Here is a 144179-nt window from a genome sequence, read left to right on the forward strand (position 1 = left end):
TACTTTGGCGAATAATAAAGACTTAAATAGCCGGGATAGTATGCTGTCTGTTGTCACGTTTATGAATTCCAGGCATAGACCATATATTTCAGAAGGGTCAAAACTAGAAGAGGAAACATCTAAAGGTGTATGGACTATGTTGATTAAATATTGTCATTGGACATTTACATAGATGGTGGGACCTGTAAGAAATAAGGAATTACTCTTTAGCAGTTATTATGGAACAAATTAGCTAAAGATTATAAGGTGCTTAGCAAAAGATTAAAATATACTAGTTATTTCACATAATTAAATTATCAGACAATTACTCTGGTTGTTTTTCTTTTTTCCACAAACTGTATTGAAATATAGGTATACAAAAACTGCACATAATTAATGCATACAATTTGATGATTTTTGGACATATGTATACCCTTGTGTAACCATACTCTGATTATTTTTCACAGTAGTCTAGTTAAAGTACAGCTTTGGATTTGTTAGTATATTCGAACACGAACGTTTACCCCTGGCTTTCCCATGAAGGTTGACACACATTTTTTGTTATTATCTTGTAGATAACTGAATTACGGCATAGTAATTCATTAAAAAAACACTTTGACTGTTAACACTTCTTGGTGTGAAGTATACTTAAGAACTGTTCTATCTCCAGGGCCCTGTGTTTACTTGTGAAGGTCAGCGCTTCCTCCTTTTTAATCCTCAAGATTGGTTTTTCATCGCTTGATGAGAGATGACGGGCTCCTCCTACTCCCCCTCCTTCCGGTACCTTTTTCCTCCACCAGTTTTTGTTTTGTTTTGTGTTTTTTTGTTTTTTTTTGTTTTTCCCTTTCCGATTCCTCCTGGCATCTGGACTTCTTTTTCTGCCAGATGAGTCAGTAAGAGTGGAAAAGTTGAACCCACAGTTTTTATCTTGGCTGGGAAAGGAGGTTGAAGGCAAAGTGTGCCTGATTATGTTTCCTGAGGGTCCTCACACAACCCTCCAGAGAACACCACTCTGGATTCAAGGTAGAAAGTGCCAAATGGTCCTCCGCTGCACTCTACCTTTCACAAACTCAATGCTTAGAAAGTTGTTCTTTGAAGAAAGAAATAGAAAAATATTATTTGTTTATTTGTGTGTGCTTTTTTCTTCATACATCATCTTCCTGCACAAAGGATTTAAGTGGGTTTTACAAAACAAATAATACAGTAGGATTAAGAGCGAAAGGAAAAATATGTAGATATTTAACAGTGGGGGAGGGGAAGAAACATGGGCAGATTTATAAAGTGAAAGTGAATTGTTTGTATTCTAGCATACAGTGGTAGCTCCTGAATTGAGTGTTTCTTAGATATTAGGTGAAACACTCATCAAAATCTCTAATCTAATTGACATAGACACTGTTTTGAATTTCTTTAGATTTCGTAGGTGTAGAAATTGAGGCTTAGAGGATTCACGCAACTCCACACTGCTAAATTCATGGTGGGTTGGGATTTGAACCCGCTGGTAGTCTCACTGAGTCACAGCTATAACCTCGGTAGCTTGCTTTTTGACACAAGTATTTATTATTCATGGTAATTCACAGAACTGTCTCAGAAAATGTACAAATGACTTAGCTTCATTAAATTAGTCAATTATTTTTTTCAACTGTCAATGATTAATAAGTGGAGTAGGTTTGGAGAGTGGTAATTGCAGGGTGCTGGTGGTAGCTGTGGTTTTGATGGAGGAAGCAGTAAAATACATAGGCTGTCCCTGCTCTTTTTCAAAACACAGGTCAAAAAGTAGTTCATCTAAAGTCGGAAGTTACTCTTGGAGGTTGTGTTCTTTACCACGATCTTGGTGTTCGGGGCACCTGGGTGGTTCAGTCTGTTAAGTGTCTGCCTTCAACTCAGGTCACGATCCCAGGGTCTTGGGATCAAGTCCTGCCTTGGACTCCTTTCTCAGCAGGGAGCCTGCTTCTCCCTCTGCCTGCTGCTTCCCCTGCTTGTGCTCTCTCTCTCTCTGACGAATAGATAAATAAAATCATTAAAAAAAAAGATCTTGGTGTTAGATAAGCCATATAGACTTAACAATATGTAATAAAAGTGAAGATACAGAGTATGAAGTTCTATCATGATGTAAATTCCTCAAAACTGTGGTTCAAGCTCTTTAAAATCTTCATAAATCACCATGACATTCATTTAACCATATTTTACATGTATCTACAATAATATAATACTGTATTGTAGCATGACAAATTGGACCTAAAACGAATGTATTGGCTATATTAAATATTGAATATTTAATGGGCTGAAATTTTGTTTGCCCTGGCCTCTGAACATAGAAAACAAATTTGGGACAACTTAAATAGCTCAGGTCTCTTGAGAAAGTTCTCAGCTTCTTTGAACAGCTTCTTTTCTTTCAGATAAATTTCCATGTAGCAAAAAGGAGCCATCAGAATGATCCCCTAGACCTTAGAGCAACCTCAAAGTATAGTTTATTGAGCTAGATCAGAGCAATAATTCGAGAAAAATGTACTGACTCTTATTATGTCTTAAGCACCATGATAGGAACTTTATGCACATCATCTTGTTTAATTTTATTTTTTTCATTCTGTTTAATTTTAATAGCAACTCCACGAGATATTATTATCCCCATTTTAGAGACTGAGGAACCACAGGAAGATCAGAGAAGTAAGATAATGTGCGCTTCCAAGGCCACATCAATGATGGACCTGGAATTTGAACGCAGATAGGATGTGAAAGCCCTTGTACTTAAACCCTTCAACTGCCTGCCCCCTCAAGGAACCACTAAGGTTCTCATGGAGACCTGACTCTGTATAGATAGTTGCTTCGAGAGGAGGAAAATGCAGGAGGATCGGGTGTGTAGGTTTCAACTAGACATCTGTGCTCCATCAAGACACAGAACTATTGTATTCTCTGTATCAGGTAGAGGTATATCACGTTCCGGGTACTTTTCCACCCCATACACTGTCCAAGGTGATAAAGGTGTCTAGGAAGGGGGATTAGGATACCCTGCTATCTTCTTTCTCCGACATCCAGTCTCTCTTTTGATGAGAAGAAGAACAAACCTCATTCTTGTTCAGTCACATTGACCAACGAAAAGACTTCGGTCTTCTGGGCACCTGGTACATGTGATTTACGCTTACAGAACTGAAAGCACACATCCAAGGAGGCTTGTCTTGGGACGAGAGGTTATGAGACACAATGAAAGAGAAGGTATTTTTTAAAATCCTAGAGACCTAGGATCGAATCCTGGGGTTGACGTGTTTTCATAGTGTGGCCAACTTCACTATTTTGAGCCAGTTTCTTTTTCTGAAAAATGAGGGTGACTCAGATTACCTCCAGAGTTCTCATAAAGGTGTAATGCAGGTCAATTTATGACACTAAGAGACAGAAAACAAACTGGGTGAGAAAAAGAGTCTTTTTATCCCCTGTCTTTCCCAAGCGCTGTCTCCTCCCCTTCCTCTTCTCCCCTCCCCTCTGCCCGCTCTTTTCTTCTCTTCTCGTCCCTTTTCTTCTCTTTTCCGTATTTTTTTCTGTCCCCAAGTTTTACACAGGCTCTACAGTTATGTCATTGCAGCAACGACGTATAAAGGAGAAGCTGAGGGTTTGCATGCATTTGTACGCTGATAGAAGTATTTCATCCTCACAAGTTTTAGAAGGAAAGTCTGGAGCTGGTGAAGTGGTGAGAAAGAAGCAGTTGTTTCTGAGATTTAATTTTGACTCAGGCATCAGAGAGACACTCTCCCCGCTGTTGCAACTCCATGCTTCTAAGAACTGCTGAGCTGAAGCCCTTCGCACTTGTGATCCATTAGCCAAGCAGCAAGTCTGAACCCAGCAGAGCAGCCGGTATTACAGGTGCATTACAGATGCTAAAATGTACCATAACCATTATTTATTCTGATTCTTATAGCTCAAGTTCAATTGTACAAAATTCCTTATATCATTTTATGATTCATACTGTCTTCATTAAAAAAATATATTGTAACACAGAGCTAATTAATAACAACAACAGCAACAACAAAGAAACAAGGACCTACTCTGTAACTTCCTCCTAAATCTTTTCCCTTTAAGGGGATTTTGAGATCCAGCTTTCCTATGGTTAGGTACTCGATGAACAGATATTAAGTTGGAAACCCAAGAGTGATGTGGACTGTTGGGTGTATTTTAGAGATGGATTTCATCAACAACTAGTTTGTCGTTACCATCCTGCAAATGCCTTTCTTTCTTTCTTTCTTTCTTTCTTTCTTTCTTTCTTTCTTTCTTTTTCTTTCTTTTTAAAGATTTTATTTATTCATTTGACAGAGAGAGACAGCCAGCGAGAGAGGGAACACAGGCAGGGAGAGTGGGAGAGGAAGAAGCAGGCTCCTAGCCAAGGAGCCTGATGTGGGGCTCGATCCCAGAACGCCGGGACCATGCCCTGAGCCAAAGCCAGATGCTCAATGACTGAGCCACCCAGGTGCCCCTGTGAATGTCTTTCTGTACTCACCTCGGTGCCCAGATCAAGGGCCTCTAAGGTTGAGTCTGGTAGGAAATCTCTCAGCAGAGGCAGGCTGTAGGAGTGAGGGAGCTGGCCAAAGGACACATACCAACCAAAGCTCCTCATAGTATTGGCCTACTTCTACTGATCTTGCATTTCTCAACAAAATCTCTTTTCTTCCTTCTCTTTTGTATAACTCCAGTGGAATAATTTCATTGAATTGCCCAGAAAAGACTATTTATGGGGCTAGTCTGGCAGTTAGGGTTCTCCATTGGATTATTAGGTTTCACAATCCCTTGCATAAATTGCGTGTACCCTTTTCTTGGAGTCAGAGTTCATTCTCAAGTCCTTTTAAGTTCAGTGTCTTTCATTGCTTCTCTTAAGGTTTTACTGTTTTGCCGGGGGCAGGGGATAATTTCATGGAGTATACTGAGTCAGCAATCCCTTTCAGCGAAGCAGTAGGACAAATGAATGGATTTTTGGACTGCCTTGGGTGAAGGAAGAAGATATTTGGGAGGACACTGGAGAAGTGGGAAGGCTGAAGGGGTGGATATGTGAAAATGTTCCATGATTCTAGCCTCAACTCTACCCTCCTTTGTCATTTTGGTGGCCATTTTGACAATGAGAAATACTGATGACAGTCTTCTCATTTGAAAATGAGAATCATAACAGTGCTTGCCTCAGAGGGATATTGCAAAATCCAAATGAAATCACTTGTGTTATGCTTTCCATTGTGTAAGGGCTCAACAAATGTCAGCCATTCAGATATTATTATTATTTCTGCTTTACAAATGCTATTGTTTAAATCTTCCCAGTTCGTGTTTCTGGATAATTTCTAATAACTAAGCTAATGTGTTATGATGTTCTTCTAGGGTTAAAGCGTTCTGGTGAAGCATATTAGACACCTTTCCTGAGGCAGTACAGCTTTTTGGACCAAATGTGAAGGCCTATTTGGAATGGAGCTAACTCCAGTGCACCCACTTGAGATAGCAGGTGGGGATAGGAAACAACAACTTTTTCGACATTAATCCCAATTGAATAAAATTCCCAAATAGCTCACTGTTTCTTCTGGAGAGTAGTTTTTCTCTAAATGGAATGACCAGAGAACATAAGAAAATTTCTTCCTGTTCTATGGCATTTACCATAGAAATGCTGCCCTTCAGAACTGGGTTCCATAGGTGCTTTACTCATGAACCTTCTTTTCCTGCTCCTGTTGGAGCTCTTCTGTCACACCTCACCCCCACGTCACCCTCCAGGAACCCTCCACTTACGTGAGTGGCCACAGAGGGGCTGACGCACAGACCAACTAGAGCACATGGTCCAACTTTTAATAACAAGGCAAAATGCCCAAGCCTCGAGGGGCGCCTGGGTGGCGCAGTCGTTAAACGTCTGCCTTCGGCTCAGGGCGTGATCCCAGCGTTCTGGGATTGAGCCCCACATCAGGCTCCTCCGCTAGGAGCCTGCTTCTTCCTCTCCCACTCCCCCTGCTTGTGTTCCCTCTCTCGCTGGCTCTCTCTGTCAAATAAATAAATACAATCTTAAAAAAAAAAAAAAAGCCCAAGCCTCGAGCAGGGACAAAAGAGAAGCCCAGTTTCCTTCACAGAGCTAGCATGGGTCTAGTTAAGATCAAGGGTCCCAAAGCCAGACAGATTTGAATTTCAGTATCAGTTCAGGCAATAAATTTGTTCAGAAACTTAGGCTGTATACCGTATAATGTTTTTAAATAAAATACAGGTCATGGGATTGTAATTGTAATGAAAAAGAAGTGAAATGATGTCTGTAAAGTGCTTCGTAGATTGGCCAGCATGTAGTCAACAAGCATCAGTTGCTCTTCCTGCTTTTCCCTCAAAATACTTTGTCTCTGGCCTCCCAGCCGACATGAATGTCAGTCTCCTGTAGATTCCATGACAGAGACTTGGAGAGAAAAATGGTCTCCACAATTTCGACAACTGTCTTTTCCCCTAAAACCAACGGTGGCGATTTTAGTCTAAAATATCTAGATCGTCTTCATCACTTAACTTACTCAGGTACCTGGTCAGTTGACACTTGTCTTTTATGCAATTGGAAAACAGTACAAGAGTTGTATGTGCAAAAAAAAAAAAAAAAAAAAAGTATGTGCATACACACACTTATGTAGATAGGAATATACCTTCGGTAACCTTTTGCTTATCTGTTCTCTCCTATGGCTTCAGAAACATGTGAGGTAGGTTTTATATTTCCGATTTTATAACTAAAGGAAAAGGGAACACACAGAAGCAATCCGGCTGAGCCAAAAGCCTGGCAGCCGATTAGGGATAGAGCTGGGGGCGGTCTGAGCCCCGGGCAGTTTTTCCTGCTCCCTACCGCTCTGATGACTGTGGACGTGAACTGCACTAGAACTTGGCTGCCAAGGAAGTCCCAGAGGAGAGGTAACCAAAGGAAACAGCGTGGCTGACATCCAATTAAAAGTTAAGATCCCGCCGGGCAATCTCTCCTTAATTGACGACAGACATTGCTGTCGCTACGCCATCTAGCCACTTTGCAGCGGCGGGGACGTTAGCACGCGCTCCCGGGGACCGGGAATGAATGAACGGCGCATGCTTTCCAAGGGAGCGCGGGTTGCTTTGGCCGGATTCTGCCCTGGCTGTTTTCTGGGGATGAATTGGCTGTAGTCAGACGATCAGGGGCGGTAACCTTTCCTAATAACCACCTCAGGCTTTTGGCACCTACCGCTCTGGCACTGTCTAGGGAAGCTCTTAATGCTCCTTCATGCTACTTGTCATGTCAAGCCGCTTGTCTCGCTTTGCTAGGACATCGGACGCTGTCCGGCAAACAGCTCATCCCTGTGGGATCCAGCGCGTGCCCTGCCGAGGGCTCAGACAGCGTTCTGATCGTCTCTGACACGTCTGAAAAAAACGACCCGGGTTTGTACGGCTTTCCTATCCGTGGTTCCATGGTGTTTGAAATCAGGATGTGGTCCGGAGTTAATGACATAAGGAAACACTTTGATGCTTGTATCGCCTGCTTGGTTTACTTGAACCTCGCATGGACTGGCCTTCCTCCTGCCCCGGACTCCCTGGCCCCGCATGCTCCTCTCCGCTTCCTGTGCAGGCCTTCCTCTGGTTTGTGGCCTGTGCCCTGCGTCTCGTTCCTTCAAGGCGCACGCCGAGCCGCTGCTCCGAGTTTTTGTGGCTGGCTTCTGCTGCCGGCTCATCATCCAGCCCCAGGCTCGGGTCTCTTTTCCCAGTTTTAAAACCTGAAACAGCTCTCTTCCAGTTTGTCTGTAGCTTTCCCTTTCAACTCTCCCTCCCGCCTTCATGGTAAGTAAGCAGGAACTAGGCTCCTTTTCCAAACCTTGATTTTATAATACCTGCATTTCTGCAGAATGATGATGCTTAGAAGACTAACCGAAGTATGCTAAACTTGGTATTGATTTGATGACTTCATAAAGATTCCTTGCCAGTTTTTTTTTTTGCTTGTTTATTTTTTGTTTTTTGGCTTTTTTTGTTTTTTTCTGAAAGAGCCTGCTTAAAATCTTTGCTAATCTACTTGAATTTCCTTCTAAATGCAGTTACACATAATACCTCTTAAAACTAGTTCTCTATATTTGCCGCTCCTGCTGGCACTCAGGAGGGCTAATGAGTCCTGAAGATTAGGTCTTCAGAAGGGAAGGATGAAAGTTCCCATGTAGGTAAATACCACTTAAGACTCGAAATTTCCAGGAAGGTTGGAGATTTTTGTGGAGACCCCTAAAATGCTGTTTGTCAGTTACCACCATGAAATTTCTCCCTCTAGTTTATGTTATGTTCACATTCAGTCATTCCATGAGTGTACCATATATGTTTGTTTCTTTTTTTTAAAGATTTATTTATTTGAAAGAGAGAGAGAGAGAGAGAGCACGAAAGAGTGGGGGAAGGGCAGAGGGAGAGGGAGAAGCAAACTCCCTGCTGAGCAGGGAGCCCCACATGGGGCTTGATCCCAGGACTCTGGGATCATGACCCGAACTGAAGGCAGATGCTTAACCAACTGAGGCGCCCCTATATGTTTCTGATCTGGGTAGATAAACCACATTTATAGATTTAAAGATTTTATCAGCTGCTGCCCGGAAGTTTTTCCTGACTCAGTTAAGAACCTGTGAAACTTAACCCTTGACAGTTTGTAATTAAATCAACTTTCGTCTAGACCATAGTTGTATGGTCCTAATAGCACAGTAGAAAGAAAGGGCAAGCCCTTATTCTTATTTCTGCCATCCCTACAAGTTTATATTGTGACCTTAATTGAAGGACTTCTTGCATTGCCCAATAAAAATAATTGCAAATTTTAACACTTGCCTCCAACCAAAAATAAAATTATAGGACTTCATTAGTATTCCGGTGCTCTTAAAGATTTCAGGGTTGGTCTGTGGGTTTCCCAAGGGCATGGCCTGTGTCTGAATCAGTCACCATTTCATCCGCAGACACTCACATGTTGCCTGGAGCACCATATGGAAAGTGCCCAATGAATGGAATAAATGAATGAATGAATGAATGAATGAATGGAAAGATAGAACCAGAGTCACGTTTTAGTTGCCTACCTGTATATTTTCAGGGTAATGTAGTATTTAAAAAGGGACAGAGATAACACATTTCTAAAAGGTTATGAATGGCATATTTAACACTTCCCAAGAAGACGGAATCCAGTTTCTATCACTTGATCGGGGTCTTCATTTACAGAGGCATTGAGAATTCCCCGTGGCTGAATATGGGTGAAACTTTAAGGCAAGCTGAAGGCCCAGGCTGCCCTGTGGACATCAATACTCCCATGGAGCACTTTCCAAGAAGAAAAGTGTGGGCTTGCTGGTCTTTTCATCAAAACTCCTAGAACTTGGCTGACTGCCTGGTTTATCCCAGGACATTAGTCAGCCCACAAATCCCACATTTGTTTATTCAGTCCAGAGCAAGTGAATACTGCCATTCTCCCATCTCCTTTGTTGGCAAATGCTTTGTTAACCTGAATTGAGCCCTGCAACACAAAATGAAGTGACTAATCTTTCAGGGGGTTTTCCCCTCCCAGATTCTTGTATGAGCAACTGAATCGATAGGCCACAAAGCCCCATACTGTCGTTTTCCCTCATGCTGCCCTTTTATTCTGATGGCTCCACATTGTACTTAAGGAAACCAATACCTTCCAGAGTGTGGTTGAAGTGGCGCCACCATTAAGAGAAGGAGGTTATGGGACTTTTTAGTCTTGTGAGAAAGTGATAGCAAGCAAAGAGAGTTTAGGTTGATTATTTATACTTGGGCCGTCTACTCCTGGGCACAGGCAATAGGTGTTACCTCGCTCATCTCCCACTCTGAAATTTTTCTGATTCTGAATATATGGGTCTGAGAGTGTAAGAAGTAGGAATCGTAACACAACACCCAGTTTGGATAATCACACAGTTAATATGTGGTGGGTCTGGAATATAACTTAAAAAGGGGTTATATCCTTAATCACTGGGCTATTTGTCTATCTGCAAAGATCTGTAAAGACCTGGGCTTTTCAGCAAAAGTATAAGGATCTGTGTTTCTGAATTGCCATTGACCATGAAAGAGTGATGAGCTTGGAAGACTCATGGAGGTGCAACATAGTACACGATAGAAGAGGGGATAAAGGAAATCATAAGACTTGACATTTTTGCCACAAACCAACCATTTTTATAGCATGTTGCACATAGCAGCTTGGCAGGTAATTCTCATCAGTCGTTAGGCTGGTGGCAATTCTACTTGGTTCATAAAGCTTTGGCTCTGTGTTTCCCATCCATAACCTGTTTTTCTCTCTCCTCTTCTTCCAACTCTTGGCCAGAGCTACTTTCCAGATGACTTCTTTCTATCACACTCTTCCTCCCCCGTGTAAGAGAATACAAGTAGATGCTGATGTTTGAAGCAAGAACACTCAAGAATTGTTGCTTGGCTTTTAACCCAAGGCTTGGATTGGTACAGTCTTTTTAGGTTTTTAGTGTGAGGTTTAGGGATCACAAAGGTTGTTTCGTCCATGAGACTTTTGCAAATTGTTATTTTCATACCTGAGATCTGGAGGAAACATCAGTCAAAATGGTTTTTAAAGGGGTGTCTGGGTGGCTCAGTTGGTTAAGCACCTGTCTTTGGCTCGGGTCGTGATCTCAGGGTCCTGGGATTGAGCCCCACATCAGGCTCCCTGCTCAGAGGAGAGTCTGCTTCTTCTTCTCCCTCTGCAACCCCCCCCCCCCGCTCAGTGCTCACGCTTTCTCTCTCAAATAAATAAATAAATAAATCTTTAAAAACAATAGTTTTTAAAATAGCCATTAGCTTGGGAGATGCCTAGACAAGGACTGTGGCAAGAGCTTTGCCTGGATTACCCTGTTTTTGTGTCACATGATCTTTAAAAAAAAGATATTTAAAGAAAATTTTTTCTGAGAATGATCACTCCCACTATTTTGCTATAGAGGGTCAGGAAATCTGTAAAAAATTCCTGGGCTTGGGTACAGATGACGCATGTACTGGCAAACAGAAATCTAGAGTGATAAAAGAGTTTTGTCTTTTGTAGAAACTTCTCCAGACTTGAGGCCTGTATTTTTGGATTTGACTCATTGAAAATCTTCATTGAACACCTAGTGCATGCCAAACACTCTGCTACATTATGAGGGGTTGGGGGCCTCTACTATAGTCCAGTTGGGATACAGGAAGGGTGAAGAGAGAATACATATACTTATAGCAGAAGGCAAAATAAAATACAGTGTGCAACGGACTATGGGAGATTATGGCAGAAGAGGGCCTATTTCATTAGCGGAGTCAGGAAATGCATTGCCAAGGTCATGGCATTCTTGCTGGGTCATAAGGCTAGGGTCTTGGCAGGTGAGGAGGCATCCACATGCAAGAGAATAAGAGCAAAACACACGGTTGTGAGAAAGGGGAAGGGAACTGTGAGTGTTGCCATGCAGGGTGGAGGCAGGGAAATGAAGGCTGACTGGCTTTATATTGTGAGTACGGAGCCTCGTGCACACAGTTGACCATGCGGCCTTCCTTGAACCCTTGTTTGCTCCAGAGTCATGGCACCTCCTGGCTCTTTACCAGTCTTAGCCGGCCGATGCTTCTCGGTCATGTTGCCTGAACTCTCTGTGTTGAAGGGCATCAGCATCTGATCATTCCTAAATTGCTATATTTAAATATTCAATATTTAACATCTACATGCCAGTGGTCTCTAAATTGGTTAGGTCTCCCCACACCCCATGTCCTGACCTCTAGGCTGTATATCACATTGTCTACTGAACTCCACTTTGATGTCTAAATTTCTAGGCCCAAATTAGAATTCCTAATTCTTTGCTTCCACCCACCTGCCTCCACTTTGCTGCTGGAAATCCTCCTCTTTCACCAGTGTTCCCCATCTCAGTTGATGGGCCCGCCACCCACCTTGTTGCTTAGGCCCCTGAACTTGGAGTTATTCTAGATGTGGCCTTTCTCTCACCCTTACCATTTAATAACACATGTTTTGAGTTCCCCTCTACCCCACCGCAAACAAGCAGCTGTTGTTTTTTGTTATAAGCCTTATGGTAGTAAGACTTGCCTCCAAATGCACATGAATCGCTCTGATAACAATAAATAGTAAGTTAAAAAGAGATTAATTTTACAGAGATTGTCTCTTGATTCCTTTCCAGAAATTAACTCCTCTGTTGTCCACAAGAGCCGTGGGTTCCTCAGTTTGCATCTATGTTGGGATTTATTTCTCCCATGTTTCAAAAGAATCTTCGCATTCTCTTGCCTTTCAGCCCCAGTGGCAATGGATTAGATACATAAATACATGTCCTGATAGACAAACAAATGTTACGTCCCCACATATCTGTTACATAGTGAAAATAACAATAACGATGCACATGATAGTAGTACTATTACTAGTAGTACTCACTAGCACCTGTTACACCCTGCCAGGCCCTGCAGTAAGCACCATACATTCACTGATGTTTTAAACCTCACAGTGGCCCTCGGGGATGGATATGTCATTGCCTTCATTTTAGACCTGCCGAAGGTCACATCGCTGGGAAGTGGCAGAGAATCAAGATATGAACTTATTCCTGCTGGACTCCAAAGCCCATGGTTTTTACCAAACGTAATTTAGAATTCCGAATCACTGAATAAATATAGATGCAGCTTCTAGTGCAAAGAACATTTTGGCTGACCACACTCGGGAAGACATAAAGATACAGCTCTAGAAAGATGGTGTAGTAAAAAGAATAGATCCTAGGTACATCACCTTCCATAGGCTTCAGGGTGTATTCTTTATGTAAATTTCAAAGTAATTTTATTTTTGGGGCTGCCAAAAAATTGTCATTCATTTAAATTTTTTGCCCTAACATTCATTTCTTCTCAGTCCCTCCATTGGACACCTTCACTGACCTCAGAAATATAAAAAGAGAAATCGGGGAGAAACTACCTAATAGGAAAATAAATGGAATTATGAGAAAAAATTTCTAGGAGAGAACAATACTTTGCAGCCCTTTCAGTTTCTTTCTTTTCTTTCTTTCTTTCTTTCTTTCTTTCTTTCTTTCTTTCTTTCTTTTCTTTCCTTCTTTTTTTAGATTTTATTTCTTTATTTGAGAGAGAGAGAGAGCAAAAGTGAGCATGAGCAAGGGGAGGGGGAGAGGCAGAGGGAGAAGCAGACTCCCTGCTGAGTAGGGAGCCCCACGTGGGGCTCCATCCCAGGACCCCGGGATCATGACCTGAGCCGAAGGCAGATGCTTAACCAACTGAGCCACCCACATGCCCTCAATATTTATTTCTTGTTGGATTTGATAGATCACCATATAAGCCTGAATGAAAACAGAAAGAAAGAGCTTGACTAAGTCAGGATAAGCCAGGTTATACTATGGTAACTAGTACCTCACCATCTCTGTGGCTTAAAAAGCAAAGGATTATTCTCATTCATGACATGCTCATCAATGGTCACATCAATGGCTTCTTTAATGCAGCATCAGTTTGTACCCCTATCTCTTCATTCTGGACATAGGTCCATTTTTTTGGTTTTTATGTAGAAACTACCTCAGGAGAACCTCTTGAACATAGAAGTTCTTTGAACTAGTATTGATTTTGTTTCAGGCTTTAAATGCTTCCCTGGACAGCCGATTACCCCCAGTTCCTTCTTTGCTTGGCTTTTGGAACGTCCTGCAGTTGAAATAGTCTAATATGTATTTCTTGGAGATATCTGGCTATGAGAGTTCCTCCAGGTGAGACAGTATTCTCTCATTTCAAGCATGGGCTTTGGAAGCAGATCTGAGGTGGCTTTGCCAGTTGTATGACATTGTGCAATGTCTTAAACTCTCTCTCAGCTCTAGTTTCCTTGTTTGAACTAGGTCGTTGTTCATTATTTGAACAGGGGAAAGTGGTTGGATTTGAGGAAAGGCAGGAGATAATATTAGTAGAAATTGTTGATGAATTGGGTGAGGCAGAGGGAGGAGGCAAGGATGACTACCAGGTTTCTATCTCAAGCAACTGGGTGGTGAATGCCTTTTACTGAGGAAGAGATAAGAGAATCGATTTGTGTGTGTGTGTGTGGGGGGGGTGTGGGTGAGAGAGAAAGAGAGAGAGCCTGCATGCATGAACGTACCATGGAGAGAGAGACTTACGGAGAAAGAGATGTCAGTTTTGGACATGAGGATTTGAGGGGCTTTGTTGATATGTATATAAGTGGAAATGTTGAGTTGAAGTTTTAATGGTGCATAGGAGAGAGGTCTGGACTGATAATAGAGACTAAAAAGTCCTTTGCCTAAAGAAGATAATTGAAATATAGGAGTAGATGAGATCTAGTTCTGAAAATGAGAAGACAAAAGAGCCTAGGATGAGGCTTGAGAACTTTTCTATTTAATAGTTTCACAGAGAGGGTAGAAGGTTCTTAAAAAAAAAAAAAAAGTTTGGGGGCGCCTGGGTGGCACAGCGGTTAAGCGTCTGCCTTCGGGTCAGGACGTGATCCCGGCGATCTGGGATCGAGCCCCACATCAGGCTCTTCTGCTATGAGCCTGCTTCTTCCTCTCCCACTCCCCCTGCTTGTGTTCCCTCTCTCGCTGGCTGTCTCTATCTCTGTCAAATAATAATAATAAAAAAAAAACTAAAAAAAAAAGTTTGGTTTTATGAAACTGCAATTTTCCTCTTACATTTCTCAACACCATTTTTTTTTTTCAGTGAAGAAGAAGATGATGTCGTCTGCTTAGAATAGGGGAGCGGGCTCTGGTAGGGTTCCTCTAAAGAGATTTTGAGGTTTAAAACAGTGACCAAGGAAAGCAGGAAGGAGATTTGATTAAGTGAAAGGATTGCGGAGATATACTGAAGTCCTAAAATCAGGGACCATATGTTGTTATGACAATAATCTGAATGGTTGTAACATTTTCCTAAGGAGTGTTCAACTTCTAGGTACCAAGATGACACTGACGCCATGTTGGGCTTTGCCTGGTGAATGCAGTGTAGGAAAAGACATGCACGGATTTGAGTGTGCTGGTGGTGAGTAGTTCAGATACTCCACTACTTGTAGTTTGTTCAGAGGAACGCTGATGGACTGGGGGCGGGTGGTGGGGAATGAAGATCCAGGAGCTGTAGGACTCAGTGAGTTTAAGGAGCAGGTGTGTGCAAGGGAAGAGCCTGAGAACACAGGAGGAAAAGAATCTGAGTCGGAGAATGCAATGTTTGCAGTTAAGATTTTGGGTGTGGAACCGTTCTTGGTGATGACAAAGTTCAGGATGTTTTCCCTGGCAGTGAGGGGGGGTCTAAGTTGAGTGAAGGTGAGATTTGTGTATTTGAGGTCAAGGAACAGTAGATTGAAGGTGCTGGGTGGATTGCCCACAAAGATACTGAAATTTTCTAGAGGTGGGCAGAAGTGGGGTTGAGGAGGAAAGAGGAGTGTCGTGTCCTGAAGAATGTGACCAGGAAGTCAGTAGATGATAGAAATATAGAACTGTACATGGTAGGTATGACCTGATGGCATGGGTACCAGGGTGGAAGTGTGGTGGTTCTGAAGTGTCATTAAGGAGCTCATGGATTGTCACCCCTACCTTTAGTTCTATGGTAAGTGAAATACACAGCATAATGTGGGGAGATGCTTGTTTTTCTTCCTTTTACATAAAGGAAGGAGATTCCAGAAAGCCTGGTGTTTTGAAGAGAGAAGCCAGAGAGGAAGTATAGGACATTAAGGGGTTAAAGACAGTGGAGATAAATTGGCTTTCTTTTGGCATTTGAGGATTATAGGAATGGAAACCTTAATTGAAATTAATTGACCACAGATATTCCAAAGACGGAGTGAGTCATTTGGTGACAAAACTGTCTGAAGGTCTGAGGTGGGATCTGGCCCAGTCATGTGTGGGTGGGCTCACTCTGTGGGAACTGGGGTCATGAAGGATCTGAGCATGGGCTGTCTCCTGCGTGAAGGGTAGAGGCATCAGGCCTCTTATCCCTGGGGTGGTCTCGTGATGTGATGAGTGGCCACATGCAAGATAGTTTTCATTAACATCTCATTTCTAGCCTCATGATAAAGCTGAAAGGGGGTCACAGCAATCACGATAATAAAATATCTGCCTTTCTTCCATCCCTGGAGTTGTGAAGATTCAATGAAGTCACATGTGGAAAAGCACTTTAAAATCTGTCATCACTATATGTGTGCGAAGTTTTATTGTTACCCACACCTTTGATGTATTTCTCTGTGCTCCTCCGTGTATGGGCAACATATTCCCTAGGATAATAAGGCCTTCCCGTTGACAAAGCCAAGATTCTTCATTTATGGCGTGAGGCTGGCACCTGGGCTGATTCTCTTTGCTGATTATGTAGTCTTGATGCGGACTGGCATCTTTCCCTGGAGTTTGAGAGTCTCCCTCAGCAGCTTCTCGTGGCCAGAAGCTCCATCTCTGTATCTTTCTGTTACAAAGCCCAGATTCCCTTCTAGACCACCCACCAAGTTCCTCGCTCCAGGCTTAAGGACGCCTCCAGCTCCTGGCTCACTTGCAGAGCTGAGCCGATTGGCACGCCTTAAGCCAAGATTGCCAGGTTCCCCTGGATGATTTGACCGAAGATAGCCACAGGAAAGTGGTGCTAGACTCTGAGAATTGCAGTCTTAAACTGTCTAAAATCCCCAGCTTTTTGTGGGGAGAGGCAGAAATGATTCTAACCCAAAAAAAAAAAAAAAAAAGACATTCCTTTATTAGTGCTTCCTACCTCCCTTAGGAATTTAACTGAGAATGTACTTGAGTTTTGAGATGTTAGATTTTCTTGGAAGGGAAACGTATGATGGAATAAATTTTTTAAGAGGGTAATTCCCAAGCAGGTTCATTAGCTTTGTTCTATCATCACCTTTCTACGGTGATGGTGATTTGCTTCCTTTCATTGCTTGGGACATGGAGATTGTTTTTCTGCAAAAACTGTGTGCCTCGGAGTAACAGGGTGCACCTATCTCAATTGCTTAGTGCAATACAACACATTTGGTAAACAATTAAGCACACAGATTATTGGTAGCAAGATGTGATTTCATCTTGGGAGAAAAAAACGAGGCTATATGTTCTCTTTCCTCTGTCAGCTTACAGCATCATTTGATGTACTCTGGTCAGTGTCGGTTTGTAGCCCTGCCTCTTCATTCTGAGCGTAAGGGCCATTTTGAGTCTTCTCGTGGAAACTGCCTTGGAGAATCGCCTAGAGACAGAAGTTCTTTGAACTGTCATTGATTTTGTTTGAGGCTTTGAATGCTCGCCTGGAAGGCTGATTACCTCCCAGTGCCTTCTTTCTTAGATCACTCATGTTGAATTCTCTCCAGCTCTCTGATTTTGTCCATTTGCATCTCCCCCCACCGATTTCCTTTACATCTCTAGAATTAGCACCATCTGGGTCACAAAGAGTTGACATTTACTAGGTAAACATTAATTTGAGTAAGAAAATTCTTGCTCAACTTACATTTTCTACCTTGGTAATGTTGCTTTCCTGGCTTCTTTGAGAATTTCCAAAACTCTGCTTATCCTTTATCATGTCACTCGAGACTCCGCGGGGCGTCCCTCTCAAAGCATAGGGATTTGGGAGGTGAAGATTTTTGTTACAGTCTCCCTCTCCCGAATCAGCTTCTGGAAGAAAGGCCCCAGTTGCCAAGGACAAACACATTTTTTGATGACCCTCCTTTTCTTTTTTGTAGGCCAGTGAAAATTTAACATGATGTTCTTTGTAGAACTGCACGGCTCTAATGTGCAGACAGAGACCAATATCATTTTCTTACTACAAGCAAACAGATCTATAACGCATCTTTTATTTAGGAGACTGGACTTAATCATTGCCATCTTCAGGCCTCAGCGGTGCTGCCAAGGCCGTGTGGTCAGAATGAGGGTGGGATGTCAAATAAATGAAGCTCTGGAGAAAACATGAGCTGGGTTGAGTCATGTAAGCAACGGTCTCAGCTTTCTCACCTAACACAGCACCGAAGTGTGTTACCACAATCACAGAGTGCTGATTTAAAAGGAAATTGAAAAGGATGAATACACACACGAGCATCTGTGTGTCTAGGACGGATGTGCAGACGTGAGATATGAAGACAGGACAAAGCATCTGTCTCTTGTAATGTGCACAGCCTACAGTGCTTAGCACAGTGCTGGCCACATAGCAAAAGTTCCATAATGTTTGTTGACTGAATTGTATTTTGAAAAACTACAATGATATGCAGAGCAAGGAGCCTAAAATCTTAAGAAGGGGGCTTTTAGGGGCTCCTGGGTGGCCAGTCGGTTAAGCCTCTGGACTCTTGATTTTAGTTCAGGTCATGATCTCAGGGTCGTGAGATCGATTCCCACATCGGGCTCCATGCTTGAGATTCTCTCTCTCCTTCTGCCTCAGTCCCTTCCCCTGCTCTCTTTCTGTCAAATAAATAAATAAATAAATAAATAAATAAATAAATAAAATCTTTAAAAAAAAATGGAAGCAGGCTTTTATATTTTATATTCAGCTACAAAACACAAGTCCAAAAGCAGGCTGTATGTTGGGGTACAGGTGAAGAAGGTAAAAGGAGTCCATGAGGTTGGCAAGTTCAAACTCTGTGTTTCTGGGGCACCTGGGTGGCTCGGTGGGTTAAGTGTCCGATTCTTGGTTTCGGCTCAGGTTATGATCTCAGGGTCGTGAGATGAAGTGGCCAGACAGACTCTGTGCTCAATGGGGAGTGTACTTAAGAGTCTCTCTCCCTCTGCCCCCCTCCCCAATAAATAAATAAATCTTAAAAAAAAAGAAAACAGAATCTATGTTTCCATTCTCCTTTTCTTCATTCTCCCCAAATTCAGTCAGACTACTCTACAGTCGTCCTTTCCCATTCACAGTTGTGAACACAGCAGGGTCCTGGCTCTCACGGGCCTCACGATCAGTCAGGGAAGGCAAGCATTGAACAAATAATTATAGGTGTAATAAGGCTTAGGGAAGGAAAAGTTCAGGACACAAGGCGGTGTAACTGAATTTGGGAGATCACAGGAGGTATTCCTGAGGAACTCTGAGCTGCAGGAAAATAAAATTTGATTAGATGGAACTGGGGGGTCAGACAGGCAGTGGGAGGAGGGTATTCTAGGCCCATGGGATAGTATGCACCAGCGTGGATTTGAGAGGGAGTGTGGCTCATTCAAAGAACCTGAAAGGTGGGATTTCCATAGCATAATTGTATGTTTTAGGGACAAAATAGTCAGTAATGTTCTAGTTTGGAGGAACTGAGGTTCATTGATTCACTGATTGAGTCATTAAAATTTATTGAGTGATTGAATGATTGCTGTGTTTCAGGCATTGTACTTGGCCCTGGGGATGCAATGCTGAGTAAGGCATGGTTCCTGCCTTCCCAGTGCCAGCAATTCTCAGGAAAAGAAGATATGCAAACATATGAACACTATCCAATATGACATGTAAGCCGGTAGAAGTAGGTAAGAAGGTTTAAGTACAATCGAGTGGTTAATTTCACCTGAGGGGAGGGTTATAATCAGGGAAGATTTCCTAAGGACAGTGATGTGCGTTCAGTGAGTAGGCATTTTTCAGAGAGAAAGGAAGAACAAAGGCATCCAAGACAGAGGGAAGAGTGTAGACAAAGGCAGAGTGGCATGCGACAATAAAGGAAACCGCCATGAGGCAGGGCCGACGCATAGAGCACATGATGAAGTGCCAGTTATGTGTCGTGGCAATGGCAGAGGAAGTCTAACAAACGCCCACCTCTGGGGCACGGAGAGCAACTGGGTGTCCTCAAAACAGTTTGCTTATTCTTATAACCTGAGATAGACATTAATAGAAGCTCACAGAACCAGAAATCGGTGCATACGTAAGTGACCTAAACATATTTTGGCTAGTGTCATTGTTGATTTTGTCTGGCCTAAAAGACCTGACTTTGGGAGCATACAGGCCTAGAGTAGCTGGCAGCCATCTTGTGACACAGGGGGCCTGAAAGCAGAGCTGATGTATAGGAATGTAACAGAGAGGTAGGAGAACATTAGGTCCCGCTGACATTATTCAAGCCCCTGGACTAAGCCACATCTAAGGGGCGCCTGGGTGGCTCAGTCGGTTAAGTGTCTGCCTTCGGCTCGGGCCATGATCCCAGGGTCCCGGGATTGAGTCTCGCATCCGGCTCCTTGCTCAACAGGGAGCCTGCTTCTCCTTCTCCCTCTGCCTGCTGCTCTGCTCTGTCTCTTTCTCAGATAAAGTGGTAAAAAAAAAAAAAAGCCACACCTGATACGTGTATATTTCTGGACTCTTTTAGGAGATAAGTCAGTTGCATTTTTTACTAAGTCAGTTTGAAATAAATATTATAAAATATATAAAAATTATAAATATATATAAATTATATAATTTATATATAAACACACACACACACACACACACACACATATATATATATATATATTTTTTTTTTTGTTAACTGTAACCTAACAGACACACCTGGCCTCTTCATTTACAGTTCAGGAGACTAATATCCAGTATGCCAAATCGACTCACCATCAAGTGGTTAGTTAAAAACTGAGACTAGAACTCAGGTCTCTTGACTCAGAGACCAGGTTTAGGAATATCTAAAAGCATCTGTATGTGAGGGCCTCAATATACATGTATCTAGAAATCTGCTTTGGAGGAACCACCTATTTGAGAGTGTGACTGAGTTTAGTTTAAAAATGACATTTCTAAGGGGCAATATTGTAGAAAGAGCATTCAGCCAACAATCTGGCATTATTGGGTCTGGGCCCACTTGCCACTAATTATCTTTGTGACCTTGGGTGTAGCTCTCTGGGCCTGAGTTACTCATGGGTTGTGATTATCTCTAATTCCTCCTCCATTTCTATGATTTGCAGGAAGAGTACACTCAATTTTCAGTTATCCATTGTGGATCTTACATATTCCTACATACCCTTTCGAATTGTTTTTGATGTTATTGGCTTCAATGCCACAAATGTTTCCTGCACACCGATTATGGGATAGGTGCTGCAAAATCAAATAGTTATTTCTAGTCAGTATTACTTACTCACTTTCGTATTCACAGATGCAGTTTGATATGGTCTGTAGCCCTAAAATATTAGACAATGCCTTCTAATCCAGGGAACGTGTGATCCCAAATACGAGCAGGTTAGAGAGAGGGCTAGGCTGTGACTACGCATCACTGGGAGAAGGGAGCCTATAGTGAGCAGCAGTCAGAGGGAGGCAGAGAGCGGAGTCCTAAGAAATGCAGGCAGATTGGGAACCAAATACGTGTACGAAAACAAATTTCCTCCCACGCAGAATTGGTTTTGACTCATAAGTCTTCAGAAGATCGGCACCACTGTTGTTGTTGTGGATACCTACGGGTCCTTTCGGAGTGGTTGCTTTCAAGTTGGGGAGAAACTTGCAAACGTGTTTCTTTGTATGATATTATAAGCACTTAATTGCTTGATGAACTCTTTTGGATAATGTTTTTGTAAAACAGCAATTCACGTGATTCACTAAAGTAATTTTCTAGCTTGGATGAAGACCAGCGTGGGTCTGTTTCTTAGCCGGTCCACAAACAGTTCCGTTGGCTGGAAAGTGGCCCTGGAGCTCTACCACCTCCCTTGAGTCTTGGGAAGGGGCGAAGACGCTAGCTCTGCAGTTCGCTAGCACCAGACTCTGTCTCCTCCCTAACCGTTTTGGCCCATGGGACCCTGCACACATGACATAAGTTCTTTAAGCCTTAGTTTTGTCATCCGTAGAATGGGAATCATGATATCTCTCTCAAGGGATTGCCCAACACAGTGATTATTTACGGCATCGACCAAATAAATGTTATTAGACCACATAGTATTAGTGAGGTTTTATTTGAGCTGTGTTCAAGAGACGTATTAGGTTCCAAAGAAGAAAAAGGACAGGAGCACAAGACAGTCTAACTTGTAAGGTCGATGCAGAGTGAAGATACACCACGGTTTGATCATTTCCTTTGACCAGAGGATAAAAGTCCCTGGTCGTTCCAGGTTAACTCACTACCTTGCTTTGTCAACTTTGGGAGTGTTCTTTAACCTCTCTAGACTTCTGTATCTTCGTAGCTAAGTTGAGCATAATACTGCGATCTTATTTTATAGAAACTGAAAGGAGATAATGAACCTGAAAGTCTTTGTGATGGAGAGCACAAAGGTGAAAGTTCATGTTACTGTAGTACAATTAACCTTAAAAATTAATATGATTATAGATCATTCCTTTTTTGGGCACAGTCCACATAATTTTAGATCCATGTGGCCTCTGCCACTTGTTAAAATATTATTTTCTCTGTTAATTTCTGTGGGGCTAACTAATACTGTCTTAGGACTTTATAAAGGGTCCTAGAAAAGCAATATTTGTCAGATGTTTCAGGCAAAGAGTTAGAAGAGAACTGCTCTACCATCGAAAATAGGTAACTATTGCCAATATTTTTTTTTTCTACCAAGAAAATAATCACTTCCTTCTAAAGAACTACTATTTTTTAGGGCAATATTTTCACTATTCAAAAAGATTATCTGGAACATGTCTCAAACCTTTACTTTCTTCTGTTAAATATTTCTAATAGCGTTTGTGCATCTAGGCTAGGAAAGTATGCAAAAATCCCCTAGCATTTTCAGATCAAGCCACGAGAATTTAATATACACCACCTCAAAGAGAAACATCACCACCCTAGCACTATGTAGTGAGGCGAGAACTCAGAGATTTCCAAGAATATATGGGTGTAATTTTCTGTTAACTGAGAGTGATTGACAGTTCGTGGAACTCTGCCTCTAAAATAACCTGTTTGTACCACCCTTAGTGTTATTTGGTTTAAAGGAAACTGCTTGTTGCTTACTCACCCAGCTCTCAGAAACTCTCTTTCTTTACCATCCTAACTGCCTAAATCCCTGTGGATATAATATACAAAAATCTATGTTTATTTACTTTAGGTTGTTTTTTTTTAAACTTGTTCTGTCCGTTTCAACTTGAGAGTTGAAATAAGATGATGTATGTAAACCTAAGATATAGTCTACATCTAAAGTCATTATACGCACCTAGGGGATTTTAATAAAATTTGAAGTTTTAGAATTTTAAGATCCTATTTCCAAAGGGAGAAGTTTTGCTTTATTTCACTTGCACGGCCAAAGAGCAACTATACTGTATTGGTAAAAATAGTAGCCCCAAGTAAGAAAGAGGACTTAGAAGGAAAAGTCAAGCCGAATTTGTTTTATCTGCAGAACTTGGCTTAAGGGGGATTTTGAAACAATCGCTAAATACAGTCTTTGATAAAGGAGTGGGGGAGGGGGAGAAGCACTTGAGAGACCCATGTGGTCACTTTGGGTACAGAGCACACTCTAAGTCAACATCAGACTTCAAATACTTGTTTCTTTTTGCCTCCCCTTGACAGTCTTTATCCATCCCAAGACTCTCAGTATGTTGCTCATTCAGATGTCGTTGCTAGAACCTGGAAGCTGAGAAGGAAGTGGGGGTGGGGAATGAGTTTTGGGGATTGTTTTGCTTTTCTTGGACTTTACCGAATTTCTGTGCTTCCCAACTCCCCACCCCATCCTCAGCTCTGAGTCCAGAGAGAGGATCTGTGTATCTGTGGACCATGGTTCAGAGAAAGTCTTCGTCCTGAAGAAATTCTACCTGGTCTCCTAAACCATATGGATCTGCTTGCCATGAAATTTCCATAGGGTCGTGTCCACGTTTTAGACTTTCATCTGATCTGCCGCTGACGTTCTAGACCATCATTCCTCCATTTCACAGACACGCTATTGGTGGTAAAAGAGAGGATGTTAGGTGCTACGTGGATAAATATTTTATTTGATTGTTATGTATTTTTAATGCATGTAAAAAACATTAGTTCTCCATTTATAGCAGGGATATGAAGTTTCTTTAATTTCTTCAACTCTTCTTTTTTTTTTTTTTAAAGATTTTATTTATTTATTCGACAGAGATAGAGACAGCCAGCGAGAGAGGGAACACAAGCAGGGGGAGTGGGAGAGGAAGAAGCAGGATCATAGCAGAGGAGCCTGATGTGGGGCTCGATCCCATAATGCCGGGATCACGCCCTGAGCCGAAGGCAGACGCTTAACCGCTGTGCCACCCAGGCGCCCCTTCTTCAACTCTTCTTTATATGCATTTATTTAAATTAAAAGTGTGAGTTGATTTAAGGGCCAATATTAAAAGAGTTCTGGAGGATCTCGGGGATGGAAGCAAACGTGAAGGTGATGTGTGAATAGCGGAGGTTAGGGAAGCACTGTGATAAACTCAAGGCCCACCTCCTTGCTTATTCCCAGGCCCACAGACTAGTTAGACTCAAGAGTCAGGATGCCCTTTGCATGCTGGCCTTTGCTTGCATGTTGGCAAGGATGGGGGAAACGCACCTCAGGAGGTGCTAGGAGACCTTTAACCTAGAGAGTGGTGATGAATAGGAAAGAAGGAGGCGCAGGGAGTGACAAAAATAGGGACAAGGGCATTGTGAATTAACTGTTGGGATTAGTGAAGGTTTCCTGAAAGAAGAAAAGCTTTAATTGGCAGGAGCAGGAGCTAGCCGGGTGGAGAAGAAGAGGAAAGAAATGATGCATTCTACTCTCATTTCTTAAACCACAACCCCAAGTTTTGAGCTTTCGGTTAATTTGGGGAATGGGGTGGGGGGGAGGGGGACCAGGCTCTACTTTCATTCCTGACACAGGCTTTCAAGTGTACACAGCTTGGTATTCACTGCTTTTCCCGTGAAGGACAGAAGGAACAGGCTAGTGGTCTTCTCCGTGACCAGTCCCACCCAAGGGCAAATCGGGCAACAGTAAAATAGGGCAACCACCTGAGGAACCAGGCCTGCGATAAGAGCAGAAAGGAGAGGGAATTTCTTCCCGTATTTAATACCTTCCAGAAATGTCCCGTTTCATGGTTTGGGAGTGTCTTTGAGCAGGGACACTGTGTTTCTAAGAAAGAGGCTCTGCTTAAACCTCTGTAATCCGTGGAGGGGTCTGGGGAGGGAGCAGTGCTGGAAATCTTGCTCTTCTTGGTGGTTTTTGTCTTTCCTTTTTAAATCAAGCATGCTTGATAGAAAAGTCAACTACCGGCAGCCTCAGCTGGAGGGGCTTGAGTTCTTTTTTGAACATGAACAAAGAAAAATAATATGCTCTTTCAGAGTAACATAGAACAGGGATGTCTAATAGCAATATAAAGTGAGGCACATTTACCATTTTTAATAGACATACTACAGAAATAAAAATTAATGGGAAATTAATTTTAATTATATATATATATTTTAAAGATTTTTATTTATTTATTTGACAGAGATAGACAGCCAGCGAGAGAGGGAACACAAGCAGGGGGAGTGGGAGAGGAAGAAGCAGGCTCCCAGCAGAGGAGCCCGATGTGGGACTCGATCCCAGAACACCAGGATCACGCCCTGAGCTGAAGGCAGACGCTTAACGACTGCGCCACCCAGGCGCCCCCCATTTTTTTTTAAAGATTTTTATTAATGATATATTTTAACTCATGTCTAAAATATTTTAATGTGCAATTAATATACAAAACACCGAAATATTTTTCATTTTTTTCATGTAAATATTTGCTATCTGGGCATATTTTCCACTTACAGCATGTGTTAATTAAGATGTTTAATTGTCACTGGAAATAATGTTTAGATTTTTATAATATATGCAGTTGAAAAAGTAGATTCATATATCCCAAATGTTTCAAACATGCTTACAGTTTCCAGTAACCAAATTGAATATCAGTGTATATAATTATATTTATTATTTCAATTAACTTAAGTTAGATGAAAATGAAATTTTATTTCTTCAGTTCCACTAGCCATGTTTCAGGTGCACAATATCCTATGAGGCTAAGTGGCAAATACATTGAATTGTAGGATAGAAGAAAAGCAATAAAAATAATTTGGGGAGTCACTTTTAGCCCCTTTTCTTCTGTAATGTAGGAATTTCATAGGAAACTGGGTGATGAAAGCTCAGAAAACCTCATTCCAGATCAGGATCCACCATTGATCAGGTTTTCCCCCGTCGTAATTCGAGAATGGTATCTGCTCCACTACCTTGTTGTTTTTTGCAGAAGATACTTTGAAGATTCAATGTGGCCCATAAGTAATGGATTTATGGGGTTCGAATGGTCCTCAAACACCTTAACCAATGGTTCTCAAATGCTTGTCCGCCGACCAAGCATGGGCTTCCCACATGACATTCCTTTATATTTTTAAGCTTTTTTCACCAAATCTTTGTGTAACTGGGTTTAACATCTCTAATTCCTCCAAGAAAAATCGACAGTGACTTCAATTTCACTCTTTCCTGAACGTGTGCTTGTTTGCCTGTATCCTTAATTATGGTGGCTTGAACCGAATGTACTTAAGATAAGGCTCGGTCAGTGTAAGGGAGCGTAGCGCGGTCATCTTCCTGATCCAGACACCATGCTTCTATGAACGTCGTCTCTAGCTCTTGTATTTGCTCGCTTTTCAGGTTTTTTTTGTAGCCACAGTCACTTGACTCATGTCAAGCTTATCAGTAACCGAAACCCCCATTTTCCCTCTTCCTGTACTTGTTTAATTTGGTTGTAGTTGAAATGCCTCGCCTTTTTTTTTTTTTTAACAAAAAAAGAAAGTTGATCTAGCCTTTATACTATTTGAGGCAGTTAGACCTCTCTTTACCCCATCCTACATTTTAAACCATATTGTATGCAATTTGAACAGGGGGTGTAAGGGGGTTAAGGAGCCTTAGGTAAGTACCTCTCAAACTTCAGTGAGCACGTAGGCACTGTAATCTTGTGAAAATGAAAAATCTGATTCAGTAGACCTGGGGTTGTGTCCAAGATTTTACATTTTTAGCAAGCTCCCAGGGATTACGTTTTGAGTAACAAATTCTTAGGGCATCTGAAGGTTTTTTTTTTTTTAAACAACCAATCCTCCTTCCACATTTTCTTCATTCTCAGATGAATATACATTTTCTCACTGTAAAACAGCTCTCTGGGATCCTTTTAGAATTTTGAAATTCTTGGGGCGCCTGGGTAGTGCAGTGGTTAAGCGTCTGCCTTCGGCTCAGGGCGTGATCCCAGTGTTCTGGGTTCGAGCCCCACATCAGGCTCCTCCACTAAGAGCCTGCTTCTTCCTCTCCCACTCCCCCTGCTTGTGTTCCCTCTCTCGCTGGCTGTCTCTCTCTCTGTCAAATAAATAAATAAAATCTTTAAAAAAAAAAAAAGAATTTTGAAATTCTCAGCTCCTTAGGGGAAGAGGAGCCATGTATACTCTTCTTTTGGGGTTTCTCATAGTCTGATAAAATGAAGACTATTGATAAATAGTGTTAATTTTTACTGAGTTTTTTTGGCTTCCCCGTGAGAGCTAGGGAAGGCCATTACCAATCATGGAGGCTTTACCAGGAAGATAGCGCCAACTAACACCAAAGAAGTTGTCAATCTCTGGGAAAAATTTTTTTTAAGATTTAATTTATTTATTTGAGAGAGAGTGAGATAGAACACAAGCCAGGAGGGGAAAAGGGAGAGGGAGACGTAGACTTCCCACTGAGAAGGGAGCCCGACGTGGGGCTTGGTTCCAGGACCCTGAGGTGATGACCTGAGCTGAAGGCAGACACTTAACTGACTGAGCCACCCAGGGTCCCCTGGAAAATATTTTTCCAATTGGTTTTGTATCATATTTTAACTTTATTTTCCTCAGTTCTGATTCATTTCGTTAAAATTAAAAAGAAATCAATGCAAAACAGGAATACTGGAGATGGTTTAATTTCACTGAAGTTTGGAAGAGAGAGGAAGGCTAAGAGAGGGTGTGGTGGTTCGTGTTCTAGGTGAGTAAAACAATTTGTGGAAAAGTGAATTTAGTCCTGTTGGAAAATTTGGGGCCCCTCAATGCCATCTTACACCCCAGATGCAGACCCAAAGTGAGGTAAAATTGAAGTTTTGTTTGTTTGTTTTCAGGATAGAAATTTCCTTCAGGTTTTTTTTTTTTCTCTTCTCTTGATTTCTTTATCATTCTTAGACCCATATTCCCCTTAGATGCCCCTGTCCCTCCTCCACTGTTACACCTTTTTGGTTCATCTTTCTTCATCCTGCAGTTGGCACACTTTTTTGAAAACCTTGTTTGTCAAAGTATCTTTCTAGTAATCCAGATAGCCCCCAGTTGATACTTTTAATGTGGTTTTGGTACAGTCATATAGAGCAGCATTGCTTTACAGAAATGAATCTGACTGAATCTGTCTGTTCACCAAAGCAGGGCTGACAGAAGGTGGAAAAAACCAGGTGTGTCTCACACTTACAGGTCTGAAAGGGGCACCGCTGGAGCGTTCTGTGCTCTCCACTAAAGCACCAAGGCGGTACTGAGTGACTAGCCACAGAAGGCATGTTAAGATGTTAAGGAGTCCCAGTTTGGCTGGTTTTGTGCAATCAAATGCAGCCAGCCCTGTTTGTGTATGAAGGGACTGGGCTTTCCCCAAGCCGTTGGTCATGATGCAAGAACAGACTTTCCCCTCTCTGGATCCCTGGAGTAAAATGGCTGCCAAGATATTTTAGAACAGAACTGGAAAAGTATGTACCAACCACGGGAACATGGTAACAAGAGTCCTTTGATATTTTTGTGTTCGCTGTGATGGACATGGCATCTGTTTCCTCTTAGGTGAGGATTCTGAGGTGTCAGTGGTTGATGCAAGCTTGTGACCCGGCTACTTCTGCTCAGAATACACGGTAGTGGCGGGGCAGGTGGGGGGTGGTGGCTCTGTGGATTGGGAATCCTTCAGGAACAGCACTTTACAGATGAGTTCTAGTGGAGCCCATCAGGGAGAAGAAAGCAACCAAACACAACGGGGAATGTTTAACAATTGAAACCAGTCCTTGCTTGTGTGGTCCCGTGTTTTACCACATCACTGTGAAAACGGACTGCTGGGAGGAAGACTGAAGGGCTGGCCATTTATGAAGCCAAAAACCTGTTGACAGCTCTTTATAAGGTACAGGAGAAAATGGCAAAGCTCTCAAAACTTCAGGGAAGTTACTTCATCGCTCTGATTATTGCAGGCCACCAGGCTGTTGGGTCACAGGATCATGGCTGCATGAGGATGAAAATAGGAGGGTGGCCTGAGCCAGACTCAGAAATAGTTCCAAAATGCTCTAGGACTTTCCAGGAGTTCTGAAAAGTCTTTTTGTATTTATTTTTAAATAAAATGGGGTTTTTTTTTTTTTTGGTTTTTTTTTTGCATTGAGAGCTAACCTATGCTCATTAAAAATATAAAATGCCAACAAGCAGAAAACTAAACAGTATAACCTCTGCTCTCACTGCCTAGGGTCAACCCTCCCCTTCTGACTGTGGTGCATTCTTTTTGTTGTTGTTTTGTTTCCTACGCTTTGGACAAAGACGTAATTATATCCATATGGTAGATACAATTTTGACTTCTTTTTAAAACTTCAGCTTATACCATAAGGCTCTTTCAAAGTTGTCATACACATTTTGTCATGTAAGTCTTAATGGCTGTTTTGTAGATTTATGCCAAAAATTACTTATTCATCCCTGTGCTGTTGGGCTGGCTGGCTTGCTTGCTTTCTTTTTTCTTTTCTTTTCTTTTCTTTTCTTTTCTTTTCTTTTCTTTTCTTTTCTTTTCTTTTCTTTTCTTTTCTTTTCTTTTCTTTTCTTCTTCTTCTTCTTCTTCTTCTTCTTCTTCTTCTTCTTCTTCTTCTTCTTTGGATTATAACTAATGAGGCTGTGTATAAATATTTTGGATTGATTTTCCAGAATTGATTCTCAGGGAGATCATTTACTTTTTATGTGATGGGCAGAATCTAGTGGATTTATGAGTGAACTCTTGCATGCTTTCAAAGGACGGTGTTGTCTAAGCCAGTGTCTGAAGCTGTTTGGCCAACTTAGAGGTGGGACCAGAGACACCCAAGTCATTCTCTGCTCCAGTCTCACCTGCAACCAGCAGGCTCAACCCTGTCTGGCTTGAACCAAACTCATATGTGGAATTTAAGAAACAGGACAGATGAACATAGGGGAAAAAGAGAGAGAGAGAAGCAAACCATAAGAGACTCTTAACTATATGAGAAAAAAACTGAGAGTTGATGGAGGGGGGGTGGGTGGGGGATGGGCTAAACGAGTGATGGGGATTAAGAAGGCTACTTGTGATGAACACCAGGTGTTACATGTAAGTGATGAATCACTGAACTGTGCACCTGAAACCAATTTTACCATATCTGTTCACTAACTAGAATTTAAATAAAAACTTGAGATAAAAAAGGGGGGGATCCTAGGGATTAAAGAAACAGGCCCTAATTGCTCTTCCGGAGCACAGTGTGTGAACTGATTCACAAGTGCCCTTGGGACACGCCTGTGCTCAGTGAGCTCAAGTGTCTCATTCAAGCGTTTTTATGACCGGGCTCCTGTGGGAGGTGGGGTGGGGTTGGGGGCGGGCTGTTTTACTAGCTGCGTAATCTTGGACAAGTCTCTTAACTCCTCCTCTGAGACTCAGTTTTTCCATCTGGCACTCAACCTCTTGTACCGTTGTTGTGACAGAGAAAATGTTTGTGAAAGAATTAACATAGCACCCAGTTGGTAGTGGATACTCAGTAAAAGTCAGCTATCATCATCCTTACCATCACGTGTGTTCTACTAATCTCTCTTCCCCAGGGCTTCACTCTGCCGCCCCCCTGTCCTTCAGATACCCCCAGCCACAGGCGGGGGGTACTGCTTCAACCACCACGTACCTTTCTGAAATCAAGATGTTTCACCCTTGATCTTGCTGATCTGACCCCCAGACTCACCCCCCCCTCCAGAAAAGGGCATCGCTCCGGACTGGCCCCCTTCACCTGAACTTACCTGAGCTTCTACCTTCTTTACTTCACCCTGAACTTAAATTTAGGCGTTGGCTAAGGCAAGAACCGCTCAGAACCATATGTCTGGAGAGGAGTGTAGAATTACGTATACCGCGTATCTGTGGTAAATCGGGAGCTGTACAGAACATGTAGGGGATTGTGCTCGTTTCCTTTAGACACTTCACTCTGGCTGGTTGGTAGTTGGCTAAGTCAGACCTGATCAGGGGAAGACCCATATCGCACAGCCTAGATATTCCCATTTGGCCAAATCACATAATCTGGGCAGGCCTCAGGTGTGAGCTGTGGGGAGAAATCTGGAAGGACGTGCGATATCTATGGGATGCTTTGTGACTGGTTATAATTAGAGGTCCAGGCTGGAGAAAGGCAATTGGAATCAAGAAGTTTTTTTTTTGTTTTTTTTTTTTAAGATTTTATTTATTTGACAGAGAGAGACAGCGAGAGAGGGAACACAAGCAAAGGGGAGTGGGAGAGGGAGAAGCAGGCTTCCTGCCGAGCAGGGAGCCCGATGCAGGGCTCAACTCCAGGACCATGGGATCATGACCTGAGCCGAAGGCAGACGCTTAACGGCTGAGCCACCCAGGCGCCCCTGGAATTAAGAAGTTCTAACTGTGGAATTTGCTCACTGAAAAAGAGACTGGAAGCAGGAAGAGGACATGAAATAGGAATTAGATGATTAGATGTCTGTCTTGATAACAAAGACAATAATGATGATAATTCTCACAGCCCTCTGTATGCCAGTCCCTGAACTAAGAGCTTTATATATGTCGTCCCATCCAAATCTCATTTAAGAGGTATTAGTATCATCCTCATTTTCCTGATGAGAAAATTGAGGCTTAGAGAGATGAATTACTTGTTCGAGAATATAGGCCTGTTAATTAGTAATGCAAGGCAAACCCTTGAATAGAATTTAGATCTGTTCTTCTCTAAAGCTTAGGTTCAGATAAATAAATCTAGCAGCACTGAGAAGGATAGATTACATGTGGCAGGGGCGGGGGTTACTGGATGCAGGGTGACCACCAAAAGAGTGATTTCAGTACTCAAGAGAGACATGAGGGTTTGAAGTAAGAGAGTTGCAGTGGGGCTGTGAGGAAGGTACAGATATGAGATCTGGCAAGCAGGTGCACTATAATAGTGTCTCCTAAATCTCAATGAACATCAGATTCTCTGTTCATTCATTCATTCATTCATTCAAGTAAACTCTACTCCGGATGTCGGGCTTGAACTCACAACCCCGAGATCAAGAGTCGTATGCTCTACTGACCGAGCCAGCCAGGCGCCCCTGTTTATTTATTTTTGAATGAAGATTCCCACAGCCTACCTCAGGCCTTCTGAATCGGAATCTCTGGGGGTAGGCTTGGTATTTTTACAAAACACCCTAGTTCTGAAGCTCTGCCAGGTTCAAGAACCGCAGCTCTGTTGACCTTGATTGAGATGTTTAGGATGGAACATGAGAGAGGGAGGATTTTAGGATGATAGCCAGTTTCTGAACTTTGTGACTGGGTGGATGATGGGTACCCTCCGCTAAGTTAAGAAATAGCAATAGTTTTGAAGTTCCTGTGGGGAGCTGGATATCAGAATCGACAGCTTGGAGTAGAGGTCAAAGCTGTAGATTAAGATGTGGAGATTGTTTGGTATTTGGACAGTGGTTGCTCTATATTTTTCATGGAATTTTTAAAACACTCAAACCTTCCATTTTTCTCTCAATAGTCAAATAATCACTCTGTACCTTAAATGGATTTCCTTTCTGCCCCTTGACTGAGTCTATTGCTCTTCAAATTTGTTACCATTTCTTTATAGCTCCTTAAGAGTCATGCACTATTATAACTACCTATTTGTACCCTCTCATCGGAGTCAAACCAATAACTTGTTAAAATAAAATTTATTATCTTTATATTTTAGATTAAAAGATTTAGGGAGGGGCGCCTGGGTGGTGCAGCGGTTAAGCATCTGCCTTAGGCTCAGGGCATGATCCCGGTGTTATGGGATCGAGCCCCGCATCAGGCTCCTCCGTTGTGAGCCTGCTTCTTCCTCTCCCACTCCCCCTGCTTGTGTTCCCTCTCTCGCTGGCTGTCTCTACCTCTGTTGAATAAATAAATAGAATCTTTAAAAAAAAAAAGAAAGAAAAGATTTAGGGAGTTTTTGCAACTTGCCCAAGGTCATGTGAAATCAAATGGTTAAGCCAGGACTTGAAACCAAGATTCTTTCTGACTCCAGGTTCAGAGCTTTTGGTCTGATCTTCATATCATCTTTGTAAAAGAAGCAGTACACTCTACCACCAGTAACTTTTGCATGCTAATTCCCAAGTATGTTTCAATACTGAAAAATTCACTTAGAAAAATGAGTTCAGTGCTTTTTGAGAAATGGGATCGTTAAAAAATTATATTTAGTAAAATGAATTTATGTCCACTCTCCAGACATCAGTAGGATTAGACTGATCAAAGTGCCTTTTGACCTTTGACCAACAGCATGTGGAGTGGGCTACCTTTTTTGTACTCTCCGTGAAAGGTGGGGGGAAGGGGTGTGGTGCTGGTTTTCTGTCTCTGGAAATTCTGTTGCATGGCCTCCTGGGATTTTCTCATCTTGCTTTTCAGGGTATATCCGGCTTGGGGTGGAGACTAAATGGACTCTTGGTAAGCCCACATTGAAAATATGGCCTAGCACCAACATTTTTTTCCCCTAGATTTGGATAAATACAGACATCTGCCAAGTCTTCTTGGTAGCCCTGATACGTACAAAAAGGGCTAATGAAAAATATGCAGGCCATTATGAAGATTGGCAGGTTAAAATTGATACACTAAAAGAAATTGCATTCTTTTCTACAGATGAGTCATACAGCTAAAACTGTGCAGTAGTATTTGGACCGACAACCATAATAATGATATTTAGTCTTTTTAAGTGGCAGATATCTAGATAACACTGACACTCAGATGACATCTCAGGCAACAATAGCCCTACTTTTTGTTATGTGAACAGAAGAAATGCTAAAATCATATTTCCAGAGGGATCTCAAATATGGTAACACTATCATAGCTTTAATAATTCCTGATAAATCGTGGTTACTAAAATTTATGATAGGGGCGCCTGGGTGGCACAGCAGTTAAGCATCTGCCTTCGGCTCAGGGCGTGATCCCGGCATGATGGGATCGAGCCCCACATCAGGCTCTTCTGCTAGGAGCCTGCTTCTTCCTCTCCTACTCTCCCTGCTTGTGTTCTCTCTCTCGCTGGCTGTCTCTATCTCTGTCGAATAAATAAATAAAATCTTTAAAAAAAATTTATGATAAAAATGACTTCAACCAGTGTATAAAACATGCAAATATTTGGGCTGTGATCAAGGAGAGAAAGCATCAGTTAATTTAAGAGTTAGGTAGCTAGACTTTGCGCCCGGATCCATAGAAGTGTAAAGTAAAGGAAATCTTACCTAGTGGTGAAAAGGCAACCTTACCATAAAGTACGTTTCCCCCAACCCCACCCTGCAAAGTACATTCCTTGTTCTCCAGGTGTGCCTGTTTATCCCCACGTCCCAGCCACACCCACTCCCTGTTTCTGGCTCCACACCAAGGAACATAGAAAAAGCCCCTCCCTTTAGGTCTCAGAGTATCTTGGAGTCACTATTGATTCTTGACGTCCTTCACTTTCCCACCACGTCTAGACAGATTTTCCAGTCTCTTTTCTATTCCATGCTTGGGACACAGTAGGTGTTAAATATCCAGTTGTTGCCTAGATTTGTTTTTGACTTTTGGTTTTTTATTTCTCCACATCTCTTAACCTGTTCTTTTTTTTTTTTTTTTTTTTTTTAAAGATTTTATTTATTTATTTGACAGAGATAGAGACAGCCAGCGAGAGAGGGAACACAAGCAGGGGCAGTGGGAGAGGAAGAAGCAGGCTCATAGCGGAGGAGCCTGATGTGGGGCTCGATCCCACAACACCGGGATCACGCCCTGAGCCGAAGGCAGACGCTTAACCGCTGTGCCACCCAGGCGCCCCCTTTTTTTTTTTTTTTTAAAGATTTTATTTATTTATCCGACAGAGAGAGAGACAGCCAGCGAGAGAGGGAACACAAGCAGGGGGAGTGGGAGAGGAAGAAGCAGGCTCCTAGCGGAGGAGCCTGATGTGGGGCTCGATCCCGTAACGCCAGGATCACGCCCTGAGCCGAAGGCAGACGCTTAACTGCTGTGCCACCAGGCGCCCCTTAACCTGTTCTTTTGATCCCATTTTATAACCTCTTGATTTTGTCCTTCGGTATTTGGCTGCACAAGCCCTCAGGAGGCAAGATAGTTCGATGGAAAGAATGTGGGATTGAGCTCAAATCTTTGCTCCACCATTTACTAGCTTTGTAAACTCCAGCAAATCACTCCCTTTCTTGGGTCGTCAATTTTACATCTTTAAAACTGGAGAAAAATGTCTGTCAACCAGTATCTCAATATTTGTCAAATGGTCTTTCCTGTCTCCTCATGGCTCAGTCCAGATCCTAATTCAACCATTTATTTGATTCCATTCTTTCTGGAGTGGAAAATAAAGCCAAGAATTATGCTTAGGAAGCATTTATAACACAAAGAACCTGAAAGAGGTGAGTTGGAAGTTTATATTGTATTTCATTTACTGTCATTAAAGTTACCGGTCAGGGCAGATTAAAACATTGACAGGTTCTATGCACAGGTAAGGTAAGGATGCTTACTGACATATTCCACATGTAAGTGAATTTTTTTAAAAAATGAAAGTGTCTCACGAACTCCAATAATGTTCTTATTTTTTTCCCATAGTAACTTCTGTGCAGCTTTAAAAAAATAGATAAAATTCTTTTTTTTTAAAAGATTTTATTTATTTATTTGAAAGAGAGACAGCCAGCAAGAGAGGGAACACAAGCAGGGGGAGTAGAAGAGGAAGAAGCAGGCTCCCAGTGGAGGAGCCCGATGTGGGGCTCGATCCCAGAACGACGGGATCACGCCCTGAGCTGAAGGCAGACGTTCAACCGCTGTGCCACCCAGGGGCCCCTCAAGTTCTTAAGAATAACAACAGTAACCACTATCTTTTTGTTTTTTTCTGCTGTGGGATTGCCCTTGCATATCTTTTACCTGTTCATAAAATCTGAGGGACTGGGTGGGATTGGGGAGAAGGATTATCAGCCAATTAATGTTTTTTAAATCCCTGAGATTAATAGTTTCTTGAGAGTTTACTGTATCTGGACCCTGAAAAAAACTATCATCTTCTACTTTCCAAACTACCATCTTCTGTGTGTATTTTGATGGCCAAGGTTTCTATTACTTCTTTGTGACGCTGAAATGAGATTTTTCTCCAATGTTAAGTTTTAGCCTTTTTGCACCCCTCCGACTTGTTAAAATCTTGTGTTAATGCAAGCTCATGGCAAACAATGTGGGTTGCCTGCCCAACAGCCATTCCCTTCATATGTGCTGCTAAGAGAACCCCAATATTGTTCTGTTATTAGGCCTGGTACCTTCATTAGTCCCTCCGGTGTACAAATGGGGATTAGGCTAAGGCAGTCTTAGTAATTTCTTTTTTCTTGGCAATGTTCTATTTAGAGACAGGCACAGTGTGGAACCTTGCTTATGAAATGTGAAAGCAAATAGGGGAAATTTTGGGGTAAGTTTCCTTTGTGCTTGAAAGGGCCAAAAGACAGTGGTTCCCACTTTTCTGAATCTGGCCATTGTTGGACGAGGGGGTTGGTGTCATGGAAGCTACCTTGAGATCATGGGGGAGTAAATCTGAGGACAACACTGACACGCTAAGAATCGCAGAGAAAAGTATGACAAGAGTCTGGGTCTCTGATGATGTCACCGAGTCATGGACTGAATCTGCTCTAGAACTACCAGGAGACAGTCCTTATTGTTGAAAGTAACTTTTAGTTGTGTTTTCTATTACAAGCATCTGAAAACATCCTAACTTACTAACTAACTAATGTTAAAGGCATCCCTCACATTTTTTCAGAAATGCTTAATAGAAATTTCTGTTGTTGGTTAAAAAATTTGTCCTAACTAGACTGAATTTTCCAGAAGTCAGTTGAGCTAATTAAAAACATGACTTCATTAGCAGTTGTTTGGTCTAGTGTTTTCCAAATTTCTATTGTTTACTTTTATGATTTTAAGTTGTCTTCCCTTTTCCAAATTAAATACATTCACTTAAAAAATAAATTTTCTCACTAGCTATACATTGAAAACCAATATTATTTGCCTTAAGGAGAAGGTAATTATAAAAAAAGCATCCTGAACAAAGAAATGTTATTAAACTCTTGCCAGATAGAGTTGCCTGTGAAGACTGAGCTTGAGGCTTGCTCTCTCTGTTGAAAAGAGAAACTAGGGAGAGTTATAGAAGTGGTAAAATAATCCTAATACCAACTGGGCCTATTTATTTGCCATAAGCAGAAGAACTAATAGAGAAAGTGAAGGAACACATCTGTTAACTACCTGAATTTGTCTAAGTATCATGGCTATGCCAGCTAAAATCATCTGGTATCTCACCAGTGCCCTGGTGGTCCCTGGAACTGACTCTCCAAAGAACCCTCCAGAGGCCCTGGCACCCTGAGCAATACCTACTGGAGTGAGGCTAAAGGTAATCCTAAGGAGTAGGGAAGGGCCCGAGAATCAGCCTTTGATTGACGTGATCATGATGGGTCACAAGAAGCCAATTTGCGATGTTTTATTATACTTGATACTAAAGCAAAGACAAGTAATCATGTATTCTTCCCTCCATGTCAGTGTTTTTTTTTTAACTTTTTGCAGTCATGTGCCTTATTGAGAATTCTGGAAAACTATGGTTCTTCTACCCAGGAAAATGCACAATTACACACACACACACACACACACACACACACACACACACAGAATTTTCACACAGGATCATAGGGCTCAGGGAACATAGGCTAAGAACCAGTGTTCTTTATATTTTATGTGCGTCTTCCTGTAGCTTACCATGGGATTCAGTTGAGTGCAAGCTGTGGTTGAGTGCAAAACACGTTTTTTGAATATGTCTATAAATGAGTAAGAGTAGTAGGTTAATTTAAATGCACTAAACTGGAGAATTACTTTCCCCTCAACATCTACTTTGAATAGACATAGGTTACACTGATACTGCCTTCCAGGAGGCTTCAAGAGATGAGGTCAACCTCTATAAAAAGAAAATCAGCCAACCCTGTAAATTCATCCTTGTAAACTTTGAAACACCACTGAATGTACCCAGTAAAATTGTCCCTGAGCAAGCAGACTCCCAGGACTGGATGGAGTTCGCAAGCGTTCCTTAGCTAGAATAAACAAAAATGACTAGGAACTTTGCATTGCCTTTGTCTGAACTTGAGTGTCTGGCTGGATCAGCCACAGCAGCATACCACACACCTGTTTGTCAAACCAAAGAGAAACCCGATAGGCACCTGTTTTTTACATTGTCAACTGAGCAAAGATATGACGTGATTCTAATTTATGATGTCCCATTAGTCATTAGAAACACCCTCCAGCTTTTTTACAAATAACTCTTCCCTTAAAAGGGATAGTATAAATAGCAAGTTGAAATAGACCATTTTAATCTCTAATTTTAAAGGATAATATTAAAAGCATTCAACTGCAGGGCTAAGACAGTAAATATACAGTAAGACCCAAAATAGTTTTTGGAACAAAAGTTCATGGGCTATGAAATTTCAAAAATCATAAACTAAGTGTTCAAATTTTTTTTTCTTTAAATTTGGCGTGAAACTGAGCCAATGGTTAATTTCAAACATTTGTAAATGGATAAATTAAGACATTTTACTCTCAAATGTTATAAGAAATGTTTGGATTAAAAGTACTTGATCAAAGAAATATTGAAGAGGAGATCTGGAATTGGTGATATTCACATGATATAATTCTTTGCATAACAAGTGTTTGAAAAATACTAAAAAAATGTATAAAAGGTGAAATGTTCATTATCTCTGAGTGAAGTTACTTAGGTTATATTAGGAACCACGTCTCAATTTTCTTTAGTTTTTAGTTTACTCAAGGTTTGTCCAGGAACAACTAAAAATTATTAAATGTCTCAAAAAATTTTTTAACATCAGTAAAGATGAATTTATCTGCTTCATTGGGTTGTGAGCTTCCATTTGTCTCTGGAAGGACTTCAGATTTAACTTCTTAATAATACCATGGAAGCCATAATAATGGCCAAAAGTGAAATATGAACATTTCATTTTTTATCTTTAAGAGTTCTTTTTCTTTAAAGCAAACAAAGATGGGCTAAATTTAGTTGATGGCAGACAAAGTCTAGTGATTTGGGCACAGAACCAGTTTGATGACAGTTCATCATGTTGACTTTCTTTGTGGCCTGTGGATATGTAAACTCTTCTCCTCAACTTAATCTAGAAAGTGGCACTAACCATGGGTAAATTGTCTTTACTAACACCGGAACTGTTCACTGGGTGAACTTTGTGAAGTGCATTGAAACATTCTTGATGAGTGTATGAGGAATAAAGTTTGAATAAAACAAAGTTTGACTAAGGCAATAAAACCCTTTCAGAGTTATAGAGAACACAAATTCATTATCCTTCTTGTAACAGTAGGTAAATATTGGACAAAACGATTTATAGGCTAGCAGGGACTGAAATTTAAGACTAGGTTGTATGAGATAATGAAAATAGACTGGAAGTTCTTTTATCCTTAAGGTTTATTTATTTATTTCAGAGAGAGAGAGAGAGAGAAAATATGCATGATTGGGGGAGGGGCAGGGCAGAGAAAGAAGGAGAGAGAATCCCAAGCAGACTCCCCGCTGAGTGGGGAGCTCCACATGGGCTTGATCTCACAACCCCAAGATCATGACCTAGTCCATAACCAGGAGTTGGATGCTTAACCAACTGAGCCCCCCAGGTGCCCCTACACTGGAAGTTCTTTTAAGGATACTTCAAACTGCTAAGATCAATACTCACATGTATTTGGGTACACATATATATGTCAAAGGGGTGTCTATTTTGTTATATATTTTATTCTCAAAAATTAAACCATGCCATCATTGAACAAATGCTTTGAGTTGGTAAGCAGTGATAAATATTTCCCAATAAATAATCCCCTTAAAGCAAGAGTCACTCTTATATCTCACTAAAAGTCCTATTTAGATTCTTAGAAATTATCTGGGCTCAAGGCAATAAATATACCGATTTAATCCCAGGGCAGTGTTTTTTAGTGTGATCCCAGGCCACCAACATGATCACCTGAGACCTGGGCCACATCAGTTTCCTATTGACCAGAACTTGTGGGTAGTTCCCTGTTACCTGCAGGGTTTTTTTTTTTTTTTTAAGATTTTATTTATTTATTTGACAGAGAGAGAGAGAGAGATAGCCAGTGAGAGAGGGAACACAAGCAGGGGGAGTGGGAGAGAAAGAAGCAGGCTCCCATCAGAGAAGCCTGATGTGGGGCTCGATCCCGGTACTCTGGGATCACACCCTGAGCCGAAGGCAGATGCTCAACGACTGAGCCACCCAGGCGCCCCTGTTACCTGCAGTTTTAATAAATGTCCCAGATGATTTAATGCACTAGAAGGTTGAGACTGTTGTGTTTGAGTGTAGTCACTGGGGATTCAAGTAATTTCTCTCCTTCCAGGAAGTAACAGTGACAAAATTTTCTATTTCTTACAGCCCTGGAGGGCAGATGGCAGGTTTTTTTTTAGGTGGGAAGGCAGAATCAAGCTGAAAACATCATTGCCTTAATTCCTCATAATCCCCTCCTCTTCCTTATTCTTGCCATCACTATAGCTGCTGTCATTTACTGAACATTCACCATATGCCAGGCATTGTGCTAGTAGCCTTCCAAACATGATCCCATTTAATCTTACAATGGGTTTTATGATTGCTAGGTTACCGTAGAGGAAATGGGGGCTTCAGTTTCTACAGCTGGTATAGGACAGGGCTGGGAGGTAAACTGTGTGGTTCCTGATGGTGGCCCTCAAAGGGTTGTGACAGTCTAAAAATAGAGAACTACTTGGGTGAAGGAGAGAGAGAAATGACATTTGTTAAATACTTTCAGTCAAATCAGATATTTTACATGCATGTTTATATTTACTGCTCTCAACAAACTGTGAAGTATTTATTTCTATCTTCACGTTACAGATATCAGCGCTGAGGCTCAGTAAGTTTACATATTTACTGAAAGTCGCTGCTAATAGTGGAAAGGCTCGGATAAAATTGTCTGCTCCCCACCCCCACCCTGCCCTTTCTCTCCAGCAAACCCCAGCTGTAGGCAGAAGAGTCAGACTGAGTAGGTTAAAATCTCCACTCTGCCACATAGTAGTTTTGGAATATGTGTGATTGACAAATGACTCAATTCCCTGTTCCCCCGTTTCTTCATCTGTAAAATAGAGCTAATATTGGTATGAATTTCATCTGGATTTCATGGGGATTAAATGACTATATCTATGTAATATAAATCACTTAGAACAGTGCCTGACATAAATCTAGCATTCTGCAAGTATTAGCTACAATACTAATAATTATTAAACCTTGAGAATGGCAATTAGATGGCAAGATGGAAAATGATTAATGTTAGAGAAAACTGCCAGAATCAGTTGTTTCTAGTTTTTTTTCTTCTCTTCTAGTTGGCAGGAGTAAGTCATACACCCTATCTTGTTGCACATAACGCCGGTAACCAGGGTTGGAAGAAATCCTTGTATGTAGTCATTGGTGGCCGTGATCGTAATCAGGGAAAAGACATGGAGGGGGGGGAATGGCACTGGGCTTTGAGCTCTTGCTTATGAAAAGGAGACAGAGGTTATTGCAATGATTCTGATTTTGATTCTGATACAATTTTATTGTTATAGGATCACAAGGTCTTGGGGAACGTTGGGAGAGAAGTCTGGAAAAGGAGGCAGAAGTTCTTATTTATTCATTTATTTATCAGAGCTTTATCTACTACCTCCATTGTGCTAAGGGCTACATAAGCATCAGAGACAAAAAGATGAATGACACTGGATCCCACTGTATCAATCCATTCATTCATTCATGACTGTGTGCCAGGCATTTACCAGGAGCTGGAGACACAACAATGAGAAAGCAGATATACTCTCCACTCTCATTGAGGTTACAGTTTAGCGGGACAGACTAATGCCTATTACAATATAATATAGTAGGTTCCGTGGAGGCAGCACTCGAATCCATGATCTACACGCTATGCGTGACCTTCCCATGACTTAAATCTGATCTCGTTATTCTCTGTTTAAAACCCTATAGTGGCTCCCAGTGGTGCCTTCATGTCAAAATCCGAGATCCATACCATGACCTCACAAGAGCCTTCAGCGCTGGCCATTTCTCTAGCCCCTTCTCTCTCACCGTGATGCTGGCCTTGGCTGCCCGGTGTTCTGTCTGGAGGTATTAAAATGCCCTGTTATTTCCAGACTTAGAGCCTCCAGGCTTTTGCGTGTCTTGTTCCCTCTGCCCTCCTCCACCCGGCCATCGCCAGCTCATTCCTCAGACTTTCCTCCTATTCTGGTTCAAGCACCAATAGTAAATACATTGTGCTAAAATTTTCTGCTTTGTGGAGAAATCAGCTGCTACTGGGCTTCACCTGAATGTCCGAATCACCCTCCCTCCTTCCATTTCACTGTGTTGGATTCGGGGCCTTTGCTGCTGGCTCCCAGAGCTCCACGCACTTATTTTTCTTTGCCTGATGGATTTGCAGTGTTTGTGGTCTGTCCGGTGTGGAGAGACGACCCAGGCTCCCACTTGCTGGGCTTGTGGGTCAGAAGCAATCCCCTCTGAGACATCAGGAAGTTTCTGTCCTCTTCCCAGCTCATTTTTTTTTTTTAAGATTTTCTTTATTTATTCGACAGAGAGAGACAGCCAGTGAGAGAGGGAACACAAGCAGGGGGAGTGGGAGAGGAAGAAGCAGGCTCCTAGCGGAGGAGCCTGATGTGGGGCTCGATCCCATAACGCCGGGATCACGCCCTGAGCCGAAGGCAGACGCTTAACCGCTTTGCCACCCAGGCGCCCCTTCCCAGCTCATTCTTAATCATCCTGCTAAATTCCCTGCAGTGTGTTTACACGACAAATGGGGTCAGAGTGGCATGGTTTGCCGGGTGTGAGATGGAGAATAATCTGTTTCCCTGCCCAGGTGGAGAACGTCTAGAAGGGCAGTGGGCAGTCAGGAACGTGGAGTGGGGAGCAGAGTGAAAAACTGGGGCCATTCGGATGAGAGTGTGGGACTTAGGTCACCAACTCAGGTGATGGACGCCCAAGAAAGAAGTCAGAAGGCAGAGAGGACGCGGGCAACCTGAGCCGTAATTAAGCTTGCCAGGGAAAGGAAGGGCTATTATTCTAACATCCTCATTTTGCCGAACGTTTAATATTCTTGTACTTGTAATTTCATCATTTATGTGATCAACAAAACTGAAAGAAATAAGAACTGTTTATGGAGCCCAAACCAGCCCCTTGTACTACCAGCTCTCGATTTCTAAACAGACAGAGCCTTTAAGAAAAATGTGGCTCTTGTTCCGAACCTGAGGCACAGCCCCCAAAGGGACGCTATTTACAGTTCTGAAAATAATCTTTTCTTTCCAAGGTGAAGGCTCACTGGGGGGCATATCATTTCCGTGATGAAGAACAGGTGGAAAAGAGTAGGCGTTGGTGCTGTTTGCAGCGTTCTTTGGATCGCAAGGAAGTAATACTGAGATCTTTGTATCCCTTTCAGCCCCATTGCAATTTTTTTGCCTGTGGCCTGATACAGCGGGCGGCTGGTTGGCTGTGTTAGTCACACAGTTACTTTGTGGTTGAGGCTGTGAGTCAAGGCTTCTACCTTTTGCTTATAGTTCAGAGCTGTGACGCAAAAGCATCCCTCTTTCCACGACTTGTCTACTTGATGGGAATTCTTCAGGGCAAACTTAGAAGGTCACAGACTCTCTTTAGATATTAAGTGGAAAAAGCAACGTTCAGAACATTGTATGTAGAACATGGCACATTTTGCATAAAAAGGAGGGGATATAATATGTATTTGGCTCTGCTCGTATTTGTCTTGCAAATAAAACACAGGAAGGATGAAAAAAGCTGTTACGGGTGATTACCTATAGAGGTTGGGGTAAGGCTCCGAGCGAGAATTGGGTTCATGTGTTTTTTTGTCACCTGGATTTCTGAAATAGGGTATCTATCACCTTTTCAGGTCTGTCAAGAGGCATGACTTGTTATTTTACATAATATAAAATAAGAGCAGGAAAACAAAGTCCATTCGGTATTACAGCATGTGTTTACTGCTGTGTTTGCTTTCAGGGTATACAAAACCTTCCAGCAGCGTCGGATCTTCCAGTCACTCATTGAAGCTGTCGTGTTTAGAGCGCCAGTTACTTCCCTACCGCAATCCCTTCAGCTGCCCTTCTAGGCAGGTAAGACTGTTCATCGTTTTGAGATGAGGAGACCAAGCCTTAGAAACGTGAGCTGACCAAACTAAGCCCAGAGAGTTGGAAGTGTCAGAGCCGGCCACCAGCAAGCTCTGACTTCAGATCCAGAGTACTTTTCCCTACAATAAGCTGACCACACCTTCGTGATTGCAGATGTGTTCATTCCATCCAGGAGCCAAAGTACACATCCAGTCAATAAATATTTATTGAATACCTGCCATGGACGAGGCACTGTGACAATCCTTGTTGATGTGAGAAAAGTAAGAGTCGTGAAGACAGGCAAGAGAGCAATGAAGCCCAATACTGGGCAGGGGGTGCTTTGGATGGAATGAAGCACAGGGAGGGTGGCAGGGCATAAAGGACGTTTCATCGAACTGGGGAAGTTCATGGCAGTTTTCCCGGAGATGAGTCTTGGAGGACAAATGGTATTTAGTTAGGTCCTCCCAGTGAGGGTCAAGTGCATTCCGGGCAAGAGGGGACAAGATGTACCAAAGCACAGAGTTCTGAAAGGACACTACATTTGAGAAAGGGTCAATAGTTGGGCATGCCTACAGCGTGTGGAAAGAAACAAGGCCAGGAAAGGGAAGGGTCTTGTAACACTGACACTTGTCACACTGAGTTATTCGGACTTCATCCTGTAGCAACGGGAAGCCATAAATGATTCTTAGTAGAGGCATGAAAAGACTAAACTTCGAGCTTAGAAAAATCATTCTGGCAGGAGATGATGAACTGAAAAGGGGCCAGGGTTGATGTTGGAGGACTGGTTGGAGCAATGTTACCATATTTTATTGTTTACTTGTTTGTGTGTATATATGTACTTTTTTAACATTATGGTTTTTTCCCCCTGAAGTTGAGATGTAACTTATAGTGAATTTTATGTCATAATTTAATTTGCAGCATTTTTTTCTCTCTTAAGGGTTCCCAAATACCTGTATGTCTTATAACCTATGGCATCTCAAATTAAATGAAATACAGTGGTCCAAGCAAGAGGTGCTCAGGGTCCTATCCAGGTCTCTGGCAGTGGGGTGATAAAAAGGGAAAAGATTTAAGCGGTATTTAGATCCTGATATGTTATTGATTATTAAGAAAAAAAAAGAAATGTGTGAACACTGTATAATATGCTGCAAGTTGTGGGGAAAAAGGGTGTGTGTGTGTGTGTGTGTGTGTGTTGGGGGTAGAATACACACACATACGTATTTCTAGAGATGCATAAAATGTTTCTAGAAAGACACACAAGAAACTGGTAACAATGATTGCTTCCAAGGAGGGGAATTTGGTGGCTGGGAAAATAGTGGAAGAACAATTTTTCATTGTGTTCTATTTTGTACATGTTATATTTTGAACTATGTATTATGCACTTGAAATACATAAAATGATAAAAAATAAGAGGTATTTGGTAGGAATGATTGACAAATTTGTTGACAGATTGGTTATAGGATAAAAGAGAGAGTGCTTTGTGTGTCAGGTTTTCTTCTTTTAAGGATTCTCTAACTTTTTAAAACAACTTTATTGAAATTTAACTTACCATAAATTCACCCATTTTAAGCGCACCATCTGATGACTTCTAACAAACTTACTGAGTTGTGTAACCATAACCACAATAGTTTTAGAGCCTTTTCATCATCCCAGGAAGACCCTCATTCCCATTAGGTATCCCCCTCCCCCCACCCCAGCCACAGGCAACCACTAATCAACTTTCTGTTTTTATGACTTTATCTTTTTGGGCCAATGCATATAAATGAAATCATATAATATGTGGTGTTTTGTGTCTGGCTTTTTTCATTGAGTATGTTTTTCGGGTTTATAAATGTTGTTGTATATATCAGTGTTTCATTCTTTTTTATGGTTGAATAATATGCTATCGAATGGCTGTACATAATTTTGTATATCCATTCACCAGTTAATGGACGTTTCAGTTGTTGCTAATTTTGGCTATCATGTAGCTATTATTATTGGCTATTATAATGCTGTTATGAACATGTTCAGGTCTTCGTGTGGAAGTATTTTTTCATTTCTCTTCAGTGGACACCTAGGAGTAGGATGGCTATGTTGTACGGAAATTAATATTTAATTCTACAAGAAACTGTCAAACTGTTTCCCAACGTGGCTGTATCGCCATGCATCCTTACCAACAACATATGAAGGAGGGCTCCTGCTTCTGCGTATCCTTACCAACACTTGTCCGTGTCTATCTTTTTGACGGACTTGATCCTAGGGGGTATGAAGTGGTCCCTCATAATAGGTTTATGTGCATTTCTCTAATGACTCATGATGTTCAACACACTGTCGTGTGCTTATAAACCATTTATACATCTTCTTTGGTGAAATGTCTATGTAAATCTTTTTCCCATTTTGAAATTGGGTTGTCTTCTTCTTATCGAGTTGTAAGAGTTCTTTGTGTCCTTAACTTTAATTTGACTAAGGAAAAGTCTCCACCAGTAAGGAAACTCACTTCTCTTTCTACTTCTGAAAATCTTTTAAATTCTTATACCTTTTAGAGGGACCCTTCCAAAGTCTGTCCTGTTTATTTTTATAGTTATTCCATGAGAACACAGAGATTAATAATGAAAATTGATTATAACTTTCTTTATTCTTTTTTTTTCCTGATTTTTTAAAAAGATTTATTATTATTTATTTATTTATTTGATAGAGAGACAGCCAGTGAGAGAGGGAACACAGGCAGGGGGAGTGGGAGAGGAAGAAGCAGGCTCACAGTGGAGGAGCCTGATGTGGGGCTCGATCCCAGGACTCCGGGATCACACCCTGAGCCAAAGGCAGACGCTTAATGACTGCGCCACCCAGGCGCCCCCGATTATAACTTTCTTTCTTCACTACGGACTCAAACAAAAGTTACAATATAAATCTTCACATGAAATTTATTTCGGTAGCACTTTCAAAGCTCCTAACTATCTTCCTAATTACTTTCATAGGCAGACTGAAAAATTCGATCTGGTGGAACTATGTCTCACTGTATAGTGCTCTGCGGGACACTTACTGCCCGAAACTGGGAAATTGGTAGCTCTAGAGATTTGATAAATGATCACAGAAGTAGCAACCTTTAGTAAAGTAAATACAGAGACTGCATCAATATTATGTGTCAGTTTTATATCTTCAGTTTTATCTGACCTAAATACCAATCCTTTTAGTAAAATATATTTTAACGCTTTGGGATAAAATAAGCATAGAAAAGTGGGGCTTTTGAATTTTAATTTTCCCTGTTGAGTAATTTTATTTTGTTTTTCCTTCTAAAGTAATCATGCATCACACTGCAAAGTAGCTATCCATAATCCTCTTCAACACACACACACGCGCACACACACACACACACACACACACACGACTTCTAGATTCTAAATGGTCACAGTACAAATTAAGCTACCATCCAGAAACTAAGAGGAGAGGCCTAGAAGGAGGAAGGAGATATACAATCTCAGGGTTCAACAGAATATTTCTCTCTGCCTACACCAACGATGAGAAGGATTTTGAACATAAGTGGCCTGGGCTGCCAGACCAGGTTGAGGAGGAGGAAAAACAAGGCCTTGTTTTTGATTTTGTCATGAACTGTCGATGGCACATACCTTAAATACTGTTAGAAGGGTCAGTGTGCTCCCTGCAGCTGGCCACTTGTGGTCATACTTCAGTCCTCAAACACATTTGCTCGGGCCCCCAGTGTGCAGTTTGCCCATTTGGTTTTTGAACCTACACTTAAAATGCAGGAGATTTAAAATAAAAATCCAATAAAAATGGGAAGATGTGGTAATGCTGGGTTCATGTTTTCATATGGTAGCAATTAGGTGGATCTGGGTGATGGATACTTCTTTTGGCTAGGACATTTGTTCTTACTTTGGCTAAAGACAGCTTGTACTTTCTGTTGTGTCACTGCCTGTGAGAGTATCCATTTTAGTTAATGAAAAATTATACGAGATGCTAAAAACATGATTTCCCCACCCGGACTGCTTGCTCGTTTCACTACCTGTCTGATTTCTGTAAGGCGTTTGAGTTTATAACTGTATTTGTTTTCCATGGCTGCTTACCCAAACTCGGTTGCTTTGAAACAACCGAGATGTACTCACAGTTCTGGACATAGGAAGTCCAAAATCAAAATGTTGGCAGGAGCTGTGCTCCCCACAGAGACTCTAGAGGAGAATCCATTCCACCTCTTCCGCTTCCGGCTTTTGGTGGCTCCAGGAGTTCCTTGGCCTGTGACTCCAATTCCGCCTCCATCTTTATATGGCGTTGTACTCTTCTCCCTTGTGTCTCTCCTCTTGTTTTTTTTAAAGATTTATTTATTTATTTGAGAGAGAAAGAAAGAGGGTGGGGCGGGGGGAGGGCTAGGGGGAGAGACTCTTCAAGCAGACTCTGTGCTGAGCGTGGAGCCTGACACGGGGCTCAATCTCATGACCCTGAGATCATGACCTGCACCAAAACCAAGAGTCAGAGGCTTAACTGACTGAGCCACCCAGGCACCCCATCCTCTGTGTTTCTTATAAAGATACGTGCCATTGGATTCAGGGCCTACTTGGATCATCTAGAATGATCTTACCTCCAGATCCTTAACATTTCCAAATAAGGTCACATTCCCATGTCTTAACATGGGCATATCTTTTTAGGGACCACGTTTGAGCTTACAGTAAGCAAACTGGAGAATCCTGGAGGACATTCAAGTAGAATGGGGAGTGGAGGCTGGTGCCATCCATCAGGTTAGAGAAATGGAAGGAGGGCAAGATCGCAGAGAAAGGTTTTGCCTCAACTATTAGTGTACCAAGGGAATCAAGCAGCCTTAAGCTCTAGGATCCCCACACTTTAGGAAGTGGAATTAGGGCAGACTTAGTTTCTGTGATCCATCGATTTCACCTTGGCTTAGCTATACTGATTTAATTGCTCGCTTGATCTTAGCCACGATGACCTTAAGTGGGTATACAGTCTACTATCTGTTGGCTGCTTTCAGTTGCCCCAAACCACAAGAACCATGAAAAAAATGCAACAAATATGAACATTTTAATTAACATAGGACTAAGACTCTCCTCTCTTAGAGGGGAGATGAGATGTGAAAGTAGGTCACATATAAAAATAGGTACTCATGGAGCTAGGACTCCCCACTGTGGGCAGATAACCCGGCTGGGTCTCATGAGTATCGTCAAGAAGCTACTCCTCTCAGAAAGCTCTTAGTTGTTAAATTTCATGCAAACACAGACCGTTAGGGCAGAAAGGACATCGGGGATAGTCCAAGCTAGGCTAGAACTAGATCTGAGGCTTCAGTTGAGACAGTCGGAAATGTGGGGGGAACTGAGATAGACCAAATACCACGAGTACACACAACACATAACCCATTAAGAATCTAGAAATTTTGCTAGTGCCTGTTTGCAAGTTTCTTTCTGTATTGTGCTGTTTTCCTTCTAGAAAAGACCTGTGTGTGCGTGTGTGTGTGTGTGTGTGTGTGTTGAAGAGGAGCACCCAGAAAACCGTACCCAGAAGCCCAAATATACCCAATCCTCCAAATGTCCGAACCTTCATCAGGCAATTACATTGGTATCCCCAGAGACACATAGCTAGAAAAGTTTATTGTCCCCCTGCTGAGATGTGGTGGGGATTTTCTTTGCTGGAGCATGGTAACCAGGGCAGCAAGAAGCCCAACCAGGAGGCTGGTCTGAGGCGAACCCAAACAGCTTTACTTAATTCTGGGCTACTCCTGGGGGTTGGGTGGGGGGGTGGCTGGCAAAGAGAAGTGTCTGACATTCTTGCGAGCTGACATCAAGCTGCAAAGCTGCTGCCCTCTGGTGAGTCAACAGCAAAAGGCCCACATCGTTCGAGAGCAGCGGCCCAATCAGAGAATGCGGTGCCACGCCTCAGAAATCTTGAACTTCCAGCAGACCTCAGAAATCTTTTTAACCTTCAGCAGACTTGAGAGAGCTCCTTCTGGAGAAAGAATGCAGAAATGATTAAACTTATGAGAAGCTTAGAATCTACAATAATAACAATAAGCCAAAGTCCACATTTGCTTTTAAAGCAATTTATGGCTATAGACAGCCAACACCCTGAATTTTACTCATTTAATAAATATTTAAACTTTTACTCTTATGGCGAGCCAGGAGGGCATACTGAAGGACTCCCTGGGGCATTGAGGTTTTCTGGATATTGAAATCAAGGTGCTCCGGAGTGGCACTGGTGTTCTAGGATAGTGCTGAGTTCCAACAGCTGTTGGTGGAGCTGAGCCCCCATATCCACAGATTGTTAGCTGCTATAAGGATAATTTTATGTATAAATATGCATATATGTAAATTCTACAGCAAAAATGAAAATCAGATTTTTTTTAGATTTTTAAAAATTTATTTATGTGACAGAGAGACAGCCAGCGAGAGAGGGAACACAGCAGGGGAGTGGGAGAGGAAGAAGCAGGCTCCCAGCAGAGGAGCCCGATGTGGGACTCGATCCTGCAACTCCGGGATCACGCCCTGAGCCGAAGGCAGACGTTTAACGACTACGCTACCCAGGCGCCCCTGAAAATGAAAATTAAGTGTAGACGTCTCACCTTTTTCATGAAAGCTGTGTTGCTGTTTAGCAATTTCTCTGAATTTCACTAGGTTGAGCAGGAATCAGTGGGGAGATGTCATGCATGAGGCACGAGGGACATTATTTGCCAAGTGCAGCATAAACCTGCTTGTCAGGTAAGAGCAGAGTCCCTTCCAGCGCATTGCCACCATATGGCATTGCCATATCGTGGAGTCCATAAAGGGGAATGACATTGTAAAAGATTAACTGGGTTTTACTTGGCAAGGTCAGGCATTTTGATGGCAGGCTGTAAAATAGAGGAGGAAAGAGAATCTGCAGTTGGAGGCCATCTGAGATTTGGGCTCTGGTTTTCCTTATAGGCCTGGCTTCTGGTTTGGAATGTCAGGAGCAAAAAGGTTCACCTGGCCAAGGGAGGATGCTCTCTGCCGACCTGGGGTAGGAGGGAGTGTCACAAATAATGGCTGTGGTACTCCGCTGCCGCTAGGAAAAGAGAATTGGTCCCGACATGAAGACGAGCACGCAACCAGCGCCCAAACTGCTTCCCATGGGACTGGAGATCTCTATCATTTTACCCCTCTTTTTTTTTTTTTAAAGATTTAAAAAGTTTATTTGAGAGAGAGAGGAAGAGAGAGAGCATAAGCAGGGGGAGGGGCAGAGGCAGAGGGAGAAGCAGACTCCCTGCTGAGGAAGGAGCCCAGTGTGGGGCTTGATCCCAGGACCCCGAGATTATGACCTGATCCAAAGGCAGACGCTTAACCAACTGGGTCACCCAGGTACCCCTCACTTTGCCCCTCTTACACGCTAGATCTGAGGAGTTGAAAGGAGACTAGATCATATATACCTGTGCATTTCCTCCTTCCTTTGTTGGCTTCTTTATTCATTTATTTGTTTCTACATTTAGCAAAAATGTTTTTGCATATCTTAGGTGCCAAGGCATTGAGCATACACTGTTCTTGCTTAGAAGAGGAAACAAACAAACAAAAAACCCCCAGATAATTGCAATGCAGTATAATTAATGCTCTAATTACAGCAACACGTATTGAACTCTTACTAAATACCAGGAACTTTGCTAGGAGCTATAAATGAATCCCTGTAATACCAAGATAGGGGTTTGGTTATCACTCCCTTTTGTAGAAACAGGTTTGGAGAGATTAAGTCCTACAGCTTAGAAGCAGTGAACAAAAAAAGTTTAAGCCTAGACATTTCGACTAGAAGTTTGGGTCCTTAACCACTCACTTCCAAATTTGGGGAAGATGACTAAAACTACAATACTTACAATGACTATAGAAAGCCAAGCCACTCTTTAAATGAGGGTGTGTGTGTGTGCTGGCTGGGGCATCGTGGGCTGGTGGTGATTTGTAGGCAAAAGTGATCACTTGTGCGAGGACTGTGAGAGGTGTGTTTTCAGGGGAAATGAAAGTGATTAAACAGCGTTGGAGGTTTCCGTGGCTGATCTGGTTTTCTATTAGGGCATAACAAAGCCCTGCAAAACTCAGTGGCGTCAATAATCATGGCCATGTCTTTCCTTCACAAATCTGCCATTTGGGGAGGGCTTGGTGAGGACCGCTCCTTTCTATTCCACGAAGCGACTGCCAGAGATGCTTGAAATATGGCTGGTGGCTGGGGCTCCTCATGCGTCTCCATCGTTATGAGATCTCTTCTCCTGGTCTCTCCAGCACGGCAGCTGCTGGTAGCTGACCTTCTTAACGGCAGCTTAGGCCTCCAGAGGGGCACCTCTAGAAGAGATTGCCAGACAGACACTTCATTTCTTTTTATGATCCGGCCTCGGAAATCACATAGCTTGACTTGTGCCAGACTCAATTAGTTGAGGCAACCACAGGTGCTGCCCCCGTTCAAGGGGAGATGATGTAGATTCCACCTCTTGATGGAGAAGTGGTGAGGCTCTGGAAACGCATGTAGGACCAGAAATATCACTTCAGCAATTTGGGGGGGGGTGGCGGGAAATAAGGTGGATACATGCAGCTGAGTGGAGTCCTTAAAAAAACAGATTTGGAGTATGATGGACTTTGATTTCAACTATGGGCTCCACCACTTCATAGTTGGGTTACTTTGGTCAAGTTGCTTAACTTTTTTTTTTTTTTTAAGATTTATTTAATTTACTTATTTGAGAGAGAGAGAGAGTGTGTGCCCATGCACCCGTGTGGGGAGGGGCAGAGGGAGAGGGAGAGAATCTCAGGCAGACTCCATGCTGAGCACGGGACCAAATTCTTGGCTCCGTCTCATGACCCTGAGATCATGACCTGAGCCAACATCAAGAGTCAGACACTTAACCCACTGAGCCACCCAGGTGCTCCTTAACTTTTTTGAGTCTCGGTTTCCTTATCTGTAACATGAGCATGCTAATAATGATCAAGTGGAGTTGTGAATGATTAAAAAATATATGTAAATCCTTTGGCATTGGGTTCTGGCACAAAGTGGGTCCTTCAGATACAAAACCTGTGGTTACTAATGGGCTAGTAGCAAGATACGTAACTGGAATGGAGGAAGGGGCCAAGGTGGGGAGGGCTTTTGAAACTAATAGTAAGCTGGTAAAATAATAATAGCAATGATAGCCAAAAGTTACGGAAAACTAAGCAGCGCTAATCTCTTTGAAAGGAGTATCTCATTGATCTTAACAACAAACCCATGAAGAATGACGATTGTTATCCTATTTTATAGATGACGAAATCGAGGATCAAAGAGGTTAAGCAACTTTCCCAGGTTGCTAAATAGCAACGACAGGATGTGAACCATAGTAATTGTCTTTAGCAGAACTTGTATATTAGGACAGTTTGGATTTTAACCTGAAGGCTATTGGAAGCCACTGAAGAATTTTTAAACTAGGCAGCCTTAAACCTGTTCTTTCAAAAGCAATATGGCAAATGGATCAGGGGCTCTAATCCAGGTGAGAAATATTGAGATATCTGATCTATTATTGCAGACACAAGTAGTGTGGGAAAGGTGGAGGAGGTCCAAAGAAGCGAGTGGCAGTCATCCTTGGTGACTGATTGGATGTGGAGAGAAAGGGAGGGCATGTCTACAGCCATTAGTCAGCTTTGGTGCAAGCCCTGGCATGTGCACTATTACTCAGGCCTCCAAGTGGAGAAAGAAAACAACCCCAGGGTGTCTTCTAACTTAATGCATATTTCCTAAGTCCTTGCACTCTCAGTCTAGACTAAAAACAAACAAAACAGACTCCTCTTGAAGCTCTCAGATCTCTTACCTTGCTATTCTAGCTTTCAAATTCTGGGCCGAGCTTCCTTTCCCACACCCCAAGCCCTCGTACCGGGGATTACAATGATCGTTTGTGTGTACTCGGCGATTGTTCCTTCCACATCAGGGGCCTTGGGAGGATGATCTGAGGCTGCTTTCTGCTGTCCTTGCTTCCTCCACCCAGCACTGGAACTACACATACAATTTGTTGGTTCTCATAAAGGATGACTGACTGCGGCTCTAATATGGTCTTCAGGCTGCCTGGGGAGGGAGGGTCTCTCTCTGAGGTCCTTATTGACTGTGTCATTTAGTTTCATGGCAAAGTTCCTTTGGGGGAAACAATATGTGCTTTAAAGGACAGAGAAAGGATATGTCATTAGAGACAGCATTCCATATCTCCGATTAGGGACTTGAATCTATTGCCGAGTCAAGGTCGGAGGCACAAACCGGCCCTCCATAGGAAAGTTAACGAAAACAAACAAAACGAAACCAACAGACAACCCCCAAAACCTAGTTTTTCCACCCATGAAAATATTTATCTTTTCAAATTATTTTATCTAAACTGGAATAATTTCTGAGATTAAAAAAATGGCCGCGACCTTGTCTGATGGATGTATTTACTGTTATTTACTTGTTTGCACTTTCTATCTCTTTCCTTCTCTGTTTTCTTTAGAAAATGGTTAATTTTTGAAAAGTAACTTTCTTCTGATGCTACGTTTTGAGTAAATTCCTGCCTCTCCCAATGGACTACGGAGGTTGACATTTGATCAAACAGCTTTTGTCCATTGACTGTTGCCTTTAGATGTAGTGGGTGCTCCATTGAACTCAGTGTTTCAGACAATAAATCACTTGAGAAGAGGATATCACTCTAGCTGTTTGGACTCTGTGTGCATTGCTTGGTCATTCAGCAGCTAGTTATTAACTTCACCTTTTGCTGTCAGTCTCTGAGTTAGAAGTTGGTTAAGCTATGCCAATGCATAAGGTCACTGGATGCTCTCGTAGTTGGGTCACGGTCCCGTGGGAGGATCTTAGATCTAGCTTCCTTTAATAAATAGGGAGGCTTACACTTGGCTTTGCGCACTGAATTATTCCTTTAGAGAAACTATCCACTATACTTTGATTACAATTCAAGTTTTTCATTATAAGTAACAAAAAAGAGTTATTTTATAATTTAGAAATTTCCCCTAAAATGGGAATTTCCAGTGAAACTCATTAAATTGGTGGATGGTAGTGAGTGAATAACTGGTGAGGTCATACTCTCTTGTTATGAGCGGATACACACACTGCGGATTGGCAACAAGTAGGGATATAAAAGTTAGAGAAGGGTCTGGTTTCTTTTTAGAGGTGTTTTCGCTTGTTCAAAAAGCTCCCAAACCATTAAACATCAGACTCCCCCCTCCTCCCAAAAAAGTAGCCTCATCTAGGCTACTTTTTCATTAATTAAACCTTGCATTAGGGGATGAGTTTTTTTCCCCCCAGAAGGAATCTTCTTATTTGGGACAGCTTCAGCAATTTAACCACATTTTCCAGTGTATAGAGCAAGTAAGAGGCAATCATTCGTCGGTCATAAAGATAAGCCAAGGAGTGGAAATATTTTTTGTAGGTCACGTCACCTGACAGAAACTTTGGACTGATCCTTTCCTGGTTCAAGAGTTCAGCCATAAGACCTACTTTCCCTATCAGCTGGGCTCAAGCTGATAAAGTTCCGAAGCAAGCAAAGGTTCTTTATGAGCTTTTATTTAATTGTCTTGTGACAAAAGGGTTGAGGGACATTGTCTGCATCGAGTTCCTTCTGGTTGGTATGTTCTTTTTTTCAATAAGTCACTGTCTCCCATGATTGGACAGGGTAGATGGAGTTTGATTAAACACTTTGCATCAAATTTCTAGTGCCTACTAGAGAGAGCCTTCATCCCCGGGAGTGCTTAGTGAAGGAATAATTGTGAACTTAGCCTTAGATTGGTGATTGGCCAGGGATAAACATGACTCAAGAGAAAACTAATCACATACGAGCAAGTACGGTATTCGAAACCCACCAAGTGCGTTAGATGCCGGTGATAGAGATGAGAATGAGCTTGAGACAGAAATTTCCCTGAAATTGCTTATGAGATATTTTCTGCTATGAGAATTAGCTGAGTAGATCTTCTTCCCAGGAATTTATCCCCAGAAGAGTTCATTCAAAGGTGTTACTCAAAAAGTGGTGTGTTAGGCCTATATCCATGGGGGGCTTCAATGGATTCCAGCTCCTCTGCTCCTTTGAAAGGAAACCAGTGCTGGATTTTCCATACCTCATCTCACTCACTTGCCCTTCTAGTCCCGTCTTCCCTTGTACTTGGTCTGTAACACCAATAGCAGGACACTTTCTGCAGCTTCCATCCTAACTTCTGTTCTAGTCCTGACTCCACCACAAAGTCACTGTTGACCCTGAAGAGTTCAAATAACCTCCCTGAGCTTTTCCTTCTTCAGCTGTAAACTAAATAGGTGAATGAGATGATGGCCAGGGTACTTGATGAATCCCACAATTCTCTTCTTTTGTGAATAGACCCTAGTTAGAATAGCTTAAAGCTGACACTTGATCCACTGTTTATTATTTTCTCTACTAAGATGCACATATCAATCAATCGTTTTTCCTTAAATGTTGGGCTAATTATGTGATATCAGGTAACTAAACACCTTATATTCATTAGTATGGGATCCACTGGGTGCCTGATACTAACCAAGTACATTCTTGTCTGTGGCTGCGAATCTGCGAATGTCTTCTGGTACTATCCCTTGGGTGAGTGGAAGTTGAAAACCATTAAGTTTCAATCTCTAATAGGACTGTGGTTCTGACATGGATTTTCAGGCATCTTAGACTGCATGGTGTACACAGATGAAGATGTACTTTTTGGTGTTTTCTTCTTCTATGTGGTCCTCTCCAGTCACACCCCCCCTTACCTCTAGAAGCAAACAATGTGTAAATCATTACCTATTTTTCTTTAGGTTTTCCATCTCTGTATCTCTAGATAATACATGGTTTAGTTGTACTTGTTTTTGAACTTGATGTGAATGGAATCTTATCGCATGAATTCTTCTAGAACTTACTAGTTTCCCAATATTTTATTTTGACATTTATCATTATTGACATGTTAGCTGTAATTTATGTAGTTTATACATTATGTAATTTATAATATTCCATTGGATGACTTTGCTATAATTTATTCTACCATTGTAGATGTTTGGGTTGTTTTCATTTTATTTATTTTTGCTGTTATGAACAATGTGGCCTTGGATATTTTTATACTATACAACGATAAACATTTTCAAGGGAAAACAAAATTTCTCTGTTGTGTGAGTCACATCTCTGTTGGTTACAAGTGACTAAACCCATCTTGAACTAGTTTAGGTAAAATGAGAAATGCTGAACAATCAAACCATGGAAACTATAGGGATGCAGATGGACTTCCTGAAAAGCTGAAATAAGTGTTCAAAAACTCCCTCCAAGATCTCCCTCCAGCTCTTGCTTCTGCTTCCCTCTGGTTTGACTTTCTTCTCTTTCACTGTAGATTGGCTTCTTCTAGATGGCAAGAAACATTGCTGTCAACATTTCCTGAGTTCTACATCAAAAAGATCTCATACAGGCCTTTGGACCCAGTGTAGCATCAAATATGCAAATGAATAACTTCTGACCCGGACTATTCTCACCTCCACCCCCACCATCGTAACCACTTCTGTCACAACTTATTCTCCGAAACTTCCCTTTTAAGTCTTAAACTCCTCAAACTTCTTCTTTTATGATCACCCATTAGCCTTCCTCTTGGTATCAGATCAAATTAGCCTAAATGCATCAAGTGGCCTAGTTCTTCCTGTCCCTCAAATAGATCCCTACCTCCTACTTGGATCACTGTGTTAGTTCAAGTCTTCTGAGAAGCAGATGCTACGATGAGAATCGACATGTGAGAGATTTGTTGAAGAAAACCTTGTGGGAGAAAAATGAGGAAGGCCCTGGAGGAGGCTGGGAGAGCTGTCAGACCACTATGTGGGACTGATCCCTGTGAAGGAGAAAGGAAAAGAAGGCAAGGAAAACATGCCTTAAGATTTCAACTCTGGGGGCGCCTGGGTGGCTCAGTCGGGTATGCATCTGACTCTTGATTTCAGCTCAGATCATGATCTCAGGGTCGTGCTGAACAGAGACTTGGCTTGAGATTCTCTGTCTCCCTCTCTCTCCTCCCCTCCCCCACCCCACTCTCTCTTTCTTTAAAATAAACAAACAACATCTTTAAAAACATTTTTCCCCCCTCAGATTTCAATTTTGAGGAAGTTTTGGCAAGGCTTATTTGGAGTCCTCAAACTAACGCTGCCCATTAGAGGAGTCCTGCGTCTTTCAGGAATGGGCCTGCCTTAGTAGCCCTGCTGCGCTTAGTCACGGCTGGGAGCAGCCACAGAAAGCATGGCCTCAGAGCAAATGTGGTGATGGATTTCAGAGGGCAGCAGCTGGGACCACTGGTCTATTATGCTTCCCACAGTGGCCACCATAATTACTATCCCAGCAATCTTTTTTGGTACATTCATGGGATAACGGTCTTCTTTTTCATGACTTCAAATGCCAGGTCATTGAAAGGGCTGATTATTCAAATTCATGTGGCATCTCTGACTGCATACTTTCTGTTCATCACATCTTATTTTATTTCAAATTGCTTTTACTAATTGACTCAATTCACCCTTACCATCCTGGTTGTTTCTTTTGTCTTCTTCCTATAAATATTATTGTAAAGTATGCATGATGGCTTGGATTCTGAATCTCCAGTCCTCATTGAGCACCCCATAGTAATCACCAATTCCTAACTGCAGAAATGTCTTAGACAAAGACAATGTCATTGCTAAAATCAAGGTTTGGACCCCAAATGCTTTTGTGATTTTTCTCAATGGATCAAATGGACAGCTCACCGGAGTCACAAGGACTCCTTTTCCTTGGTGGGTTGATGTTGGACTGGAAGAAGATTTACATCATGTTGTTTATGACTCCTTTAGAGTGGTTCCTGCTTGTTCTTTAAAGTGGGAGGGAGAGTGAGGAAGGCATCCCTTGGAGTGAACATATACTATACAAATGGAAAGGAAGCATGAATGATACTGCCACGACAACATAGTCATAACCAGGATGGTCCTGGGAAAAGTGTTATATGCTCACTCTAGGCTTTCTCTTCCCAAAAGCAAGGAGAGCTTGTACCTCTCACCTCGCCAAGCGCATGGAAAGAAAGAGAGCAGTGAAGTGTTTTAAAAGAGATATCTGAAAAGAGAGGAATGCAGAAAGATATAATTTTAGCCTCTTTTCTTTCTCAAAACTAACACCCCTTAGGACTCAAGGTTCACTAAGTGTCTTTATTCCCGAGTTCTTCCTTGCTGGGGTGAAGATGGCGTGAGGATAACAAAGAATGGGTAGGGGCTGTTCTCCCTTCAAGTCTCCTCCAGAATTATTTCTAGATGATTATCAGCTTGGATCATATGGGGAGTCTCAGTGGTTTTACAGGGTAAACAGGACACATCTTCTTGGAGGGCACATTTTTTCCAACAATTTGAGGGAAAATTTCTTCTATGCTAAATCAAACCCAGATATATGATTATTAGAATGCAAAATTCATCTGGATTTTAAAAACATAACATGTGACTTCAAAGATATATTGTCCTAGGGGCCATTTTATACTCCTGTTCTGATCCCCTTTTAAATGTTATTATTCACTATTCTAAATTCTTAGTTACATCTTTTTGGAAAAGTTTGAAAAGAACTACCCAAGAAATTAGGGTGTGTCATCAACATTCTCTTAGCTCTTTTGTCTCTTTCCAAAATTGGATGGAATGACATTGGACATTACCAGCTTTTTACTGTTGTGACAGCCATCTGAGGATATCATTGTAATTGATAATTCAGACTGGATTACCCAATGTGTAATAAGACTCAAGGCAACCAGAACTCCCCATGATACATAGAGATGAGCTTTAAGTAGGTGTGGAGATAAGCCAGGGTTTTTTCCTTCAACAGTATTTGTTGAGTGCCTTCCATGTGTCAAGAGCTATTCTGGAAACTGTGATAAAGCAGTGAACAAGACAGATAAAGGCCTTCCTCTCCTGAAGTACAGCAGACCTGACAGAGAATGAATATCGACAAAAACTAATAAATAAGTAAACAAATTAAAGCATTCTAATAGTGCTTTAACTGCTGGGGAGAAAACAAAGCAGGAAAGTAGTAACAACCTGTTTGGTGTGGGGGACATTGATGGCTTCTGTGAGGAAGTGACATTTGACCTTAGAACTAAATAGGGAGAAGGAGGCAGTCAGATGAAAATGAGGGAAGACTCTTTCAGGAAGTAGCAATGGCAAGTGTAAAGAACCTGAAACAGCCTGAGGAACAGAGAGAAAGCCAGTGTGTGGGCCACTGTGGAGGAGGGGGAGATTGGTTGGAGAGAAAGGCAGGGAATAGGCCATATGGGGCTCTACAGGTCATGAAAAGGAGTTTGGCTAATGTTCTAACTATAATCAGAAGTTACTAGAGGGTCTTAAGCTGGGGAATATCCAGATTTACCCAAATAGTAAAACCATCTCTTCTTGAATAACTTGGCTAAAAAGGATATTATGGCTGTGGATATGTGTGGAGATTAAATAAAACATGGAGGAACGGCCTCAATGCAACTTGATCTCACTTAAACACGAGAGAACAAAATGGTGGCTGGGAGTGTTAAAAAGCTTTAAGGATCATGACTTTTAATAATGAATGAAAGTTTCAATTTTGTTATGAAGAAAAATGTTTTGTTTGTTATATATTCAGAAGGAATTCCCATTCAAAATAACTGAGAAAATGGGCGCCTGGGTGGCTCAGTAGGTTAAGTGTCTGCCTTCAGCCCAGGTCATGATCTCCGGGTCCTGGCATTGAGCCCCGCATCAGGCTTCCTGTTCAGCAGGGAGTCCGCTTCTCTCTCTCTCTCTCTCCCTCTGCCCCTCCCCACCACTTGTTCTCTCTTTCTTTCTCTCTCTCTCAAATAAATAAAATCTTTAAAAAAAAACCCCAAACCCCCAAAATAACTGAAAAAAGTCTAGGGTGTTTACAACAATAAGCCTTTTAAGACACATATAGAAAATTCATATACCTAGAGTCTGATTTTTACAAAGCTCAGACTTCACTATATATAATATACTATGAATTTTTTTTTTATAATTTAACCTACTTGAGTAAAAAAAAACACAAGAATTTAAGGAATATGAATACCATTTAAAATGACCCTTTAAGTAGTTTTAAAGTCATGTATGAGCACAGTGTTTTTTGGATATGACAGCCCCTCCACCCCAGGACATTGAAATGAGGGGGGACCTCAACCTGGAATGAAAACAGCGCAATCATGTTTCCAAGGAAAGCGCAGTGCGATAGGAAAAACAAAAACAAAAAATCACCAACTCATTTGGGAGCTCATAAAAGGCAGAGAAGAGTTTGCACATCTCAGCCCGATTTGCCTTGGCATGTGAATCATTTAACAGGAAAAAACACGGGGCTGACTCAGCTTGAGCAGGCTCTTGTCCCTGCTGAGGTCCTCATTTGGTGTGCCCCCCCCCCCCCCTCAGACCTTGCTTCCCTCCTCTTTTCTCACTGTAGGGAAACAGGAAGTCATGTTTATTAATAAGACTGACTGGGATCACACCCAAGGCAATGTCAAATCTTTACCTCTTCTGGGCTCGGGAAGAGGTTCAAGGATCAAGGACAAGCTTCTGGTTAGAGTGAGAGGCAAGGCCAGAACTCCGAAAAATAAACCCACAACCAACGTTGATACAGGCCCCTGGAGTGACCTAGAGCGTATCTGCCTGCATGAGATCTCGTCAATTTCCACTGACCCTCTGGTGAGGCTTTATCCCTTCTAAGAGTGAGACAACTGGAGCCTCAACAGGAAAAGGAGCTTGCCCAAGACGACAGGTTGAGTGGCACTCAGATCTGGACCTTCTGACCCCTAGGGCTGTGCCATTTGTCTGTCATGCCTCCTTGGCAGATGGTTCTAACACAGGAGAGCATTGCCCAGGGTGGGGTCTCCTAGGTGCCTTGTTACAAGGCTTTATCCCCCTTTGTCTTTCAGTTGTATCTTGTGGCCACCTACAATTAGCTCCTATAATGGGGTTCTCCCTTGCATGACAAAAATTGAGTTGCATTACTCTTGAAAATAGGGAGAGAAAAAGAGAGAGAGAGAGACAGAGCGACTCCTATGTTTCTCACTCCACCCTACTTCACTCCCTCTCAACAGGGAGAAAGTACTGAAAGAAGATTATTGCTATGAGGGGCATAATGAGCTAAATGGGTGTTACCCAGTCTGAAGAATCTTAGCGATGTCAATAAGCCACTTGAGACAACAAGGCACCTGTTGTTCTGTCCTCATTCCTTATCGGTCCTTGGCTTTGAGAAGAGGAACTTTCTGGAAGGAGAAGGACCTTTGTGGAGTGAAAAGGAGGGGAAGGTTTATGAACTCTAGGCCCTGAAGCAAACCAGTGACAAGTTGTTCCATGGGCTGACAGTTTTCTTTTTACCTTTGCTTTCTAATAGCTATTCATCTCATTGTCTGAGACTTCCAGTAAAAGTCATAGTAAGAATCAAATGTAATCCCCTAAGTATATTCACCACAAGTTAGCTCCAGCCATGCCAAAAATTCTCAGCGTAATTCCAACTCAAGTATGTGTGATCAATTGACCAGGTAGGCAAAGTGACCCTATGGGGGAAATTTATGGGATCTCCGTGGCTTGGGTTTGCTTAGCATACACAGATCGTGTTCGTTTTCATTGCACCAACTGCTTAGTACAGGGTTGTTTAAATGGATTGGGAAATCTCAACAAAACTGTTAAACGAAACCGTTCCTGTTTATGAGTACACACCTGAGCATCTTACCATTTTCCAGAGGCAATCAGAAACTTGCTTTGAGGGGCGCCTGGGTGGCTCAGTTGTTAAGCGTCTGCCTTCGGCTCAGGGCGTGATCCTGGCATTCTGGGATCGAGCCCCACATCAGGCTCCTCTGCTGGGGGCCTGCTTCTTCCTCTCCCACTCCCCCTGCCTGTGTTCCCTCTCTCACTGGCTGTCTGTCTCTCTGTGTCAAATGAATAAATAAAATCTTTAAAAAAACAAAAAGAAACTTGCTTTGAGAAAGCATGGGCGTTGGGGTTTGGCGGCTGGGGTGTGGATCCTCATGCTACCATTGTTTTGTTTTCTGATGCTGGGAAAGTTACATAACATTTTTGCGACTCAGCTTCCTCATTAAACATGGGTATAACAATTGTGCCTACCTCACAGGATTATCTGTGAGGCCCAAATGCAATAATATATAGTGTACCCTGCCTGGCATCTAGAAACTGTCTATTGAGATGTCAATGAAGATAATGTAGATGTGTCTTCACATATAATTGTAATTTCACTTATTTAAGCCAAGTACTCGAGTTCAGTGGAGTTTGCCAAACACAGTGAAATCCTTGGGATCTCAAGACCATGACGTCATTGCTCTCATTTTCATGCTACTTCCTTTAAGCAAGTCAGTTGACCGACCGGAGACTTTTTAGCAACGTATGTATTATGCTGACTTCACCTTCATGTGCCCTCAGGGCTAGCAGCCACCAAATCAGGGAGCAAAGAAGTGTGTTGGTGGGAAATACATGAGGAAGAACAAGAAAAAAGCAGCCTGAGCTCACTCAGTGACAATATTTATTGTATGGAACAATGATCATGCTTCAGATGTGTTTGTTCTCTGTTATTCTGTAAATATGGAAGAAATGTCGTTGCTCAATAGCTGTCTCGATCACTTACCTGATAGACTTTTGAGGCAGAGCCGTCTCTGGGTGCCTTCAAAATACGGTGACATTTTTGCTTTGAAGCTTTCAGGAGGCGTGCCAGCTTGGGTCAGTCACGAGTGCAAAATAGCGCCACCTATAGGCGAGTTGTGTATGATAAAGTACCTCATCATGTCTCGGCACCATTTTTGGAACAGAACCCTTCGGTGGGCTTGAGGTTTAGTGGAGAAGTTAAAATGACAACCACCACCCCAGTCCTAGGAGACTGCAAATCTCCGCGAGGCAGCATGGAACTTGAGCATGGGCTCGAGCTTCGGGCTAGGTCAGACTTCCATCGTGGTTTTCAAGTCAGTAGCTATGTGACCTTGGCGCTCCTATTGAACTTCTCCGAGGAAATTATCTCAGAAATATGGGTAATAAAACCTTCCACCTAGTTGTTGTGAGGCCTCCATGGGGCTGACATTCTGACGATCTGTAGTGTAGTGTCGTATAGTGTAGATCTGCATAAATATGATTGCCTTGTTTTATTCTTTGCCTGTCTCTTTCCTTCCAGTCTCTCGGTGCCATTTGGGAGTCCAGATTTACAGGCCCGAATTATTTTGCAGATAGCAAGTCAGATACTGGAGGAGGCGTAAGCTATTTGAGGACTTTGGATCTTTCTGCTAAAGGGAGGCCCAGGGCCAGAGTCAGTATTTGTGCTTTGCAGCGTATTGGTCGGCTGTGCCAGCAAGTCAGATATGCCGAGAGCAGGGGATACTAGTGAGGGCTTCCCAGTGACCCACCGTGTACGGATGTGCTTCGAAAAGTGTCAGGGGCTCCAGGGTCGTACCGTCTTCTCTACCACTGTTGTCAGCATTTATCCTTTTTCCTTTTCATCTCATAGATTAGGAAACTGAGACATGGAAAAACGAAAGTGATTTTCCCAAGCGCATACATCATATCTTCCTCCTCATCACAGCAGCAAACACAGCGCTTGCCTCGTGCCAATTACTGACCTAGGCACTTTACATGCATTACCGGTAATCGTATAATCTTCGGGATAACCTTATGAAGTGGTTTCTATTATCCCCGTCTTACAGATGAAGACACAGGAGCTCAGAGAGGACGCACAGCTGTTAAGTGACTGGGATTTGAGCCCTAGCAGTCTGCTCTAGAGTAATCACTCTGGCAACTATGCTATACACACACACAGGAAAAAAGTAAAATCGGGCTCAGAGGATGAACGGAGTTCTCTTTTATGTTTGATCCTTGCTTTTTTCACTTCATAACACATTTCGATCACTGTATTAGTTAGCTTTTGAGAATGTTATAGAGATCGCAACAATGCACAGAAAATGTATTGGTTATATAAAAAGAGGAAAGAGCTGTTGAAGTCAACCAAACTAATGGAAAGACAGCTTTGAGATACTCTCCTGTGGGGCTGATGATGGTAGAGGTGAAAAGTGGCTAAATGGTTTGTTCCAAAAGAAATACAAGACATATCTTTTACAAATTGAGCTACCCTATGATCCAGCCATTGCACTACTGGGTATTTACCCCAAAGATACAGACGTAGTGAAGAGAAGGGCCATATGCACCCCAATGTTCATAGCAGCATTGTCCACAATAGCCAAAGCGTGGAAGGAGCCAAGATGCCCTTCAACAGATGACTGGATTAAGAAGTTGTGGTCCATATATACAATGGAATATTACTCAGCTATCAGAAAGAAAGAGTTCTCAACATTTGCTGCAACATGGACGGCACTGGAGGAGATAATGCTAAGTGAAATAAGTCAAGCAGAGAAAGACAATTATCATATGGTTTCTCTCATCTATGGAACATAAGAACTAGGAAGATCGGTAGGGGAAGAAAGGGATAAAGAAAGGGGGGGGGTAATCAGAAGCGGGAATGAAGCATGAGAGACTATGGACTATGAGAAACAAACTGAGGGCCTCAGAGGGAAGGGGGGTGGGGGAATGGGATAGACTAGTGATGGGTAGTAAGGAGGGCACATGTTGCATGGTGCACTGGGTGTTATACACAACTAATGAATCATCGAACTTTATATCGGAAACCAGGGATGTACTGTATGGTGACTAACATAATATAATAAAAAAATTTTAAAAAGACTTATCTTTTACAGTCGAGCAGAGGAGACATATGAAAATGGAATAAAGTCCAGTAGAAGTTGGGGAAGAGAGAGGAGTTTGCATTGAGAGAGTAAGGGCTTCAGGTGAGAGATGGCACTGGGGGAGGGCACCCGGGGTGGGGGGGAAGAAGCCAGAGAGTTGGCAGGTGCTACAGTGAGGACGAGCAAGGACCCAGGAGTAACGTCAGATCAGAAATGGGTAAACAAACAAGAGCAAAAACACCAAAGCTGCTCAGCTTGGAGAAGAAAAGAGTCAGAGAGATAGGAAGGGCTGCCATATAATATTACTTTTACTGTTTTAGGGTTGCTGTATGGCAGAGGGATCAGATTTATCTGTGTTGTTCTGGGGGACAGCAGGAGGGCAAATGTGTGCATGCAGAGGGGGGAAGATCTAAAACCAGAATGGAGAGGAACCTTCCAGTATCAAACACAAAGCCAGCATTTCAGCAACAACAACAGAGAGGACTGCTTTCACAATTACGTGGCCCTTGGTCACTGCAGAGACATACGAGCAGAGCGGCATTACTGGTAGTGTTGTAAAGGGAAACAAAGCAAACCGCACAAGAAATATTAGACTATGGGGGCACTTGGGTGGCACAGCGGTTAAGCGTCTGCCTTCGGCTCAGGGCGTGATCCCGGCATTCTGGGATCGAGCCCCACATCGGGCTCCTCCGCTATGAGCCTGCTTCTTCCTCTCCCACTCCCCCTGCTTGTGTTCCCTCTCTCGCTGGCTGTCTCTATCTCTGTCGAATAAATAAATAAAATCTTAAAAAAATAAAAGAAATATGAGACCATGTTCCTACTTCATAGAACTTATATATGTGGCACATGCATACAAAATACACCAAACTCATAAACTCTTGCCTTATGTAGTCATTTTTAAAAAAATTTTTAAGGAACATATATTAAATAATTTAGTACAACCTACAGTAATTTTTTTTAATTTGGAAAAGCTTAAGAAGATTAATTACATTTTCTTTTTCTTTTTTCATTTTTAAAAATTAGGTTATGTTAGTCACCATACAGTATATCATCAGTTTTTGATGTGTTCCATGACTCATTGTTTGCATATAACACCCAGTGCTCCATGCAATACACGCCCTCCTTAATACCCTTCACAGGCCTAGCCCCCCATCCCCTTTCCTCTGAAACCCTCAGTTTGTTTCCCGTAGTCCATAGTCTCTCATGGTTTGTCTCCCCCTCTGCTTTTCCCCCCTTCAGCTTTCCTTTCCTTCCCCTAATGTCCTCCATGCTATTCCTTATGTTCCACATACGAGTGAAACCATAGGATAATTGTCTTTCTCTGCTTGACTTATTTCACTTAGCACAATCCCTGCAGTTCTATCCATGTCGATGCAAATGGTGGGTAGCCATCCTTTCTGATGGCTGAGTAATATTCCATTGTAGATATGAACCACAACTAATTATCCATTGAGATACCACCTTACACCAGTTAGAATGGCAAAAATTGACAAGGCAAGAAACAACAAATGTTGGAGAGGATGTGGAGAAAGGGGAACCCTCTTACACTGCTGATGGGAATGCAAGTTAGTACAGACACTTTGGGAAATAGTATGGAAGTTCCTCAAAAAGTTAACAATAGAACTACCCTATGACCCAGAAATTGCACTACTGGGTATTTACCCCAAAGATACAGATGTAGTGAGAAGAAGGGCCACGTGCACCCCAATGGTCATAGCAGCAATGTCCGTAATTACATTTTCTGAGGTCACCACTAAAAGCCAAGAGTTGAATCCATCTCTGTCTGTTTTGAAGTCTAGTCTTTATTTCAGGAAACTACAGTTCCACTTTTTAGGGGATTAAGAAGGGAATGGGAAAGCACAATGTGGAAGTAGTAGTAGGCATAGAATACTAAGTTGTAGGAGATAAAGAGCTTTTAAAGTAGCAAACAGCAGATTTGGGGAGTATGATTGGAAAGTGACAAAGGGCACAGTTAGGTCCGTTGGAGCTAAATGGTGACAAAGCAGGGTGGTTGAAGACGGTTGACCACACCTTCGCAAGTAGCAGATGTGGAATCAAGACAGAGCTGCTGCCTCTCTCTTTAAAAGCCCTCTGTGGGGCGCCTGGGTGGCACAGCAGTTAAGCGTCTGCCTTCGGCTCAGGGCGTGATCCCGGCGTTATGGGATCGAGCCCCACATCAGGCTCCTCCGCTATGAGCCTGCTTCTTCCTCTCCCACTCCCCTGCTGTGTTACCTCTCTTGCTGGCTGTCTCTATCTCTGTTGAATAAATAAGTTAAAAAATCTTAAAAAAAAAAAAAGCCCTCTGTAACCGACAAAAATGTTCCCAAGCCAATATTATGCTTATTTCTATCTTTTAAGCTATTTTGATTTTTTAGTCACTTCTTATCCTTTCTCAATATTTATTCTTTTGAGATGAAATTTCCTTTTTTATTTTCCCATGTAAGCTAGAAGCATATCTATTCTTGGGAATAGATCCTGTGGTCCTGGCTACTTGAGTGCAAAGTGGAGTCTAGCCACATTTAGGGCCAGCAGTGGTCTTAGCTGAGTTAGAACCTGATAACATTATTTATACAAGTGTAGTCTGCCTCCAGGATAGAGGGAGGTGTTTTATGACCATGGGCTTTATGAGTTGTAGCTATAAAATAATCAATCTTTTAAAGCAAACAGAGCACAATGTCTATATCCAAATGTGAATTGTCCTTCAGAGCTGCGACCCTTGGAAACTTTTCACACATATTGGCATAAAACGTATTTAAACTTTTCAGTGGAAACATCTTTCAGACCCAGTTTATCTTGCATACACACCCACACCCACACCCACACCCCCCCCACACACATTATTTTAAAGTACACTTTATTTTTAACTGAAAATGCTTTGTCTTGCTTGATAACCAATTTTATTTCCCAGAGGGACTGGCTGTGAATACCTCTTGGTGATCTGAAAAATCAGATCTGTCATTAAAAGACAGAGTGTTATCCCTGAAGAAGTAAACAAAACAAAACAAAACAAAACAAAACAAAACAAAAAACAAAAACCAATGGGTGCCGACTCTGAAGACCATACCCAGGGAAGAATGGCAACGTATTTGGAATATGGGCTGGGACTACTGAATGATTTGCTCATCGTTAGCCAGGAGCTGGAGAGAGGTGGCTCCATGGCTCCCGGACTGAGCTGAAAGATACCACGCAAGAGAAGAAGAGGAGCCCAAGAGATTTCTGCAAGTTCTGAAGGTTAGAGCAGCTTCACCTATGGGGAGCCAGGCTGGGCCAAGACAGGAAGGACCCCTTCAGGATGCGGATTACGGCTGCTACTTTGACCGTTCTTTGCTTTATTCTTCCTTCTTCCTTTTATTATTGTTTCACTTAGGTTAGATGTTGCTTAGTAAGGCTAACTCTCAACACTAGATCATTCCTAAAGAATTTTGGTGAGATTTCCAGAGTGCGCCACACGTTCCTCATGTTTCGTGACTTTCCGGTCTGATCCGAGGTCACTGCCTGTCTTGGAGTTTCAAGGGAGACGTGGTATGCAAGGTGCATGGAACGGGGCAATCTTTAGGTAGCACAGGGCTTCCCTGTCTAGTTTCTGGATCAGAGAAGGGCAGGTATCCACTTCTCGTGGGTGTCCTATGGAGAGCTGACTTGAGAAGCAGACGGTCTTTCTCTTTCATCTCTAATAAATAATGGCGCTTAGAGCAATGTGTGTTTACTGGGAACAAATTCCACCGCGGGGTGTGGTGGAAAGAGCTGAGCCCTGTGGACCGTGCGGCTTCTGCTGTTGTCCGAAGCATTTCCTCTCTTGTCTCGGATGCTTCTGCTCCCCAGGCCGGGGCAGATGCAGGTCCCGAGACATGTCTGGGTTCTCCCCCTCCAAGGATGAGGAGGCGGCGGCCGCGGCCGAGCCGTCTTCCTGGCAGGGATTCCACGATGCGGAAGGTCCGTCTTTACCACAGAGTAAACTGGGACAACCAGTCTCAGCAGCTAAATGATTTCCTTGTTGACATGAGGTGAGGAAAAGATGAATAGCTTTGGGGAAAGACACTGCGAGGCTAGAAAGGAAGAAGCAAACGGAGTGAAGCATTGGGGAAGACGTACGAGCTGGAAGAAATGTCAAGGTAGACGAGTTGCTCTTTCAGTCTGGCACGGAGAGGCGGTGAGATAATCTTTTCCTCCTAAATTAGGAAAGCCCTGGTGTCTTTTCTGCCCTGGGAGCAGCAGCCATTCTATTGAGCCCCTACATAAAGATAGCCAACTTGTGTGAGTGTTCTGAACCCCAACTTGTGGTGAGAGGCCGGAAAATTCTAGGGGCCGGGGTCAATACCTGTATTGTACACATAAGAGATGGGGCCCTCAAATAGGATTAGGGTGTCTCGCTGCCTTTTGTTATGGATGTTTCTCTGTAAATGTGGTATGGTTATCAGGCCAATTCACCTGATAGGATTTTTTGTTTTTTGTTTTGTTTTAGACAAAACTGCAGTCCATCTTTGAGAAAAACTCAGCCTAAACCATGGAAATATATATATTTGTCTGCACACCGAATTCACGTAGAGCAAAGCCAACACACACCACAGAGTGGTTTCGATACCAGCAGTGGCTTATCCTCTCTTCCAAACCATCAGGGCGATGATAAATGCGGTCCGGGGAATGCTTGGTCTGGGTTGTTCCGTTTGTGGGTTTGTTTCTTCCTGTCCCCTGGGGTTTGAGTCACCTGCTGCTCTGTGTCAGTATCAGAGTGCGGGGTCACATCCTGCACGGTCCAGGTTTTACGGGTCCCTTTCTTGAATCAAAGCTGATTTTCCACCGAAGAGAATTCTGTCTCCTGCAATTGTTCAAAATGTAGCATCTCAAATGTAGATGCTTCGACTGTGTTTACGTGAGTTGTGCAGGCCCTTTCTTTTCTTAGCTTTGGATTCTTCAGATACGGGATATGCTGGAGTGTGATTCCTGTGTTTTTCAAGGGTGTTTTGCAAATCGTTTTGACCAATGTACGTGCACAAGTTGCCTGTGACTGGGCCTGTGGGGGCAAGGGCTTTAGAGACGTGTGACTTTTTATTTTTATTTATTCTTAATTTTATTTTATTTAAATTCAATTAATTAACATACAGTGTATTATCAGTTTCCGAGGCAGAGGTCGGTGATTCATCAGTTGCATATAACACCCAGTGCTCATCAGATCACCTGCCCTCCTTATTGCCCATCACCTAGTTACCCCAGCCCCCCACCCCCCACCCCTCCAATGACCCTCAGTTTGTTTCCTATAGTTAAGAGTCTCTTATGGTTTGTTTCCCTCTCCGATTTCGTCTTACTTTACTTGTCCCTCCCTTCCCCTATGATCCTCTGTTTTGTTTCTTAAATTCCACATATGAGTGAAGTCATATGATAATTGTCTTTCTCTGATTGACTTATTTTGCTTAGCACATTACCCCTTAGTTCAGCAAATCATTGTGACCCAACGTATGTGCACAAGTTGCCGTGGTGACAAGGACTTTAGAGACGTCCATGTTTTTTTTTTTAGATTTTATTTATTCATTTGATAGAGAGAGAGAGAGAGAGCGCACACACAAGCAGGGGGCGTGGCAGAAGGAGAGGGAGAAGCAGGCTCCCCTCCAGGCAGGGAGCCTGATGCGGGGCTCAATCCCAGGACACCAGGATCATGACCTGAGCCGAAGGCAGACACTTAACCGACTGCGCCACCCAGGTGTCCCCGAGACATCTGTGACTTTTGATGGAAGGAAACAGTTTCCTACTGAGAGTCACTTAATCCTTAAATCTGTCTAGCCTGTCTGTAAGTCCTGTGTGGCCCTTATGATTGCTCGGCTCTGCTGAATACTGTCCTCTTGCTATCTAGTCAAGATTTTGCTGTTTTTTTTGAAACTCTATAAATCTGTCATGTGTCTGTCTCTTTTACACATACACATATAACATATTTACACATACTCGTAAATATGAAACATAAAATTTTGAATTTTAACTCAGAAAAATCAACATTATTGGTAAGGAGCTGGCAACATATTTCTAAAGTGGAAATTCATGAAGAAAATAGATTCTTAAGCACTTACTAATGCCAGGGTCATTTTACCAGCATCTTCTCATTTAACTTCTGATGACTTTTGAAGATAGAAATGCCATATCCTAGAGACGAAGCAACTGAGGCTCTTAAATGTGCTGTAGCTTGCCAAGGCCCCGGCGAGCGCGGGGCCAGGCCAGGCGCCTGCTGCCTCTGACACCTGAGGTCCCACACTGTTAATTATTCTCTGTCTCTTCAGCTAATTTGCAGCTCTTTATTCCATTAAATTCATAATCCTGCATTCATCATCGTAAGAACAATAATAATCACACAGCACAACTATTTGCAGTGGCCTCTGGCCAAGGCGGTTTGATCCAGAGTCAAAACCTCATATTTGTATAGTGCTTTTACTTTGTCAAAATCTAATAAGGGTGGTTTTCATATCTGAGGACAACCAAACTGATCTCTCTCTATTTAATATAGTGACATATCAAATTATTTATTTCATATATTTGAGTCCATTTCTAGGCTTCTCATTCTCTGTGTCTTGGGAAGTTGGGAGCTGAAAAATGCTTTTGAAAAATTTCTTCTCCAAGGACAGGAGATGAATTAGGTGTCTCTTTTAAAGGCAAAGCTTCTTAGTGAGAAAGTGGAAATGAGAATTCATGTCCCTAACTGAGAGTTTATTGTCCTTTCTAATAACACCACACAATCTGGTGTCTAATCTGTCTAAAGACATGGGATCCTTGTCTATTAATAGTCCTGCTATTAATAATGTGCAGTGACTGGATAGGCCAAGATTTTACTGGTGTTTTGGAGAACCGAAAAGATTTCAGAGTTATATCTTAGAAAGCCTTTGGAGTTTCTTCAACATGTTGTATGATTAGCAACTAAAACTATGACAAGAAAGAAGGAGGGGTGCTGGGGTGATTCAGTCCATTAAGCATCTGTCTTCGACTCAGGTCATGATCTCAGGGTCCTGGGATCGAGCCCCGCGTCAGGCTGTTCCTTTGGCGGGAAGTCTGCTTCTCCTTCTCCCTCTGCCCCTTCCCACCATTCATGCTCTCTCTCACTTTTTCTCAAATAAATAAATAAAATCTTTAAATAAATAAATAAAAATAAAATCTATTTAAAAAGAAGAAGGAAGGAAATGAACATGCATTGAGAATCTATTATTTGCCACACAGATGAGAGGCACTTTTCCTTGTGAAGCTGATATGAACTCCACTTTACAGGGGATGAAAGGTCAGAGAAATTAGTAATTTCCCCCAAGTTGAACCGTAAGAGAGTTTGACTGTAGTCTGTGCAATGCCAAAGACTTTACCTTTTTTATTTCCTTGCCTCCACATAGTTTGAAAAATCAAATATATAGTATTTCATGTGTGGGCCACCTCAACAAGAAAACTGGGCACTCACTAAAGTAACTCACACTAAAAATAAACACCCCTCTTCCTCCCACGAGCTTCCCAAGGTTGCAAAGAGGAACACTGGAGGTCTGCCGAGCATAGGAGTGCTGCCTACAGTAATCTGACATCAGAGGATATCGTTCAGATCATTTTTTTTCCTTTTCTGATTTTGTCTCTCCGATGTCATATATATTGTTGAAGTTTTTTTATGATGGACATTTTCAAGCATAGACCAAAGTAGAGAAAACAGTATGTGGAGAGACTGGGTGCCTAGACCTGGCTTCAATAATTTCTGCCTTAATTGTATGCTCTATATCATACTGACATTAATTATGGTGTGTTTGCATTTGGTGGTGAGCAGATAATGAACCATATGCTTTAGGCCCTCGTTCCTACCCCAGTACAGGATGGATATTTGTTCCTCCAATACAAAGCCTTAATGGATTATCAATAGTGATGGCTTAAAAAAGCATGAGAGACAACAATAAATCAGCTCTCAAAATAAGGTACAGTAGGGATAGAAATATTTCACTTTGAAAATGAAGCAAGGCCAGGAGAAGAGTGTGAGGACTATGAGAATGAAGAGTGTGGGAACAAAAGGCCATTTGGATCCATTCTATTCCCGTGGGTGCACGTGTGTTGATTCCATTCAATTTTGGGAAGGGCACCGAAAGGGCACAACCATCAGGACATCACTGGATTACCCGAGAGCTGCAATTGTCCTTTGTTACGCGGGGTGTTTGCCTTTGGTATCATAGCTCAACTGCCTTGAGAAAATGGAGTCAAGGAAAGAAATGTGTTATGCTGTCATTTTTCAGTTATCCACATAAATGCTTGGGAGCAGGGGCATGGATTATAGAAGACGATAAAGAGCATTTGTACTTGACTTTGGAATGTATTGCCATACTTACCTACATTGATCTGTGAGGCGCGTCCATCCTGGAAATTCCCTTTAAAAACCATAGAAGGCCATTCTGTGGCGGCCAGTCTCTGTTGCAGCTGCTTTCTTGTTCTCCCAACCTGCGGCCCCACACCTCCCCAGCTCACCTCTCAGTCTTTGGCCTCCTTCTCTGGTTTGACCCAAATGGCGGGGTTTGAGAAGACCCTGGCTCTTATACTCTAAATACACATTTAAAATAGTGACAAAATTGGAATTAGGCAGATGAGGTTCTCAGAGTGAAGCTGGGATTTTCCAAAAACAATCCAATTAACAGACTTGAAAGCATTTGTCAAGTCTGTTCTCAGATACAATGACTGAAGACTTTGGACATCAGAGACCTTCTGGCTCATTCTCCTTGCCAGCAGGGGTTCCAGCTCTATCAGCCACTTCCTCCCAGCTCCAGTTTTCACAGGATAGTGCCTCTGTTTCAACAGCTCAGCTCTGTCTGCTGGCGCCTCCCACCCCGGTACTGGGAAGGGTTTTTTTTCCTGATACTGTCCTCACAACAAGCTGTCTGAAGAGAAGATAAGGTTTTCTCTAACAGCAGCAACCTAGGACATTGCACAAGTGTCTCTGTTTATGCATCTCATGCGGGAGGAAAAAAAAACTTGTTCTAATCTGCGTATGAGTTCAGAATCCAACCCCAAACAAATTAGTCCTTTACTTCACTGTGTAGACCACGCATGCTTTTATTTGAAGACTCAAGCTATTAAAAAAGCAAAGCACAGGACTTACGGGCACAGTGATTTTCCCATCCTGAATCGCTTGGGACTGTTTTTATTCCACTGTTTCTGTTTCTTTGCTGCGTGAGCGCGTGTGATTTGCTGGATCGTTTGTCCCGATTTTAGTCATCATACTTACAGGGTGATACAAAGTAATATAAAAGACTTTGCGTTTTCATTGAAGAGAATTGCCTCTGTGTGGGTGAAATAGTAAATATGATAAAAATAATAAAAACCAGTATTTATTGTGTGTTTCCTTTCTACCAGTACTGTATTGAGTGCTTTATTTGCATTACCGCATTCTATCCTCACAATATCCCTATTAGGTAAATTCCATTATAATCCTCACTTTACAGAAAGGGACACTGAGGCGTAATGGAGTTAGTTGACCCGCCTCATAGCAGTGAGAGCAGAACTGGGGTTTGAGCACAGGGAGAACGATTCCAAAATATAAGCTCTGACACAGGCACGCACACACAGAACAGCTGTTGAACGTGGACCCGAGGCAAAATAGCCTGGAGCAGAGGAACCCTGCATGAGAGTGAAGCTGTAGGGATAAAGGTAGAGATAGGCATGGACCAGGCTGGTTGGGGTTGGTCAGGATGGGCTCCGGGGGCAAGATCACTTTGAAGGTGGCAAAGGAGATGGGAAAATACTGGTAGAGATAAGGGGCAGGGCTGGTAAGCAGATAAGGTAAGTAAAGGTAGTGAAGGAGATTTTAGGTCCAAAAAAGAAGTTGGGGACAGCTGGGGACAGTGGAAACATCTCTGGGCTACATGTCACTTTAAGAAAAAATGGTGGTCTATTGCTTTGCTTTTTAATAGCAATGTGCTTATCATATAGACTAATGGGAAGCTACACTACATACCGTTTTTAGAGGTTTCCATCTCCCTGATGAGTTAGAATTGGGGTCTTACTTCTTTACCTGCTGTTTTGATGTGAGTTTTCTTCCCACTGTACTTTTCTTCTTAACACCTGAGATTTACTGAAGGAAGCGAAGCCCATATATGTTTTTGAATTTGATGACTATTATTTATTGCCATATCTTACTATAAATCATTCTTTTTTTCAGTCTTATTTGAAACACATTAGGAATCTAATATATAAAAGATAGCAACCATGAGGGGTGTCTGAGTGGCTCAGTTGGTTAAGTGTCTGACTCTTGATTTTGTGTCAGGTCATGATCTCTGGGTCCTGGGATCGAGCCCTGCATCTGGCTCCATGCTCAGCTCAGAGTCTGCTTGGGATTCTGTCTCTCCCTCCCTTGCAGCCCCTTCCCCCAGTTGCTCTCTCACTCTCTCTCTCTCTCTCTCAATCAGTCAATAAAATCTTTAAAGTATGAAGTATGAATCTTGAAAGTATGAAGGTGTCCTCTATAGTGAGTCCTATGGGATTTTATGATTTAACATGTACTTGACATATTCGATCAAAGGGTTTATCTGCCATGGTTTTATTGGAGTAGATAACTTATCTTTTTTAAGGTATATTTCACCTTGGTGCCGGGGTATTTGCTACCAGGGTAGACTGTCATAACTAAAACAATGTCTAAGGAGGAAAGAATAATATTTGCACACAAGCAATGTGGTATATAATTATATTTAGGGTTGAATCATATTCTGAAACACATTCTATAATATAAAAACTCTCACATTTAAAAGTCACTTTACCAAACTCTTTAATAATACCTGTGCACCTTTAAAATCTTGGTCTATTTCACTAAGGAAACATTATGATGCTTTTAATTGTTGGCCCTTCTGACCACACAAATTCTTTTCTTTTTTTCTGATCATACAGAGTCTTTTCATGTTTCATTGTAGTCATGTAAAATATTTTACTTCAAAGGAAAAATGCTATGAATTTAGAGTGATTTCAGAATTTAAAAATCTGTTTCCTATTTTGTTGATTAAGACTGAGGAGCATTGATTGTGAATAAAGAACATGCTATGTTGAAAACAAAATGAAGGGTCCTGGTGTTTCTCTGCCAAATAGCACAAAAACTGAAAACACCGAAGGAATTTTTCAACATTATTAACCTCTTGACAATGTGTGGGTCGCATAAAGGACAGATGAATGTTTTGGAGGGACTGAGAATGCCAATTTTAACAGACTGTCCAATCACTGTAGATAAATATTTGTGTTCCTGGGGATTATTTGATTTTTATCAAAGCAAATTGAATTGGAAACATGGCATGTATTAAGTCATTGGTGCTTATTGTCTAATTCTTTTTCCCATAGAAGTTTCTATGCACTGAAAGAACACTAAGTCATCAGTTAGACATACCATGTAATGATTCTTATCATATCCAGACAAAATAAAAGCCTTTTAAGAAGGTACTTCACAAGACAACTGCATAGCTTTCCTCACAGGAACTTGTGAAACAAATCATGATTATTAAAGCTTTTGGGTCAATCGCTTACACCAGTTTAACGAGAACAATTCCAAGACGTCTAGCCCATTCCACATTCCATGTGACTAACTATGGTATCCAGAGCTTGGAAAATATCCAGGCAACTCACAGTAGCTTTTCTCAAATGCTTTCTGGACCCTGGATTTTAAGGAAAGTGAGAGAATTGGGTTTGCAGAGAGGAGTACCCACTGTCAAGGCTATAAACGGTCTCAGCTGTACCTGAAAGTTGTCTAAAAGAACCCAAACTTGAAAATGTGGCAGGAGTAGCCCCTATCTATATTGGAGTCGGCAAATGCATCGATCCTAAGTGTTGAAGTGAAGATTAATTGTATTGGTGAGACAATGTATTAGCAGTTTTAGCACAAGCCTCCGATAGAGATTACTGTGAGTTGGAACGATTAGCTTTTAAAACTGTGTTCATAGGAACCACGCCTTTCTGCTTGTCGTCATGGTCTGATTGGGGTGGAAACAAAAGAAGGAAGATTTTGAGTGGAAAGATAGGCGTAAGAGAGAGCGAGGGCAGGAACGGAGTCAGACGAGGAGGGCTCTCGCAGGTTTGGGGTCAGTTCTGTGGTTATTATCGAAGCCAGGTAGGAGCGGCGACCACCCGATTCAGCACACAAAAGCTCGAGTGCGGCACACAAGCAGAGAGGCAGGGAGAAGCCCAGCTGGTCCTCTCGGTCCCTGTCTCTTGTAAACAGGGTCTGGAATCCGGAACTGGGGAACTAAATCAAAAAGCCAAGATAAGGGACTTCAGAATAAAGCATTAGTAACCCAGCAAACAGAATCAGAAGCCTGGGACACCGGCAGTCACAGGCCGCTAAGGCAAGTGGCCTACATTTCCTGTTTCGAGGCTAAACTTGTGAAGATCTGGAGAAGGCCTCAGCCCAAAGTTTCATTTTTCTCATTTAATTTATACATATGAGGCACCTATTATGTACCAGGCACCGTATGAGCAGGGGCTATTGTCCAACGAGGTAGACACATTGGCTCATTTTCTAAAGGAGACATACAATCAGCCAGGAAATAAACAAGTAACTGAAATTTCCTTTGAAGCCAGTAAGTGAACAAATAACTCCAGAAGGAAAGAAATGACACAATAAGTCTGAGAATCTGAAGAAGCTGTTCTAGAGAAGAGGGGTACAGACAACCTCTCCGAAGAAGGGCTATTTGAGCATGAGAGTGAAGTTTGAGAGGGAGCAGACATTTGAGGGGCTGGAGGAAGAACCTTGTGGAACGGCCTGGAGGTAAAAAGGGCATGGGAATGTTCAAAGAACAAAAGCGCGTGGATTTTCAGAATCGGGAGCAAAGGAAAGAATGGGGTGAAATGGGGGCGGGGATAGAGAAATTGACAAGAGCTAGATGGTTCCGTCGGAGGGGAAAAGCATTTGGCTAGGGCAAGGGACGGGCCAAGTAGTCTAAGCACCGATTTGAAGGGACTCACTGTTTTTTATAGCTGTGAACCGGAAAACAGATGTTGAAGGATGGAAAATTCTGCCCATACGTCGTGAAGAGCTCACTTGGGAAGTTTCCTAACGCAGAGATAAATTAGGAAGCAGATCCTGGTGCCGGATCTTGGTATACAAGTTTGTTTCCGAAGAGCCCAGGGTTGAAAATTAACTTCAGGACAAAACACCGCAGTCCAGAAGAGTGGTGGTGGTAGCCAGAGGCTTTTTTCTTCGGATGACAAAACTGATGGGGCAGGATGGTGAGTCACCCCGCGTGGGCTGCCGCAAAGCAGAGCATAATGGGGGTTAGCCTGGGAGGCGGGTTAGCCTGGGAGGCGCATGAAGAGTAAAGTGGAAGAAACGCAGAGAGCACCGTCCTTCTGGCGATTTCCTTCCTTCCACGGTCAGCTAAGTCATAGGTCCCCTGAGGAGGTCTTTCAATTGGTTAACAATATACTATGCTCTTCCTTTGCATTTTTTAGGAAATACAAAAATTTGCTGATAATAATAGCTAAAACCTAGTAGCAACTTCTGGGTTAAATTGTGTCTCCCCAAAAGATCTGTCGAAATCGTAATCCGCAGTAGCTCAGAATGTGATCTTTTTCAGAAATAGGGTCGTTGCCGAGGTCATTCGTTAAATTAAGGTGAGGTCAAACTGGAGTAGGGTGGGCCCTTAATCCACCATGACTTAATCCAACATGACAACAAGTCCTAATGAGAAGAGGGAATTTGGACATAGAGACAGACACGGTGGGGAGATGGCCACGTGAAGACAGAGACACGCAAGGAGAATGCCGTGTGAAGGTGGGGACAGAGATTGGGGTGATGTAGGTATGAGCAAAGGAATGCCAAGAATTACCAGCCTTCTCTGGAAGCCAGAACAGAGGCATGGAACAGATTCCTCTCAGAGCCCTTAGAAGGAACCAACCCTGCTGATCCTCTGACCTCAGATGGAGGATGGTAGAACCATGAATTTCTTCTGTTCTAAGCCACCCAGTATTCATCTGTACAGCAGCCCTACAAATCTCCCACGGTCCCTTCCTCTTCCTCTGTCTTACTCTCTTCCACCGTTCCCCCTCATACTCTATTATCCGTTAAGACCAAGTCATTTTTCCTACCACTTGTCCTCTTTCTACCCAGAATATCCTCCTTCCCTTCTTTGTCTGCCAGGCACTGATTTTAAAATAATTTATATATTTTAATTTTTGATTATAAAGTAGTTCATGCATATGCGGAAAATAACATAACAGACTCCGTTTTTTCAACATCTAAATTTATCAGATGACAACTTTGGTTTTGCCGTATTTGTTTCAAATCTTTCCTTTTTACTCTAAAAAGGAAATGTTCCTGATAAAGCGAACGCCTCCTCTCTTCCTACACACTTCCACTTCCCTCTTCTCTGCAATGGTTGCTCTTCCTTAATTTTAAAGTAGCTTGTCTGCAAGCTACGTCATGAACATCAGCCAGGCCAGCTTCATAACTCTATCTCCTGTTCCCACAATATTTTATACACAGCTTAGGTGAAGCAATGATCGTGTTATATTTTGATTGTAGTATTTTTTCCTAGAAAAGAAAGAAAATGACTCGTCATTTCCAACCGTTATCTGATGCCAACACCATGTCTAGCTCTTGGTTAAACAATTTTAATTACCTAATGTCTACGTAAGAGCATTTGGCCCTCAGAAGAGCCCTGTGCTTATCAGGACTGGAACCATCATTCTTCTTTTCCCCCAGAAATTGAAACTACGAATTTTGCTTGTCTAATGCGATTGGTGATATTTTTGGACCACAATTCTCCCTTCCCTTCTCATCCTTGCTGTGAGACACTGTGTGGAGTCTGTTTCCTGGCCCCCTGAGGTTGGGCTTGGCCATATGATTTGTTTTGGTCAGTGGAATGTAGGCAGAATGACAGTGTGTCAGTTCCAACCTGAGGCTTGAAGAGGTGTTTGTGTTTCCATTCTCCCCTTTGTGCTTCTGCCATTCACAATGAAAGCATGCTCCAAGTAGAAACTGGTCCCGGAATGAGGAGACATGGCGAGCCAACGTGACTTCAGCCTGAAGGCTGGTTGTAACCAAGCCTAGTAGAGCTTCAGCAAACAGCACACTTGTGGTGTGGGCAAAAGTACATACCTTCCCATGTAGCTTACTAAGATTTGGGGGTGGGTGTTCCCATCATGGTGGGAACCTCATTATTACACCTAACAGTGGATGATAGAGCCAGACTAGAACACACATGGTCTGATTAGTCATCCAGTGTCTTTCTATATTATTCTGTTACTCATCTATGCATTCAACAAATAGTTATCACATATTTACTGTAGAAAACAGCATGCACGACAAAAACTAAAAACAGAGGCTGTAGTCTCTGCCTTCACAAAGAGCATATTTCTAGTAAAGGAACTGGACAAAAACAAGTAAATTTAAACCGGAATATGATGACAAACTTATAATAGCACAAAAGTCCTTTTGAGAGAGAATAATGGGTGGGCTGAAGGACAGGAGAGGATGACCTTTATGGTGGGTAAGGTAGGGCTCCTCGAGGTGCTAGTGAGCGTATCTTTCTCTCCCTTGAATGGTCTCAGATAATGACTTCATTTTCTTCATTTTCCTTTATTTGCACAGTGGCAGCCCAACTGTGTGCCTGTGCTCCAGGCTAACTAGTTTTCCTGGGTTTGGATCCTGTGTTCAGAGACCCACTGGGTTGTTTGACCAAGAAAGGCTCCGTTTTCCCTCTTCCAGAGGGAGCAATCACGTGCCCTCACCAGAACAAGCCGGAGTCCTCGGCCCTGCATGCAATCTGATTTCTCTCAGGTGAGAGGTATTCTGTAGATGGAAAGTCAAGGGAAAAATGTGGCTTTAGCAATGCTGTAGGGACTGTGGTCAGCACTGAGCTTATAAAGGCCTTTGTTTTCCATGTTTTGATTGGCCCCGGGAAGAGCCTGGAGCAGCCCGCACACCATCTGCGTCCACGTTCGTGGGACTACGAAGTGCTGACACAGGACTGCAGCTCGGGGCCTGCGGCTTGCCAGGGTAAGCTTGTGTGATGCACTGTGCGTCCCTCCCAACAGCTCGGGCTCTTTGGCCGCCTAAACAGAGGCTGTGAAGACCCTGAGTCATGAAAAAGAGCTTGAGGAGAGCAGGCAACATTTCCCAATATTGTGGCTGCAGGCGATCCTCATCACGTTTCAGAAGCTCCGGAAGACGGGAAGCGTTTCATGAATAACTAACGATAGATTCAGAACCATAATCTGAATTGATCAGAAGCAAGCGGCATTGCAAAAGCTGGCTTCTGAAGGTCAAAACAAGTCCATTATTATGGAGACTTGGATGCAGATTAACTAAAGTGTTGTTTGGTTGGTTTTTTTTGTTTGTTTGTTTTGAAATGGATATAAGTATCACCAAGAATAGTTCCAAATCTTAAATTGGTCTGGGAATCTCTAGCTTACTGATGAAAAGCACAGATTCAGAAACTGGTTTTTAGGATTCCTTTTTCATATTTTCAGTACAGTAAAAGTGCAATGGTAGGAATAAGGAGGGGAAAAAGTTCTTACCCTACCACCCAGGGAAAAATCTGGGTAGCATTTCCACACAGTTTGTGCTAACATTTTTTCTCTACAAGTACTTCTTCCACTGTTGAGCTCAGCAGCCCGGGCAGTTTTGTTCATGCATTTTCTTTCAGTTTGGTTATTCTGTAGAAGAGATCCGGGATTGGCAGACTACGGGCCAAGTCTGGCGCTCTGTCTGAGTGGAGCATGGCCCTGCTCGCTCACTCATGGCCTCATTGGTGGCTGCTGTGGTGTCACAAGGGGCGGAGTGGCTTCGTCTTCACAGAGCCCATGTGGCCTTTACAGAAACAGCTTGCCAACCCCTAGGGTAGATTATTAAAGTCACACGTGAACAACGTTGCAAGGCTCTTGCGAACATATACTAAAGGGTTATGCACCACTGACACGTTCGTCAGCCTTTGTCTGGTGAGACTAGCTTTTCCACCTACATGGGAGTTCCTACGGACGTTTCCGACTCCCTCCATGACCACTTGTATCATTTTAGCCCCCCCTTGCTTATTGGTATATTTCCACTCCACCAGTGTAAAAACTTGCTCCCACCATCGCAAGTCCAGGGTTCAAGTATAGCAGTCATCAGGATTGGGAACCCTTGTTTCCGTGGAAAAAAACTTGATCAACTGGCGTCAAGTGCTTATGTGCAAAACCTTCTACTGTGAGTCAGAGACTCCACTCATTTCCTAAGTCATTTGGTCTGCCCACTGATTTTTAACTCTTCCTTTACTACATTTTCTACCCAGGTTTGCTTCTCGTTCCTGGTTATCAGTTATGATGTTGACATACTGATAAAGGGAGCAGGTGGTAGACGTGAGAATTTTCAAATTCCTTGAGGTCATAAAATATATATGTATGTGCATATATGTATGATGAAGCCTTGATCAAACAGAAAAGCTGATATTAGATTGCAGGTAGCAAATGGTATGAAAAATGTCTATGTGTAATTAATCCCACCAATATATGTAAAGGAGTAAGGTTGGGGGAAAGCTGTGGGCTTTATAATGAAGTATTTGTCTCCCCTTAAGTTTGATGTTCTCAGCAAAGTAAGTGCAGCTTCCGTACCATTAATTTTCTGCCATGACTGTTGCTTATATTAAATATTATAAAGATCTGTGTGGGATTTAGTCTCAAAAATCAAGTAATGCAAATGTCAGAACACAAAGATTACAGACGTCTCATGCTGAGCCACCTTATAAAATGGTCCGCAGAGCTCCAATCGACAAGCAGCTTGATTATCAGTGAGGTATCTGGCTTTCTTCCTGTAGTCCTCACATTCAAAATATTAGTAGAAAAAAGTGAGCACATTTCAAAATCATCCCCCAAACTTCCTGCTTTCGTTCTCTTTGTTCATTATTTTTCTTCTTGCTTCTGTTTACTTTCCAGTTTTATTGGCTGAGTGTCTGTTTGGCCTCTTCGAAGTAAAACGTTCTCTTCCTCATCAGATTCACAGATTTGCTGAATTTAGACATTAAAATTGTTACCAACCCTGACCAGGAAGATGACGCATTTTGGTGCTTGAATTTATAGAACATCATGGCTAAAAAAGATTTTTAAACAAAGCAAACAGAACAATAAGTAAAAAAAGTGCCAGTTCAGTTTATGGCATACACATAATAGTAACTTACACTAGAGACGTACTATTTTTGGTTCACAAAACACGCACATATTAGACGTAGAGAGCACTTAACAAATATTCATTGAATTAATGAATGCACGAATAAGCGATTCAATATCTACTTCAACGCTATCCTGTATATGTAATATTTTCCCCTCCCTTTAACCATGAGAAAGTTGAGGCTCAGAAGGATTAAATTGAGGGGGAAAAAAGTAGCATATAATCTGATAAGTGTTCAAATAATAGCGAAAGAGATGCGGAGGATAGCACAAAGCCACATCGGCACTGATGAACCCCGAAACTAAAGGGCTTTATCGACTTATTTCCACCTTATAACACTGTCATATGAAGTGATAGACTTTGGTGCTTTCAGCAGTTTGGTGGCATTTGGTTTGTTCCTGTAGGAATTCTTTTCATACATTTTTTTTTTTACTTCCTTTTATATTGTTTATTTTAAAAAACCTCTCTGTTTTAAGTATATAACACTAAATTTTTTGGGCATAAGAGACAAGATTTTCTCTCTCTTTTTGCATATATCTGTGTGTATACGGGAGAAGTTCTATTTCTTTTTCATTTTTGATGTCTTCATTCGCCCTGCCCCTGAGTCTAGAACCTAATATTATCGAATGTCGAAAGATAAAAATTCCACAAAGATAGTAATTTAGAAAACGAAAGTAAAAAATCACATCAATTTCTCCTCCACCCACTGCCTTGGAAAAAACCAAAGTTAACACGTGAGTTGTTTTCTCTTTTTCCTAGGCACGTACTATGACTGGCCTTATGCTCCATTCGTTGGCCTAAGTTTGAAACCACATTGATCGCATCAACAAACTCTCCGCTCCCTACTAGCCGACGGGTAATGGCTGGTTGTTGATATTTTGTTAAAATAGTATTTTTGAGCAAATTATCAGTGGGAAGCTTTTCCCAAATTTCCCTCCATTGATTCAATATCTCAAGTATCTAATTCCTTACTTTTTCCTTCTTCACCAACGCTGCTCTCGTGCACAATCAGCTGTAAGCAGAGTCTCCAGAATGTTCTCCTGTACTTTGCCATCCCATTCTCTGCTGAATTCATCCTCCTCAGCGTCTCAAGTGTTATCTGCCTACAATACAAACCTAATTATGTCAGTCTTTTCTTAAAACTCTTTGCCGTATGCTTATGTTTTACCAAATTAAGTCCAAACTCCTTGAGAAGCTCCTACAGACTCTGTCAGAGCCGCTAGACCCAAAATCACATCTTCTCAGTCTCACCTCCGATTCCAGCCTAGAGGCAATGCGTATTCTGGATTTGACTCATATTGCAAAAGAGTTTCATCTCAAATGAACACCATGCATCTCCAGGACTTCTCCCATGCTACAGGCTAGGAATGAGATCCTAGCAGTAATGCTCACACACAGAGCCCCCAAATTTATGAAAGTTAACTTCGAGAGCAATCCTCAGTCAATGAAGGTTGGAAGCCTATGGATTAATGCTTTCCCCAGTGTGTCCTTCTAGAGGAAGGCTCTGAAATACCTTCGGTATGTTCTGTAGACACCAAAATTAAAGCCCAGCGTCCAAGAGCTGTGATATCAGAAATGCACCTTTATATAGACATTTTTCCCTTCCCTCATTGTCTCTGGTCCCCCGCTTGTACTCTGGTAGAACCCGAGCTATGATATATAGTACTGGACTCTCAATGGGAGTGATTTAGGAAGAAGAGACTTGGGAACAGCCTTGGGCCATTTAAGGTAGCTAAGACACTGGCAAGGGATGGGTCCATCATGGGCATTTCTTTCCATTCACGTGCCTGGCGATAACGCTGAATGACAATTGCAGCAACCGTGGTCTGACCCGGGCAAGATAGCCAAGAGCTCAGCCAGCTCAGGGATGAAGGTTACCTCACCCTACTAGGCTAGGAACCTGGACAAGTAGGAGTAGTGGCTGGAGGAGAGGGAAGTTTAATATGGGCAGTGGAGGAAAGAGGTGATAAGATATCAGTGATAACTTCAGGGCCAGTTGCAGCAAGAAAGACTGCAGATGACCATAGTAATCTTTACCTATGAAGTGGTGTCGAGATTGTGGCTGACCTTCAAGACTTAGAGGCAGAGGTATTTCTGAGGGAGACAAAGGATGGACTGTGTGAACTGCGTCTGGATTCCTGACTCACTTCCGTCTCTGATTTTAGCACACATTCAGTGGGTAGTTTGGCTTACCTCAGGCTGACATCTTTTCTCAAACACTGGCTGTTCTGCACTTTTGCCCCTGGGTATTTCCAAAGACCAGCTATGCTTGGTCTGGAAGGATATAGGGGTTGATATATCCTCAAGTAAATTCCGACTCATGTGGGATAGGAGCGGTGGATAAAAATCATCAGTTTCAGGTGAACAATTCCAAAGGGCATTCTACGTCCTCTTCAGTAAATTCCAGTCAGGACTGAGTGCCAGTTGCCTACCGTAGTTTTTTTTTTTTTAAGATTTTATTTATTTATGTGACAGAGAGACAGCCAGCGAGAGAGGGAACACAAGCAGGGGGAGTGGGAGAGGAAGAAGCAGGCTCCCAGCGGTGGAGCCCGATGTGGGACTTGATCCCGCAACCCCAGGATCACGCCCTGAGCCGAAGGCAGACGCTTAACGACTGCGCTACCCAGGCGCCCCTGCCGTAGTTATTTTAATAATGAATCTGTGCATTTGCTTTTTTCCACTTTCCCTTGCTCTCCTCTCACTTCTGCCCCCTGTTTGCAACTTCTTGCCTCAAGCACTACTTTTGGGAAAATTCAAGCTAAGAAAACGTTTCATTCCAATATATCTCTAGCTTCTATTTTCTATCCTATCTTATGCTGTCTGTCTTTGCTGCTTCCTTGGTATGAGCCAAGGAAATAAACGGAGAAATAGAACAAATGCAACAAATAATTGAATAGAATTTCCACAAGGACTTAAGCTGCCAAGTTGAAAAGGTCCACTAAGTAGCCCAGAAAATGGTTGAAAATAGATTGTTTTGAAGTTTTCCTCCATGAAGTCTGTTTTTTATCTCTACATCTGGTGTACAGCTGTTCTCCTGCGATTTCTCTTTGTTATCCTCTTGTGCCAAAACTTCTATTTCTTATACCGCATGCCTCCTTTCTTGGAGCACTTCCTCAATAGTCTTAGGGTGCATAGGAGGTAATGTTTTTGAGTCCTTGAACATCTGAAGAAGTCTTTATTTTTGCCTTCTGCATGATTGAACGACAGGTTAGAAATAATTTCCTTCAAATATTTGAAGGCAATCTCTTCTTATTTGCAGTGTAATTGAAAAATCCCAAAGCAATTTTGTTCATAATCCTTTATATGTGATTTCTTTTTCTCCCCTCTCTGGAAGCTTGTAGAATCTTCTTTAGTCCCCAGTGTTCTGAAGATTCAAATGAAGTGCCTTGATGAAGCTTTTTTTTTTTTTTTTTTTTTGGGGGGGGGGGTGCTGATCTCTATGTTAAAAATTTCCACAGATGTTTGGCAATCTTTGGAAGGCTTTAAATTTTTCAGTTGTCTTTTAAATAAATTAAAAGAAGAAAAAAGTCTTCCAATTTACTCCTATTGACTGTTTCAATTGCTCTTCATTCTTTCCTATAACTCCTGAGCTTTCATCTGATGTTATTTTCTTCAACCTTCATCTCAGAAAGTCCATTTTATCTTCCTTTTCAAAGGATATTTTCACTGGATATATAATGCTGGTTTGGTAGATTTTTATTTACTTCCGTATGCTCCATTGTGTTTTGTGTCCATTGTGAGTAATGAGAAGTCAGGCATGATTTGCATCATTGTGTAATATATTCTTTCCCCTCTAGTTGCAATCAAGATTTTCCCTTTAGCTTTGGTTTTCACTAGTTCAAATTTTGATGTACTTAGGTCTGGTTTTCTTTATATTTTTCCTGCTTAAGATTCACCAAGACTCTTGGATATGTCAGTTAATATTTTAAACAAATTTGCAAATTTTAAGCCATTATTTCTTCAAATATTTTCTCCTTCATTTTCTCATTCCTCTCCATGTAGGGCTCCGATTATATGCATGTAGACATCTTGATATTATGGGTCCATAGTCATAAAGACTCTGAAAAATGAAGGCTCATTTTTTCCAATAATTTTTCTTTTAGCAAGTCAGTCTTACAGTTCACTCCTGCCACCCCCCTCCCACTTTCCCCCTGAAATCTTCAGTCTCCAGTTTTTAAGTTCATTGAGGAGATATTATATGCTAGGAATCTGGGATTTCCATTTTGTTCTTTTTAATAGCTTTCATTTTTCTGTTGATATTCCACATCTGTTCACTCTTGAGGACCATAATTTCTCTTAAGTCTTTGAACATATTTATATACTTGCTTTAAAGTCTTTTTTGCTAATTATGATGTCTGCATCATTTCAGAGTTTGCTTTGTCTCGACTATTTTGTCTCTTGACAGCAGATCACATTTCCCTTTTCTTCTAGTGATTTTATATATAAGGCAATGCAGATAATTTATTGTAGAGATTTTGGGGTCTTTTACCTTTGTCTGAAGAATGCTGATCTTTTTACATGGGGGGATGGTCAGTCAGCTGAAATCTCTGTTCAGTTTTTCCGCCTTTTAATGGTTGCTCTCCGCTGGGCTATTTGGAGCCTCCTTCATGTGTGCACAGTTCAGTGGTTAGTCAAGGATCTGAAGCAAGTTTATATGGAGATTTGGGGGGCTCTCTTCTCTGTTGTTCCCTCCTTTCAGTCACTTTGGCATCTCTGATGAATCCCTGATTCATTCTCTGACTCCTTACGTCAGAAAGACAATGGCTCTCTTTATGAATTTCAGCCACCCTGAACCACATGGATTGAGAAATGCCCTCCGAAGAAAAGCTTTCTCAAAGTAAGTCTCATCCAAAGCAATTGCCTTCTGTGAAGGGTTGAATCACCTCTATCTTGGACTCCTTTTGTTTGTTCTCAAGTAACTTCAAATAATTTTTTTTTATACTGGTTTGGAGTTTATAAGTATTATCTGTGGTAGGGTTAGTCTAATACAGGTATTCAACCATTTCTAAAACTAGACTCTTCTATTATGTGGCTCTTACTCTGTCATGTATCTCTTTAAAAACTTCAGTGGTGGGGCGCCTGGGTGGCTCAGTCGGCTTAGTGTCTGCCTTCAGCTCGGTCATGATCCCAGGGTCCTGGGTTGGAGTCCCCCATCACGGGCTCCTTGCTCAGGGGGGAGTCTGCTTCTCCCTCTTCCTCTGCCCCTCCCCCAGTTTGTGCTCTCTCTCTCTCTCTCACTCACTCTCTCTCTCAAAAAGATAAATAAAACCTTGAAACAAAAAACTAAAAAACAAAACTTCAGTGGTTATTCCTGGTCTATAGATTAAAAACAGATTCTTTAGACCCAAAACACTCCATTTTTTTGTCGGTGTGTGAAGAAATTTTCCCCACAGGGGCCTAGGTGTCTCAGTTGGTTAAGCATCTTCCTTTGGCTCAGGTCATGATCCCAGGGTCCTGGGATCAAGCCCCACATCAGGCTCCCTGCTCAGGGGAGCCTGCTTCTCCCTTTCCCTCTGCCTGCCACTCCTTCTACTTGTGCTCCCTCTCTTTCTCTCTCTGTCAAATAAATAACTAAAATCTTGGGAAAAAAATTTTCCCCACAAAAGACCCTATATTCCAGCCAAACTGACTGTTCTCCAAACATTCTATTTTGCTATGCTTCTTTGTTCACGTAATTCTTTCGAATAACATTTCTCCTAAATTTGCATGCCCCATCCTGACTATCTTTCAAGGTCTAACACAAATGTCAACTCCTCCACGAAAGCTATCCTTATCTACCCAGTGCGAAGTGACTTCATTCTCTACTAAATACCTCTTTATATTTATTTCACTTGTGTAATACACCACCCAGGTGGCAGAAGCGATATGAGCATGAGTGATTAAAAGATGAGGAAGACACCGTCCCCACCCGAGAAATCTCTGCTCCTATAACGGCAGAGAAAGCAAAGTCAATAGCAAGGCGGTGAATGCTACAGGCAGATGCTGCTGTGGGACGCTCTAAAGTCTCAGTCTACGGTATCAGGGACAACTTCTTGAGTCAAGGCCTAGATCAGAGTCTTGAACAATGAGTTACCTGGATTAGACACATGGACCGTGAGAGGAGAAACATTCCTGAAAGAGAAAACTACACATTTGAAGACAGAGAAGTGTGAATTCCCCTTAGCACTGAGCATTCTGTCCTTCGGGGATCTGACCTCCTAGCAGAGGGTAGAAAATGCCACCCTTGGGGCGCCTGGGTGGCACAGCGGTTAAGCGTCTGCCTTCGGCTCAGGGCGTGATCCTGGCGTTATGGGATCGAGCCCCACATCAGGCTCCTCTGCTGTGAGCCTGCTGCTTCCTCTCCCACTCCCCCTGCTTGTGTTCCCTCTCTCGCTGGCTGTCTCTATCTCTGTCGAATAAATAAATAAAATCTTAAAAAAAAAAAAAAAGAAAAAAGAAAATGCCACCCTGTATCCACAGCTCCTGCCCCTCCCAAGCATCTGCCAGGTGACTCTCCAGTCCCGGCTTCCGCAGGGTCAGCCCTCCCCAGAGGTCCAGCTCTCTTAACAACGTAAGTTTGCTCACTCTTAGTAGATGCGGGAATCATCCACACAGGATCTTTTTGACTCTAATCAGTTGGCTGTGTGTCTTGTTATGACCTGCGTGTGGGCAAGGACAATGCTAAATGCTTTTGGTTCTTGTAATCTAAGAGAGAGCTTCACTACTACATCATCCATCGTTCAGTTTTCTTGAATGAAGGAGGAAATTCCTCACGAACTTTACAGCAACTTTATTAAAGTTATAATGATGAGCTGGCTCACTCAACACAAGCTCTGGGCTGTGAAACTGAAGGAGAAATGTTAGAACTTGGAATAAATTCAATAAAATTACACATTACATTTACAAGGATGTGTGAATGTGTATGGAGGAGGGGCGAGGACAAAGAAAATAAAAAATAGGTTGCTTTAGTGCAGTAAAGTTACCGGCTTTTCATTTCCTTTGCATTTTTTAAGTATAATTTTTAAAGGACATGTGAAATAGTACCAGGTTGAAGGAAGAAAACTTGACAGAAAATGATAGGTGAGAAACAGCAATGATTTCAGAGCCGTGACAAAGAGTGTTAGCAAATCGAGTGGCTTCCGGCCTGCGGAGTTTGAGAAGAGCCTCATGAGAGAAGGCTGATCTATGGCGGATGGCGGCCATCTCCATCAGGGACCAGACAGGAGGCAACGGGCTTAAATCTGAGAATGAGGGATTTAGATAAGAGCGAAGGAAAAATTTTCAGACGGTGCAATTTGATAGACACTGGAATGTGTAGCTGGGGAGGCTTGTGGAATTTCCTTCTCTAGAGGTCTTTTAAAAATAGAACAGTGTTTCATCTGCCTGAAGGATGGACTCTGTTTGACCTTTCAAAGTGTCCATTGAACCCGGAAGGTGCACCATACCTCAGAGAAGAAAGCAAACCTGAATCATCCTGGGTGGCTTGAGTAATGGGAATAGGGTACATAAATTTCATATTTGATTTGATTTACATAAGACACATATGTAAATATGGCTGTTATAGTTCTTTCTTTTCCTTTCGGTTGAATGTTTTCATTTTTAAGGCTTGGAGATTAGGGCTTAAGTAAAGATATTATAGGGAGAGAAGGAGGAACGCTCATGTTACTTTAGGGCATATTTTTATTTGGGACATAAGCAAGAAGAAAAAGATATTTTGGGCATCTCTGATTTTGCTTTCACTTCCTATTCTAAATAAAGAAAACAACACTGCATTTTCTGTTGGATTTGATATTTTGAGGGTAAAATTTAAAAAAAAATTAATTTAGTCTAAATGTTTCTTATGGTGTTTTTGGTATCTCAAACTGGGAGAGGTTCTTGGTATTTAATTTCCTCTCAGGAAGTTTACCTTCAGAAGTCCAAGTGTGAGGTCAAGCTTTGGGTTGCCGGAAATGGTAATGTCCTTTACTGTCTGAGCACCCAGACCACGCTTAATAAAACATCCTCCTTTGTGGACACTGGTAAGGATTAAGGTGCTTTAACCATTTCCTCTTATTTTATAATTGGTGATTTCTGTGTTCAGTCTTCTAAAACTCAGAAATGAAATTATACGTAAGTAAGAACCATGTTCTCCGATTCAGCTCCAACTGTAGCTTTCCAGTTATAGGTGATAGCCATCTTTTTTTCCTTTCTAAAAACCAAAATGTCATAAAGGCCAAAAGGGATGTAAGCTTTAGAACTCTTTATTTCCCTCAAGCAAAAATGCCAGGGTGTTCTAAACTTGATTTTTAATTGTTTCAGTTGAAATGAGGACATTCACAAGATAAAGCAGTGAGTCATAATACCTCATATTCGCATAGCTCTTTGCCAGAATGCTTCCTTATCTAATATCTAATTTGATCTTATCAAGAGCCTCATCAGTGTCATGATCTTACAGGTGAGAAAATGGGATCTCAGTCAGGAGATGGGACCTGCCCAAGATCACAACACTAGAAAACACAAGAGCTGGAACACTCCTGACTTCAAAGCCTACGTCGTTTTCACTGCATCATGCTAGGCTGTCTATGAGAATTTGTGGTTTCTTTTCTCACCATTGAGGAGATCTTTGTCTCTGATTCATTCTGAGCCAACATCATGTTAGAGACCATGACACTAATGTTATTGTCACCAAATAGAAAGTTGTGCTAGCAATCTCATGGAGTACAACACCAAAGGTTTTAAAAGCTCCTGCCATTCCACAGAGGTCATGCAAATTTCTGACAGGGCAGTCCACGTAGAGATTACAACGTATTCGAATTCATGCTAGCTTTTGGTTATTAAGCAACATTTTGTTTTTATGACAAAACTTACTTTAATTCTTGTATCAGTCTCTGACAGAAATTAAATATTAACAACTCCTGTAATCCCTGGCTCTCTGTCCTGGGTGTCTTTGGGGGTACGGTGGCTTTATTTCCTTCCCTAACTGTTCGGAAGTTTGTTTAATACTGACTCAGAGGAAGCATTCTAGCTGAGTCCTCACATGGTCTTGTTTACAGCTCCGGAGTGCACATAATAGATAAGCTACTGATTTCCACAAGAACCCCCACATTTCCTGGGTGTGTGGGCGTGTGTGCTTCGCCTGTGAATTATGATTGTGCAATCCGCCTGCTAGCTGCATCAGGTTGCAAAGCCGTTTGTGATCTCTGAAATATTTCTCTCCCAAGCCTCTTTTCATCAACCAAAAGCCATTGTGTGCCATGGGAGCTGTGCTGGTAACTAATAATTAACACTGAAAAGCCCATGAGTTTGTAACAAGATCGAACTTGTTATTGAGGCAGGGTGTAGGCAAATTTGCCCGAGGAAGTATTGTGAAATAAAACTGCAAATGGCCATAGATGCACACTGTTCCATCCGTAGGACTTCTCTCCTTGAGTGTAATTATAACTATCACTTGCAGAGGGCCCAGTTAGGTCAGCATCATCGTATTTGCTTCTAATAGCCCTGAAAGATAAATGTGGCTGAGCACTTCTATTGAAGAAAGGTGACCAGGGAAGTCAATAGTACGTCTTGTATTACACTGATGCTAAGTGATAGAATAATGAAGGGGGCCGGGACTGTTGGACTCCATCGACCAACTAGGTTCTCCACAAATCTCTCTTTGGTTCCTTTTTTGATGTGACTTTGCATGAAACTTAATTGTAGGTTGCGTAAGGTATAGAATTTGTTAGAAGGACGGTCTCTGAATAGTAAGGGAATTCAGGCTCCAGATGTTTGGAAGACGATGGTGGTAGGCTGAGAATAGCTCCATTAAACTCTTGAACATTTCAGGGAAGAGTGATCTGAGGCAGAAATGTCACAGAGACCTCCGATTATTCTTGCCTCGAGATGGCGAATGCGTACACGACTGCATATGTAATCTGTCTTGGGTAGAGTGCTGAAATGATTAAATCCATCATGAACAAGTATTGGACACTAAAAATGCAGAAGCAGATTTTTTGGAACCAATTTTTATTTTTTATTAAAAATTTTTTAAAAAATTATTTATTATTTTTTCTTTTTGAAAGAGAGAGAGGAGGGGCAGAGGGAGAGGAAGAGAGAGAATCCCAAGCAGGCTCCACATGGAGCCCGATGTGGGCTGGATCTCATGTCCCCAAGATCATGATCTGAGCGGAAATCAAGAGTGGGAGGCCTCGCTGAGCCACCCAGGCGCCCCTTGAACCAACTTTGTGCATCAAAACTAAGCAACTTGTATTATCTCAAAATTGTGCTTACCAAATTTAGACATTCTTTATAACTCTTGTTTTTAAAAGCCTTCATAATTCTTTCCCTTTGTTTTCTCTTCCCAGCTGCTGCTGTTACTGAATTTGAGGCGTGCCATGTATCACTTTTGCAGTGATAGCTTTCTTTTTGCGAAGCGATTGGAATAGAGTTTGTGGGGATATAGAATGCAGGCACTGAGAAACCTAAGTGAATGTGTAAGAATGACCACAAGGCACCAAACGTGGGTGTATTTATCTGCTTGTCTCATTACTAAGAGGTTTTAGTTCTAACAAATATCCGGAAGGATTTAGCTTTGGGGAAGTGGGAAGGGAGAAGGAGTAGAATAAGAGTTTTGAAATTTTAAACAATTTATTTGAGCTTCCAACTGATCTACTCCATTTTCTTTACATCAGCAAGAGGATTTCTTAAGGGACAGTTAAGAAAAGATTTTATCACTGTGTACATAGGCATTAGAAAGTTGATTTTACAATTTATTTAGTATATTAACAAGAAGACATTACATTGCAAGAAAAATTGGAAACTGTCAAGTTTAAATATTAGTTATTAAAATAGCAATGAAGACTTTTTGTGGCCCAGAAATATGTCTGTTTTAGTGGCATATGCTCTGCTCCATTTGCAAGTTAATTGTGTTGATGTAATTCTATCTGACGTTCTACTCCTTAAATAGGTCAAATGGTTTCATTGACAGAGGGTTAAGTGAGGCTCCTTTTCATTTTCTTTTCTTTTTTTTATTTTTAAAGTAGGCTCCACACCCAGCATTGAACCCAACATGGGGACTGACGTGGAGCCCAAACTCACGACACTGAGATCAAGACCTGAGCTGAGATCAAGTGTCAGGCCCTTAACCTACAGCCACCCTGGTGCTCCTCCTTCTCCCTTTATTTTAGAGACAGCATAGGACAGTGTAGATATTCAGTTCTAGGGTCAGACTACTTTGGTTAAATCCAAGCTCTGCCTCTATCAAGTTTTATGACCTTGGGCAAGTTAGTTAACCTCTGTGTGTCTCAGTTTCTTTACCTGTAGAATGGGGATGATAATCATGTTACTTATCTCATGGGGTTATTATGAAGATTAAAATGAAAGAATTATAGTACACACATGGAGAGAGATCAACAAATTCATTCTTTTTGAAATTTACAGATAGTAACAGTCACTTTTTTGGGCGTGCAGTTCTACGAGTCTTGATACATGCATAGATTATTGTAACTACCCACATACCAACACAAGAGGATGCAGAATAATTTCAGAAGACTTCCCTTATGCACCTCGCTGTGGTCAGATGCTGGTGGCACCCAGCCCCTGGCTACTACTGATACATTTTCTGTCCTTATAGTTTTGCTTTTTTACAGAATGTCAGATGAACGGAATCATACTGTATGCAATCTTTTGAGATTAGCATCTTTCACTTAGCATAATGCCCTAGCGGTACAACCTGATTTATAAAGGAGCTCCATCTGAACTTCATCTGACTTCACAGAAAAGGGATTAGAAAAGATATTTTTTTCTAGGTTCATTAAAGAGAAGAAAACACATAGATTAATATTATCCGAAAGGAGACTTTGGTCTAATATGAGAAAGGAATTTTTCAGAGTTATCGAAATATCAAGTATGATGCGTCTTTAAGAGGACATTATCTCCCTGTCATTAAGGGTGTAGACACAAGCTGAAGGGCCATTTGGAAGGCCAGGTGAAGAAAATGCAAGAGTTAAATATAAGTTAACCTAGGGAAAACTGTTGATGGTGGTGTGTGGTGTTTTGTATGTGGGGGCTTGGAGTGGGACAAGGTGTTGGAAGATCATGAATAATCCCAAATAATCTATAAATGTAATCATATTTTATCCATGCCTTATGGGTACCAGCTAACTGTTGTTGGGTGCAGGGGGAGCTGGGACCCTTGTTACCTCCGCACTGAACTGCATACATGGGGAGGCTAGGAGCAGCCATGATAGAAGAGGGAGAAGAGGTCAAATCCTGACCTGGATTGGAAGAGAGTGATGGGGTGGGGATGGCAAGATTGAAGGAAGGAGAAGAGCTGGGCCTGGGCTGAGCAGAAAATGCTGCTACTTTGCACTGTGTGTTTGATGCCAGAGGCAACAATTATCATGATATTTTACAAATACCATGTATATTCTCCTAATTTACCCAGATGCACACCCATATATAATTATGTGTATTACGTATGTGAATGTATGTGTTTAACTTGATTCATCTTCATTCTGCAAATCAGTTAATTTGCTCCTAAAAACCTGAAAGTTCACTGTACCAGCTATGATTTTCTGGCTGTGTTCCAGAGTAATTATGTGGTAGTTGGTTTAATCCTGGAGTCAAGACTCTGTGGGAGAAGTTGTATTTTTCAGGTTATAGCTGAGGAAGCCGAGGAAGTGACTTACCCAGAGAAACAGAGACGGTAAATTCAGACAGAGCCGGAGCTTCTTCTCAGGAATGTCTGTTTATCTTCAGAGTCTGGACATTTGTCTTCACTCTGCTTCTACGTGTTGATGAGAGTGGAGTTTACTTAATTTATTTTTTACTTAATTTATTTTTTACTTAATTTATTTTTTATTATTTTTACTTAATTTATTTTTTATTATTTTTACTTAATTTATTTTTTATTATTTTTTAAATATTTATTTATTTGGGAGGGAGAGAGACAGAGCGCATTTGTGCGCAAGCGAGCAGGGGGAAGGGCAGAGGGAGAGAAAGAGAGAGAATCCCAAGCAGACTCCCGAGGAGCTCAGAGCCCGATGTGGGGCTCGATCTCACAACCTGAGATTACGACCTGAGCCGAAACCAAGAGTCAGTAGTCTGACTGCCCCACCCAGGCGCCCCTCCAAGTTTAAATACAAGGGAAAACAATCTGACATTTTAAAGTATACTCTACAATGATACTTTATGTGTTTGCTGTTATTATTAATGGTGATAAAACTTGATATCCAGTTACTCACTGAATTTAGCAAGGATTTCAGGAAAGAAAAGCTAAGCTGTAGAAAGGTCTTGGAATCAGAGGACCTGAGTCAAAATTTTAGTTCTGTTCATCATAGCTGCCGGATCTCTCTCAGCTCTGTGCTCTTTAGTGAATTCAAAATGATAATACCACGGTTATTACGTCGTTTAAACAACAAAATGGATGGGCAAATGCCTGGCTTTGTTTATCACATGGTAGGCATTTAGTAGGAATTTGAGAAATTAGGAAAGATAATTAAGAAGCACTTCTAATTTCGTGACTTAAGTATGAGAAGAAAGGCTATGGCTGTATTTGTTTGGACTGTAGTCAGTCGGGGGCTCTGGTTTGTGCTTGCTGGTTTTACAGTGGGATGTACAGGACTATTTTGTTTACATTCAACTCAATCTTATGCATGTAAGTATGACTCTAGATCAACAGGGAGTACAGTGAATGAATTAAAGTATTAGATGGTATATAGATTTTCAGGGTAGTTCATACCTATATATATATGGCACTTATGCCGTTCTTCTCTTCTTTTAATCGATCGCATATGAAGACTAACAAATCCCTCTGGAGATTTCATTACTAAAAGTGAAAGAAGCCAAGCAGGGCTGAGAAGTTATTTGAACCTGTTTCATTTTAGTATATATGCTTTTCACTTGAGCGCTTTTCTCTGATCGAAGGGAAATGCAAGCGTGAGCCATCAGGGAGTCTGTTCCACTAGGATTCAACTTTCCTATAACTTACGGCTGTGGTTGCCCTAAGGCTGCATTCTTCCATTTTGAGTCTGGCATCTTTAACCTTTTTAGTAGCACTTTTTTTGTTGTTGTTATTCATTCGAAATTCAGTTCTACTCATCAAGTATATTTATTGAAAGTTTGCTCCTCCTCGTGTCCCACGTGCTGGGGCTTGTTGACCTAGGGAGGAAGCCAAGACACAGCAAGTGAGGACAGCAGAAGTTGGGGAAGCCAGCGAGGAGGCAGAGGCTGGTTGGGCAGAAAAGAAAAGAGAAGCCAGCCTGGGGAAACCTGAGGCTTGATGACAAGGACAGCAGGGTGCTCAGCTGTAGGTAGCCGCCATGTTGTTAAAGCAGGAGGAGGGGAGGGCAGGCACTCCAGATCACTGCTGGAAGCTTGGCTGCTTCCCCAGGGGCCAGCTGTGTCTCAGTCCTCCTAGCTGCACTGATGAGTCTTTTTAAAGGCACAGATCACAGCTTCTGATATCAGAGAAGAGGGTTTATACAAAGTTTACTTGTTGAAGTATGTTTAAGGATGGCTGTTTGTTTTTGTCCCATTTGTTTACAACTATGGTGGGGAGTTTTTCTCTTCTACTCTCAACTCCTCAGTGCATAGGTGAAGCCATGGTGGTAGTGGCCAAAGGGCACGAAGTAATGAGTCCATCGTACCCTTCAGTCAAGTTGATCAAATAGAACGAAGTTAACTGCAAAATTTTTAATTCCCTTAATGATGCCACAAGCGAAACAAGACCTTTTGTGCATTTTCTAACTCTCTTCAGCACAGCTGGCAGGTTACATAATACTCATTTGTCCTAAAAGTGGACATCTTTATGGCAGAAATTACTGAAAAAGACACGGCAAACATCTCCGGCATCTTCCCAATGGATTGATGTTTCCTTTTTTTCACAGTATCCGGGAAAATACCAGGGCGCCAGGGCAGCTCAGTCAGTTAAGGGTCTGACTCTTGATTTCCGCTCAGGTCATAATCTCAGGGTGGTGGGATCAAGCCCCATGTCGGACTCCGTGGTGGGGTGGGGTCTGCTTAAGATTCTCTCTTTCCTTCTCACTCTGCCCTCACCCTCCCCTTAAAAAAATAATGAAAAATACCTCTTAACTACATTTGAACCTTATAAGAACCTCATGTTATAGATATTAGCTTTGTTCTGCAGTGAAAGATCAGAGGGTTATTTACTTTGTCCAAGAACACACAGCTTTGAATCTGTACACCAACTGAGGGGCTTTGCTCTCGCTTCTAGAGCACAGAGCTTTTGTATAAAATATTGTACAAAATATTGAGTGATACAGATGATATACACTGAAATGAATCTGTTGTTCATGCTGTAATACTCTCTTGCCCTCTACTTGTTTCTCTCATTTCCTATCTTAGTTTAACAACGCTATCTTTTTTTAAAGTCATTTTTAATCATTTTTTCTTCTTATTTAAAAATTTTTAATTCCAGTATAATTAACAGTGTTGTAACAGTTTGAGGTGTGTAATCTAGTGAGTCATTGATTCTGTACATTACTCAGTGCTCATCATCGTAAGTGTACTCTTCACCCCCTTCACCTATTTCACCCCCAACCACCTACTTAAGAGTGTTTTTTTGGTCTGTCTCTTTTCTTCTTTGTTTTGTTTCTGAAGTTCCACATGTGAGTGAAATCATGGTATTTGTCTTTCTCTGACTGACTTATTTCACTTAGCAGTATGCTCTCTAGATCCATCCATGTTGTTGCAAATGGCAAGGTTTTATTCTTTTTTATGGCCGATTAGTATTTCATTAAGCATATGTATCCCATCTTCTTTATCCATTCATCTATCAATGGACTCTGGGTTGCTTCTGTAATTTGGCTATTATAAATATTGCTGCAATAAACAGGGGTACATATGTCTTTTCAAATTAATGTTTTCATATTCTTTGGGTAAATACCCAATAGTGGAATTACTGGATCATATGATAATTCTAATTTTATTTTTTTGAGAAACCTCCATACTGTTTCCCAGAGTGGCTGCACCAGTTTGCATTCCCACCAACAGTGCACGAGGGGTCCTTTTTCTCTACATCCTTGCCAACACTTGTTGTTTCTTACGTTTTTTACTTTAACCGTTCTGATAGATGTGATGTGGTGTCTCATTGTGGTTTTGATTTGCATTTGCCTGATGATGAGCGGTGTTGAGCACCTATTCACGTGTCTGTCGGCTCTCTGGATGTTTTCTTTGGAGAAATATCTGTTCATGTCTTCTGCCCCTTTTTAAATTGGATTATTTGTGGGTTTTTTTTGGTGTTGAGTTGTAAAGGTCTTTTATATATTTTGGATACTAACCCTTTCTTGGATATGTCATTTGCAAATACCTCTATTCACCAGGTGCAAAATCACAATCACATGGTGCAGGCACAAAATTCAATGTAAGAGGGAGCTGTGTTATCAAGAAGGCCAGAAACATACAAGAGTATATGGAGAGCTTTATTATGTGTCAGGAGGTATCTTAAAACCGAAAAATGAAAAAGAAAAGAAAAAATGAAAAAGAAAAAAATGATTGACTTGCTATTTGAAAAAGACTAAAAAATCCCAATTAATACCATAAGCCATGTGCCAAGGTGAAATCCAGGTGGATTAAAAATAAGTAAAAAAAATCATTAAAAAAAACTATAAGAACGTGAATATTTACCTCATCTTAGGAGAGGACAAGAATTTTTAACCATAAAGGCAATGAAAGAAAGCACAAATGTTTATAGATTTGATTACATAAAAGTTGACTTTTGAATAGTCATAAATGAACAAAATGAAAATTAAACAATAGGTAGGAAAATATTTGACATCAGATTAAGAAGGGCTGTAATTTTTAATATATAAAAAGTTCTTGCAGATCAAAAACAAAAATCTCTAAGACTGCAATAAAAAATGGATAAAAGGTTTAACCAGAAAATTCAGTGAAGGGGCACCTGGGTAGCGCAGTCGTTAAGCGTCTGCCTTTGGCTCAGGGCGTGATCCCGGCGTTCCGGGGTCGAGTCCCACATCAGGCTCCTCCACTAAGAGCCTGCTTCTTCCTCTCCCACTCCCCTGCTTGTGTTCCCTCTCTCGCTGGCTGTCTATCTCTGTCAAATAAATAAATCTTTAAAAAAAAAAAAAAAGAAAAGAAAATTCAGTGAAGACAAAATATGAGACAAATTTTGATTAAAAGATTTCAACTCATTTTCTAAGAAAAGCTTGAATTAAAACAAGATAGCCTTTCTCTACCAAAATAGACTGAATGTTTCAAAATATATATTTAATTTTGGTAATGGTCTGGCGGTGGACGTGTATCAGTGGGATTATAAATTGGTGTAAACTTTCTGGACAGCACTTAAAAATTCTTTTTGAGAACCTCAAATAATTTTGTGCCTTGTGGCTTCAGTAAAAATTTCAAACAAAGAAATATATATGTATCACTGAAATATATCTATATATGATATATATTACAAAAATTATATATATATATAACTTTGCATATATATGTATATGCAAGGATTTTATGTCAATATTTTAGGAAAACTTTTTATTATGGAAAATTTTACACCAATATAAAAAGTAGAGAGAATATGATAATCAATCTCTGTGTACCCATTCCCTGACGTCAGAAATTATTAATATTTTCCCACTCCTGTTCCATCTGTTTCTGTGTGCTTTCTATCTGGACTATTTTAAAGCAAATGAAAGACCTCATTATTTTGTTTGTAAATACTTCTGTATGATAAAAGCTTTAAAAAGTATCCAAAGGCCATTTTTAAGTCTAAGGGAATTAAACAGGTTTATGTTCACATTTCTTCATTGACTAAAGAATGTTTTTTCATAATTGTTTAGCTCACATTAGAATCCAAAAGAAAGGTCTGCACATAGCACATATTGATGTCACGTCTGTTAAGTTCACGTTTAACAGTCTCCCCTTTCTCTTTCTCCTGCTATTTATTTGATAAACAAACTAGGTCATTTGTCCTGTAGAAAGTCAGACTTAGCTGATGCCTGCCTCATGGTATCCTATAATGTTTTTCTCTTTCTCTCTTATTTTCTGTAAACTAGCACTTAGAATGAGGCTTGATTAGTCGGGCTCATTTTCAGTTTTATTTTTCGGCAAGAATACTGTATGTGCGGTGTTTCGTACTTCCTGTTGTGTTATAGCGGTATGCGCATTATTTCTGGTTGCCTCACTTTCAGTGACTCTAAGATTGATTTGTAGTTCTGGTGGGCCCTCTTCATCAAGGTCCCCGTTGACTTTTTACATAGTTGTTAGTTATAACATTTATTAATGATCATTGCCTAGAGCCATTATTTCATTAGAACTTACAAAGTGGTATTTTTCTAATTCAATCAACCCTTTTGCATCAACTGGAAATTTTCTTTAAAGAAAAGCTCTTTCTCCAACAATTTAATTAGCCTAAAAGAGTTTATGCTGGAAAGACATGATACATGCTTGATTCTTTTCCTTATTTTCAGTTTTTCAGAGTAATGTGTCAATACTCTTGCTACCTATCTCATTGGTTTATTAGGGTGCAAGCTGGTAACAACATAAATATCCGACAGTAGAAGGTATCCTGTGTATCTATGCTATAAATACCATGCAGTCTTTAAATTTCAAAGAATATTTAATAGCATAGGAAAATACTTCAAATAAAATGTAAACTGAAAAAGACCCAGAAGTGTATATGTAGTGTGATCTAAATATTATCTAAAATGCATGCATTGCAAAATACTGTCTCAGCCTCAGATATTAACATGATCACCGTAAGATAGTAAGTTTTAGAGTCTTACAATTTTTATCTTTATTTTCCATAGACCCTTCTAGAAGATCCATTACTTTTATCCTTAAGAGAAAATGTGAATTTGTTTGAAGGAAATGTCCCTGGGTAAGTTGTTATACTTGGGGAGATTCATGGATGCTGATCTTGGCTGCAGCTTTGACTCTATGGTAACTTCTAGTAAAACTCTCTCCTCCATCTAAACAAGCTTTTACGGTGCTAACCAAACAACTGGAGTGATTTAAAATGTGCTCAATTTTGCGGATTCTGAGACATCTTTCTCATTAAACATAACACTCTCTGTTGACTCACACAATCAGTAGAACGGAATCTATTAAGTCATGCTCAACTAAATTTGACTAGTTCAGAAGACAGCTGAACTGAATTTCCTGTTTTTGTTTTTTTCGTGTGTGTGTGTGTGTGTGTGTGTGTGTGTGTGCGTGTGCATGGCATGTTTTATCAAGTGGTCATTGTTCCATATCAGAGAAACACATGGACCATAATCTCAAGATTGCATCTTCTTGCCGAAGTCTGTTAAATATACTACATTTATTTGATGCTTAGTTTCAAGATGAATGAAAGGAAACCAACACACTGGCTCTGGTTTTGACAAGTTCCCCAAGTAATCCTCAAGAAAGTACTTGATTCTCCAGGGACCTCACTGAGGCCCAGTTTCGACCTCCATAGAATGAGGATCAGATGGTTTGATTCGGAGGTTGTTTCCAACACAGCGTATGTAACACTCCTGGCATAACCCTCAGCAGTAGCATTCGCCCAACAAATGCTAGTTTTCTCCTCTCTCTTCCTAAACAGAAAGGGAAGCAGTCTTTTCCAGTTTTACTCTTCTAATATTAGAGAGCAGATCTTGGGGGCATGTCTCTAGAATCAAGTCCAGCTCCACTCCTGGTTTTGGGGGCCAGTGAAATAAATAAATCTTTTGTGCCTCAGTTTTCCCTACCTGAAAATGGGGGGAAATAACAGTACTTATAGGCTGCTATGTATAATCAATGGGTTGATAGATACCTAGCACTTAAAACTTTTCCTGGCACAGAGTAGGAGCTGTAGGAGTGGGAGCTATTATCTTTATTATGTGCCTAGTAAAATGGCGTGTCCAAGCTCGAGGTTCAAGGCGCTTCCCCCTTGGATGATGCATGAGATACACTGAACACTTCTTGCTTTACTTCTCTTTTTCTAGGTCCTACCCAGAACCTCTTCCTCCTGTTGATTCATTTAATATTTACAGTCACACTATCCAGGTTTTCCTTTTAATAATCCTGTGATTATAATTGGTTAGGATTATGTGAGACTTGTCCCTTTTCGTTGTTGTGATGGTGGTGATGGTGTGGTGAGTGTGTGTGTGTGTGTGTGTGTGTGTGTGTGTGTGTTATAGCCTGAGATACGGTGGCACAGCCAGCCTGATGGATGTGAGTGTAGCTGTAACTTTCTACACGTTCATTTTCTATTACTAGTTTTTATTGGGAAATTTCCACAGATTTCTACTTCTGTTATGGGCATATCTCCCAAAAAGTAAGTAGCATATCTCTCAACCATGCTTGTTGAGGGGTGGGAATGGGATAACCTCAGTTCTTCCAAAATTTTGACAACAGAGGGTTATTAGGTTTAGGAGAGGGTGCTAAATGACTCAGAGATAGGGACAAACCATATGGCCGTATTATTCAGGGATGGGACAACCTAATCGGGGCACAGGGAGCTCTGGATCCTACAGAGAACATTCCTCTCAGATTATAGGGACTGTGTTAGAAAACATTTCTCACTCAAACTGAAGAAAATAAAAACAGATCCAAAGTAGATGTAAGGTGCCTTCCGTGGCAGTAACCTAAGAGATAATTCTGTAAATGTGCTGCTAATGAGACAAAGATGTCCTTTCTATTAATTCACAGGCACCAGTGTGTTTCTCAGTTTCCATCCAAGTGATGGGGGTGTGCACCCTAGGGGAACAGGACCGTGATTGCAACACACCTATGGGGATGCGGTGTTGACAAAACAGATTGAGTTATGGAAATGGGGTCTGGAGAAATGAGTGCCCACGAGTAAAGCCTTGTCATTGGCAGTTAGCAGTTCTCAGAGTAGACAGTAAACTGCGTCTAAGGGCAGGCCCCTGTTGTCTGGACAGAAATACCTAGCAAGTGATAGGACAATCCATTCAGATATTCCATGGACACTATTAAGAGCATCTATGCCTAAGTGCTTTAATTCTGTGTTCACCAGGGGCAGACTGAGGCGTCCTTTGCTCCACTGATTGTCATACCCAGCAGTAGGAAGTGATGTCTGCGAATCTGGCCAAATGAACCTCCTATCTGGGGCAGATCACACGGGGCGTTGTAGACCATGCTAAGAATTTTGGAGGTTGGGAAAGCATTTGTGGGTTTTAAACAAGGAAGTGAGAGAAAATGTGGTGCTATTTATAGATTTATAAACTAAAGAATCAGAGAAAAATCACTTACTTGAACTATTCTAAATTTTTAAAAAGAAAGTCGCTTACTTTCCATTCACGAAAACTTCGGGAACACTATACGATCTTCTATTACTCAGGGTTCTCCAGAGAAACAGGTCGACAGCATATATGTCCGTGTCTATCCTGAGCCTCAGTCCTAGCTCTTAAGGCCTTCAACGGACTGGCTGAAACTTGCCCACATTGTGGAGGGTAATCTGTTTGCTCAGTCTCCTGACTAAATGTGAATCACGTCTAAGAAATAGCTTCGCAGCATCACATCTGGATCGATGGACACCACACTCTAGCCAAATCGACACATTAAAATTAACCGTTGTAGACGGAGAGAATTTATGATGTCACCCTTAGTTGAGAGGTGACTTTGTTAGTTCAGGACAATATACTAACACCAAGGGCAAGTCATTCATTGCCAATCGCAAGTGTCCATGGCCAATAAACATGAGTTGGATTCCCACATGAGCCATTTAGTTTTAAGGCTCATGTTTTAGATTGTATTCCAACGTTTTAAGCTCTATGTCTAACCCTCTGAAGTATATTCTTGCTCACTAAGGGAATGCGCAAGAGGTATGGGAAAATCAATAAACACATATGCTCTTGTGAGCAAACAACTCAGAGTTGCAGATTGTTGGGGCATGGTAGTGGATAAAGTATGTCTCGCCCGGCATGGATGGATGTAAAGGGCCAGCATATTTCTGTCTGCATCACATTTTTTCAAAGATTTTATTTATTTGACAGAGAGAGATTAAGCAGGAGCAGAGGGAGCGAGAGGGAGAAGCAGGCTCCCTACTGAGCAGGAAGCCCAACGCGGGGCTCGATCTCAGGACCCTGAGACCATAACCCGAGCCAAAGGCAGCCCCTTAACCGACTGAGCCACCTAGGCACCCCTCGTATTTGTTTTTTAAATGAAATTTTGACTTTCTTTTAAAACTACCTAGGCAGAAATAAATTTATTGTGCATATCAAAGTATATAATAAAAGTTGTTACTATTGTTTACCAGAATTTTAGGATCTTTTTTCTTTCTCACTTATATTACTCATAAATTCTAGAGAATGGAATTTGAACTTTTAACTAATTTATTATTAAATTATTAACTTTATTATTATTATCAACAATTTGTTATTTAGATTCGGCGTCTAATCCTCAGTTTTACTCATCTATATGCCATATTTGTAAATGAATATTCTTCTTTTGTTTATGGGATCCAACCAATAATGGTTCCATGGTGACACTGGTGTGGTGAAATAGGAACTTTCTATGAGTCTAAGATTTGCTAAGATTTGCTGACTATGAGACCTCCACTAAGGACAGATATTCAAAGAAGCCCCCAGCCCTCAAGGAGTCCACATTGTCATGGGGCACCCAGGAAAAGGAACACTTGGAAAACATTTTGGTTAGTGGTATAAAAGAGGTTTCCTCCTGTGCCTTTTCTCCCACCATCCACATATACTTTGTCGTGGACCCCGTTCTTTCCACCTGCTTAGACTTCCATACTCCTTCTCTTCAGGGACTCCAATTTTTCCTGGTGCATCCTGCCTTCCCAATTAGGACCTGTCATTTGAAGTATACCAGGCTGCCATTCAAGGTGACTAGACTCCTTTAACCAAGGGGCAAGTACATGACCCAATATAGGCTAACTGATTCTCCCTCTCGGGATCTTGAAACTTAGAAGCTTAAGGACGGAAAGTGGTTGGAGGCTTCATTCCCTTGGCTGTATCCTGAAGAGACTATCCACTCTGCCTTCATGACTGGTTCTTCTTTTCCTGGTTGTGCAAGAAGCCTGGTTATTCAAGTTTCCTTGTGAGGTACTTCATCCCGTATCTTTCCAATAAATTCCTTTAGAAATGTGGTTTATGTTGCTTAAAATGAATGAAGCTTTGATATGGTATCATTCAATATGAAGAGCTCTCCCTGGCCGTCCTTATTCTGGTCCTACCTCCATCCTTTCCTCGTATAAATTTCATTCTATTTTCTGTCATTCTCTCCATTTTTACTCTAGGGTACGGTGATGGCCGTTTGAGGGAGAGTCTTGGCCCAATGGAGGCAGACCTGGGTTTTCCCTTTATTACATTAATCACATTGGGTAGGAATTTGAAGAACTATCATCTGTACGATCATTTCGAACTATCATTTGAAGAACTCTCATCTACCGCACATATGTTACCTCATTTAATTATTATGGTAAGTCTAGGTATTAGGCATTATTATCTCCATTTTGGTTAAGGAAACAGAATTTCAGACAGGTTAAGGAGCTGGTCCAAGATTGCATAGCAGCAATGTATCAGAGCTCTAATCTGAACTGACGTCTACCTAACCTCAAAACTCAATTTTTCCCTGAGTTGTCTCAGCTAGTCTCCCCCAAGACATCACAATGTGGGTATCTTGAACACATTACTTTATCTCTGTGACACTTGGTTTCCTTACCTATAAAACAGGAATATGATAACCTACTATGTCATATAGTTGTAATCACTAAATGGGATAATGTAGAGAAAGCCTCTGGCCAAAAATGAATGCTTTCTAGTTCAATGTCCAAATCTGATATGTAAATCTGGATCTTGGAGATTATGGAGAATGCAAAATCTTGGCCAAATCAGTCATTTCTGGTTATCCCTTCACCAACTTCTTACCAGAGCGTCTAGCTGCTGAAAAACTTAAAATTCGGTTGTTCTGTCCTTTCTCCTCTCCCCCCACACCTTTCCATCTCCTGCAAGAAATGCTAACAAATGATGAAACTCTTATAAGAGGACATCAATGGCAAGCACCATCATGAACTCAAACTCTGAATAAGTGGGAGATGGTCTTCTGCACATTTGCCTCCAAGATTATGTATTTGCCTATGTGTGTTTCTTATGTCATTTTTTAAAAGATTTATTTATTTATTTATTTATTTATTTATTTATTTGACAGAGAGAGAGAGAGAGCACGCACAAGGGGGGAGCAGTAGGCAGAGGGAGAGGGAGAAGCAGGCTCCCTGCTGAGCAAGGAGCCCAATGCGGGACTCAATCCCAGGACCCTGGGATCATGACCTGAGCTGAAGGCAGACGCTTAACTGACTGAGCCACCCAGGGGCCCCGTCATTTTTTAGTTTAAAAATGTAACTCATTTTTTGGTAACACTTTAGAGTATCTCTAAACTTCTGTATCTAAGGTTTTTAACTTTAGAAGGAATTTTCAGTTTAGTAGTTGAACATAACAGCCCCTCTACTTCATAGTGTTGCTGTCAGGGTTAGATAATACATGATAGGGGCACCTGGGTGGCTCAGTCAGTTAAGCATCCGCCTTTGGCTCAGGTCATGATCCCAGGGTCCTGGGATCGAGCCCCACGTCCGGCTCTCTGCTCAGTGGGAGTCTGCTTCTCCCTCAGCCTCTGCCCACCCCCCCCCCCCCGCCCCCGCTCATGCTCTCTCTTGCTCTGCTCTCTCTCAAATAAATAAATAAATAAAATATTAAAAAAAAATAATACATGACAATTGCTGTGCTTAGCACAGATTAGGTACTCAGTAACTGTCAGCTATGATTATTACGACACATTTGTAGTTTTAGTATTTTGGACATAATTGATGCCTAGCAAATTTGGTTGAATTGAATAGAGTAGTCCACAGTGAAAAAGATGTTTCATGGAATAGGTGAGTAGTTGAAAAGAAACTGTTTTAAGTTACACAATGTTTGAATGCAAACTGAGGGAAAATAAGTGAAAGTCCAAGTTTTGATTTAATTCGTCTGGGCAATTTTTCTGGTCTAAGATTGAGTTATGGTAAAATTAGAAAATACTGATTCACATGAAACTTTTGTTTTAGCTTTGAGTTTAAGTGTTACTCATTTTCTCTGTGACCAGCAAGCAATATCTGCCCCGAGCGGATATGAGGGAAGCTATACTTTCAAAATGCGCCGAAGTGTAAAAGTGCTTCATTGTCCCTCTGACTGTAAATGAAGCCTACGTCCTTTCCTTCTGGCCAAGGTGATGGTAAAGACACCCCAGGAAATACATAGTGTGAGCATGTAGTTTACAAATCTTTGTCGAAGTGACAGTTTGTGAGAATCACATTCTCAGGGCTGGTTGCAATGTCACAACTCCGGAGCCCCTGGGAGCCTCAGATCCCCACGCCGAGCGATACTGGGGTGTGCTTTGAGTGGCTGGAGGAGGCGCAGGAAAGTGGGAAAGCTAAAAAAAAAAACCTGGGAGGGGGGCATGGAGAATTCTTTGGAACCAAGGTTAAGGCAGAGGCGAGTAACCAAAAGGGTGATAAATCAAGGTCTTTGGGGGGAAACTGAAGGTACAAACAGTAGGAAAAACTTATAAACAGCAAGACGTCTGGTGGGAGAGACCAGGACGGAGGATGAGTCATAGAGCCAGGAGTTCAGAGACGAGTAAGGACCGTGAGGCTGTATTAGAATCACACAAGCCCGATGGCCTCAAATCCCTTGGGTTGCTTCTCACCCGCAGCGGCTCCACCACTAAAACAGACCACCTAGCTTAGGACTCTGGGGCCGGGCAGACTACACACCGCCGTATGTGAGCGGAAGTCTTACACCAGGGGCGCCTGGGTGGCTCAGCGGTTAAGCGTCTGCCTTCACGCTCAGGGCGTGATCCCAGAGTCATGGGATCGAGCCCCACATCAGGCTCCTCCGCTATGAGCCTGCTTCTTTCTCTCCCACTCCCCCTGCTTGTGTTCCCTCTCTCGCTCGCTGTCTCTCTCTCTGTTGAATAAATAAATAAAATCTTTAAAAAAAAAAAAAGAAGTCTTACACCAAGTTTGAAAGTGCAGAGAGATTTTCAGAAGCAAGAGGTTTCGTTTCCTATAATAATATATTTCTGTACTGCCTCCCGTCTCAAATCTACAGCAGGAGAAAAGACAAAAATGGAAATAACACAAGAGAGCAGCATCATTCTCTCCCGTCCTACTGGGCCTCTCAAGCTTTGCTCCCAGCTGTGGCAACAAGGAACGGCATGGTAGGGCCAGGTTTTTGGGCGGCACTTCTTTACAGTTATACAAATAAATTTTTATTTCTACCTGTAACTGATGGGAATATTGACCTATTTAAAACAATATGCATTAAATAAGAGGCTTTTATTATTTATTAAAAATACAAATCAGAGAATATGGTTTTAAAAAATATGACAAATGGCATTTAGATTATTGAGACTTGAAAAAGTGTTCACCATGGTTCCTGACTCACTTCTAGTAGTCATGTAGTGGCAAACGTTGTTAACAGAAAGGAGAACGGGAGGTGTCGGGGGAGGGGAAGTAACTCAAAAGCGAGTGATATCTTATACTTGAACAAGATAAAAAGTACTGAGGAAAAATTCTACTGCCTTAAAATGCGTCATTCTGTTGGATTTCTCTTGGACGATGGTTTCCTATCTGAAAAATAAATTTATTAGTAGCTGCCCAAACTATTCCATTGACATTTTAAAAACTTTTTATTGTGAAAAATCTAAAACGTACACAAAAGGAGAGAAGAAAGTGTAAGTTCTCATGAACCTATCATCTAGCTTCACGAATTATAAATAGTTTTACAATCTTGTTTCATTTAGACCCTCACTTTTGTGTGTGTGGAGGGGCTAGAGTATTTAAGCAAATTCTAGACATTGTGTCATTTCACCCATAAATACTTCATTATGCATTGCTAATTGAAAGAATATGTTTTTTTTTTTTTAAAGATTTTATTTATTTATTCGACAGGATAGAGACAGCCAGCTAGAGAGGGAACACAAGCAGGGGGAGTGGGAGAGGAAGAAGCAGGCTCACAGCGAAGGAGCCTGATGTGGGGCTCGATCCCATAACGCCGGGATCACGCCCTGAGCCGAAGGCAGACGCTCAACCGCTGTGCCACCCAGGCGCCCCTGAAAGAATATGTTTTAGGAGCAACCCATGTCATTATCACAACTTACAAAATTAACAATTTTAATATATTCAATCCATATTCAAATTTACATGATCGTCTCGCATATTTTAACAATATGTCCCATTTACTATAATTACGTAAAAATAATGTGAAAAGTCACTAGAAATCATAAAATCATAAAATCTTCACTTATGTGAAGAAACACTTATGCTAATGATATATGGTAATGAGGAGGAGGAGGATAGACTTGTGATCTATTATAGTAAAAGTAATTATTGTCTTTGGGATTAAGTTGTAAAAATCCTTAGCTTTAAATTGCATAATATTTTAGGAAATTTAAAAGTTTTTGCTTTTTATTTTTATAGAATTTTATTTGGTCTCCTGAGAATGTTGAATAATTTATTTTTGTTCTTTCATATTGATTTCCATTTTATAATATTTATTTTTCTGGTAATGAAAGTAATTCATGTTCCTTATAAAAATATTGGACGATCAATCATAATTTCATGACCCAGTGATGACCTCTCAATATCCTAGAATATTCCCTGCAGTCTTCAGTGTAGCTATGTGCTTATGATACATACAGTGTGTATAATGTGTACAAACAGGCTTTCATTCACTGTAACCCACTTTTTGCAATTTACATTTTATCTTATGCATTTCCCAAGTCATTGAACAACAATCATTATTTCCACAAATCTGTGCATCTGTGACTACTCCAATGCATAAGTCTCTAAAGTGGAATTACTGTGTTCAGAGTATGAATACTTGTAAGCTTCTTAGTATTTATTCTTCAATGATCCGTCAGAAATTATTTTCCAATTTCCAGAAAATGAGCACTTATTTTAATTCTACTTCATTAGCACAAAATATTAACATGCAGCCTTTTGGATAAATGGATGTATGAAATATCACGTCTGTCTTCTTTTTTCATTTAACTTTTTGTGAGAATGAATTATGTTTCAGCGTTTTTTGGAAATATTTCTTTGAATGTTTATATCTATAACTGTAATTTTTTGCCTATTGAAATGTTCGACCAACTTTCTATTTTAGGACCCATCATACTGGGTTGTTAATATTTTGTCTATTATAAAGATATAAACTTTTTGTATATTGTTGCTTATGTTGGCAAATATTTTTCTAACTTTTTCTTCTAAGTTCATTTGTTTTTTTCCTAAAGAGATTTTACATGTTTAGTCAAGCCTATCAATGGTTTTTATTGTTATTTCTTTCAAAGATTTTGTTTAGTCCTTCCCATTCTCAAATAGTAAATATATACTTAAATTTGCTACATGTTGATTTATGATTTTTAAAAAATACTTTATTCTTTCTTCCTTCTGAATTAAATTTAGGAGTTTGGTGTGATGAGAAGCACGGACAGGATTTTTTCCCGTCATTTCGTTTTCATATCGCAAAAGGGATAACCTTTTCTTTCCTTATTAATTTTTTGGGCATAACTTTATCACACACTAAACTTTTTTTTTTTTAAACACTGAACTTTTATGTCCACTTTGGCACATTAATGGTGCATTGATTTAGAATGATCTTTTCTTGGTAGATTTTTAAAAGAAGAGTTATTTATTTATTTATTTATTTATTTATTTGAGAGAGAGAGAGAGAGCGCAGCAGTTTATTTACTTTAGAGAGAGAGAGAGAGGGAGCAGGAGTGGGACAGAGGGAGAGAATCTTCAAGCTGAGCCCGGATCCCACTGGGTCTCCATCCCAGACCCATGAGATCAGACCTCAGCCAAAACCAAGAGTCAGACACTCAACCAACTGAGCCACCCAGGCCCCCCTTGGCAGATCGTTAGAGGACCCTCTTTGTAGTCTTCTTTTTTAAATCTCCTACATTGCTTTGAACATGACAGTCAATGAAAATGTGTTGAGTTCTACAAACGATTAATGAGTCATTAATATACCTGGGAAAGTATTAACTTTAAGATAAATAAAGGTCTGTTTTGACTGATTTAAATATTTAACTTTTGGAGAAAAAAAAAGTGCTGGGCCTGATGGGTTTTTTAATGACCCCTCCATTTTATAATTCTTTCATGTAACTTTACTCAGGCACAGTCCTTTCCTAAACCAGAGCACCAAGCTAGAGTCTCCTGCTCCCCGGAATCAAAACTAACATTTGGAGCCAAGGCACTTAATTCATCATTCTTCCAAAGCAACGGTGCTCCGGGCTGGTATTTTGAAACCTTAGTGACCTTTGCCAAAGAGCTTTGAAGATTGCACTGTCTTGTCAATCCAGCAGGATATCCATATATACCTAACCCTTTCTGGAAGATCTGAACAACATTCTCCCTAAGAATCTGCCTGTGGGGATTCTTCCTTAGCGCCCCCGCGGTCCCGCGCGCCCACACGCACGGCGATCCTCACTCTACTGTAAACTACGGCCCCGCGGGGACCCGATCTGCTTTTGCAACCTCCTGCCGCACGGCCTTCACTCTCCAGATGTTCGCTCCCGGAGTGAGCCCGCACCTTGCAGCGCTCCCTCTCCCACCCGCGCGGCGAGCGGCGGGGCGGATCTCCCGCTTTCCGGCCGCCTCCTGCCTCCTCCCAGTCTCCGGGAGGCCGCGGCGTCTCCGGCGCTGTGCGGCTGCGGGTCTGCGCGTCGCTCGGCCCGGGGCTCGCCGGCCTCGGCCCGGGGCCCACCGCCCGCCAGGGCTCCGGACAAGGGGCGCGGAGCATAGATCCCCTCCCCACCTCCTCCCCTTCCTCCTTTCCCTCCGCCTCCCTTTGCGGCAGTGTAAGAACGGATTGAGAAAGTATCTTTATTTCGTTACTTCATTAAGTAAAGTGTCTGCTTCTTAGGGAAAGACCTTGGTGTCTGGCCTTCAGTTCCCATGAAATAGAACAAGGGGCTGAAGTAGATGGGGCTCTTCACACGGAGTCCCCGGGGAAGAAAAGGTGCCTCAGGGGGCGCTGTTTGAAAGGATCGAAACAAGCAAAACCAAACCAACAAAATACTTCTCCCCTCCCCCCCCCAAGAAAACACAACCACAAAAGACCCAACAACAACAAAAAACCCTTGTGAAGACGTTGAAGTAGATCACCTTCCAGGATTTTCTCAGTGCTAACGTGCCATGCTTTACGAGTTCTTTCTTCCTTTTCTTCACAACGCACCACTTGCCTTTGTTTTCATCTGCAATGATTTTCACAAATTGGCAATTTTACCTGAACAGTTTCTTTATATACATTTAATAACTTGTGTCCATCCCATCCTAGCTGACTAAAGCAGCTAACATTAAAAAAAACAAAAAACAAAAAACCCGGCAACACACTAATTCTGTTGCAGAGAAAATTCTGGAGTCTAGACCGAAGATTAGAGTTCTAGTCCTAGGTATGCCACTGTTTTGTTTTGTCTTGAGCAATTCACTTCGCCTCACTTTTGATCTCTGAAGAATGAACTAGTAGACCTGAATGGTCTCTTTCCTGTTTTGAGTTTTCAGGACACCCACGTTTCCTGACCTGCTGGCAGACTGACGACGACGTAGCGAGGCGAGGTAGAGCGTAGGTTTACCTGCCTAGGATGGTGCCTTGGCTCCCAATGAGGGGATTTTACCCCTTGCGGCTTTGGCCACACCTTTCTTCATTGACCTTATGATGAGGAAGCAGGTTGAGTCATTTGCTGTGGGGTTAGCGGGGGTTTGAAGGGCTCCTTCCTGATAGCCTCTGAAGGTAGGTCCCACTTCGTTACAAGAAGAGTATGAGAAGACCAGATACTCTTTTGGGCCTTTTTGATAAGCCACTCTTCATAATCTACTGGCCTGCTAAGGCTGCTAACTATTTTTGGTAAAGACACTTTAAGTTTGGTGCCAAAAAGTTAAATCAAGTGAAATAGGATGCAAAACATGAGGTCATCTGGGGTGAACAAAATGTGTACAGCTCTCCTTATACGGGCGACTTTCTTGGATTAAAAAAAAATGCTCACTTAGTTATTCTCAAGCCTAGAGGTTAGAAGAAGCGTTAATGACAGACCTTTGATTTAACTCATAGATCACAGATCTTCCTGAATAACTACTATCTAATCTAGGAAAACTTCGTTGAAGCGAAAGATAATGTGTTTTCTATACGAAGGCTACTCTATCTACAAGTTAATTTCCTAAACAGTTTCTTTGGTGACACAGGTATCCACAGAGTCTAGGCCTGCTAGCATTCTGACATTTTTGCTATCCCAAAACCCAGTAAACTCGTATCCACAGCTCATTTCTGTTCAAATTATAAGATAGGGGCCTTTAAAGATTTTAAGACATTATTTGCCAAAGGACTCTAGGAATTTGATTTGATTTTAAAATATTAAAGGTTGAGGGTCTTGATATACCTTTCAAAAGAACATGGAGAATATTTAGAGATCTTTAATCCTTAGTAATCACTATTCATTTTAGAAGTTTATTAAAAAGGTTCAGTTTGAGCAGTTCAATGAAGTCTGGTATCAGGGAAACTAGGATTCCTGGTTCCCTTTAGTGAGAAATGGTATTTGAGATTAAGAACTGGGCACTAGGGGTGTTCATTGCTGCTATGATAGCCTTTAAGCCTTTCTGTAAGTAGAATCGTAGTTAATGTATGCATGCAGGCTCACATCTGTACGTATACGTGTATGTATAGAATCTCAGTTCTCTTCACGGAATCTCTATGTACACACATATGCTATACATATACGTGTATGCACGTCTGTAAATTACACCAATACCTGCTGTATGTATACACATCCACGAATTCCACAAATACATATATATGTGCACATACACATGCATATAGAAATATGTGTATTAGAAATCTTGAGCCCATGGGGCGCCTGGGTGGCACAGCGGTTAAGCGTCTGCCTTCGGCTCAGGGCGTGATCCCGCTGTTGTGGGATCGAGCCCCACATCAGGCTCCTCCGCTATGAGCCTGCTTCTTCCTCTCCCACTCCCCCTGCTTGTGTTCCCTCTCTCGCTGGCTGTCTCTATCTCTGTCAAATAAATAAATAAATAAAATCTTAAAAAAAAAAAAAAGAAGAGAAATCTTGAGCCCATGCCGACACTACCAGCTCACTTCTATCCTCACGGCGTTTTTTGCCTTCCCTGTTCCACATCAGTTTGCCCTTCCTTCCACAGCAAGAAAACCATGGTTCTCAGCCATCTCCATACATTAGTTTATTTGCTAAATCCTATAATAGATATAAAATAATTTCAGGGGCCCCTGAGTGGCTCAGTCGGTTAGGCGTCTGCCTTTAGCTCAGGTCATGATCCCAGGGTCCTGGGATGAGTCCCGCATCAGGCTCCCTGCCCACTGGGGAGTCTGCTTCTCCCTCTACCCCTCCCCCCTGCTTGTGCTCTCTCTCTCTCACACACACACTCTCTCTCACTCAAATAAATAAAATATTAAAAAAAATAATAAAGTAATTTCAGGATCCCTTTACCCATACTGTTAAAAAACAAACCCATTACTAAGAATTCTGAACGTGTTCGCTGTTCTCCACTCCCTGCTTTATGCTGGGTCCGAGGTCAGCGGTCAGACGCTGTGGTCATAAGGGACTTGGAGTAGTTCTTTCTGCCATTTCATCTCCGTAATATGATCCGTTTGTTGTTGTTGTTGTTTTAAATAACACTGGATTCATTTGTTTCAGTTTGCTTTCAGTGTTAGGTTTTTTTTCTGTTTCTTATCCTTTTTTAAGAGTTTTCTTTATTCCCTGAGTATATAGAATATTAACATGATTTCAAGTCAAAACCATACAATTAGGAATTCCCAGGGAACGTCACTGCCTTGCATATTCCTTCCACCATATTCCCCTCACCCCTTGCAGGTAACCTCGTGCATGGTTTTCAGGCTGCTCATTCATTGCTTTTTTTTTTTTTTTGTAGAGATGCAGGTGTATGTATGATTCACTACACAAAAGGGAGCATAATACGTCTGCTGTTATGCATTGTGCTGTTAGTCACTCCACGCTGTCTTTGGGAAATTGCTTCATGAAAATTCATAGTGATGGTCCTCGTTCTCTTTTATAGCTGCATGGAAGTTAGAAAGCAGCCCTGAGCTGGAGATTCAGAGAGAGAAAGAGAGAGAAAGAGAGAGGGACACACACAGAAAGAGAGAGGGCTACTGCTGTATGATGTGAGGATTTGGGGGAAAAGGATGAGTAAGAAACATTTTGGGGGGGAAGTTTTTCTCGGGGTTGTGAGGTTTAATTCTCTGCATTTCCCAACCCCTGAGAAAACTTCAGAGGAAGGCCGCTTTTCTCTTCTATTGGGTATGTCACTTTGCTGAAGTAGATATGAAAGTGTAATGAGAAGGTCGATCTTATTTTAGTTACAGGAGAAAGTCAATGATATCACACAGTGGGCCGTTGAAAAGTCCTGTTTCAATGGTGGCTAATGGTACAGATCTTTCCAGGTCTGGCTGGATTGTATGAAAAGAGGCAATAGATGTCCACATCCCTGTCCTCTGGGAATTTGAAGGCTCTTCCTAGACGGGGATTTCTCACTCAGGGCAGTAGAAACTGCAAAATTTGTGTGGAGAGCACCGCCCCAGAATCATCACGGCATAAAACTTTCAGTGACAGCCTGGAATCCAGACGGTTAGATGCTGACGTCAGAGCTGGGTTATTGTGCCAGAATCTGAGAACTGGAGATGAAAGGAGGCCCAAACATCTCAAGAGTAAACAGGGAGGGACTTAGGATGATGTTCCAGCTAGAACAAGTGTGGCTGTTCCCAGCTTCTTTTGAAGTTCTGGTTGGGGTGGGGTGGGTCAGCTGAGTTTAATGAACCTGAGACACAAACATGCAGAAATCCAAGGACTTAGATAGCATGCCATACAAAAGGGCCAGAGAGGGAGTTAAAGTGAGTAAAACATCAGTGTGAGGGGAAAATATTTAAATTTCATTTCTACAATTTGGAAAGAGATCTAAGACAAAATGTGATAAAGCAGTGTTGTTAGAACAAATCATGGAATACCCAAACTCAGGCAAACAGCTGAAAAGGAAATTCTATTTTACATGCCAGGTTAGAAGTTGAAGTAATTTACTTCCTCAAGAGGCTGAAAATACGCCTAGTAGAAATTTCTAGATGAGTGATGTGGAAATGACTAAGAAAATAGAGGCATTCAAATGATTTTTTTTTTTTTTTGGTTTTTGTTTTTTGTTTTTGGTAAGACAGGAGGTAAGAGTTTATAGCTTGATAGATTGCAAAACGTGTCTTCCGCTTCTTCTTTTTCTCTTTACTCCTTTCCTCTTTCGCTATGGAATTTGTGACAAACATCTATATAAAAACTTGAAAGCCAAAACAAAAACATGCTTAATAAAATTTGTCTAAGTCACTTATAAAGATCGTTTTTAGAGTTAAAAAATAAAAAGGAAATTAATTAATTAATTAATTTTTCATTTTAAAAATTATGTTCAATTAGCCAGCATAGAGTAGTACATCATTAGTTTTTGATGGAGTGTTCAACGATTCATCAGTTGCGTCTAACACCCAGTGCTCATCACCACAGGTGCCCTCCTTAATACCCATCACCCAGTTAGCCTGTCCCCCCACCCCCTCCCTTCTGTAACCCTCAGTTTGGTTTCCAGAGTCCAGAGTCTCTCATGGTTTGTCTCCCTGTCTGATTTCTTCCCATTCAGTTTCCCCTCCCTTCCCCTGTGGTCCTCCACACCATTAAAAGGAAATTAATTTAAATTTAAATTTTCAGAGTCATAACATTTTTTTCTAATTTGTGTGTGTGTGTGTGTGTGTGTGTGTAGTATTGTTCTTAATCTGTTTTGTGTCATGGACACCTGTAGTTGTCAGATGACGTCTCGGGACTTCTCTAAATAATGGTTTTTATTATTTATTTATTTATTTTATTAAAAGATTTTATTTATTTATTTGACAGAGAGACAGCCAGCGAGAGAGGGAACACAAGCAGGGGGAGTGGGAGAGGAAGAAGCAGGCTCCCAGTGGAGGAGCCTGATGTGGGGCTCGATCCCAGAACACCAGGATCACGCCCTGAGCTGAAGGCAGACGCTTAATGACTGAGCCAGCCAGGTGCCCCTAAATAACGGTTTTTAAATGGATAAAATAAAATACACCAGACTACAGAGAAGCCAATTATAAAAAATAAGCTAATTACCTTGAAACATAGGTATGCAAAAATGTAAAAATTTAAAAATCGTGATGGTGTAATACGTACACCCCCAAAATAGCACTTTATAACAGGAAAGTCACTGTAGGTCTATTATAATGAGTAATATGATTCTAATGAGATGAGTATAGACAATATTTTGTGATAGCTGCAAAATAATTATATGATATAAAAATATCTGGGATTCATAATGGTGAAAAAGTCAGTTATTGTTACAGGTACTATTGTTTGTTGTTTACACTCAAAATTGATAGAAACGCTAGAATCCACTAGTGAAAATAAATATGAAATTTTTTCCTATTCAAGTTCACAGATTCCCTGAGTTCTAAGGGTTATGGGCTCCACTTAAGAATGTTCGCTCTAAGGAACCGTTATATTTTATGATATCGTCATGGAAAATGTATGGATCATACTCCACGCTATTGTAGTCTTATTTAGAATAGCCAAAAATGGAAACAGCCAATGTGTCCATCAACAGGTGAATGGCTAAAGAAAATGTGGAATATACAGACAACGGAACATTACATAGTCTTAAAAAAGAAGGAATTCTGCCAGCTGCAACAACATGGATGAACTGGAAGACATTATACTAATATTAGTCATAGAAGGACAAATACTACATGATTCCACTTATACAGGGAATCGGAAATAGTCAAACTCATAGAAGCAGAGAATACAATAGTAGTTTCTAGGAGCTGGGGGAAGGAGAAAATGGGGAGTTATTGTTCATTGGGTATAAAGTTTCAGTTATGGGGGGCGCCTCGGTGACTCAGTTGGTTAAGCGACCGACTCTCGATTTCAGCTCTGGTCATGACCTCAGGGTCCTAAGAGCGAGCCCTACGTCGGTTGGGCTCCTCGCTGTGTGGAGCCTGCTTGAGATTCTCCCTCTCCCTCTGCCTGTCCCTCCACCACTTCCCCACCCCCCCGCCACTGTGCACTCCAGTGCATTCACTCTTTCTCAAAAAAAAAAAAAAAAAAAAGTTTCAGTATGTATATACATCTTCAGCAAGAGGTATAAGTTCTAGAAATCTGCTGTACAACATAGCAACTGTAGTTAACAATAAAATACACAGTAATAATGCACTTCCAAATCTGTTGTGATGATTCTACAGGTGTTTACATCTGTCTAAACTCATCAAATTGTCCGTTAAATACGTGCAGTTCTTTGTGTACCAATTATACCTAATAAAGCTGTTAAAAAATAAGGATTAAAAAAAAGTATGGATCATTGATACAAGCCTACAAAAATAACCATGACCCCATATATTGGCCAGATACCTCGCCCACTGCATTTCTAATTTCTGTGATTCTAGTTTTCATTTCTAGGAACTGCACTTTTAAAACATCTGCTGGCAATTTTTGTAAATCTCATTCTCTTTTACATATTTTTGTACTTATATATTTCTTTGAAATATTTACTACACTTATTTAATATTTTTTTTACACTTATTTAATATTTTGACTACTTGTTAAAATTTATTCTTTCTATTGATTTGCATGCCTGGTGGCTGGCTTTATTGCGTGTAAACACCATGTGCCTTGCCACCTTATCTGTGGGAGCTCTTTGAAGCCTGAGTTTAAAGAGTTTTCCTCTAGAAAGAATTTATATTTACTTCTGTCAGGTGCTGGTGAGGAGGGGGGTGGGGCACGGGTGAGAAGCATCAGCAACCCAGGAGTCTTGTAAATTAACTTTCCAGCTTTGTTTTTGTTTTTAAAGTCCACACGGGTATTGAGACCAGAAGATCCTAAACCCGGGTGAGTGCAGAATTATGGCTAGTAACTTTCTTTTTTTTTTTTTTAATGATTTTTTATTATATTATGTTAGTCACCATACAGTACATCCCCGGTTTCCGATGTAAGGCTCGATGATTCATTAGTTGTGTATAACACCCAGTGCACCATGCAATATGTGCCCTCCTTACTACCCATCACCGGTCTATCCCATTCCCCCACCCCCCTCCCCTCTGAGGCCCTCAGTTTATTTCTCATAGTCCATAGTCTCTCATGTTTCATTCCCCCTTCTGATTACCCCCCCTTTCTTTATCCCTTTCTTCCCCTACCGATCATCCTAGTTCTTATGTTCCATAGATGAGAGGAATCATATGATAATTGTCTTTCTCTGCTTGATTTATTTCACTTAGCATTATCTCCTCCAGTATGGCTATTAACTTTCTGAGTATTTTATTCTCCAACCAGATGTAAGGATGAGTCACACATTTGAGACACCTTCAAAAGTGTGATCTTGGGGCATCTGGGTGGCTCAGTCAATTAAGCGTCTGCCTTCAGTTCAGGTCATAATCTCGAGGTCCTGGGATCGAGCCCCGCATGGGGCTCCCTGCTCAGCGGGGTGTCTGCTTCTCCCTCTCCCTCTGCCACTCCCCTTGCTTGTGCTCTCTCTCTCACTCTCTCTCTCTCTCAAATAAATAAAATCTTAAAGAAGTGTGATCTCTGGGGAATCAAGGCGTTAGATTCCCCCCACCCCCCATTTTGTTGTTTCCCTGATCCTGGGTCCAATGTGGGTTGGCAGATGTCCACAAGACAAATGTTGTTTCAACACTTGCTTATATCTCTGCATGGGTATTTTTCCATTGTTTCTGGCCTCTGAGAATTTTGCTTTTTTTAGTCTTTGCATATTTAGCCATGCGTTACATTTAAAAAATTACTTTGTATATTACTTTTGTGTGTGGAGGGGGTGGGTATTCTCTACCGGGAAGATTTCTTTGAACACTTAGAACATTGTATTGTCAGATTCAGTTCTGATTCATTTTTTATCTTGAATCTTTACAATAATACTATGAAATAGCCCATATCCCCCTTGATTAGAAATGTAGAAAAGAGAATCAGCAAGAGCAGCTGACTGCGGGACATTATATAAGTCAAAGGCAGAACCGAGATTTAAAACTGTCTGCCAGGCCACCACAGCTCTTCTTTCTTTTTTGCTGTCCTGGATGTTGTTTTCTGGGCCTTGATATAGCATGATATCATGCACGTAATACTGAATGTTAGGTTCATTCTGACAGATTTTTGCCTGTTTCACCCCTTCCCGCACACCTAGCCGATAAAGCAGAGCTGGTACATAAGAGGTCAGTAAATACTGATCAGATCAACCAGAGCAATAGGAAGTAACTATTTATGCTCCCGTATAATCTTCATAATGACAAATTTTGAGGCTGTGTGACATACCATGGAGCTGATCCATCGGGGTAGTTATTTTTATAACTGATATTAAGGTATTGTAATATCTGTCTTATAACGGCAAAAATTCTCAGAAACTGGTCCATCATTTTCTTGTGCTATCTCTGCCCCATGGTATCCCAATTCTTTTCTGTGTTTTTATTTTTTGTTTTCTCTCTTTCTTTCTTCTTTTAAAGCAAGTCACATCACAGATGCCTGCACTGCAACTCTCCACGTTGAGTGAGCGGGCTTCTTGCTTCTGATTCGGAGAGCTGAGATGCTTTCCCTTTCATCTACTGCACTCCTCTTGCAAAGATTAGTCACAACGGCAACGTGATCTTAGGCATTTCTTCTGCTGTGCAGCTGACCGTGAAGCAAAGTAAAAGGGCAAACTATTTATAAATCAAGCGGTTACAGGTGCAGAGAATAGATAAGAGTTCAGCTTTGTCCAGGTTGGGAGACCATTCTTATTGAATTTCCTTGTTTAGGGTATTCCAGTGCAGGCTCAAATTTAGAGTCAGGTCTAAGGTTTTTGTTTTGTTTTGTTTTTTGTTTTTAAAGCATGTATCAGGTTTTTTTTTTTTTAAGCTAAACTCACTCCCACTTAAGCTGCTTGAAAATCTGTCATTGTCAGAGTCTATCATTAGTTGATTTTTTTTCATTCAACAACTGTTTATTAAGGACCTGCTATAAGCTAACAGCATGAAAGGAGGTGATAAAATTGGCAAGGAAAACAACAAAATCAGCAATATATAAGAATACTTGCTCTGCTTATATGTGTGAACAGAGCTATGTGAGCACCCAGGAGAGAGCTGCCCCCCCCCCCCAGTGTGGGCAAGGGTGGCTCCACACACTTGCCTTTTAGTTGACACGGCCCTTGCCTTCTCCTATGACCCCCAAATGATCTTGCCAGACTCACTCACTCTCAACATTTTTCTTTCTCCACCATTTTCCACCCAATTTGGATTTGTAGCTGTTACTTGTTAATAGATATTATTAATATTTATAGTATAATATTACTAATTCTCATTTACAATTAGGAGGCCCTGATTCCTCCAGAAGGGGGAAGGATGGCTCTGGTTCCATCTCTTCCTCCCTCCCTGGTGATCGCTTGTGTTGATTTAAGTCATTCCACACGCATGTGCCTAGGAAACAGCATCCCCAGTTTGGTCCCTGAATTTCTCTCTTTTCTATTTTGTTGAAGTCCCCTAAATTCTTTGAGGCCCACCTACTTTTATTTGCTTGTTTATTTATGTAAGTATTTTTTGTGTGTGCTCTTGCCCACCAGAGCCTTTCTTTTTCTTTCTTTTTTTTTTTTAAAGATTTTTATTTATTTATTCGACAGAGATAGAGACAGCCAGCGAGAGAGGGAACACAAGCAGGGGGAGTGGGAGAGGAAGAAGCAGGCTCCTAGCGGAGGAGCCTGATGTGGGGCTCGATCCCATAACGCCGGGATCACGCCCTGAGCTGAAGGCAGACGCTTAACGACTGAGCCACCCAGGCGCCCCCACCAGCGCCTTTCTTGCCTCTCGAATTATAAAAATACTGAATATGCCAGTCTTTAGTAAATTAGCTTTGTTTGATCCTACCACATGTTCAGTATTTTTATCTTGAATAACTTGGGTGTTTTTTAACAGTGGTTGTGAAACTTTCTTTCCCCAATTTATTCTTTTGAGTTCAAGGGTTAGGTGTCACATCCCCCCCCCCAGGGGGCGCCTGGGTGGGTCAGTCGTTAAGCATCTGCCTTCGGCTCAGGGCGTGATCCCAGCATTCTGGGATCCAGCCCCACATCAGGCTCCTCCGCTAGGTGTCACATCCCCCCCACCCCGTACGCAGAATGGGGCTTCAGACGATCATTTTTAGAATTAAGATGTTAATTCACACAAAAATAACACAAACTGCTTATGCTTTTAGAATAAATGCTGATTTGCCACAGGTTTAGTCTTTCTTTTTTTCTTTCCCTTTTCATTTCCTTTCTTTATTTCTTACTAATCTCACATTCATCTATTCTTTATTTCTGTAACAAAAAAATCCAAAATATGTATGTTCCTAGCACTTTGCAGGCACAGTGTGCACACAAACGAAGAAGACAAGGAATCTGCCTTGGTAGATGGGAAAGCACACAGTCTGAAATATCAAGAAACAAGAGCTGGCTCTATGCTATTTTTGTCCAATACATATTTCATGTTGGGTTTGACTCTTTGATGTCTGCGAACCATCTATTACTTTGGGAGGATTTTGTTACCAATTTAGATTTTCTGCCTTGGAGCCTTAAGCTCCTGTGCCAGGCATGTTGAATTTTTTATAAAGCTTGAGTAAGACACAGTATCTGTATTGAGGCTTACCTCTGTGCATTCGAGAAAATTGGTTTTTCGGTAAAGAGACAAGCTCCTGTCACCCTGGCCCCAGGTCATGGGTTTTCAGTTGCATTTAGGAAATCTGGTAATCCTTGCTGCCTCTTATCTCTCCGAGTGACCGAACTGAGTTGGAGGAATATGTATTGAGAGCCCACAGGGAGGAGCCCCCCCCCCCCTTGTGCATTAGGTTTGATACCGAGGTGGGTGGTGATGGGGGAGGAGAGCCATCAGAAGAGACAGGAGCAAAGTCATGATGTCAAGAGAATTCAGGAGTCTGTGCCGTCTAGAAATATTTTAGGCTGTAGAGGGAAAGCAAGGTGAACGTTTTCTGCAAGGACTTGGAATACTTGGCTGCAAGTGGAAAGTGACACATGACGAACACAATTAGGCCCTGGCTTTCTATCCAACAATGAGTCAGTGTCAGGTGAGGCTCTGACGCACTGAGAGTTCTGGGCCAGCAAACATGTGCAACCCTGACGCGTCTCCATCTGATCTTTGGTTCTGATATGCCTAGGAGGGCAGCAGTCTGAACCTTGGTGCTCCCCGAAGTCCCCAAGCAGAGTTCTGTTCAGCAAGTTTTCTTTGGGATGGTGTGTGAGGAGCTGTGAGGGGCCATACCTGTCCAGGCCTTCATCCCAAATCACTGAACATTCCTATTCGTGTTTTTATGGTGCTTCAAGAGACACGGGGAGTACAAAGATCATGAAGATATTTTTGCTCTCGTTTTTGGAAATGACGTCTATTGTGGGTAGGAAGTATGGTTTCTCAGGTCCTTTGACCCCTTGGTTTCAACTCAGGATTGAAATCACTTGCAGAATTTCAAGACAATGCAAAGACAAAGGGTAGTCTCTTGCTTAAAAAAACAAAATGATGAGTTGGGGAGAAGTTCTGTATCTATACCACAGTCACCTGTTGAGCCTTTTGTGAAGGTGCTAGCAGTTAAAGGCATAGAACTTGGAGGCCATCAGTGGCTGTGCCTAAGTCTGTGATTTTCAAATTAGGGACGAGATGGGTGGGAGTAGCGATACAGTGGTGTCAGTTAGGGGCTGGACACAATGGGTCCTAAAATCTTTAACTTGCATCTTATCCATTCTTTTAACAAATATGTCTTAAGCACCTACTATGTCAAGAGATATAGAAGCATATAGTCTTGCTTTTTTTTTTTTTTATCACATGTCAAGATGGACACATTTCAAATTCTTTCTCTCTTTGGGACTTGAAGGCTTTCTCCTGTTTCTTTCCTGCACTGCTCCTTAAAATGAGAGCCTCTATGTCCTTTGAGTATATAATAAGCAAAGAAAAGGAAAGTATATTTCTGACTCTTACCTCTTGCAGAATGGTTTTGAATAAACAAGTCAGTTAAAGCGCGACCACTGTCTAAAGCATGCATATGAATAAAACATTTAAATTTATGAAACATGTCTCATACTTGTTTCCATGTAGCATTTGTAACAAGGCAGAAACTGCCCCCATTTTATACTTGGCAACTCAGAGAGTCAGCAACTTGACTCTAGCTAGTCAAGTGGCGGAGGCTGGACTGGAAAGGGGAGTCCGGTGCGCTTGCCATTGCATTATGCTTCTTCCACAGAATGTCAAGGGTGGCTGGATATTGGCATTCCTTTCAAACTCCAATCAAAGTGACTCCTGCAATTGTGGTTGTTGTTTAAAATATGAAGTTGTTCCTTGGTATCCTTCCTCTATAACAAAAGGGAAATGTGCCATGTAAACATCACGAAAGAAGACACGTACCTTGATCTGAGAAGATATCTGCAAATATTCTGATCACCTTGTAAACTGCATCAAACACTTTTTTTTTTTTTTTAAAGATTATTTATTTATTTATTTATTCGACAGAGATAGAGGCAGCCAGCGAGAGAGGGAACACAAGCAGGGGGAGTGGGAGAGGAAGAAGCAGGCTCATAGCGGAGGAGCCTGATGTGGGACTCGATCCCACAACGCCGGGATCACGCCCTGAGCCGAAGGCAGACGCCCAACCACTGTGCCACCCGGGCACCCCATGCATCAAACACTTTTTGAGTTCTTTCCTTATTTATTTTTAGGTTGAGGTTGCTTTTATGGATTTAGTTTTAAAGAATCTGGCATTTACTTTTATTTACTCTTAAATTTGTTTTTGGAAGAACCAGAACTTCTCGGTTTCTGTGTACTAGTATTTATTGATTAGTTAGTACGTGCCAGGCCCTGTTATATGTTCCATTTTTATACTGTCCTAACAACGCTGTGAGAAAAATACTATTATTGTTTTAATATTCTAGATAAGAATGTTGAGGCACAGAAAAATGAAGGGACTTGTCCGAGGTTATACAGTTGCAAGGAGGAAAACTGAGGCCTGAATTGGGCTGACTGGCTCCAAAGCCTGTTTTTAACCACAGCATTCTAATCCTCTGGGCCCTGCAGGGATGGGTGTGTGACTGTTCCAAGGTCACTTCACGCTTTGGTCTTCACATTCATTATTTGTGAAAAGAAATCGCACTAGGTAATTTAGCTACTTAGCAGGACTCCTATTTACGTACCTTCCCTATTTCATCCTCACCCTATGGACCTAGAATCCTAACCCTAAACATAGACAGTATTATTATCCTCTTCATTTTACATATGGGGAAAATAGGACTTAGGTCAAGCACCCACTAAAGGTGACATAGCTGGGGTTAAGAACTGAGATTCAAATCCAAGATTTTAATCAATAGAAGTAACTGCCTTTCCTCTTTGAGGGCTTGTGCAGCCTTGAAATTCCATACATTGAATCCTGACTTTTTATTTCAAAGACACAATAATAATATGTTTGTTTCATAAAGCCATGAATTTATAGTTCTTCCAAGAGATGACCTTCGCCTACAAATGGCTGCCAATGTTTGAGAACCACTGACATAGATAATAGCAGTTTTAACAATGCAACATTGTGCTATTAATATTATATTATTATTTTTTCGAGGAGTCACATGTGTAGCAAACAGGATGTAACCGGACATGTTAGGCAAGCTGTTGCTAACTCAGAAGACTAAAGGGGATTAAATTCTCATTATTACTCACAGTTAGTCCCCAAATATCTGTGTATGTTCAGTTTCTTCAGTTTGGCAGGAAGTTTTAGAGAACCAAACAGCATGCCCTTCCGCCCCTGGCATATTCATAAGCTATTTTGGGGTGAGTCATCGGAATTCTGTGGTTTGTATATCCTGAGGGAAGAGAGGAGACACTGTATGGTTAGCATTTATTTGAAACTGTTAGTTGAGGGGGAAAAATTCTTTGATAAAAGTTCAACATTAGGTAAGAAATGCCTGCGGAAGGATCTCTCCATTGTTGTAAGATTCGGCTCATATTCGCGTCTCTGGGAATATGACACAAATTTAAACCTTCGGGCGGTGCGTATGCACGGCGCGGGTACAGAGAAGCCGGGGTCTGGCGTGTAGGTGAGCGTAATTAACAGAGAATTCACAACCGGCTGAATGACGCTTCTGACCCTGGAGCCTCTGTTCCTGATGTCAGAGTAATGCTCCAAGTTGGATAGAGTTGTAGATATATGAAAACTGAGAGACCAAGCCAAACCTCTGAGATCCATCGGATATGACCAATATGATAACTGTGGATCATGGGTTTTTTTGTTTTGGTGTTTTAAGCCGCCTTTATTTTGTGAATTATCTGATTTAGCCATAACAGCTAACTTCTGGTGGGTTCTGTAAATATTTTTGTGTATCCACCATGCAAAATATTCTCTTTAAAAAAATTGTGGATTGTGATTAAATCACTCCAACAGTAAAAAATAAGTGGGTATGAATTAGTTTTTCTCCTTGTAGCTACAAGGGAGCCCGAGGGGGAATTCCAGCCTTTAAAAAATATTTTTCTGGTCTCATCAGGAGAAGAAACTGGTTATTATTGGAAGAAGGAAGAAAATACAAGTGAGTTGGGTACTTATGGTGTGTCAGATGCTACAATTGGAGTCCAAAAAGTCTCATAGGGGCGCCTGGCTGGCTCAAGTCAGTAGAGCACGGGACTGTTGCTCTCCGGGCTGTGAGTTCAAGCCCCTCATTGCACGTGGAGTCTGCTTAAAAAAAAAAAAAGAGGTTCATAAAGACTGGTTAGATCTGAGGAGAGTGTTACTTTCAGAATTGCAATGAGCCTACGGTCTACAGCATCAGTGGTCTGTAAGACAGGGTGACCCAGGGGGGAAGTGTGACATCTGACACCTGTGTGCAGTTATCCCTGTGATTGGACCACCTGACGGGGGGCTGTAGACAGACATAACCATGGTGGACAACTCGGATAGTCCTCATATGGCGTGAGTTAACATATTGCCCTGTTTTCTGAAGAACAGGGAAACTACTGTTTGATCCTTGGTTTTAGATGGGACATAATTGGACAGGACATAGCATTAAAATGCATAATGAGTAAAAGTTCCCTTTAATTTCCTCTCAGTTTCCTGATTAGGTCAAGTAGGAAGTTTTAGTTCTGCGTTGGTAACATTTGAACTTTTCTCGGAGCGGGCCACCATTTCTCTCCCTAGACTTGAATAACAACTTATTCTTACCACTTCTTTGCACAGTTGCATCTTATTTTTGGCAAGTGAAACTGATTTTCTATTTACGTGGAGTAGACATTAAAAAAATGGATCCATATAAAAAAGTGAGTTGGTTTAAAATAATATTAACTAAATAATCATACAAGCGATTAACCGAAGGGGCCATGGCGACTGACTGGCAGAGGTTACTCAGCTTGTAAAACTTTATAACTTTGGTGATTAAGAGGTAGATGGTTTTACAAAAGAAAATAGAAAACTTCGTTTGCATTGGTCCTCCCTGCTTGTCCAGAGAAGTCCTCCTCAAAGTATAGTCCATAGACCAGGGCTGGTCTGTGACCTTCTGTCCGCCTGGAAGGAGAGAAGTACAGAAGTTGCAAGTTATCGTTCAGAAACTTACATAGCTTATCGCCATTGCTTTGACATTCAATCCCATGAAATGTCTTTCTAGTAACTTATTTTTATTGTACAGTATTTTACAAAAGCACTGGTCTGGAATGGATTAGAAAAGAGACATGACAGTTTCAGAAGCACTGATAGAGAGTGTATGTTTAGAACAAAAATATAACTAAGGAAAGTGACACCGTATGCAGTCCCGATAAAGGAATATGTGCTGGTGTAAAGTACACGATCTTCATGGAATCTAGAATGAGAGTAAAGAGTATGTTCGTAAGGACTGGGACTATCTCGACCTTTTCATTGTTGTATCCCCAGGATCCAGCATGGTACCTGGCAGGTAGTAAGCACTCTGTACATATTTGTTGGATGAACGAATGAATGAATGAGTAAATGAATAAATGAGCTACGGTGTTTGGCAGGTGGGTCTAATACAATCACTGGAGAGTGTACTTGATTAGAGTGCAGTAGTAGTTCATTATGCTTTCCCAGGCATCTCACAACACTGCAGTTCCCTTTGTTCTGATTACATAAACAACAAGTCAACTTCTAAGTATTAATTAGGTGGTCAATGTACCTCAACTCCAAGAAGGTGGTGCCTTAACTTAAAATAATTTTTAATTCCAGGTTGTATACCACAACAGAAAGGATAGGTTGGGTTATGTTTCAGTAATAAGCAACCCCAATGTCTCAGTGGCTTAGCCCGACAATTGTTTCTTTCTTTGTCACACACATGCCCAACAGAGGTGGACATAGGGCTTTGCTCCTTCTGGTCATCTCTGTACAGCCATGATAACCATAGCGGGGGATATGGCAAATCACACCCTGCCCCTTGGATCTTCAGCCTGGAAATGACACATTTCACTTCTATTTATACTTTTTTCTGGCTAAAACAATGAGCATGTCTAATATCAGTGGGGTGGGGGAAATATAGTCCTACCATGTTTTAGGAAAGTGAAAAGCAGGAAATATTTGGTGGAAAGTGTTGACATATACACTCACCCATTGTGAATGATATTAACAAGTGTTACTCCCTCTTTGACTGGTCTTCGGTGACTACCATCAGTCCTGCTTCTGCCCTTTCAGTTCTCTGGACTGAATCTTGAATGTGGTGACCCCTTGAACGTAGGGCTGTTTGTATCCCTTTGCCTCAGCCATCAGCTCACTTACTGTAGGCCCTATGTTCTCTGTTTTTTTCTATAATTTCAAGTGACCTCTGCCAGAGCATACCAACTCCTTTGGTTCAAATTCTTTCTCCACTGACCAAACTTTTCTGCTGAATACATCTTTCTGTAAGAAGGCAGGTGATGGGCCTTAGATCTTGGTCAGGGAGATTTCTTCTAGTGAAATGTTAAAACGACCGTGAATATAAACATAAACATTCGTAGGTGGGATCGTTAGACTGAATCAGCTTCCAAGAGGCTAATCATCCTGAGAAAATCAAGCATACCACATTTCTAGATCTACAAACCTACGTGGTAGGTCCCACGTCCCTAGTGAGCTGTAGATTCTTCTTTGTGTTCTTTCTTTCCTTCTTTCATTTCCTTCCACCCACCCCCTGCTTTCCTTCCTTCCTTTTTCCTTCCTTCCATTCATCTATCCATCCATCTACCTATCTCTCTAGTCTGTCCGTGATCTTCCAAGGCAGGATGTAATTACACATCTAGATTGGGCTAGAAAGGATACCTCTGAAGTTCATGAAAACTTTTACTATTTAATGGATTATAATAGATCTTCACCCCCGTGGCTCAATCGTTAAGCATCTGCCTTTGGCTCAGATCATGATCCTGGGATCCTGGAATTGAGTCCCACATCGGGCTCCTTGCGCAGCGGGGAGCCTGCTTCTCCCTCTCCCTCTGCCTGCTGCTCCCCCTGCTTGTGCTCTCTCTCTCTCTCTCTCTCTCTGGCAAATTAAAAAAAAAAAAAAGATCTTCACCTCCTTAAGATGTATTTACATAATTTGTTTGCAAATTTACCAGGAAAGAAAGGATATTTTATTTTTATTTTATTTATTTACTTATTTGACAGAGAGAGAGGGAGCACACAAGCAGGGGGAGCAGCAGGCAGAGGGAGAGGGAGAAGCAGGCTCCCCACAGAACAGAGGGCCTGATGTGGGGCTCGATCCCAGGACCCTGGGATCATGACCTGAGCTGAAGGCAGATGCTTAACCAACTGAGCCACCCAGGCACCCCAGGATTTGCTTTAAAAAGTGGTCTTTTTGCTAGCATTATGTGGACTTTCAAAGTTAGTGGAAGCCAAATCAAGATGAGTGAAATCTGACAGCATACTTGAAAAGCCCATGATTTTCATGATTATAAATCAAAATATCAATATTTGCCTCTGTACAGACAGATGACAGAGGGAGGTAGGGGTTGGAGACATCTAAACGTGACCAGTAGAAAGAGTCAAATATTACTGAGTTTCTTTCTCCAAAACCCTTTCCACCAGGCTTTTCCCCCAGCTGCCTATATTGAACACATTACCAGAATGGTTTCCAGATCTTTACGACATTGTGCGGGTGAATACAGACCAATTACCCAGCTGAATAGCAAGGAGGGAGGGATCTTTTATTACTCCTGTCAGCTGTTGCACATCTAGACATGTAGCTAATAATTTATTTGCCTCTAATTTTGGAGGCTGGCTCTAGATGATAAGCCTCATAAAAAGCTAACAAGGAGATGCTTTTGATAAGGGGTAAATCATTAAATGGAGAAATGACCAGTTGATTTATGACTTACTGGAATACTTTAGACTGTGAAAGATAAACCTTTCTGTTTTGCAAGTGATATCCTTGCTATCCCTTAAAAAAATTTAAACTTGGATTAACAATGGAAAGGAAAAAACACATTCTGGTTAAGTTCAGACATCTTCAGTTAGAATAAATGCTCGTTACTCAGTGTTGGTGTCCTATTTCCTGTCTTGACCACATAGGTAGTTGGACTCAGAAATATTTGTGCCAATGTCTCCTTGGGAGCCGATAAAAATGATAGAATTTATGAAGATAAGCACACAGGAGCAATATGATTTTTTGATAAAATAAGATTTATAGCAGTATTTAGCTGAGAATTTCTTAGGAATATACATAATTTTGGAGTAATTTAATTAGGTATACATAACAAGAAATTCCCGTAGATAACTATAATTGTTATCTACACTCTTAGGCCAACATTTTCAGGGGTCACTTGGGGAAAGGTGTGTGAAGGAGGAGGTCATGATGTGTGAAAGCAGGAATCATGGGGAAGACACTTTATGTAGACATGGCACAGTTCCAAATTAGTGGAGTCAGGAGATGGGTTCTTCCCTTCAATAGCTATAAGACCCTGGGAAAGACAGTTATTCTCTCTGGTCCTCATCTGTCTGGAGAGTGGAGACTGAACTGAATGTAATATTTCCATGCTATTGGTATATGATTCACTTTATAAGACAAAAGCATTTTTATATGTGTAGTTGTATCCAGGTAGAAATAGATTGCTTCTTATTTTTTCCTTTATTTTTATAACTAACATTTTTTTTCTTTTTTAAAAACATTTCATGAAAACAGTTGCTTCAACCTGTTACAGTAATTACAAAAATTATATGCATTACACACTAGAATATTATTCAGCCTTTACAAAGAAGGAAATCCTGCCATTTGTGACAATATGGATGTATCTGGAGAACATTATGCTAAGTGAAATAGGCCAGCTGCGGAAACACAAATATTGTATGATCTCATTTATATGTAGAATCTAAAATAGTTGAACTCGAGGCATCTGGGTGGCTCAGTCTGTTAAGCCTCTGTCTTCAGCCAGATCATGATCCCAGGGTCCTGGGATCGAGACCCTTGGTGGGCTGTCTGTGCAGCGGGGAGCCTGCTTCTCCCTCTCCCTCTGCCTGCCACTCTGCCTGCTTGTGCTCTCTCTCTGTCAAATAAATGAATAAAATCTTTTAAAAAATAAAGTAAAATAAAATAAAATAGTTGAACTCATAAAAACACTGAGTAGAATGAGGTTGCCAGGAAATTGGGGGAGGGGAGGATAGGGAAAATGGAGAGAATTTGGTGAAATAGTACAAAATTTCAGTTCTGCAGGACGAGTAAGTTCTGGAGATCTAATTACAGCATGGTGACTATAGTTAACAATACTTCATTGTATACTTTTATGCCTATAAGTTGCTAAGAGAGTAGATCATAAGTATTCTTAACACAAATAAAAAAGGTATGTATGAGGTGATGACTATTTTATTTAATTAATTAATTTTTTGGTTGTTTTTTGTTGTTGCTGTTGTTGTTTTTAGAGAGAGAGAGACAGAGAGGGCACAAGCAGGGGAGAGGCAGAGGGAGAAGCAGACTCCTGGCTGAGCTGGGAGCCTGGCGTGGGGCTCGATCCCAGGACCTGGAGATCATGACCTGAGCCGAAGGCAGACATCTAACCATCTGAGCCACCCAGGTGCCCCGGTGATGAATATTTTAATTACTTGATCGTGGTGATCATTTCACAATGTATATGTATATTAAAACATCAAGTTGTACACCCTACAGATATACAATTTTTACTTGTCAGTTACATCTCAATAAAATTGAAGAAGAAAAAATTGCCTAACTAATCTGCCTACAAGCAGACTTTTTAAAGAACTCAGGTGGGGACACCTTGCAATGTAACAACATCTAGAGACTTTTTTTTTTTTTTTTTTTTTTTTACTACCTCAGAAAAATGCAGGCAGTAACAGGAATGTAAAAACATGCCAATATTTTTTCAACTTTTATAATTCAAATCCATTCAGATATTTATTTGGCAATTACTGATGAGGTCCCTGGTAAATTCAGAATGTAAAGTTATTGAAGAAATACATGTGGCTCTTGTCCTTATAAAAGTTGCAGTCTAAGCTTTGTTCTAATTTTCATTATGATTTTTTCTTTGATCTGTTAGCTGTTTAATAAAGTGTGTTTACGATTTTTCCCAAATCTATGTTCTTGTAATAAGTGCTTTTACTGATTCCAAATATAGTTGCACTGAAGAAATAGAACATGGTTTAAATGATACTGACTGAAATTTACTGAGAATTTTTTATGGTCTGGTATGTGGTCAGTTTTCATCAATGTTCCATGTATGCTTGAAAGAATATGTATTCTCTGATCATAATGTGTATAGGGCTTAATTTGTGCCCATTACATAAATTATTAATTGTATTATTTAAATATTCTTTATTCCCATGATTATATTGGTTTACTTTATATATTCATTATATAGAAAGTATGTTACAATTTGGTGGTGGATTTGTCAACTTTTCCTTGCAGTTTTATTAATTTTTTGGCTTTATGTTATGAGGCCTTCTTAATAGCTACATACAGGTTTAGAATTTTTATATCATCCTGGCTAATGGAACTAGTCAGATTCTAGGTGACTGCGGCATTGACTGACAGCAGGACTGCAACCTCCTGTGAAACCCTGAGCCAGAGCTACTCAGGTGAGAGCAGCTTTCAGATTCCTGACACTGAAACTGAAACTTCCTTCTGAAACTGAAGCGGAAACTTCTCTCTGAAACCACGAGAAACAACTGTTTGCTTTTTTAAACAGCTAAGTTTTAGGGTAATTTTTCACATGGTTAGAGATAACTAGCACTGTCTGATTTTCTCTATTTTCTCCTTCTGGAACTCTAATTGGCCAACTATTAGCCTTTTTTCATTTGCTCCTCCACATCTCTTGACATAACTTTTCCAACTCTCTGTCTCTCTGTGTGAAGTATTCAGCATAATTTACTCAGACCTAGCTTCTAGTTTTCCAGTTCTTTCTCTGGCTCATTCTTACTTGCATTCAAATAATCTAGTGAGTTTTTAACTTTGGCGATTCCATTTTCATTCCTGGAAATTCTGTTTATTTTTTCTCACACATTTTTGCTCATTTTTGATAACATCTTATTCCTCGTATTTGGTCAATCAGAATTGTTTCAGAATATCAAGGAGACTTGGATGAAGATGCCCACAGTTCTAGAAAAGATTTGTGTTTCATTTTGACAAGATCCTGGGGTGTTATCAATCTAGAGGCACATTTAATTCAATATAGTTGCTTTCATGTTCAGGGCTTCCCAAAGGCATAAATTAAACCTCCCACCCCTGACTTTCCTGATGGGAAACTTAGAATTTCAAAATTCATCAGGGAGCTATTTCCTTCACTGAGCAAAGGATTGAGGCAGGCAAGTTGTAATGACATCTGCTCACCCTCTGGTCAGGGTTAGGTACGTGCTGATGGAGAGCAGTGAGGGTTGTCACCACAGCCTCTGTATCTCCAAGAGGACTGGGTCGATCCTCTTCATCCGGGCAATTCCTGAAGCTGGTTTCTGCAGGTACTATTGAAGAAATGCCCCCGGGGTTATTTCTTTTTTATAGGGCGGGCAGGAACTGGCTCTGACTCCTATGGAGAATGACCAAGCACTCCATGGCTGAGCTGCCCGAGCATATGAAATCTGCCACTCTTTAAAACAAGTGCAGATAGTGGCTAGTCACACTTTTCTAGTTCATCTCAAATACAGCATGGGAATCAAAGTTCAAAAATTACTATTATTGGTATCAATTAGTTTTGCTTTCAAGACGTACAGGCTTCGAAAACTTCAGAAAGTAGTCTGTTGACTGAAAGAAAATGTCTCTTTACAAATTGGCTTTTGTTTAATGACTCTTAGGCTTTATAAGGCAGACCCAGAGATAACCTACCAAGACCTTGGTATAGTCACCGAGGGCTTCTTAAACTGTTTGTGGTGCAGGATAATTTTTTTAACCAATTCTTTTTCTCATTCCTCTGTTTTATTTAAGTTTATTACTTCATTTTTCTCTTTCTCTTGGTTTGTAACTTAAAGGCGACAAAATTTATCAGGTACTGACTTAATTTATTGTTTCTCTTTTTTTTTCCCTCCCTAATATAAGCATTGAGAGCAATAAATTTCCTCTAAGTACTGCATTGGCAGTATCCCAGATTGAGATGTAGACTCTCATAATTTTGTTCTTTAAATATCTTAAATGTCTTCCCAACCAAAAGTTTACCTAAGAAGAATTCACTCTGCTGAGTGCAATAAGAAAAAGAGCTGAAAAAGAGGTACAACTGGAGGAAGGAAATGGCACAAGCTAAAATGATCAATTATTGATATTATGATATTATGCCTAAGATAATCAAATAAAAATTTCTTAGAATTGGTAAAAATTTATTGAAAGTGAATGGATGCAAAATAAACATTCACAAAATTATTTCTTTCTTCTTTTATGCCAAGATTTAGAAAATAAAAGGTTAGGAAGACCCATACATGATACCAGCTATAAAAATAAATCATCCTAAAATTAGCTTACCAATAAATATGCAGAAACTATATGAAAACCACAAAATTTACTACAGTTACAAAAAGACAAGAAAATAAGCAGATATATCATGCTCATGAGTGAGAAGACTCAATGTTGTAAAGATGTGTATCTTTTTAAATTAATTTATATACTTAGTGTAATGTCAATCAGAATCTTAAGGGACCAGTGTGGAAAATATGCCCAAATGATCCTGAAGCTCTTCTGGGAAAATAAATCAACAATCTCTCCTGCCTCTCCTCCTGGGGAGGTGAAGGTCTGGCCAGGGTGAGAGGTATAGATGTGAGGAAGGTGAGGAGGCAGGCTGGGTGCAGAGGACCAGTTATCACCTGGGTCATCTTGTGATCCACTTTCAAAATGGACAAGGGCAACTCTTGGCCAAGACCTTGGGCATTTCCCACAGGGAAATGAGTGCATTTCCACAATCAACAAATGTTCATTGAACATCAGGCATGATTCTAGGAATCAGGGATGGAGCCGTGGACAAAACAAAATCCCACCCTTGGGGAACTTAGGTTCTATTCGGAGAAGCAGGCAATCAACTTGGGTTTTGCTGAATGATTCTTAAGCCTTACAGGGGAGACCTGGAAACACCTACCAAGATCCTAATGGCATAAATTAGAGATTCTTAAATCATTGGTCTTGATTTTGTTTTTATTTGTCTTTATTTCCAATCCATGGCAGACAGGTATTTTTGGATATCTAGAATCTTTTGCCTAGATGTTGTGGTACTACCAGAGGTTTCTACACACTCTCAAGTTTTGTCCTTATTTCACTCAGAGGTTCTTGGACCCACCAAGTAGCACTGAAGTAAAAGACCTCTGGAAACATCTCGGGGTTAGACTACAGTCCTACAGACAAGCTCGTTTCTAATGCAGGTTGGCTGGAGCAGTCAATTTTCCTCCATCCATCCCATTGACATTTCACTGTTGTTCCCCTTCTTTCACACAAGAGCACTCAGATTTCTAAAAGTTATGGTTCCTCTACCCTTCAAACTTGGTCTCCACGGCAGGGGCATGAGCCTCTGGCCTGGATTGTCTTGGGTTCAAATTCTGAGCCTTTGCCTGCTAGCTCTGTACCCATGGCTATTTTGAATGAGGAATGGCACCTACTGGGAAAGAATACGGGTAATCTTCTAAAAGAGAGAAAGACAAAAGCAGGGCTTGGTCAGAACACGTTTCCTCTTGTGTATAGTGAGAAATACTAGGCATTTTCATTTTTGAAGGTCCAAAAATTAATAAATGGTCTATTTTCCCATCTTAAATTCTAATTCAGGTTTTCCTAATATCCAGGTCTCTCAGTCTCTCAGGTTTGCTCAGGGCTTCGGTCCAATTACGTCAGAGGAAATTGCTGTTCACCTCAAGAAAAGTTTCGGACCTCTCTGAGCAACAGTTTTCCTATCTGTGAAGCACATAATGATACACATGGTGGAGATCCCACTGCAGTCTATGAATGTATCAAATTAACACGTCATACACCTTAAACTTACGCAATATTATATATCAGTTATACCTCAATTAAAAAGTGATGTACTCCTTTTAGGGTTGCTGAGGGTATTAGATTAATTAACATTTGTAGCGCCCCTAACACAGAGCCAGGAGTATTTGAAGCACTTGATAAATATTAGCTATTCTCTTAGAAACAAGAGTTGAACAGCAGTTCCTGGTTTATACAGACCAGCGATTTACTGGTGATTATGATTTACCTCTACGGCTAGGGTTTCTAAATTCCGGACTGCTCTGCGCACTTCCTGAAAAGGATGTTCTTAATTCCTTTCCCCTCCTGATTCTAGTACAAAAAGAAGAGGCGAGCCGCTATAGGATTGTTTCTTTGGGTTTAGTTCACATTTAAGTTTTGAATCAGACTCTGCGGACCCCACTTTCCCTTATGGCTTGCACTAAGAGAGCATTTAGTTACAGATTCTCTTAGGCTTAAAGGAGGTAAAGACGATGCGTCCCCGAAAGGCAAGCTGGGGCTCCTGAAACGCTTCAGAGGAGGGATGTTTTGAAGAGCGAGAGAAGCAGCTTCTGCGAGCAGACAGGGTGCCCTCGCACAGAGATCTCAGTTCTTTCTGGCCCCAAATAAGGTCATCTTTGGCTCATTTCGGTTTCCCTCCCCAGGCAGAAGCAAGCCCAGTTCATGGTGGTTTATCACTTCATTTGGGATTGTTTTTGACTCTCAGACATAACTATGTCTGAAATCAAGATTAAGGTCTGTGAATCTGGTGAACAAAATGGAAATAATGGCCGAAAATTCCCCTATCTACCTTGAAAGGCTAACCTGGAGTGAGAGATTGTTTTCTGTGTTTATCTTTCCAGGTGTTTTGCAGAAGCCTACCGAGCCAGTCGTGGGTATGAGTCATCTGGCTGTGGTAAGATCAGAAATTCCTACAACATGATTTAGGAGTCCAGCATCCGAGGCAGGGAAAGTGAAGGGAAGCGGCCCTCTAGGCTTGCATCACTCCCCCCCCCAACCCCCCCACCTCCGCCCAGCCCCGGGTGGCCTGATTTCCGTCTTAAGCTGCGGGCAGGTGCAGATTGAGACAACTGTTTTCTAAATCTTGTTTTTCTCCTTTCCTCTTCTGTTCTTTTTTGCCCTCCCCCCCCCTCGCCGCCCTTCCTGACACTGTAAAGCCAGAGCGAGCACGCACTTAAGTCGAATGTGTAGAAGCTCATAAGCAGAAAATTGATCGTGTGTGCGTGTGAAAATGGTTAAAAGCGAGACAAAGTGGAAGAGGAGAGACAGAGGAGGTGGGGATGGCAAAAAAGCACTGGGAAGGAGAAGGGGACCCTCGGGCAGGCGAGGAAGGGATGCGGAGCCTGCAGAGAGCAAGGGGAGAAGTCCGGGTTTGTAACTTTGCCAACTGGGGACGGACTTGGCCAAATGGTGCTTTTCTATTTGCCCACGCCGCAACTAAAGAAAACAGAGACGATTGCACCTGCTGTGTTCGGGAAAAGCAATTGCTGCAATACACCGAATTTACATGTTACGATGTTTAAACATTAGAAACCTGCCAGAGCACAGTTCTGTACATTTGAAATTGCTCAGCAGCTCGGAAAGTGCCGGTGCTCAGGGGCCCCCAGGGGTTCTGTCCCCTGCTGCGCCCTGCAGAGAGCCAGGCAGCTGGGGTGAGCACAGCGGCCGCCCGGTCCACGCCTCCGTGGTCTGTCTTCCCGAAGAATGATACAAATCCTAGTTGAAAATGAAAATGAGCAGCTTCAATGCCCCTTGCTCGACAGCACGCCCTTTCACTCACAGAGGTCGGATGTTCCTATTTCGCTGCTAAGTACCGCTCTGTCCCTAAGAGCCTGGGAGTCCCAGAACCCGGACAAGTCAAGTTAGTTCTCAAAAGCGAGTATGTGAACTCCAGGGGAATGAAAAAAAAAGTGCTCAAGTACCTTTCTCTCTTCGTATTATTTTACTTGGAGGACACCTAGCGGCAGTTTATTGGCTGTGTTCTTCAAAGGCAAACGGAAAGCCACCAGGATGTAGTACTGGTGTTGGTGGGGGGGGGGGCGGAGTTGCGGGTGGGAGCCTAGTTCTCTCAGGGCCGGCGCAGGCGCAGGCGCAGCAGGACTTGCCTTCAGTCCGCAGACGCGTCTGCCTTTTGAGGCCCTGGGTGATGTTGGGGCCCCTGCCAGAGTCTGCAGCCAAATCCCCTCTCCCAGCTTCCACGCTTGCCAAGCGAATTTCCCGGGGCCTAATTGTTTCACAAGTGGTTCTTAATGAGCTCATTGTTTATTTGACACCAATGACCTCTTTTTAAGACTACAGAATGGCCACAATCTGGTCAATCTGGTCACTTCATCAACTAATCAACAGATATTGATGGCGAGCCTTAGGCAGGCATTTGGAGGCCTTGCAAAGACAAGACAAAGATCCGCATGAACGGGAACTGGTTTTTCCCTCTTCACTTCTGGTGCCAAGCGTGCCCTCCCAGCTGGGTCCTTAGAGTCCGTGACCTGATCTGACTTGCCTTTTTCCCTCGTCTGTAAAGTGGAGGTGAGTGTACTTAGCTCCTCAGGTGGTTGTGAAGATGACGTAAAAGCTCGAGGTAACTCAAATACTGCCTGGTATCTGGTTGATGCTAAGTAATTAAGACCCTCCCCTCTCCCCCGACCCCATCTAGCCCCACCTGAGTCCTAGAAGCTAAACATACCGGGTTTCCCTCCTTCCCTGTCTCCCTCTCCCCCACTCTCTTCACTCTTGAAATCACTTCCCAGATTAATTACTTACACACAAGTCAGGGTTTCAAAACTCTGCTTTCTGGGAAGACGACCCAAGACAAAATGATTCCTATTTCAACTATAATGTGAGCCAGTCTTATGGCGAATACCAGATTTTAGAAATATCTTAATACGTCCCATAATAGTTCACTGATAGGTAAGGCTTAGTCATGCGCAGAGTAAGGACTCTGGGATTGCATGTTATTTACTGACTAAAGAACAGACTTGTATTTGGGGATTAGTTCTCAACCGGCAAACTCCCAGCGACTCCCAGCGAGGGTTCTCACTTGCCCTTCAGATCTGGCTTGCCCCAGATCCGTCTTACAATTCTGTTGCGTGAAATCAAGGTAAATCATACAACTCTGTTGCGTGAAATCAAGGTAAATCACATGGTGTTAAAACTGGGGAGGCAGTTTCCCATTAATATATCCAGCATCAAAACTGGATGTTTTCATAATAAATTCCCTGGCAGCTGTGGTTCAGGAAGGGATGACATGATCTACTCTTTGCCAGGAAGGCGAGTGATGCCTTTTTTTTTTTTTTTTTTTTTTTGCATTTGGCTTAAGTTTACACAAGATGGTTTCCTTGAGCCTCACCGCATGTACTGTAAGCTTCAAACATTTTAATATGACTGTCAAGGGACCGCATATGTGGTCTCCACCCACTCCTGCAGCTTCCTCTTGCACCACGCTTGGTCTTGCTTATTATGTTCTTACTCATTAATTTTTAAAAATCTTCCATGAACCAACTGAGTTTTTGTTTTGTTTATTTTTTACCCTGGTTAAGTCAGCGCACGAGTGTTCTTTTTGGACCCCTTGTTCTCCTACTTTTCATTTGGCTAACTCCTTCCTACTCACGTTTTAGGATTCAGCATCATCTGGCTTCCCGAGAGTTCTTTCTTGACCCTAATCTACATGTGTTCTTTTCCCTTATTCTCTCTTCTTAGGCTACTTCTGAGCACCTACCGTAATTTCTAGTTACGTGTTCGTGTTTGTATTTGTTGGTTTATTGTGTTATGTCCCCACTAGAAATACATGCTCAGTGGAAGAAGATCCCTGTCTCGTTTGTTTCCTGTACTTAGCAAGGTGTCTGGTTGATGCAGGGCACTCATTACTGAATGACTGAAACCAACTCAGCTAATAAAAAAAGTTCCTGGATCATTTCCACACACTAACACACCCAACATTTCCCTTGACAAAGCTTTTGTTTTGTTCAAGCAGCCTTCTGGGGAATCCCCTTTGCCTCAGAGATTATTTCTGGCTACTGTTAGTTTCAAACGAACAAAAATTGGTTCCTAAGAAGAATCTTTTTCTACCATTCAGAAAAATAATTTTTCCCTCCTTAAAGCAGGCATTTCAATGAATGTTTCTTATACATCATTTATGCAGACTTATAATAGCTCAAATTCCATTGGGACAAATTCCCATCCCAACAGATAGCTCTGTGTAGTGAAAAGATTTTTCATATCCTCAGTTTGTGGGTTGAGAACTGATTCCAAAATGTAAGTCTGTTCTTTAGTCAGTAAATAACATGCAATCCCAGAGTCCTTACTCTGCGCATGACTAAGCCTTACCTATCAGTGAACTATCATGGGACATATTAAGATATTTCTAAAATCTGGTATTCGCCATAAGACTGGCTCACATTATAGTTGAAATAGGAATCATTTTGTCTTGGGTTGTCTTCCCAGAAAGCAGAGTTTTGAAACCATGACTTGTGTGTAAGTAATTTATTTGGGAAGTGATTTCAAGAGTGAGACAGTGGGAGAGGGAGACAGGGAAGGAGGGAAATCCAATATGAGGGCCTGTTATTGAACTTGCTGCTGTGAGCAGTGGGGGTCTGCGTTCCCCCGGATGTCTGCAGAGCCTTACATGTTCAGCTTCCGTAAGCTCCGGGTCTAGTAGACCTTTTCAGTGGCTTTTATCAGAATCTGTCTTCCAGAGACCTGGCTGTTTCCTTCCACTCTCATTTCTGTGCTGTTTTTACTTTCTGGATTGCTTCTCTCCTTTTCTTAAAACCTCGTGAATGCCTGATCACTCTATCCGGTAAGCTTGTCATTCCCACTCATCCTTTAGGATTTAGCTTAGCCAACCCTCCAAGGGACCTCTCTCCCTCCCCACCCCCATCCTTATTGCCCTCCCAGATCACCTGGTGCCTGACTCTATTTTCACATTCACTACACTGCCCTGTAAATTTAGGGTCCTTCCCTCCCCTTCAACCATGCTTCTCAAAGGAACAGAGCCTGTTTTTCATTAGCATTCATTGCCTTCCCACAATACGTGGTCAATAAAATCGATGTGTTTTAGTTTTTCAAGTAGACAACAAGCTCCTCAAGGTTAGGTACTGTGCCTTACTCAATGCCGTATTTCAGGCTAGCAGAATGTCTCGCAGAGTATATGCTTTAAAAATATTTGTGTAATGCTAAGGGAAGGGAAGATGTCTTTCTGTCTCTGTAAGAAAATGGAGCTATAAAAAGATCTCTGACTCAAGTGTTTGAACACCTACAGATTGCGTTTCTACTTCAGAAACTCTAGCTATAAAAACATCAGTGACTCAAGTTGCTAGGTGTCTGCAGACGGTGTTTCTTTTGTAAATTTTAAGTCAAAATAGTGACTCAAGCTGTTTCAGCAGAAGTGAGAAATAAGAAATCATGTAGATAATGCACCAGATGAGTCAAATGAAATTTAGAAAGAAAAAAAAAACCCAATTTTGAAATTAAGAGACCAATTTTGAAAGTCTGCCTAGTCATTGCCTGCCTAGACTTTATTATTTTTTTTTTTTACAGTGTGCAGAGTGCACACAAAATGGTATGTGTTTGGTGGACCTAAGAGAGTGACCTTTTGTAAAATGCATAATAGAGTGATTACATTACATGACATTGACATTTGGGGGGGGGGCTTAAACAACAGAAGTTTATTTCTTGCAGTCCTGGAGGCTAGGAGGTCAAGATCAAGGTGTCTACAGGTTGGTTTCTTCTTCTTTTTTAAAAATTATTAACATATAATGTATTGTTTGTTTCGGGGGTACAGGTCTGTGATTCATCAGTCTTACACAACACCCAACACTCACCACAACACATACCCTCCCCAATGTCCATCACCCAACCACCCCATCCCCCCCCACTCCCTTCCAGCAACCCTCACTTTGTTTCCTGAGATTAAGAGTCTCTTATGGTTTGTCTCCCTCTGATTTCATCTTGTTTTATTTTTTCTTCTCTTCCCTTATAGATCCTCTGCCTTGTTTCTTAAATTCCACAGATCAGTGAGATCATATGATAATTGTCTTTCTCTGATTGACTTATTTCACTTACCATAATACCC

The 144179-nt window shown here is 41.5% G+C and overlaps 2 long non-coding RNA genes across 3 annotated transcripts in view; one reads left to right on the forward strand and one right to left on the reverse strand.

The window, feature by feature from the left end:
- LOC125283250 (uncharacterized) overlaps positions 1-4710 on the reverse strand; it is a 13567-nt gene extending 8857 nt beyond the window's left edge. Inside the window, exon 1 of the long non-coding RNA XR_007190955.2 lies at positions 4463-4710. This is a non-coding gene — a long non-coding RNA (uncharacterized LOC125283250). The remainder of the gene's footprint in view (positions 1-4462) is intronic.
- A 23657-nt stretch (positions 4711-28367) lies between these two features.
- Positions 28368-112045, forward strand: LOC113260572 (uncharacterized). Of its 2 annotated transcripts, XR_003318025.4 has the most exons (10): positions 28368-28811; positions 43907-44019; positions 78582-78833; positions 81196-81384; positions 81510-81603; positions 102474-106300; positions 106415-106492; positions 106577-106712; positions 106907-107088; positions 109752-110061. It is a non-coding gene; the product is annotated as an uncharacterized LOC113260572 (long non-coding RNA). The 2 variants fall into 2 exon arrangements; XR_008959888.1 differs by having other exon boundaries at positions 28368-28551; positions 102474-107088; positions 109752-112045.
- The last annotated feature ends 32134 nt before the right edge of the window (positions 112046-144179 follow it).

This window comes from Ursus arctos, unplaced genomic scaffold, assembly GCF_023065955.2.
Source record: "Ursus arctos isolate Adak ecotype North America unplaced genomic scaffold, UrsArc2.0 scaffold_18, whole genome shotgun sequence".
Classification (NCBI taxonomy): Eukaryota; Metazoa; Chordata; class Mammalia; order Carnivora; family Ursidae; genus Ursus; species Ursus arctos.